The sequence below is a fragment of the Centropristis striata genome, chromosome 12, assembly GCF_030273125.1.
Source record: "Centropristis striata isolate RG_2023a ecotype Rhode Island chromosome 12, C.striata_1.0, whole genome shotgun sequence".
Lineage (NCBI taxonomy): Eukaryota > Metazoa > Chordata > Actinopteri > Perciformes > Serranidae > Centropristis > Centropristis striata.
In genome coordinates this window covers 30,566,837-30,675,253 of record NC_081528.1, presented here as the reverse complement: position 1 = coordinate 30,675,253, position 108,417 = coordinate 30,566,837, and the positions used below count along the sequence as shown (strand labels likewise).

The following is a 108,417-nucleotide window of genomic DNA, read 5'->3' as shown; positions in this document are numbered from 1 at the left end:
AAAGCGAAACTGACTTATTTCAAAAACCCTTACCAAAAAAAAAAATTACAAAATGCTACATTTAAAAAGTTCATATCAAGCCTTTTATTTGGTATACAGATATTCATAGATTTATACAGTATATATAGATATATGTATATATGTAACACATGTGCCACTGCAAAGTCACAGACAAACTTATTTTTACTAAGAAAAGAAAGGAAAAGAAAAATATATAATGTGCTTAATTTCAAAGTAGTGCGGTGAAGAACTTGTAATGAAATATGATCAAAACCGGAATGATGAGGTAACTGCCAGGCAGGAAAACAATCACTTATAATCGTGGAGTAATAATAACAATAATAATAATAATAATAATAATAATAATAATAATAATCTACTGAAACAAATGGATCAAATAGGCAACCGAGAAATATAGTGGCAGCATGGACCCTTAGTGTCAAACTAGAGAAAAAGATTTAGGTCTATAACATACATACACACAGAGTATGCATACAGACAGACAGTGCATAAACGTACAAACAGGAAATAAAGTCAGTCACTCATGAGAGCAAAAACTCTCCCATGTCGTTACTCTTGTCTGATACACGACAGACACTCAGGCATGCTCCAGGACATCTAAAAATCTTGCACGCGCGCACACACACACATACTGAAAACACACACAGTCTTGTACCACAGCCCGGCATTACAGGGCTGACCAAACAACACTTGCACAGTTGTGGTGCATGCACGTGTACACACACACACACACACACACCACACTGCACCATAGTAGAATAGTGGTCAGGCAGGGTGAAATTCACCAAAAGATGTGAGCGCCTGCATTCATGTGAACAAACAATAATATAACTGTTGAATCTGATGAGAATCAGATCAAATGTAGAAGGATAACGATTGAAAGGATGATAAACAAGCAGAAAGTGCTGCACAAAAACACAAGGCAGTGGTGTGTGTGTGTGTGTGTGTGTGTGTGTGTGTGTGTGTGTGTGTGTGTGTGTGTATGTGTGTGCGTGTGTGTGTGTGTGTAGCACGTACACGTGTATCAATACATCAGGAGCAGGTAGTGCTGAACGTGTTTGACAGACAACTAGGAGCATCTGGCTCCCCCAAGTGGTCACTCTGAGTCTCTCTGGACCTCTGAGGCGTCGGCCCTACAGATGGGGCATGTCCTGTTGGCCTGAGGACAGAGAGAGGAAACAAACATGATGTAGTTATGTTTCTAAAGGCAGTTCAGATCTTCAGTCCTGTTATTGACGACACAAAATGCCCATTTCCAAAGCTTCATCCCGGTAACCGAGTTCACACTGAGGCTTCGGGCGATGCTGTCATGCTTCTAAATCATAAGACTGCGTTATGATTAGAAGAGCCTTTTTTTTTTTAAAGCTTTTTCAGTGGGAAATCAAAAGTTGAAGTATGTGTACAGCCTCTTCAGATGTTTCTGTCCTGGGGTTTGAAGTGGTTTACAGACTTCACAACTCTTTTTTAGCTGACTTTTGGAACATGTAGACACAAGCCTGATGTTTGTTTGTGTTATCTAAGAGATCTCTTGAGATTCACACTGCACTTCTATAACTAAGAGTTGTCTTTGTCACATAAATACTTGGTCTGAGAGTGTATTTGTACCTTTAAAATAAACATAAGATTTTTGCTTGCTAGGTTGCGGATTGAGTCTCTAAACGCAGCATCACCAGGGCACTTGTGCTAGTAATCAGCAGACTATTATGAAACACTTCTGCTCAGATTAGTATCAATTACCAAACAATGTGTGATTATCCTTATATGAACTCAGAAGTTGTACTTGTGTATTAATGGGCACATTGTGAGTGAGTGGGCTGTACTGGGTGGGTACTTACCCTCAGCCACTTGTCAACACACTTCCCGTGGAACTCATGGCTGCATGGCAGAACTCGCAGCAGCTGGCGGGACTCAAAATCACTCATACACACCACACACCTGCAACACAATGGGTATTAGCGTAAAATTAGTATGTAAAGTCTGGCAACACAAGAACCCTGTTGTTCAACACACTTTAACATGTCACACTGGGCATCAAGGCAGACTAAAAGCCACTCAGAATAAAATCCTGATCCATTTTATAATCAGGTTGCATCCTGCACATAAGCTCTACAAGACATAATTAAGATTGCCTTGTCATAGGAAGAAATGAACCAACACACATTAATCTCTCTCACAGAACTTCATGGGGAAGCAGATGAAAATTAAATGGAGGCACAAGTGGTGCAGCAACGTGCTGTAGTAATATTTTGCAGTGTGAAAATCAAGTCTGGATGAGCAAATAGTTGTGGAGGCATTGTCCACACAGGTCGTCTGTTCTTTAGTAAGAACTAGAGGTGAAATCTTAACACTCAGTTTTGACTCCTGTCCAAATAAATGTAATATGCTAGATAATGTCTAGGGCTGAACGCTTACCATTACTTGGAAAATCAGCCGATTTGGCTCCTCTTTCTTATTGGCTACTGTGGTCCCGCTTGTAAAGGACTAATTCAGATTTTAACCCCCAAATATCAAATATGTTTGAAATTAAGGGGGCCAACCTGATGAGTCTCCAGACAGTTCAGGAGATTTAAGACTGTAAATCTCTTATATCACCAGATAATCTGGGCTGGACATCAGAACTGACCAATGTTCCAGACCAGATTCTTACGATTGTCGGATTGATCAGGCTAAATCATAAACTTCCTGTAGTCTGATCCAGCTTTACGTTTATCGATTATTGGGGTTAGACCCTTGCATTTGGGGGGAAAAGGCATCAAAGACCCTCAACTCTGCAATTACTTAAACAGTCTTCTTGTGATCTTAGGGAATATACAGTATTTCCTCTTGCTACTATTCATGCACCATCTGCAAGAAAACCTGAAGCTGCTTATGATATTTTTTGTTTATATTTACAAAGAATTAGAACATTTTTCTCACAAATCTCAAATATGCTAAATAAATGCAGAAGTAATATTAACATTAACTTCTGTCAGAACACAAGAATTATTCACACTATCAACACTATGCCCGTTTGCAAAAAGTGCAGCACTTACAGTGTTTGTTCAGACTGATGGTTATTTGGATTGAACCGATAGGAAGGAAGCTGTTCGATGTCTCCCTTGGTCAGTCCTCGGAGTTTGGCCTCTCCCAGACGCTCAGCGAGGTTCAGGAGGGCCTGTGAGGGGAAAGAAAGAAAAAAATCAGCAACATAAAAATCTCTGTCTGTATCCAGCAAAAATCTAGACAAAATATTAAGATAATTCAGATAAAGATGAACCTCATAGTTTTCCACTTCTCCATCGTCTACATCCAGCTCCAGACTGATCGCAGGACCTGTGGGCTGGACTGGCAGCATTGAACTGCAGAGGGAAAGATTTAAGTTCAATATATAAAAAAAGGAGTACATTTAGCAACTAAATTAAATTGTTTATTCTCATTTAAACTTGGCTTACAGTTCTGTTGGAGGCTAAAGACACCTTTATCCAACGATTCTGCCCCTTTCTAGTCATAACTTTTTTGCATCAATAGTTTATTGAATCACTCAGTGCTTTTACATGCACAGATTAATCGAGCCATGCTTAAAAATGGATAGATGGTCTAATAGGACTTCTTTCCTTGTCCAAGTTTACATGCAACTGAGAAAACCGGATAACTGAGGGGAACGTGTCCTGGGAACGTCATTTCAGTGGGTTAATATGGCCCCCTTTCCGGTTGACCTTGTGCACCAGTTCGACACTTTGTGCCATCGCTACTGACCGGCGACCTGCTAATGCGCGACCGGCTTTCTTGGATGTTTTTGTTCCGGGGTCATAGGCCAGCACACGGGGTGGAGCAAATCCTTATCCTTATGTGGGTGTCCTTGCATTTACATGCACTTCAGTTGTCCAGTTATAGTTGGATTAACACAATAATTCGTGTCATGTAAACGTACTGGCTAATTGATCTTTGTTTTTCCAGATTCAATTAAATTAAATTAGTATGAACTCTGATAATGGAGAAGTCTTCCAATGTTATTGTCCTTGTAAACTTTTATTATAAACAAATATTATTTGAGTTGTCTATACTTTTTTCCTCAGTTTAGCAATAAATAATCAGTTGTATTTGGCATCGTTTGCCTTCTCCGGGTATAACTAATCAAAACAGCAGGCATCTCCCAGGTTAAATTTATCCTTATAATTATTAACTTTCATAAGGACCTGTGAATATATTTCTGTAAAATATGCAGAAATTTCACCAAACATAATCATCAACACCCTGCATTTGATTGCATATTTAATAAGATAGATATCAGGTCATCTGCTGTATATGCAGCTAATGCAAATTCCAAATATAGGCTTTCTTTTGTCCTTTAAATGTCTAATTTTAGGAAATGAATCTCGTGATCTACTTACAGGAAGTAAGGCAGGAGGCTGGGGTGGTAAGGCGAAGGTGGCAGTGGCTGTTGCGAGCGGTACCTCCGCCCCGGGAGACGCCGAGGGATAAAGTTTGGATAGGACTGTGGGGAAAAGGGAAACACACTTATGACAAATCATTCACATGAATTTGGTGATAAAAAAAAATACACAAAAGAAATAAAACTTGTATTGAATCATTGTAATTGCTCACCACTCCGAAGAACTCCTGTGGCAGGGGGTCATGGGACAGGAAGTGGAGCTGTGTGGAGTGTGGTGTGAGGGCAGGGTGGGTGGTGGGGGGGTAGTGGAGCCCAGCACCCAAAGACAGGTGTTCTCCAAGCAGCTCCACGTCATTCTCTATCCTCTGTAACGGCTACGTGGGTGGAGAAGAAATATGTGGACAATCAGAGGGTGAAGCAGAAGGACAGATAAACACTGCAACAATCTGAGATAATATCATGGGATCACAGCAACAGGAGAAATTGATCAAACACTAGAAAACAGAGAAAACTGACATCCATGACGTGGAGGAACAACACGACAAACCCAGTGAATAATTACTTGGCCATATTCTCAGAAACTTCTAATAAGTCATTTAAAGCAATTTTAAAAAAATCTTCTCTTCTGGCATTGCTTTTGTTCAATACTTAGGCAACTGCCTTAATTAGCACTCAATATCAATCAATATCAAAGCCACACAAACTTTAAAAAAAAGTTTGAAATAAAGCGCTTTGGCGAAGAGCCTTCATCAACAATGCTTAATCTCAGTGAGCATCCAACTCTTTAATCAGGATCTGCTTTAGTCTTTGTAAACTTTGGCACACTCTGTTGTAATAGACAAAAAACACAGACATTTTTCTTTAACTGCAATACCACCTATTATATTGTGTACATTTGGGGAGTTACACACTTTTCTCTAACTTTGATGTTTGCTGTGCAAACATACATCTGAAAAACACCCTATTTAAGTACTTGTCCTGATTTACTACTGAACAGTACAGTTTCCAAGTGATTGCAAACACTAAAGGAGACAAGCCCAAATTACTTCAACTCAAATGTATAAAATATGCATCATCCATTTTGCTTTAGCACTTTACAACACCTTTGCTGCTGCATTTTTTATGAAGCAGGCGAAACATTTGAACTTCCCCTCAAAAATGCTGACTGACACGAGTTCCTCAAGTGAAAACTTGTTTTTCAGAGATGTACAGAAAGTTGGATATCCTCAAACAAACAGAACAATTACATCTTGTCAGTTCACACCTAAAATATTTTACAGTACTGACAAAAGCTACATCTAATACTAAATCAAAGATTAAAAACAAGCACAAACTAAGACTTTCTACTCACTGAACGGGCCTGCTGCGTCGGATAGGGTCCAAACTGTCCAGGCTGGGGCAGGTGAGGGGGGTGGTGAGAAAGGTGTGCTGGGGGATGAGGAAGGTGAGGAGGTGGAAGCAGGAAGGCCTGGTCACTGGACAGCAGCGAGGGGAATGGGTAGGGCATAGGTAAGTGCTGCACAGAGCAAGTCTGAAGGACCTGAGAGAGAAAAAAGAAAGCAGCAACATTTAATGACACATGTTGCAGCATTTTGAAAAAAATAAAGAAAAAGATGTGCAACTGTACACCATGTGTAAACAAACACACTTACAGGAGGAGGGACACTGCAGACCGGATAGTGCTGTCCACTGAAGACTACTGAGCATGCTGGGATCTGCTGAGGGGCGGAGCGAGGCGGAAGGCCCGGGGGCGCTCCCGGAGGAGACACAGGATACGATACTGGAGCTGAACCCTAAATATGGAGATTAACAGACTGTGATTTAAAGCTGAGCAGCTGGAGGTATAAGACTTAGTCCACATCATCAAGGTAGCAAATAAAGCAAAAACCTCTTTCATCACCACAGATTTAAGGGTCGAGCAGGGTCACTCAAAACAGTCATAAAAACATTGCACGATTAATAAACCTCTTTGGTATTGTGAATGTAATATTTATAAGGGGATCTAAATGTCCATTGTAGGAATAATGTTTGAATTTTATTCTAGGATGGCTTTTGAATGTAGCCTTTTTGTAGCCAAGTTGTAGATATGAATTCTGATGTGAACTTGGTTAAATTATTCTTTAAATGGTATTTTATTGACCAAAGTCAGGCCACTCTTTGCCTCCAAATCATTAAATGTAAACAGTTCCCATCAGATCTAATCAGTAGTGTTTGTGTACTGTATGTGTTTCACTGCATTTCTAATTTCAAGTACACACTGTAACACCATGAATTAACAGTAACCATTAGCCTGGCTAACGCCAAACTATATCACAAATGATGATAGTCTGGACACCAGCAATTCATTTTTCTGTAGAGGAGGCGTGGTTTACGATCCTCCAGAGCTGTTTATTGGGCGCTACAAATGTCTATCATAAGCGTCTGTATGTAGAGCAACAGAAATTGATGTTTACATAGCCGGACTAGCCCATCTCTACTTTGAGACTAAAATGCTCAATTCTGCTTCTGCAACGTTTTCCTGCAGCATGTTCTGATTCTGGCTGCTCACAGTCTACCGGCAGTGTTGGGGTGTGGGTGTGTGTGTGTGTGTGTGTGTGTGTGTGTGTGTCTGTGAGAGAGTGTTGCTTGCTGCTTTGCTTCTCCAGTTCTCACTTTCTGCAAGATTATTTATTTTTACGCCTTATTTCCCCCTCATGTCATTCAGCCACACACATCCACTGATTTTATGGTCAATAGACGAGCTGCTGCGGGTCTCTGGGCGGCTCCGCTGTGCCCCGGCTCATAGCGAGATCACCGGCGTTACAGCTGCGAGCGGTAGCGGGGCTAGTTGGTAGATTAGGCTTTGGCCGAATCCTGTCGGAAGCAAGGCTAAAACATCCTTTTACGTGGTGAAACCGGAGTGTAAAGTCAAACGTTGTTCTTCTTTTAAAATCAACTTTCACTCTAAACTATTTGAAACGGTGTCTACAGCTACATCAAACGAAAGCTTCGCGTCTGCTGCAGCCATGTTGGATCCGTAAGAAAACTACAAAACTACAAGCTTCCATCTGTCATGTAGTACTCGTGTACTAAAATGATGTTTTAAAATAAAAATATTTCATGCTTTATTTGTCTTGCTGAACAGATCGTTCATACATCCAAACTCCTTAACAAGGGTAAAGTTTCCATTTGCCAATAAACTTTCTGCAGTCAATTGAAAAACTTATGTCACTGAATCACCCCATCGTTGGAAAAAAAAGAAAAAAAGTCTGAGACATGTTAATAGACAGGCCGACTTTGACCAACTGAATCTTTCCGCGACATGGTGACGATTCGTTTTCTTTAATAAATTACAGTAAATGCAGTTAAAGCTTTCAAGATCAAACAGACCACAGTAATAAATTAAAATAAAATCACATTAGTCATACTCTCTGTAGTCGACATTTTTTAACTGTACCCACGAGCAGCTGGTATTCATTTTCACATTGCATTGCACAAGTGTTTGTGTGTGTTGTTCTTGTGCAGCATTAGAAGCATTAAGAATCCCTGTCAGTCATAAACAATAAGTCGTAATTTTACTGCAGTGTTGGGATGTAACTATGTTCATTTACTCAAGTACTGACCCTGTTCTTTACTTGAGTATTTCCTTTTTATGTAACCTTATACTTCTACTCCACTACATTTAGCCGAAAGCTTTAGTTACTTTTCAGGTCGAGATTTAACATAAAAAACGTGATCAATTAAAAGTCATCGTCAAATTAAAACCTCATAACAGTTCGCTGCTGATACTTTTGTACTTTTACTTAAGTAGGTTGTGAATGCGGGACTTTTACTTGTCATGGAGTTATTCCACAGTGTGGTGTTAGTACTTTTACTGAATTAAGGGATCTGAATCCTTCACTCACTGGTCCACTGGAATATTTTTAGCCAAATCTCAGCTGTATGTATGCTGTTTCTTCCTAATTCACCCCCCAAACAAAGCCACATCGTTGCATGAAGTCACCTGCTCATGGAGATCCAGCACCACACTGCTCTGCTGTGATGGGTGGGGGTGTGGGTGCTGTGGATGAGCCGCAGGGTGCAGCAGTCTGGGAGACAGGTTGGGTGACTGGTGGAGGGGCCTCGGGGAGGGATTTGGGGGATGGTGACCCTGGCGCTCTTCCAGCCCGGGCCCCAGCCCTCGAGGAGGTTGCTGGCTGTAGGGTGGGTAGCCCTGAGGCGGAGCCGGGTGGCGGTAGTTCTCGTCCTGGTGGCCTGGCGACGGGCCGTGGTGGGAGTGCAGGTGGTGGTGGTGGTGGTGATGGTGGTGAGCGTTTGGGTGGTGGTGATGGTGGTGGTGGTGGTTGTTGTTGCTGTTGTAGTGGTGGTGATTGTTGTGGGCATGGTGGTGGTGGCGGGTCAGACGGTCTCTCCGGCCACGCTGGCGTCTCATTGGAGGGCTGAGGTGGAAGAAAGAAAGGGAAAACTCAAGGAGCCCTGCTCTCATATACATTATTATGAACACATTAGCTTTAGCATTAGCTTAGAGAGTATGTCACCAATTTAGTATTGCACTCAGATAAAATCTGAACAAACTGGACCACCCTCTCCACCTCCTCCTGCAGGGACAGCAGAGCACATTCTCTCACAGACTCATTCAGCTCCACTGTCGCACAAACAGGTACAAGAAGTCGTTCCTGCTCACTGCAGTAGTCACCTCTGGTCAGAACTGTTTAAAACTGCTCCTCATTATGGGCAGTCCACCACACAACATATAATAATGTGGGTCAATACATTTGCACTACTACATAAGTTTGCACTGATTTTCTATTTCTATTATCCTTATTATGTATATACTGTATTGTATTTGTATTCAATTGTATTTTGTGCTAATTCCTTTTATCCATTTTTTACATTCCAGTGTTTTATGCTGCTGTAACACAAACCTTCCCCCTTGTGGATTAATAATGTACGAACGACAATTTTTTTATTTTTCATACTTAGGTGGTATATAAATTATATTAAGATACTTATATAATAGATGTATTATATTAAGAATTACATTGAAATTGTGGTTCCATCATAAATTCAGTTTTATTGTACATCATCTCATTTTTACTTTTAAGCTTTCATTTTTTATCTTCGTCAAATAGAATAACCAACTTCAACATATATGTTTGGGATGCTGAAATTATTTTTGACATCTTATAGACTTAAACAATTTCCAGATCAATGATGAGGATAATTTTGGCATTTGTGTCACACACTCATGCGCACACTTACCTGCGTCTGTTGCGAACAGGCGTATGGCATCTCTCTGGCATGTAGTGGGGGTGTGGTCTGCGACTGGGAGGCAGCTCCCAGGGGCGAATGGGAGAGGAAGGAGTAGACGGAGGGGCAGAGTTCAGATCCAACATGGTCTGCTGAGAAAGACGCTGCCTTTTCGGGCTTGGGCTGTCTTCCATCTGCACACAGAGGTAAGGGGGGGCGGGGTTGGCCAGGGGGAAAGAAAAGAAAACAATGACATACATATCCTATTCAAACCAGGAGCAAAGCAGGCAGTGCTCATGTTTCACACTTACCTTGTCCCGATCTTCGCTACACACATTATCTGGATGAAAATGCAGCACTCCTCCTGCAGGCCACAGAGGAAAAAAAAAACAGAATCAGATAAGAACGGGCTGAGAAAAAAATCAACATCACAAGACACATGGACATACGCTCGCTAAGCCAACAGAAATACAACACCAACAACAGACGAGCAGCTGGTTGCCTTTGATTTGATTTTCCCTTCAATGTATCATTCGTAAGCGTGGCTGGTTTGCTTAAACAGTTCAACAGACTTAGTACTACAAAATCCAACAGTGTAAACAAAAAGTGAATCCAACATCTTGCGCCACAAACAGAGTTGTAGTTCTCAGTCCTCAGCAAGGGTGTGTCTCTCAAACAGGCCTTTGAATTCCATACTTTGAACAAGCAGACAAAGGAGGAAGCCAACTCTGGAAGATGTCACACTGGACTCATGTTCTCACAGACAAATCATTCCCAATGATCAACCATGAAAAGTCAGTGCAGACTCACAGGAACAGACATCCCCTTATCAAACGTGCGCAACAGACAAGAGTGTCATGTTGGTTTGGTACATGTAACACTGTTTGAATGCGGATAATGACTTCTGTCTCCAGCCATCAGCTCATCGTTATTTCTTCAAGTTACAAGAGTGTACCATCAAAAGGTAGAATGATCAAATCGACTGAAAGAAACTGTCTTTCGAAGGCAAACCTACATTACATGTATTTCAGTGTAAGAAATTCTCCTATTCTAGTGCAAAACTACATTGCATTTATTTACCTATTACTTATCGTTTTAGAACCTGTGTTGTCTGCTCTTTGCACAAGTTGTATTTGTGGTGTTTTCCTGCATCTTTTAATTGCACTTATCGGAAGTAGCACCCCTCATTTCATTGTATTTCATACGTAAACAATAAATGCGTTCCATCTATCCAAAATTAATCTGTATTGATTTTAGTAATTGATCAAGCAAAAATGTCAGCCATAGATGCACTTGTCCATATTTTGACATGAAGCAATTTTTAATTAGCCATGTACACCTAACTTCTAACCTTCGTAGGAGTATATCCTTTTTTGGAATAAGGGCAAAAACTGGATTATTTTGTGCATGTACACACAGTCAAAATTAAGTTGAAACCGCATTCCAACTGGAGTGACAATGTAGAGTAGTTCCTATGGAAACTAACCATTATCAGAAAGCCTGATTTCAAGTCTGTGTGTTGGCATGCATCTGTGTGTCCCTGAGCAAGGCAGTGAACCATTACTGAATCATTATAAAGCTGAAAAAAGCACAGTACGTCCTTCCTCAGTAAGTTTCTTTCCCCCCGTTTTATCTCCTTGTGTTGAGCAAGCGATAAAACCTCTCTACAAAGATCAACAGACCATCACAAAAAAGATTTCCTAATGATATGGATGAGATTATTATGTGCAAAAAAATGAAATACTAAAAAAAAAAAGGAAGAAAAAGCCCATGACTGAATAAAGCAGTAATACCAAACATAATCTCAGAAGAACACAATGCTCTGCTAGCTGTTTATCTGACAGACCACATGTGCAATCTGGATGCAGCATGTGTGCACAGACATTTCAGCAGCTTAAGGATGTCCTTGAACTCAGCTGACAAGAGTTTCCTCTGAGCAGTCCCCCAAAACCCTTTAATCACCAAAAAGAAGGGGCAAAAAACTCTCCTCTTATCTCTTTCGATTCCTCCCTCATACAAACAGCCCCTTCACTCTCCCTAGAGACAATAAATATGAAAGCAACCCCCAACCCGTTTCTTGTCTTTGCGACGCCACTCTAGAGCTATGTGAAGTCTGTCGATAGTGACAGCTCAAAGACGCCCTGCTCGTGGCTGCTGAGAACAGAGGGACCGCCAGTTGACGGACTAGCGACAGTAGGGCCAACACGCTGGCTTACATCTTTATTTATCTTCCATGCCTTTTTCTTCGGACTTCATAGGGTCCTGGGCCTCAGCCACCCATGTGCTTTGAGGAGAACTAGGTCTCGTAATGCTGATTCACCCCGGGGGCCATAGGAGAGGGGATGGTGAGGCAGGCTGGACGGGTTCTGTTGGCAAGTAGACACGACCTTGTTTTCCTCCAAGCATGGCTGCTGGGCAAGACTGACACCATTTGTTTTACGACAGACAATCAAGAAAGGCAGGCAGGCGGGCCGGGTAGTGAACTTCAGAGTATCGGCTGTCATCAAGTAGCAATTTGCTCTTGTTCTCTGACAGACTTGAACTATTATATAGAAGAGACAAGCCAGAACTAGAGAAACAATCTATTTTAGCTCCAAATTCTCAGGTGATAACAGAATAAATGAAGATCTGTAAAAAGAGGTTGCTATTCAGTTGTGACAGGAGATGCACAGGATATATCTCAGCGGATAATAGGGAATTTATATTGTTATTAATCCTTCCAATTTGCAGCTTTTTGAAAGTTTCAGAGGAAGACAAAATTATAGAATCATTGCAGAACATGTATTGCAAGTTTCAGAGTGGTAAAAAAAAATTAACAAAAAACAAATTTTCTAAGTAAGAATGCCATCTTATTTTGTGTTTAGTATTTAATACATTGCCATGTATGACTTGAGAGATTATTAGTATTTCATTAGAATTATTCAGCAAAATGCTCTATAAAGCCAAAGTACAAACTCAAATCCAAACAAAATGGGACACTGTGCAAAACATAAACAAGAACAGAATGCATCAAATTCTTACAAAATGGTGTATATTTAAAAAAAAAAAACCCTGAAGAATCAGTTTGAACACAATATTTTTTTGTACATTTTTCAATTGAATACATGTCAAATGCATTTCACATTCCGTTAAATTTACATTTTAGATAGTGTCACAGCTTTTTTTTGTGATGTGTTGATGTCCTTTACTATAAAAATAAATGAACATCAGAATTGTCAGAACTGTTTTCTTGCTTTTGTTGCACCAACAATAGTCATGTCAGTTGGATTTGGTTAGGTCAGAGTTTTGGAATATTAAATCATCCATCTTTGCTTGATACATCTTAGCCATTCTTACCTATGTGCATAAACTATGGGTTATGAGCTTCTTTTTAAAACTGAAAAATGTGAGATTATCGATTAGGCTGTCTTATCTGTATCTGCCATTAAAAGCAGGTAATTATCAGTATGGGCTGTAAAAAAAAAAAAAAAAAAAAAAAAACATATTGCACATCCCTAGTTGTGATGCTGGCATATTGTGGAATGCTGCACTAACTAATACAACTACACTGGTTGATAAAATGCTTGACACTGGGGGAGAGAGAAAAACCAGAGGTAAGAGTGAGAGACAAAATTTTTAACACCCCCAAATCCAACCCTGACACATTCTGCATAAAATGATGCCAAGAGGCGTAATACAGTGACATGTACGAAAACAAACAACCACAGACGAACAGGAAATCTGTATTATGCACTTAAACATACACACTCTTATTTTGCCTACACACAAAGCACAATAAATATACACACACAAAAGCACCCACAGACCATCTCAGAAGAGGCATGTGCAGCTGTTAAGAAAGAGGAGGATGATCACACAGCTGGGAGATACACTCTTTAACTCATTCACACAAACCCCTCTGTAGTCTCAATTTGGAAAGCATGTGTTTGTGTGTGTGTGTCCTCTCTGTGTGGGTTATTTTGGGTGTTTGGCAACAGTGCTGCTATTACGACAGAGACCCATCAAAAGCCTGCTTTCATTCATTCACAGCACTTTTTTGCCTTTGAGGGAATCCAATCCGGTATTACAGAAGGTTTTTCCAGTCACTTTTCCACTGGTCAGCAATGGAAACTTGCCCAACACTGAACAGACTGGTGTCGATGTTGAGTACAATAAAAGGGGACTGGAGTGCAGTCTCACTTAAAGTTTCTTCCCTGGAAGTTTGTTTCTTCTTCATGGCTTAAAGGTTTTGGGGTAGTTTTTTATTGTCTTCTTAGCGAGTTTGAGAAAGTAAGGAATCATCACTGTTGTGGGCATGAAAAGCTTTCTGAATAAATGTTTTATTGATACTGGGAATTGCAAATAAACATTACTTCTCAAGCAAATAAACAATGTGCCAACGCAACTCTACTTTTCCTTTCTTGGTCTCTTTGTGTTTGACCAATGCTTTAAAACTACAACATCTTATTAATCTTTTCAGGAAAATACAAATTTTGTGCAGGCCTAAATGAAAGTTGAATAGCATTATGGCTTATTGAAAAAGCTGATGGTGAGCTACAAGGCAGACTGTACTATGCCAGCCGGTATAAAAGCAGTGAGCAATCTTTAAGATAAAAATGACTATCAAGAAGACATAAGGCTTGTTTCAAGGTTTCAAACTGCTCTTTTAATACATACACACTGCAGGCCATGTGAAGACTGAATAAGAGTATGTAGGATGTACAATCTAAACGACTGGGCAAACGCATCTGTCTCTGATCTGATAAGTGAAAACATTCTGTTCTTTAGCCATCAATATTACAGTTTAAATCCACAAGATATCCACTGGCTGACCAGGTTTGTCTTTATATCTCAACATATAACAGTAATTTCCATATAAGCTTATACATTCAGTACTTTAAATGATTACCTCTAATGTTTCTTTCCTTGTGTCTTGACTACATCCACAGCAGTAACATAATATGACCTGCAGGCCTTCAGCACCACCGGGTTCTGGACTGTCCAAAGGAAAATTCTACAGTGCTAAATTCCTACTGAGGGCCAGTGTAATTTGCAGCATGAGCCGGCAATGACATAAATTACATTACATTTATCAAGCTGACACTTTCATCCAAAGCGATTTACAATAAGTGCATTCAACCCTGTGAATACAACCAAAAAAATGTAAGAATTAGAGCTGCAACGATTAGTCAAGTTATCAATTAATCAAATCTGAAAAGATATTTGCCAACTATTTACATAATCGATTAAAGGTAAATTAATCCTTGTGCAAAAAAAGTTTTATCCCTTCAAATATATGTTAATGTATTGTTTCACTTTTTATATCCTATTTAACAGAATATATTTGGGTTTTTTAGTGACAAAGCAAAAACGTATCATATATAGACTTTAAGGATAACATGGACATTTTTCACTATTTCAGCACAGTGTATAACCCAAACAATTAATCGACAATGGAAATAATATTTAGTTGCAGCCCTAGCAAGAACATCAACTTCATAAAACATTCTGAACTACTTTAAAGGCCACATACAAGACAAAGTTCAGGGACATGGTTCGCCCTATTCACCTGAGTAACTGCTGTTCAAACCTCCACTACTACACCCGGCATAACAAATAGCTAGCCTTTCAAGAAACAGCTGGCAGTGAAGGCACCAAGCCTTTTAGTTAAATGTCTCAAAGCCTGTTAAGCTGCTAGTGGTCTGCCTGCATCCCTCAGGGGGTGTATCCTGTGCGAGTGTGTGTAATGATGCATCTAGCCGGGCTGCAGGCCCTGTATACTGAAGCCTGCTTACCGGCCCCGGGGTGTCTGTGGGCTCCGTGCGAAGAGTGGCGCTGCGCCCCTGCGGACAGGTAGCTCCCCTGGGTGTGCTGCTGCTGGCTCTCCGGGTAGCTGCGGCCACCGTGGTGCGGCGCCCAGCCGGGGTTGCTCTGCTGCGGGTAGCTCACCCCTCCTCCTCCGCTGGCATTCATCATGCTCCCGTTTCCAACCGGGTTCCCACTGCCATTGCTCCCAACGTTGCCGTTCAGGCCGAAATGATAGAAGCCGGACCGAGACCGTGACCGAGTCCTCGGGGGGTCCATGGCTGAGGAGGGCGGTGGTGGTGGATGGACGTGATGATGGTAGGCTGGAGAGATGGACGTCCAGAAATGGGCAGGAGCCTCCCTCTTCAGACCGCTTCTACGCCTCTCTATCCACCCAGTTACCTCTGATGACGACCGGCTACTGCGAGTGTTTTCTGAGGCATTTAAAGCTGTTGTTACGGTATAATGAGATGAGATACCTGAAAGCTGCGGGTTCAGGGAAGCACAGCGCTCATATGTCGCACAAGCACCATTTGCACCGTCCCCCGAGCTATCTGTGCGGGTCAGCTTAACGCCAACTGCTTATTTATTTTACCGCTAATGAACGTACAGAAGTATCTAAAAAATATTGTACTTGCATTAGCATGCGGTGTAACAAAACATTAATCAAAATACAATTATCTCTAAGTTAGTTATCTGTGTTTTTTGTCGTTATCAGAACAACAGCTTAGCAAGTCTCGGGTTCTCTATTGTCTTGTTCACAGTCAAACACTGACAGGCTTTCCACGGTGAAATAAAGTATTTTTAAGGCATTAGTCGCACGCAATTCCGTCCTAAATTAGTGAGCCCATTACCGACACATATATTAACATGCGACTTAAGTGAATATCGCTCGCTCCCTGCCACATAAAAGCTTGTCAAGTTAAATACTTAAATCCCCATCACAGGCAAGATGGCTAGCTGTCGAGCGTTAGCAAACTAAAGGAAACCAGCTGCCCTGGTAGCTGGCTGTGAAACAAAGTTATTAGCATAGATTCGTGGATAATTTCCAACTAAATTGCAGCGGGTAGCCAGCTGTGAGTAGTAAAGTTACACCCCTTTGCGTTGGCTAACTATACCTGCTCGTTCATTAGCATAATTTCGATTTTTCTAGCTAGCCCGAGGCTAACAGGAAGCAGGGTCTAGAGGGGAAAACAAGTCCAACTGTGCCGACATTACAAGCTAGCTAACGTCGAACTGACCGATGTTAGGCTGGCTGTTAAACAACGCAAATAGCGGATTACCTCGGCCGTCACGAAAAAACAGATAGCTACCTTATCCGTCAAGTAACGAGGACAATATTTGTCCAATTTAAATCCCCTCTCGCATTCGCTATCGAGTGTTTTCTCTGGTCAGCGGGGAGTGTTGTGGAGATCAATCAATGGGAGTTTCACATCTCTGCCAAGTCACTCCCAATCGACCACAGAGAAACACGGAGCTTGTCAAACGCCTCACTCGCGATGTAATTGTCAGTAAATAACACGAATCCATAAGCGAAGACACGTAAGAATCGTGAAACACCTGTCAAAGTAAGATTTGTTTAAATAGCAGCGGGCAATGTCGATTGAAGAGTAGCAGCTTGTTATCGTAGTTGACTACTTTGGTCTGGCAAACCCCGGGCAGCTGCTCAGTTCATTAATAATTCAGCAGCTTCATACCAGAAATACTATAAGACGACGCTTTAAAAGCAACTGGCTTCATACAGCTTTTCAGGTAGACGGGCTCCACATATGTTGTTGCTTAAAGCATTCTCTGATAAACTATGTCAACCGTAACCGCATTTGTCATATGCTTTCCCGTGTCACACGTTACACAATAGCCCTCTTTCTTTCAACACAAATTATGCATGAGGTTATCTGGAAATTCATGTTTATTGTCGTTGCTTTTACAGTATAAATGACTCCGTAGAAAGGCATATCATAATTCAGTGCCTTTTACCTGATCAAGTATTTTAATCATGGAAAATGCTATGGTACTGTAAAATTAGCATTGTACTTAAAGGGAAAACAAACCATCTCCTAATATATAATATATACAAACAGGCAGTTTGGTTGCACACCTTTGGCCCAGTCAGTATTATAGATTACATACATTTAAATCTGCTACTGTGGTGATCACCTTCAACTGTATATGCTATTCTACAGTTTTTTATTGGCAATAAATAAATTAATCAATCAATAAAAAGACAAGTACAAAAAACATTTTTTGTTACGCCTTGAAAATGTTTTTGTTTTTTTTAACAATTACTTCATCTTCGTCGGTGGCGAACTCTTTGTTTGGGAGAAAAAAGGTTTTCACTCCCGATGTCTGCGTCACCATGAGGATGTAAATCCCCACGTTTTATTCCTCCTCTTTTCTTCCACCTCTCCGACTCTCTGCTCTTCCGGCTTCTACCACCTGCCTCATCACTCTTCTTCTTCTTCTTCTTCTTTTGTGGCGAGGGTGTAAACTGCTTGTGAGCATAGAGTGCGGATCTGCAGGGGTTTGCAGGGCAAACTTCATCATCAATGTTTTTCTGGGATCTCCCCAGTAGTCCTCCTTCTCTTCGGGCTTGAGCCGCTCTCCTGAGCTTCTTCACCTCCCGTCTCTCTCTGCGCCTCTCTGGCCATGTCTTCCTCCTGCCAGCCCGGCTGCACGTCTCCTGCTTTGTACTGCTCCTCCCCTGGACCGGCTCGTTCTCCTCACTGCTCTCGCCTGTTGCTTCAGGCAAGTGCTGCTGGTTTGAGAAAGGCAGGGATCCAGCACTCAAAAGCTCTGAAACACAGCAGATTAAAAAAAAAAATCTTGATAATAGGTGTGAGCCTGTATAATTGAACATTAAGTGAAAGGGGTCCATTGTTTATATGTTAAAGATAATGTGAAAAGGCTTGATCACCAACACAAACCAACAGTGAATGATCAGTTCTCTGAATCTCTACAGAGCTACTTTCAGCTGGCTGTGATGGTTTCTTTTACAACCAGTAACTTTACAGTTTTGATTCACTCTCACTGCTCTCGTTAAAACTCTTTTGGCTGCAGCAGGCAGCTGTTTTTAGTGGGAAAAAAACAAGTAAAGTTACCTACCCAGCACCAAATGGCAGACAGAAAAAGCTAACGACCAGCTGGTGAACATATTGGTAGCTAAACAGCCAGATAAAACACAGCAGAAAGGAGACTAAATATTGAATTTACACTCAGTGGCCAGTTTTTTAGGTACACCTGGCTAAAAACGAGTGCACTACAGTTATGCAAAGAATTCCACCTTCATGAAGTTTAGAATAAAGTTGAAATAGTTTGAAAGTTGTTGATTCAACTGTATGGTAATTTTGAAGGACGCAACTTTGTGCTTCTGCTGAATTGTGTGTTTTCTATTATTTTGTCCATCTTATGGATGATATCAATTGACACACAGTGAAATGTTCCAAAAAGCACACTATTTTATGCAAATTCCTGCAAAATTGTATGTAAAATAATGCTGTATATAGTGTAATATATGTTTTTATCACCTTTGGCTTTTTTCTGCTTCTTGGGGAAATGTTGAAGAATGTCCTCCATGGTGTCATATTGGCAAACATAAGGCAGTGAGGGAAAAGTCCCACTGATCATCCTCCTCCTAGTGCACTCCTGATACCGACAGGGTGGAAGAGATAAAATAGGAAGTGAGTGAGCAAAAAGAGCAGGTACAGTTAAGTCAAATCCAAAAGAAGACACAGAAGAATATGTTGCAAAGACGTATACAGAAGGGAGAAGAGGAAGTTAGAGAGGGACATGAGAAAGACAAGGATAACATATTAAGGCAAGCATAGATCAAGTCAAAAAAGAAAGGAGAAATGGCAAAAGTAAGAGAAGGATTCCTCACAAAACCATAATGTCCCCTCTTGGAGCAGTTGTAGCAATGAGAAGGGCATTTCTTATGTTTGAAGGTGTGGACTGTCCATGGCCGGACTGGAAGCTCTAACCGGATCTGGAAAAAAAGGTACAACCCAAAAAAGGTTAAAAGTGGAAGAAAGGACAATTGAATTTAAAGTTTTATGGTTTGATAGATACTTAAATAATTCACACTTCACCAGCCTATTACAAAACATGATTAGGATGGTCCTCTGCCATCTCCTTCCTGTTGTGGACCTTTTCTATTCTCTAATTTTATCAGCGGTGTAAATACAGTCAGACAGAAAGACCTTTTAATGTTTAGAAGAGCTATGCATCTGGCTTAGTAAAGGTGAGATAAGAAAAAATGCAGTAAAGTCAAAACATCAACTCACTGTTAAGTGGTATTGTCTCCATGTATCAGGGCAGGCCTGAGGAAAACCAAGGAAACAAAGAAGAAAGTTAATCGTTTGAGCAAGAATACGAAAAAAAGAAGAAGCATTGTGCAGATGAGAATCTGCCGAGGTCAAATAACGCTTCCTAAAAGAAGCCAGCACACGCCTGAGGCTTCCAAATACATCTACACACAGATGACAAATCCTTTCAAAGTTTCTGTCAACACAGAAACAAAATCCCCAACACAAACACTCACTGGGGCCAAACAGGCAAACTCACATCAGAGAGGTGCCCCGACATCCCACAGCGATGGCAGTGTTGTTTCCACACCGGGGGCCTTTGGCAGAGCTTCAGGCCGTGTGAAGGCAGTCCACAGCTGGGGCAGGGGCGGCCCGGACAGTCCCTCTGGATGTGGCCCTGGATCCCACAAAGGATACAGGTGGGACTCTTCTGCTGACACAAGATAAGATTATTTACCAGGATGTCAGGATGGCTGTTATGAACTTTTCTGTCCGTATCAAACTCCTGTAATTGCTTTTTCTTCTACAAGACTGTAGAAAAAGTTAGCTGCATTATACTCACTTATTGACTGTGTGCATGTATATCATGTGTGTAAAAAGAAAAAGGGCAGAGGAGTGTGTTCCTTTACCTTGTAGTAGTAGCAGCTCTTGGCAAGGTGTCCAGTCCTGTTGCAGATGTTACAGGTCAGAGAACGACCACCCATAAAATAGCGGCTGGGCAGAGACTGATCAGCACCGTACTTCATAATGTGAGGACAAAGACATGACAGACATTATGTAAAAAGGCAGTCTTGTAAGTTCATAATACTGCAGACATGCAACAATATTAGACATGTTAAACAGCCAGGCAAAATTATGAAAAACACTTTAATTTTCTTCTGCTACTGCTATTTTCTAAATCTAGACTGATAATTTCATAACTTAGTTTATCCTTACTGTAATAAAAAGTTATCTTAATAATAGTCTCAGTACTAGCCTGGGTACAGTGAAGAGTTTCAATTTAAAAGTCCTTGGCATGCAGTTTTTAGATCCATGTGTAGGAGCTTGAACCTACAGCATGCATACATACATGCATTTAAACAGTATCTGGTTTGAATTATATTCATGTCTTGGTTTTCTGATAGAGACAGATACAGTATACATAGAAAATTGCACAATTATCCAATGCAATGCATTTCAGCTAATTTCAGATGCCCTTCCCTAGGAGGGCCTTTAAAATACACACATGAGACGAGGACATAATAACAGTAGATGCATACAAGAGCTCTTACTGATAGATATCACAAGTTACCTTGTCTTTATCCGATACAGCCCAGTCATCCTTCACTGACTTCACAGTTTGATCTGATGGAGAGAATGGCCAATAAGAACATTACAATTTGTAGGCATAAACGTATTCAAGGTTAAAGTTATAATCCTGTGTTTCTCAGGCAGGACACCTTTTGAGAAAAAACACACAATTCCCCCCAAAAAAGCTTAAACAAATCAAGGACTGATCAGGACTTTTTTCCAAGCCTAGTAAATTTAGTCTTTCCAAGGTCTAATAAAAGCTTTAGCTCTCAGGACTCCGTTAACTGAAGAAACACGCAGAAAAACACTTCACCCTCCCATAATAAATATCACTGAGGTGAGGTGTTAAAGAAGACTGAAGAACCTGTATGCTCCAATGGAGCTGCTGGCCTGCAAGCCATGATTGAGTGTATTTTTATCTGAACTAATCCTTATACTTTTTGTCAAGACCCTGTGTTGGAACATTGACACTATGGATGAACAATTAATTATAATTTTAGCATAATCACAATTAGGACTTGTCCAATATCCAAATGGCAGGGGGCACAATATTAGTCAAAGGCAAAATATTAATCACTTCTGAACTATTGTGGTGCTGCAAGATGATGGCGTACGAATCATATTCTACAGACCTAAGAAAAAAATCTTTGGTTGGAACGGACCCTCGCAAAAAAACTCAACCATCATCATTTAAATACATTTTTCAATTAATATGTGTAAAATAATGTTTTACTTCAACAAAAGTATTTCAGAAAACTAAAGTGCATTTCAAAACTGTCCTCTCACTATTTCAACTAAACTCACAAATCAAATCAAATGACTAAAATCCTATATTGAAAAAGTTGGAGTCCGTGATTTTGGAGAAACACAAACATTTAGTCCCATCAGTGCTCCTTTAGACTGTAGCATGTGCCAGATTTACCATCCGTCTTGCCCCCCACAGCCTTTCTCTTTAAACATCAGGCCTTTCCCGTTCTGTGCAGAAGCACAAATGAAATAGTGTTGTGTGGCTCAGTCCGTACCACTTTGTTTCCTATTTACAAAGCCATGGCTGCACAAGTAAGAACACCAGACTTTATTTACATAATGGACATCTAGCATTGATTTGAGGGCAAAATAAAGCTAGAGCTGGTCCAATCATGTATTAACAAGCAAATCGGTTTGTGCAGCACATAGTTTATTTACATGGCATGTTATTTACATCACATTTACATGTAAATGATTTTCAAATGTAGCTAAACCTATGGGTCAGCAGTGCTATTCTCCTACAACACACAGAGGTGAAGCCACACAAGCCTGCCATGAAGTGGTGAAGGAAATGCAGCTGGTCACTAACATATCACTTGTACATCACTTTTTGTTTTGCATTTTGTGTTGTTTTGTGATGTCAATCATGTTTTATGTGAAATGTAATTAAGTATTGTCTGTGTGTTCTTTTTGTTTCATGTTATGTATTCATTTAATGTATGTCATGTCTGTTAACATTCTGTGTATTTCTACATTGTATTTGTCACACTAAAATATGATAGACCCCAGGAAGAATAGCTGCTGATTTGCAAAACCTAATGGGGATCTAAATAAAAACAAACAAACAAACAAACTCATAGTTTGACTTGTTTATCCTTTTCTCAACAGATATTTTAGAATGCCAATTTAATTACTTTAAAAACTATTTTAATGCACTAGTAGAAGGACTATTCAAACAGGATGAGGTGAACACAAGGTTAACCCAGGTGAGATAAAGTAAAGTCTAACCTTCATCTCCAGAGTCATCCTCAGAGCTGTTCCAGTAACTCAGGTTGAGCTGGATGCTTGAGTCTCCCACCTGCTCCTCTCCTTCCACAAGCATCCACTCCTCGATGGGATCAGTGTCCTCCTCCTCCTCCTCCTCCTCCTCCTCCTGTTGGTCCAAACTGGACGTAGCCCGCCTGGAGGTGATGTTGAACAGGAGGAGCTGAGGAGAGCTCTCCCTGCTGAGCCGAGCAGCTTGTTTAAATCTGCTGTCGCATTTCTGGTGACTGAACTTGATCTCTTCTTCTCCCTCTGAACTACCAGAGTCCTCAATAAAGAAGAGATCGTCTTTGCTGCCTTCCTCTCCATCATCATCTTCGTTTTCTTTAGTATAGTCCATAGTACAAAGCTAAACCGCGCCACCCAACGACGGCTCACAGCACTGCTATCAAACAGTGGTGGCTAATGGCTCACCTACCACAACTTTTTCTTAATAACGAGTTAGCACCGCACAGCAATAACACATGCCGGTGTTTATTATTTTTTTCTTAAACGTGTAATTATAAAGTGAATACGTAAACAGATGAAATATATTGACACGTGGGTTAACATCAGGCTAACCGGTGCTATGCTAATATTAGCTCTGTGTTGGCCGAGGCAGCCAATGTAGCTAAATTAGCGACCGAAGTTAAATAAAAGTCTATAATGGCATTTTGCGGGCGCTTACCATTTTAGTCCGCTCTATGTCGGTTGATATTTAACGCTTCTAATATTTTCCCTCCATACAACTGAATGGTTTGTTACTTCCACTCTTGTTTACACGTTTGAGCAACTTTACCGGCGTTTCCGGGAGTTAAAATGTTGGACAACCAAAACTGCTCCCAGCGTTTAAAAACACGTTTGATCATAAGTTCACTTTCGAAAGCTGTGGAATAAATTTGCTAATGTAGCCTACATCTTATTTTTCATACTAAGGCATCTATCATTTATATTTTTCATATCATTAATTCAATATACGGACATTTATTTAAATGTGAGAGACTGTAGTGTTTAAGGACAAGTAGAATTATATTTACAATTTTCTAGTTTTGCAGTCTTGCAGTTGAATGTTAGAAAGTTAGTTAGTTAAATGATTTATTAAGGTAAGGATTAAATGCATTCTGTCACATGCATGTTTTATTCGCCACCTCTTTTTTTACGAACAGTTGAATATAGCCCAAAGAAGAGTTAAATGGCTTTAGTAGTCTTCTTTCTCTAGTCTTTTGAAACAACATTGCATACTGGGCTTCCATAAGAGAGGAAATTCAACGTTTTGCAATTTTTAATATGTATATTGATAACTGTTTAGAGCATCTTGTTGGAAAATGTGCATAATTGAGAAGTTAACTGAAGAAACACGTCATTTAACTGGACTTGTGGGGTGCATACGACTTCTGTATTTCTAAAAAAAATCGGCTCTGATCACAAGAATTGAGTCTTTTGCACCTTTGCTACAAAAACCAAAGAGATAGATAGGTAATGGATCGCGTGCACTCGTGCATGTGTGCCCAATCAAAGGCTGGTGCAGCTGTCCACTGCTCAGGTGCTGGAGGCGCACTGCTGTCACTCCCCACCGAAAAACCAACACATGCGGGACAAAATCTCAACAAAGCTCTTCTGATTCTAATATTATTATTATTATTATTATTTTTAGTTTCAGTTTAACTGAGTGTAAAAAAAGTGTTTATATGCCTACGAAGGGAGGTCTAGAAGTTAAATAGGACTACAGACTTTTTTAGTCAGTCTGTGATGGACGCACGCTTTGGACAGGTGCCGCTCACCGTTACGCACAGTAAGTAACGATGTTTCTTATTCAAGTTATGAGAGGCCACCTGTTCGAGTTAGTTATACCCTCCCCTTCTTTTAACACTGAACCATGTTGCGTAAACTACGTTTAAATGTACCAATGCTGTTTGATTGTTGTTTCTTTGATCCGCTCCGGTGCTCAGCGCACGGCGGCGTGAACCAGCTCGGCGGTGTCTTCATTAACGGGCGTCCCTTACCTCACCTGGTGAGACAGCGCATCGTGGAGCTCGCGCAGCAGGGCGTGCGTCCCTGTGAGATCTCCCGCCGCCTGCGCGTCAGTCACGGCTGTGTCAGCAAGATACTGGCCAGGTAAATGGAGCATTTATTCAACCTACTGAGAATTTTGTATTATTAGAAAGAATGATCTGTTAACAGTATGGTTGTCTGTAGTAATACATTTAAATTTTTACATTTAGTAAATACATTTTCAAAATAAAGTTACAAGCTACAATGTTCACACCGCCTAAATCATTTGAAAATGTGTATAACTATTTAAAAACTGCCCACTTTCATGTCTACATGCATTTATTTTCATCTACAATAATATTTGACTATCCATGTGTATATTAACTCTATTTTTTAAAAATATATTGCCTATGTGGGGTCATCCCAGGACGCATTAATCAGAAATTAATTTATTTTTGATAGAAATTAATATGAATACCATGTGGTTTCCCTGTTGTTTTTTAATATAGTGTTGCTCTGTGCTTTACTTTATTCCAATTTATAAAACAGTAAAAGGTTCACCCTCCTGACAGATTTCAATGTTGTGAATTCAGGTACAATGAGACAGGAAGCATCAGACCAGGAGTGATCGGAGGCTCTAAGCCCAAAGTGGCCACTCCCAGAGTTGTGCAGATGATCCTACACTTAAAACACACCAACCCCACCATGTTTGCCTGGGAGATCAGAGACCGGCTGCTGCTGGAGCGAGTGTGTGACCACGCCAGTGTGCCCAGCATCAGCTCCATCAACAGGTATAGATGACCTCCTCTGTGTGTGTAATTGTCGACAACACAGATTATTAAAATAAGTATTGAGTGAGTTCCCTCTTTCTTTACAGGATCATCAGAAACAAAATCCACTCTGAATCTTGTGAAGTTGGTGAGGTTTTCTGTCCCTTTGACTGTCTCTTGACCTATCTGTGTGTCTCCAATGTATCCTGAAGTTGACCTCTGACCCTGCAGTGTCAACAGCATCACCTGCTGCCATTGGCACAGCCTATTCCTCAGAGTCAGCCTATTCCATCAGTGGAATTCTGGGTATCAGGAAATGCAGCAGCAAACACAAGGGAGGTAAAGTGTTTTTGTTATGAATATATTTGTTCCCTGTGCCAAGGAAGTTATATTTTTGGCTCAGTTTGTCAGTGTTTAAGCTCCTGAAAAGCGGGAAGAAATAAGCATGAGAGTGATATGATATTGTTTCCTCATTGATACTTTTACTGGAATGATTTCATACAATATAAACAAATAACATTTCTACAGGAGATTAGGAAGTAGTACAGTAGTAGAGAGTAAATGGTCTTTTAAACTGAAAATGTGCCTCAAAATATTTCCTCACAACATATTCCACTAGAATTCCTCTTGGAATCAATTAGATGAAATATCTTAGCTTTATAAGTCATAGCATTACCCAGAATTACCCCCCTAAAAAGTATATTACACAGCAATATAAGCAACAGTATAGTTGGTCATCAAATCAAATCAAATAGCCTTTATTGTCATTATATAGGTAACTACAACAAAATTGAAAGTGCCACTGCATAAGGTGCATAGTAAGACAATCGTAAAACAAAACTACATGAGTAAAAACATTTTAAAATACCGAGCTAAACAAGGACAAAAACAAGAACAAGGACATGTGATGTAATAAATAAGTATAAAAATAAATAAATGGCTACTGAAAATGCTATAATTTATAAATGAGGTAGATTGTATGTTTTGCACATATCAATTGTATTGCACATGTCCGTTTTATTGCACTTTTTAATTAATTTATCCTGTGTGGGTGTTGAGAGTTCTGAGTGTTGAGAGTTCTGAAAGCGCATAGAAAGAAGCTGTTTTTCATCCTGCTAGTTCTGCATTTAAAGCTTCTGTACCTCCTCCCAGAGGGCAGCAGGCTGAGCAGGTGGTGACCTGGGTGGAGGTGGTCACTCGCGATCTTCCTCGATCTGGAAAGACATCGGGAGTTGGCAATGTCGTCCAGGGAGGGCAAGGGGCAACCGATGTTTTTTCGGCGGACATTATCACCCTCTGCAGCTTCTTTTTATCAGCTGCTGAGCAGCCTGCAAACCACACAGAGATGGAGAACATTAACACACTCTCAATGGTGGAGCAGTAGAAGGTTACCAGCAGCTTCTCCTCCAGTCTGTTCCTTCTCAGTACCCTCAAGAAGTGGAGTCGCTGCTGGGCCTTCTTCACCACTGCTGATGTGTGACCTGGTAAGGTCCTCTGAGATGTGGGTCCCCAGGAATTTGAAGGTGGGGACCCTCTCCACTCAATCTCCATCGATGAAGAGAGGAGCCGTGTCAGTTTTATGCCTCCTGAATCTATGACCACCTCCTTGGTTTTTTTGGTGTTGAGGCTCAAGTTGTTTTTCGCACAACACTCTGCTAAATGTTGCACCTCGTCCCTGTAGGCCGACTCATCACCTCCACTTATGAGCCCCACTATAGCGGTGTCGTCCACAAATTTGATTATGGTGTTAGTGGGGTGGGTGGCGGTGTAGTCATGGGTGTAGATGGCATACAGGAGAGGGCTCAGCACACAGCCTTGTGGAGAGACGGTGCTGAGCGTGAGGGTGGAGGAGTTGTGGGCATCAACCTTAACAGTCTGTGGACGGTTTGAAAGGAAGTCCCTGATCCAGGCACAGGCGGGAGGTGGAAAGTCCAGGGCAGCCAGCTTGTCCACCAGGATGTTGGGAATGATGGTGTTGAAAGCTGAGCTGTAATCAACGAACAGCATCCTCACCGAGGTCCCCGGGTGCTCCAGGTGGCTCAGAGCACAGTGGAGGACTGTTGAGATGATGTCGTCTGTGCTTCTGTTGGTTCTGTATGCAAACTGGTGTGGGTCAAAGGCAGGAGGGAGGCAGTCCTTAATGTGTTGTGACACCAGTCTCTCAAAACATTTCACAACTACTTATGTTAATGCAATTGGTCTGTAGTTATTAAGGTTTTTGACGGTTGCATTTTTGGGTACAGGGATAATGGAGGCTGACTCGAGACAGGCTGGGACGGTGGCGTGTGACAGAGAGAGGTTGAAGATCTTAGTGAAGACAGACGAGAGTTGGTTAGCACAGGCTTTGAGTACTTCACCAGAAACTCCATCGGGACCAGCAGCTTTCCTCATCTTCACTGATCTGAACACTCTACTCACTTGATGTTCCTGGACAGTAAGTGTGTGTGGGCTGTCAGTCTGTGGGGGCAGTGTGGCTGGTGCGGGGCTTCGTAGCCTCAAAGCGGGCAAAGAAATGGTTTAACTCCTCTGCCAGCGACCCGATGGAATCGGGTGGCACAAACAGCATCCAAATCATTTCGGAATCCGTAATGGATCCAACCGTCAATCTGCTGTAGAGCCTCCAGTGCTGTTTCCAGTTGATTTGGATAGAGTCTGCTGATAACATGCCATGGGAAGTCCCGATGATCGTGTATTTCATCAGCAATCATGTCCAACAATCTTAGCCCAGAACGTGCCGCCTGACTCAGGAGCATGCGGAGACAAATAGCTGCCACTGGAACTTGAGCCAACCAAGACTGAAGGATCATGTGTGCATTGGCATTGCTGACACGCTCGAGATCCCTGGTTACGGTCATGTCTCACGGCTGACAGAACCCCAGCTAGGGCTAATCCATCCTCATACAGCCTAGCCTGAGTCATTACAACGTGAGAGAATGGTTTCAGGTTGACCCTATAGCATGCAGGGTAGGACTTCCCTTGCTGCCACCAGTCGAACCAAAGACACCAGGGTTATCAGCAGGACACCATTCAGCAACAGCTTCCCCAACTGCTTCTACGACCGGTGCAGCTCCTACCTGTGCTCCTCGCTGAAGGCCCCCTCGAGGTCGTAAACCATGAGCACGTGTCAGCCACCGCAGCATTTCTACCAAATTCTCTCCTTGTCCACCTCTCAAGAGCCCTGCCATTTCTCTCACAACAAGGCACTTTTAATACGATTACAATGGTTTCTCTGCTTTTTCTTTCTTTTCTTTTCTTTCTTTCTTTATGTCCCTGATGATCTCTGACTGGCCTTAGGTGACGCATTAAACCACCAGCTTCAACTTCTCCTCAACAGCAACACTGCAGCCTGCCTGAGTTGTAATGGGGTGATTTAGCTGGAAGTCTAAGCAGCAATCCCAGCGGTGCCTCCAAAAAATGTATGCCCCTAAAAACAGGGAGAAATATTACAAAAGTGATATGATGTGGTTTTCATCATTGATATTTTTTACTGGAATGATTTGATATGTGCACAACAACATAAAAAGGAAAGTTTGGGTTTCCTCCATAGATTGGAATGAGGAAAATACCGTGGAATTCCAAAGTATGTGGACAGAGACAAAGCAGTCAACCTCAGATCACCATATCGAGGCTTGATCACCGACAACCTCTGACAGCTCAAATTAACCCATAAAGAATTAATTACACAGCTTAAAATATCTGAATATATGAATGATTATCTTACTCTTCACACATATTTACCTTAACAAACAATTAATTTACTTGTGCTTCTTAAACTTTTAAGAAAATATTTGTTTTTAACTTGTCACATCAGCAGGAAAAACTACTGCCCTGATTTCCATGAGACTCAGTGGAAGGGTGTAGCATGAGCCAAGGAATAACCCTTTAAATTTTGCTGATCCGCATCACAGAGCGGATACACAAATTCATTTTTACTTTTGTTTACATTAGACACTGGGAGATTTGTGCTGCATTCATGTGGTGTCCGAATAATCTGAAAAATGAGTTCCCAACTGGGAAAATTCACATGAATGCCTCCTAGAAATCAAACAAATTTGTTTGAAATCTTTGAGTATGTTATAATTTATACTGTCACTTTCTTGTGTGAACACACTACTGATTCACATTAGAAAACAAAATGAGAATATTGTTATTTTGTATGGAATTAGGACCCAACTACAATTTTCTTAGAGGCAACATCTAGGGAATGATAATATTATACATATAATTTGTTCCTTCATTCAAAGTCTATTTATTTAATTTTTTAACATTTAATCATTCAGAAAAACCTCCAGTGCTCCAGAAGGCATCCAGTGCTTAACATTGAACAGACATAACAATGAACATAATAAAACATATTAAAAGCATTCAATATATAGAATGTAAGTTAAAAAAAAAAAAAAAGATGGTAAAATGTGCAGCAGAGCAACTTAATAAGTACTTAGCACTTTTTTTGTAATTGTGTGTGCTGGGTCTGTTGCGTGTGTCTCAAACAAGTTTTTCAAATTACTAAGAAAAAAGACTATTCTTAAGCTATACTATATGTAATTTGCTACACAAGGTTTAACATGTTGTCTAGATGGATGTTATTTGCAGAGCAGACACAGAGATTACAGTGGCAGCACAGCACACAGCAGACTGATGAGTAAAGCCGGTGGTCCTGTGTTAATATTACCCTGGCTGAAACAACCTCCGCAGCAGGAGATCCACCTCAGCGCCCCAGGCTTCTGTCCTCTCAGCCAGCAGGCGCTCTGCTGCTCCCTGCCTCCCCCTCACCTCAGCCTCTCATTACAGGCCTGCTTACACCTCCACTCCTCCATCACTGCAGCCATTAGAACAGGAGATTGCATAGACAAATATGCACACTTACAGCTGTGAACACACACATGTATGTATTTGTCATGCTACTAGTTAAAATAAGTGACGATTGCAATAGAGTGATCAAGACATAAAATAAAAGGGAGCCTGGACAGAAGCTGTTTTGTTTTCCAGGAGGGGAGGTCTCCTGCAGCGTCTACCACGACCAGCCATGCTCCTGTAATGATGCCTGGGGATGGTCCGACCCCTGCCTGACCTCTATCTCCAGCGTGACCTTTTACCCCAGGCTGCCAGCTAATCATAATCCAGACCTCTTAGGTCAGTCTGCATCAAAATACAATCACTTTTATCTTATATGAGTTCAGCTTTAATGGGTTTCTCTCATCTGTCCCCTTGTTTAGGGCCTCTGTGTCATTACATCTGAAAAAGACCTCTGAAGAAAGAATATTAATGCCAAAAACATGGAATTCAGATCTGGATCATCTAAAATCAACTGATATCAAGAAAGAAACACAAATCACAATTAAGAACAAATAAAAACTGAAATGTCACACCTCACCTGTTGTGTTTTCTTTACATAATTTGGAGTCAAAGCTGTTGTTTCAGAGGGTTCATCAGTCCAACATATTATCCCCCATCCCTGTCACCCCTGTGGCCATTTTCTCCTCAGTCAGTGGTTTAGGGGGAGCATCATTAGGGGCCCTGTGATGGAGAACAGCGGCTGTTTTCTCTCCTTAGTGTGTGTCTCCCTGGCCTCCCCTCCAGCATGAGGGATTAAAGGAGGAAATGGGAGATGCCAGAGGGACCGCTGGGTCAAAGAACGACACAGAGAAAGAAATCGGTGGCCAACAGTGAGCATCAATCTATAGGAAGCATGTAGAGAACAGATGCATGTGGTAAATGTTTTTCTCTGTGTATCTGTACATGGAACTAGTCGTATGGGACAGCTTTGTTTTACGTTTGCAGTCCTCCATTTGATTTGGAGAAGCTAACATTCAAGATTGCAAAAAGGTGGAGAGTGTTTTATAATGCATGTGTTGAGACTTCAGGAGCCTAATGGAGAATGACGTGTGGGATGAAAGATCAACAATATTAATCCTGTAAAAATGGTAGCTGTTTATAGGTGTATTTGCTTTAGGAATTATTCTTTTGTTTTCTAGAATGAAAATATAAGTTTGTTTATGAGTCTAATAGGGGGTTTTAGGGACCATAATAATAATGTGTATGTAAACTGCCTAATAATTGCAATTGTATAATCTTTTATGCCGCGGTAATGTCATTATTGGAAGAAATATAGAAAAAATAAGTTTGCTTTATTCACTAACATAGAAACAAGTAGTCAAATCAAATAAAAAACACTTTCATGTGATGAGCTTTTGACATGTCCAATCAGTTTTACCTCTGCAGCCCAAAGTCACACATTATTCAGAAGGCCCTAAACTGAACACAGCTATTTTTAATATTATTAGTTCCACCTCTGCTTTTCCTGCTGAACATCAACAAATCTAGTCAAAGCGCGCATCAGTAGGAGGCAGTAATTGTCAGTGCTTCGCTTGAGTAGGTTTGGCACAGAGCTGACACATTCAAGCTGGAACTTGTTGAAGAAGCAGTATGTAGGATTTTATGACCCATGGGACATTGAACTCAAGGTATAAGTGTACTGTCATGTTGAAAATGCTCCGTCATGCATCGTCTTGCAATGTATTACTAGACAAATTTCCTTTGGGACAATCAAGTATATCTTATCTTATCTAAATAGTTAAACGTGTATTATATACAGTGCTGAAAAATATACAGAACAAAGTTTATTAAAGAATAGTTGTAACAGGAATTTGTTTTCTGTAGAAAAACATGTCAGTGCCGATGAGAGAAGACCAGCTCCCTACGAAGATATAAAGGACTCATTTTATCTGACAAATAAATATGACAAATCTTAACCGGGTGATTATACACTAATAAAAACACTAGAACCTAAATGTTATATTCAATTTGTGCCAATAGATCCCCATAAATCCTGCACACTGTTTTTAAAGACAAGATACATTGATTCACTGTCACAAATTAATCAATCAGACTTTATTTATATAGCACTTTTCACACAAAAGAAATGTAAGACAAAGTGCTTTACATAAAAAAGGAGAAAGTAATAATAATAATAATAATACAAAAACATAGAAACAAGCAAACACCCTCCGCCCACCCCTGACCCTCCTTCCCACCCATCCCATTAAAAACAAAACACAAACTGAGGAAGGCTGGAAATTAGTTAGATAAAATAAATAAAAAATGAAGTAAGGTAAGATGAAATAAAATTAAATTAAAAAAAACCCAAAGTAAATAATAACAAAAAAATAGATAAAAAAGATAAAAACAATAAATGAATAATTAATATATAGATAAATAGACTAATAAATAGTAGCAAATAAATAAATAAAAGAGGAGATGTTGTAACACTAAGATGCATGAGCAGAAAATCTTTAAAAATGGTTCAAGTAAAAGCCAAATTAAAAAGATAAGTCTTACGTTTTCTCTTAAAATTATGAAGCAGTTTGCTCTTAAAAATATGAAGCAACAAACAACAAAAGTGCTCCGGATGCCCTCCCTCCAGCAGTCTCACAGTAATGAGCTGTTTTTAGGCATTACTTTTGTGCAGCCAATTCTCCAGTGGACATTATGAGACATGCTGGGGTTGCTAGGAGAACAGTGACACAAGTGCAAAGCAGGCAACCCAAAAGGAGTTATTTTGGTCTCGTCAACAAAACCAAGAGGGACCCGAACAGAAACCTCAGGTTGTGTTACATGAGGCAGGCCTGCAGACGTCCCACTGAAATCACTCTGTATAGGATGAAAGCTGATTTTTAATTACCCACTGTTTTCTTTTCATTTTATTTTAACTGAAAACAGGAAATGTTGAATTGGAAACCACATGAACCTTGCCGTTTAGCATGACATTGAATAAAATAACATTGAAGGCCACAGTACTCAGTGTGAGAAATCACACAGAGACAGACCGGCTTCAGGATAATTTTAATTACAGAGCAATTGTTTCTTGTGCTGACTTGTTCCTTCACATGGGGTTTCTCTGCAGAAGAGATTCTGTATGTAAAAATAACATGTAAAAACTTGCCAAAAATTGACAGCTTATCAGGTTGATATGTAAGTTTATAGTGCATTATATTATATATTATATAGTGCTGCAGTAACCCCCCGCCATTTGATTGACAGATTAAAAGAAGATACACAACTATTTTTTAATTAATTAATTAATTTTTCAGCCCAAAATAAATGTAATATTTCCTGGTTCAGCTATGAAGATTTTATGCTTTCCTTTCTCTTACATTATAGTTCATTTAATTTGATATTTTTGGGTTGTGAAATGACATTTGATGAAGTCACAACAGATTTTTCTTACAGAAAAATACAGAACAGAAAATAGTCTATTGTTAGTGCAGCCCAGTTGACATCAGTTAAACAATTTAAAACACAGATTAAATAAAGTTCAAACACCATTGTGTCTCCTTACTGTTTTTCCATTGTGATATTTAAAAAAAAAAATATGGCAAATGTGTTTATTCATTTGTAGATTTTAAGTGTTTTAGTCCTGTTTGAAGGTGAATGAATGCTGTGTACATTGGTGGAAAAATCTAATAAAATCTAAAAAAATTAAATAAAAAAGGCTAAATGAGTTTGGACCAGCTGGGAGGCTCCGCTCTGCCTCTGCACGTCTCCAGTTAGTTTCACTTTCACACCCTGTCGGCACACACTGCTGGACGGTCCTCAGCAGGGACACAGTGCAGCTGCTGTCTCAACCACCCGAGGGGCTCTGATGATGGTGAGAATGATGTTTGTCCACAGTGTCCCTCACTCAGCAGCCGTGATGAGTTTAAAGCCTGCTGCTGTCTGGCTCGCATCATTTCCATCTGCAGGACGCATGAGCAGGCAGCAGAGGGCGACTTACTTAGGTAAAACTGTTGCTACTGTTACTTCTATGATTGTAGCTACTGTAACCTAGTTTTGTTATGGTAGCTCTTAGTCAAGCTTTGTTAGATATTATTCATTACACAAGTGTTTTATTGTGAAGGATAGACCGGAAGTAGTGTGTGGTTGGTCCGGTAGAGTATTGACGGTTGTTGTGAGAGCAAGCTGTGAAGAGGAATAAAAATGAGGCTTCTCCTGTTGAAGACAGCTATTCGTGTCCGTTTATTATTTTATTATCCCTCTATTAAAGGCGCCCTTATACTCGGTTACACTACTGTTGCTGGTGTTGCATAGTGTTGCAACTAATAGACTATAAATCACAATTTGCGTTATTTTCATTACATGCCTTTTTCACTATTATTGATTATAAAAAACAATCAAAAACAGACACAAGTTAGTGTGTAAAACTTAATCCGTGAACCTTTTTAGGTTGTTGCTGTTGTTTTCGATATTTTTTTTGCCATGAAAAAGATCCTGCACGCCAGCTATTTATTTTATTCAGTGGTGGAAGAAGAAGTAATCAGATCCCTTACTCAAGTAAAAGTACTAATAACAGACTGCAGAATTACTCAACTGCAAGTAAAAGTCCTGCATTCAAACCTTACTTCAGTAAAAGTACAAAAGTATCAGTGTCAAAATGTGCTAAATATCAAAAGTAAAAGTCTTGTTATGCAGAATGGCCCCACTCAGACTGTTTTATATATTACAGATATATAATTTTATTATTATCATTGATACATTTATGTAAGCAGCATTTTACTGTTGCCCAGAAAGGGTTAGTTTTAACTACTTAATATACTGTTTTGTGGTTTAGTATATAAAAATACATAATAATTATAAATTGATCACATGTTTTTCATGTTAAATCTCGACCTGAAAAGTAACTAAAAGTGTCAGCTAAATGAAGTGGAGAAAAAATGACAATATTTGTCTCTAAATCTTAGTGGGGTAGAAGTATAAAGTTACATAAATGGAAATACTCAATTTATCAGTAGCCGATTTGTTGTGTGTGGGTAATAATTATGGAGTAAAAGGTCAAATATAAATTAACATCTCTTTCTCTCTCTTAAGTGGGCTCACTTGGCAAAGAAGGCCATAATGTAAGTACACAATAATCCAAACACACTGCAGAACATTCACAACTTCCTGAAACAAGACAAAATGTTTCTCTTTCTCTATTTTTTAGGCTGCTCATGTCTTTCTTCCGTTTACATTTCTGTGGTTGCTGGGAGGTCTCCTGTTATGGACTCTTTGGTTGCTCCTGCAACTCCTCCAGATGTCCCCCTGTTCTTTTTTACTCATTTTTTTTCAGCCGTCCCATTCACTTTTTTTTCCCCATTCACATTTTGGGCACTTGCGTCGTGAAAAATTCGTATTCCGTAGAGAAAAGTAATAGCACACTGATCCAGATCAAACCGCATGTTTTGATATATAATTTGTATGGTCCCTACAGCTATTGCTGTATGGGACCAGTGCTCGGTGCGATTGCCCCGTGGCCCTAATAATAACAGTCCTTGAGAAATAATAACAGGGCTTAGGAAGAGTATATTTTTTTCATGTTTGTTCTAGATAAGACACAACACAAGTCAGTCTGTCTACTCATAGAACATGCTGAATGGAAATAATTAATCTGGCTGACACATTAAGACTGAATTTTAACTTTTAACGTGTGTGTGTGTGTGTGTGTGTGTGTGTGTGTGTGTGTGCGTGCACATAAACACATGCTGGCATGCTCCATTGCGTCTGAGGCTGTGGTGTAAAGCTGTCTTTTGTAGTTACGCCTCGGTTCAAAGTACAAGAGTTGATTTTTATTCTGTATTTTTTATTCTAACTACTTCCTTCTTCATAAATCACTGCAACATTTCCTCATTCTCAGGGTCAAAACAACATGAAGACTGCAGGAAGAGAGGGAGAAGAGCTTATCAGTGCAGGTTTATAGACCAATAATCTTCTCTGATATACTAAATACTCTTTGTGAATTCATCACTGCTCTGAGAGCTGCACGAGGAAACAACAAGGAACAAACTTTCTCAGGACCGAGCTGAACTGCTGAGTCGAAGCTAGTGTGAAGTGAGCCAAAGCTGAACCAAAACCAGGCCAGAAGAAGCACACAGATTTAGTTGGACAATGTCTGTGCCAGCCAGAGTCGTCCACCAGAGGAGAGCGACTATCACAGATCTGCCTCTCTACTATTCTGGACGCCTGCGGAAGAAACTCGCCAAAGAGAAGGTGAGGATAAAGAGGGAACAGGAGGTCATGCAAACTGTGTACATAAGAAAATGAAAGAAAGCTAAATGGGTACTAAATAGTGATTCATTTCAGTATGTCATTTTATGACACCATTAAATTCTGTTTGTGATCGTTGCTTTAAGAACACACATCTAAATTAACAGCCTTTTGAATTTTTAGGATTTCAAGAAGTTCTACGCAGAGCTCCGCGGAGCCACACTGTTTCTGTACAAAGATGACATGCAGGACACAGTAAGAAAACTCAAGTTTTACAAGTAACAGCAGCATTGTGGTTTACAAAACAATAAATATATTAATAATAAATGAATAATAATTAACCAATAAAATAATTTCCTTGGTTCACTAATACAAATTATCAATGTTTGTTTGTTTTGCTTCATGGTATGTGTAAAAGAGAAAGACAAGAAAAAAATTACAAATGGTTATAAAGCTAGTAATATGTTAGTTTATCAACATATGTCAATGTATTACAAGTAACTACTATTAGTATTTATTCTAGATTTTTAACATTACAGAATTTTGAAAACATCTCTGAAATGGTAAAATAATTTTAAAAAAAGGTGTAGTGATAGTAGTGGTATTTTCATAAATGAAATATATAATTGAATAAAATTATATATATGATACAAACAACAGTGAATGTTCATATGTGTTTTTATTTAAATAAATTTGAATGATCTTAACATCACTACCTTTATCACTAAAGGACAATTCAATGTATTTTAATCATGTATTAAATTATTTGAACACAATGGTGTTACATTTAGTGTTTCATATTAACAGCAATGAATAATGAGAATTTTTGTTTTTATTCATGACAAAATTTCAGTTTTAATTACACTTGCTTACCTTCACTACCTGAGCCATAAACGGACAAATGAAACCTTTGGTAGAGCATGTTTTTAGAAAACTATTTGATCCTTTTTTGTTGTTGTTCGATCAAGTTACATAATTCTGTTTTGCAAGACCACTGAAACCACAATTTGTAACCATATGTAAAAAATGTATAGGTAACGCTTTATATTAAGGTCCTTGTAATAACCATTAATTAACAAGTAATAAGGCATTGTTCTCGCTTTAGATCCCTTTAGCTGCAAAAAGCATAGTTAACTGTTAACAAGTGCATAGTTAACTTATAATAGATGAGCAATAAAGTATTTTTTAATATCAGTAAGCAAACAAAAGATTAATAAAGGCATGGCAAAGACATAATGGGTGGGTTTTGGGTGTTTGTAATGCTATTATGAAGAATTATAAGATACTCATGAGGCTTTTATTAATGTTCTTATTCTACATCTCTTATAGCCTGCTATTAGCTGTATTATAATGCCATTATTAACACTTATATAGGCTTATAAACGCATGGTAATGTTAATAAGCATCTTGTAAGGACTTACAAGGGCCTTATTACTTGTTAATTAATGGTTATTACAAAGACCTTAATATAAAGCGTTACCAATATATATATATACAGTTGAAAAATTCCACATATCTAGAGTGACTTTTTTGTTAATGACTTCCTGTCAGGTGGCAAGCTAAAGAAAAAATATATATAAAAAGGCATACTGTTATAAAACACAATAATATCTAGTGGGGTTTATAGCATAACATGCCTGAATCAAATGGTAGAGTTGGCTCAATAAGATTAAGGTAAATTCAACACATTTTTCAATAAGATGCAGTGACTCAAAATGTGCTCGAACAAACAGTCAGCAGAACTTGTTGTTTGACCCAGAGAATAGATCAGCCTTATCATCAATTCAATCCTAATTAGCATCAAGATATGTTTTATTGACCGAGCATGAGTCTGATAACAAGTAATAATAGTTGTTTGGTGACAGTACACAGAGAAGCTGGACCTGGAGCAGCTGATATCGATGGAGTTAGACTCTCCATATCAGAGGAAGACTCCAACTATCTTCACTCTCTCCCTGTCCACAGAGCAGGTGCAGCTACAGGTGGGAGTTTTCTCACTTCTTCAAGATGCATCCACCATCAGCCCCATCCAATAAAAAAATGAACAAAGTAACAATGTCGTGCATTACCATAAAAATATCTGCTGTTGCATGTCTGTACAGATGGAGAACTCTGACACCGGAGAGGAATGGAGGGGTTACATCCTGACTGTGGTCAAAGTAACGTTGGTTTGATTTCTAAAATGTAGCAAATTAAAATTGAGGTCACAGATTTTACCTGTAAAATATATGATGCTCATAATGAGTGCAACAGTGTTGACGAGCTCTGTTTCCCTGCAGAAAGAGATTCCCAGTAAGCTGCAGCTGCTGCCGGGCCAGATGTTGCTGCTGCAGGAGGCTCTGGACGAGGAGAAGAGAAGAAATCCCCTCACGTCACGTCCACCGCTCCCACCCCGACCAGCCTTCCTCCGTCCATCCTCAGACTCCCCCTCACCCTCTGCTCCACCTGACACCCCTGACCCCAACAGCCCTGACACTCCTGCGTGAGTTAGAGACTCTTTGCCTGGAAACAAATACAATAACAGTCTGTAGATGTTTAATATATAAATAATAAAACTTATTTGTTATCTGAGAGGGTTTTCCCAACTCCTATCTGTTATCCTTGCCTGTAATCTATGCACGTGATCTTCTCCCTTGCCCTCTAAGACAATATAAGTGCACTTTTATTACCTTTACTGGCAATGAGGAAGGGTTTAATTTTCCTCCTTGGTTCCTGCAGGTGTTTCTTCAGCGTGACTCGGCAGCAGGCCGAACAAATGTTGGAGGATTATCCCGAGTATGGAAGCATCATCCTCCGCCCATCAACCCAAGGCAACAACTACGCCATAACCCTCAGACAACTGACACCAAGGTCCGTTTGAAATGTACCACTGACCACAGGAAATTAAGGGCATTTGTGTGTTTTTTAATTCTCTGAAAGTCAGAGTTAAATATCTACGATTCATTCAAGACATGAATATGAATCTTTGAATTTATAGTTGTTTTCTTATCAGTGTTGTATAAATTACATTATGTTCCTGTGAGTCATCAGACTTTACTGGACATGTGACAGGAATCATTAAGTTTTGGCTAGGTGTGTTACATTAACAAGAGCAGGACACAGACAGGAGGGACGGAGAGAAGTCTAAACAGTTTATAAATGACTTGTGGCTACAGACAGGTGGGCTTTGTACATAATGACAGGGGTATATGAAGTCCATTACAGTGCTGTATTATGTCTTATTAGTTGTTGCAGCAATTTTTGGGTTTATACTATTTGTTACACACATTTGGTGCTACATTTAACCATTTTTCGACCGCTCAAGAAGGGATAAAAATGGTCAAAAATCCCTCCAAAATATCACATTACGACAACCAGACCTTGAGTAACACCACTGAAAAATCCATAAAGTGATTTGGTATCAAAACCTGCAAGAGGTTAAGAACTTCTCTTCTGGAAATTGCTTAGAAACCCCCTTACTGTCAATTATACCTTGATTATTTCCCTTTTTCTGTAAGTCGCTTTGGATAAAAGTGTCTGCTAAATGACAAAATGTAAATGTGACTAAATGTAAATATAAAGCCACACATCCTCTGGATGCGCTAGGTCTCTAGTTTGTGGTTGTAAAGTTTCATGCTGCTGTGATTATCCTAGAGGTCACAGCAGGTCATTTATACAGCGCTCTCACTGTAATGAAATGAGCTCTCCAGTCATACCCAGTTTCCCAATATTCAAATAGGTGAAAATAACTCCTTGTACTTCATGAAACAGCCCTGGTTACACAGAGGACCTATTTTCATTCAGATATCTTGAGGTCAGAGGTTAAAGAATAAGTTTGATAATTGCATGCCAGGTTTTCCCTCACCTAAATTTAGCCTAACTTTAGGGAGTTATTTTCCCCTATCCCTTGGCCGTCTAGTTCCATATTATATTAATATCTTCCCAATAGCTTTAAAAGTGAACCCACTGCAACCTCCTAAAGACAGTCGGTCTTGCAGGTTCCAGGTGGTTAATAAAGTGCTGCATTAGCAGAGGGATCATTGCATTTCAGTGTAATGTTATTATAAGTGACTGTAACATCTAATAAACAAATAATCCCTCTCTTGTGTTTCAGTGGGCCTGTCATGAAGAACTACAGAGTGACCTCCAAAAAATCAGGGTTCATCATTGAACTGGACACAGCAGTAAGTCCCTCAGCTCTGGTAGGTTATCTTCTGCCTTCTCTTTGCTTGTCTTCATGTGTCCTCTTCTCTGTAGGTGACCGTCTCCTCGTTGAATGATGTCATTAAATACTTCCTTGAAAAGACAGAGTACCGCCTGTGTCCCTACATACCGTCTCAGCCCTACGACATTCGCATCGGTGAGAAGAACACTGCTGTCACAAACAGTCTCACAAGTGCACAGCTCCTAACAATGCTCATGTGTGTTCAACAGATGTGTCACCTGCTCCAGAGTGCATCAGCGTGACCTCACCTGAACCTAAAGCCGTACCAAGGGCTCAAGTGGCTCATAAAGCCATACCCAGAGCTCAAGTGGCTCCTATGCTGCGTTCACAGACCAAAACAGAGCCTGTGCCACCTCCAACAAACCAAGAGGAGGATGACTATTTGGTTCCTGATGATCACAACCAAAAGCCAGGTGAGGAAATCTGTTTGGCAATTAATACAATCAAAGCTATCAAGGTACATTTTGAGCAATTAAAAGTAACATTTGTCTGTTTTTGTCTAAACTAGATGGGTTTGGTGGAGAGCTTCGGGAGGTTTTAAAGCTACGGAGGGCAAACTTGTACGTAACAACTGACGACATGAAAGACACTGAATATGAGAATGAAACCAGTGAAAAGTCTCACTCAGGCACTGCACAGTGGACCTCAAACGGTGCAACAATGTGAGGAATGGACTGCTGCTGCTGAGTCACGACCTCACAAGCTCTGCTCTTTAATGTTTAACTTTTACCTTCAGCTGCAAGATTACATGCACCTTAAAGTTGTGTGGCAGTTAAATGAACCTCTTCAGGATCCAACTATATTCCAAATGCACAATTACTGTAAAATATTGTAATGTATTGTATAATTGCATTATTATATATATGCATAATTGTTAACACTTATATGTATCTACATACAAAAAGGAAAACTCACCTCTAATGCAATATTCACAGGAAAGAATTTACTCAAAGACAGTGGTGGAATGAAACTAAGTACATTATTACTCAAGTACTGTACTCAAGTTTCTATATATGTAACTTTTTATTTCTACTCCACTACATTTCAGAGGCAAATATTGTACTTTTTACTGCACTACATTTAGCCGACAGCTTTAGTTACTTTTTAAAAATGATTGTGCATGTTGTTGCATTATTAAGTAGTTAAAATCAGCCCTACCTTGACAACAATACAATGCTGCTTAAATGAATGCATCAAAGATTACAATATATTTGTTATATATAAAACCATCTGAGTGGGGCCTTTCTGTGTAACGAGTACTTTTACTTTTGATACTTGAAGTACATTTTGATGCTGATACTTTTGCACTTTACCGAAGCAAGTTTTAAATGCTTTTACTTATAGTGGAGTAATTCTGTAGTGTGGTATTAGTACTTTTACTAAACTAAGGGATCTGAATACTTCTTCTGATGCAATATTCACAGGAAATAATTCAATAAATAATTATTTTGTTCACTATTTGGGTTAATTGTACAGTCTATAAGTTGTTTTGTACTGTTATTGTTAAACACTGAATACATTATATATTGCCACTAAAGTAGAATTAACTCAAATAAATACAATATGTAAAATGTTGCCAAATAAAAAGACTTCATGATTCTTGCCACAGAGCAGTTAGTTTGAGACCCCCTCCATTTGAATATACTGGATTTTTACATCGCAACAAGAAAACATGAACACAGAAGAAAATCCAGGTAGATTTTCTTGATAAAAGATTTACAGATCACTGCTCGTTTCATCATTTAGTAAAGCAGATAATTTTTTGTCTAGATAACAAGCGATAACAGCGCTTTGATACAAACTTTATAAGCAATATTTGAACAGAAAAGTGTGATTTCAAAGATGGTGAAGAAATATTTTCATGTTTATTACCATCATTGATCTACATGCAATATTTTTGGCTCACAGTTTGGACATTTATCATGCTTTGTTTTTGATTCATGACTGTGGTTTAATGATGTAAAAAATGGGCATTATGTCAAAATTGCATAAGAGAACTAGGACTGCAAGCAGTACTGAACGGGCCCTCGCAGTACACGCGTGTTGGGGTATGCTGCCGTCGGGGTGTGTGCGTTACAGGGGCCAGTCTATACCACCCCTATGAATTTCATTGCCTTAAGTGTTATAGTGTGGCCACAGTACCAAATCTGAAATTAGACTGCCACCACAGTGCCACTTAGGGGCCGATCAATAAAACCTTAAAGGGTTATCCTCAGGAGGGCATTGACAATAATTGTACCAAGTTTTGTATAATAATGCACAAACTATCCCTTTAATCCTCATACAGTGTCTGAAGGAGGACTCTTAACTGATATGTATAAGTTAGAAGAGGCAGGTAGCAATGGTGGAAAGTAACTATGTACATTTACTCAAGTACTGGACTTAAAGTAAAATTTTGAGGTACTTTTATGTACATTTTATGTAACTTTATACTTCTACTCCACTACATTTTGAGACATAAACTGTACTTTTTTTTCTTCTACATTTAGCTGACAGCTTTAGTTACTTTTCAGGTCAAGATTTAAAATGAAAAAACATGACACATTTAAAATGATTACCCATTTTTATAAATTAAACCACTTAAAAGTTTATTAGGTAGTTAAAATGAGCGGAGTGGAGTCATTTCACAGTGTGGTATAGTACTTTTACTGAAGTAAAGGATCTGAATACTTCTTCCACCACTGTCTTTTTTACTTCTTTCCTTTTTTTTTTTTCTTTATTTTATTTTTTTATTTTATTTGATTTAATTGTATTTTTTAAATTATTTTTGTATTTTATTTATTTTTTCTGCGCTTCTGCGCATGCGCATCTTTTTCCCCCCCGCTTCTACGCATGCGCGGCTTTTTTTCGCTTCTGCGCATGTGCGGTCTTTTGCGCTCCTGCGCATGCGCAGTCTTTTTCGCGCATGCGCAGAAGCGGGGAAGGACACGCATGTGCAGAAGCACAGAAAAGCCACGCATGCGCAGTAGCGGAAATAGCCACGCATGCGCAGAAGCGAAAAAGCCGCGCATGCGCAGAAGTGCAGCAAAACCGCGCATGCGCAGAAGCGGGGAAGGCCACGCATGTGCAGAAGCACAGAAAAGCCGCGCATGCGCAGTAGCGGAAATAGCCACGCATGCGCAGAAGCGACAAAGACCGCGCATGCGCAGAAGCACAGCGGGGCCACGCATGCGCAGAAACGCAGAAAAATAAAAAAAATTAAAATTAATTTTTTTTAAAATGTATCATGTTTTTCATTTTAAATCTTGACCTGAAAAGTAACCAAAGCTGTCAGCTAAATGTAGAGGAATAAAAAGTACAATATATGTCTCAAAATGTTGTGGAGTAGAAGTATAAAGTTACATAAAATGTACATAAAAGTACCTCAAAATTGTACTTTAAGTCCAGTACTTGAGTAAATGTACAGTTACTTTCCACCATTGCTACCTGCCTCTTCTAACTTATACATATCAGTTAAAAGTCCTCCTTCAGACACTGTATGAGGATTAAAGGGATAGTTTGTGCAACTCAGTGAACGGTGGATATAAGGTTTTTGAATGTGCGATAAAGTATGTGGGAGTTATTAGCCAAAACGCACTTTCCTTTACTATAGCGCCACCTAGTGGTGGAAATTCAGGATGACAATAGATTATAAAAATTTTCGCCAGGTGTGACTTATATTTAAAGTTTCATGAGTTTTGGGGTATGTTCAAGCAGTGAAAAATGCAATCATTTGGGAAGAAGATATACAATATGGACCTCGCAGGTTGTTGCCTGCACGGGCCCTAATAACCGTACAGATCCAATTGAAAGAATGATCAAACTGTAAGATACAAAACTACACATATGTGAAGAGAATATTTTTGTCCTGTGTTCAAGAGCACTGAATAAAAACACAACACCATGATCCAGGATGATCATTATTCTTTATTTTTCACACACAGGAGTAAGCCAACATAAATGTTTTAAATGTTATAATCATATTTTTTTTATAAGTTATTCCATTAAGATTGTGTTTTCTTATTTTTCATCATTATCATGGAACATGTTATAGGTTTAAAGTTCAAGGATCATTCATCACTCAATAAAGACAGCAAGACTGTGAAAAATATTCAATAAAAAAAAAAGAAGAACAAAGACTCCCTTTTGTCTCCTCCATCACTGTAGTGTGTTTTAGAGTACCGTCTAATTAATCCCTCACACCTCTTATATTCTGGTCCTTTACACTCTGTTGTAGCAGCCTCCGTGTGAGAAAGACAAATAAAATCTGTAATCTGTAATAACTTAACATTTCAAGGATTTAAAAAATAAAAACAGAATAAATTAAGAAGATTGTTCCCCAATGAAGACGCGCTTCCACTGTAGTTGTTGTTGTGACATTACTTCTCGGTGAGTGACAGCTGCAGGATCCTCTCCAGCTCATCCTCTTCCTCTTTCTGCTTCCTGTGACAGAAAGAAGATATAAAGCTCATCACTCAGAACAGTGACTTTAAAATTATTATTATTATTACTCTTTCCCCCAGAATAACTGAGGGGCGAATTCACAAAAGGTTTTTGTGGCCGCTAAACATGTGGAAATAAGGCAAAAACAAACCAAGTAATTCTAAAAGCACCCCTTAACTGGTGCTCTGGTTCTATTTGCACGTACTGAAATTAGGCAATGTGCATAAATTTGGTGTAAAATCCTCCCCATTCTATGCAAATAAACCTAATTGCAAAAAAATGTCCAATTCTCTCAAACTTTCGGGATTCAGTGACAGGAGGCTCCTCTCAGCTCCCCTAAGTGTAATTTTTGAAAATAAATTTTGAACATACAGAAATGAATAAGGTTAATAAACAAGTACATTTGCGCTCACTATGTGAAAGTGGACTGAGCTCTTCACTCCTCACAACCAACACGTTAACCTGTAGCGTATTTATACTTGGATAATTGCAACCATGTGTAAAAAGGAGGCAAATTGTGCTCAGCTTCCAAAACTTTATGGCCATGTTTGCACTGTGATATAATAAAGACTACATCTTTTGTGAATCGAACCTTATGACCGGGCAGATAGCAGTTGCAAGTGATGTGCAATTAATGGTGCAATCAGCGGCCACAATCCACTCTTCGCGAATCTTAGGACTAATTTCAAACAAAAAACTGCAGATGATGTTTATTCTAATTTTCTAACGATTCTTTTATAGCTGTTAGATCGTATGATAGACTAGGAAATGATCCTCTTAGCTCCACTTCCTCACTACATTTAAAGTATTAGAGGTTTTTGTTTGCAGATTAATCCATGTCTACTTGTAAATACTTTTACAGGCATTTTTAGCACCAAACATAATGAGAACAAAAACCAAAGCAGCCCAAAGGTGATATAACTGAAATCAACCTTCATTTATAAAGCACATTTAAAATATCGCAGTTGCAGGAAATAAGGTAAAAACTAAAATACATAAACACAATGCAAAAAAATAGAATGAAATTAAAATATAATAAAATAAATAAAAATTGTTGTATTTATTTATTTTTTTGACAGATGTCCACTTAAACTTCATTAAAAGCCAGGGAGAAAAGGCGTGTTTTTAGGGAGGACTTAAAAACCTAAAAAGATCCTGCAGATCAGATGTGCCAGGGCAGGTTATTCCAGAGCCTCGGCGCTGCTGTCACAAAGGCACGGTCACCTTTAGTTTTGAGTCTAGTTTTAGGGGTGGCCAGTAGCAGCTGATTGGAGGATCTCAGTGTTCTGGCAGGAGCGTTGATTTGAAGGAGCTCGGTCAAATACTGGACATAACTGAAATTATGTCCGTTTTTAGCATTTAGCTGGAAGGAAGTTTCCACTGGTGTTGTATATGAGTAACATGGCCTCATATCTGTTTCAAGCAAAACAAAGCTGAAGCAAGAAAGACGAGAATGGCTGACGGTCCAAATACACAGCCCTTTGGGGACTACAGCAAATCGAATTTAGCCAGCACAAACCTGAGCAGCGAGGTCTGATCCTTGATCGCTGACACTGGACACCAGCTTACTGGCTGAATTCAGGTTGCTACAGTGACTATCTCTGGAGCTTCTGCCTTCTTAGCAAAGTGGTCTAAGTGGCAGGAAGAGAGGCAGAGGGGCTGGAGGGGGCACTGGCTTGCATATTCTTGTCCCATTTGTAGTCTAATTAACACAGAGAGGGGGTCGAGAGCAGGGCAACGAGGGGCTGAGGGAATCAATGTGACGCCTGAAACTCAGTGTCAATATTAGAGCGACCCCCTCAAATAAATCAATGTATGGGAAACACTGTAACTAGTATGTTGAACAGTTTGAGTTTACTTACAAAAAGTAAAATTGATTCTTTTTACGCAGTTTATGTATAATGCTAATTAATTAAGTCTCAGTCTCTAGAAGTGTATGATTCAATGTTTTCTCATGGTCTAGTGTTGTAAAAGCAAACAAAAATCACAATACTTAAAAGTCACAATACATATCAAATCGCCACCAAAGTATCGTGATAGTATGTATTTAAAGCATAGTGTCCCAGCCGTATTGGTTTCCAGTAATTGGTTAGGGAAAATCAAATCTTCACGGCAATGTCACACTGATGACTGAAACGGAGTGCAACGAGTTGACAGTTGTGTCTGACATCGGACAACTGCAAAACATCACCAATTCAAGAGCTCATCACACAACAAACCTTGTCTGAACCATGTTTGTTATTATTGTACCGTCTCTTTACGAACCACATGATAACCCACAACAGTCACAGTGTGTCACCCTGCTGGGCCAAAAAGTTTTGAATGGAAGAGAAGCACTCCCTATGAGGACACTCTGTTGAATATATAAAGAGGAATAGCGGGAGAATTTATAATAATCATAACAATATATATTAGCCCTGTGATGGACTGTCAAAGACTGTCCGGGATCCATCGCTCACAACCATCTCTTTGTATTCCTCCTGCCTCACCTGTCCAGCTCCTCCTGCTCCCGGCACGACATCTCCATGGCGATACGCAGCTGCTCGTCGAAGCTTGACGCCACACCGAAGTGCCCAGATAACTGCGGGTCGGTCACTGTGCTGTAGGAGAGCGGGGAGTTGGCGGTGGGGGTGGGGTCCGACGGGGACACAGAAGGCGGCTGGCTGGGGTCGGCTGTGTCTTCTCTCTCTCTGCTGGCCAGCGAGATGGACAGAGACTCCTGGATCGCCCTGAGAAGAAATTAAGACACGAAGTGTTATTAAACACAGAAAGATATCTTAATAGGGGAGTTTCACTGCTGGGTTTCATTACAAGATGACTGGGAGCTGCTGTTCCCCAGAGAGAGAGGAAGGAAAAAGCTAATCACTGAACTCTATTAAGAGACGTTTAATTAAATTACTTCACAAGTCAGAGGTTTCCTTGAGTAAGAAGGAATTATGAATAGACATCAGACATGCAACCTCATGATGGCTCCAGTGACAAATGTCTCTATTTAGAACGAACTCTGAAAGACCTTTCTTTTTCTCTAGGTCAGCTTCAAGAAACAATCTGGCTGGTGTGTTGAGCTGATATGTAAGCTGCCTGGACGACAGCCTCAAGCTCTGCTACATTTAAGAATTGATTTTTATCCACATTTTTGTTTAAAAAAAAAAAAAAAAAAAAAAAGGGTTCATTAAGTCCAAAATCTAGTAAAAAAGAATTAATATCTATCAAAAGATATCATGGGTATCAGGAATTTGAAAGAGAACGAAATGGTTTCTGTGCTTGAAATTTATGGATGCTATATTGCTAAATGCCTAAAGAAATAACTGATATAGTCTGTTAAGAGTTCACTTAGAGTCGCCTCTCCAGTCTGAGCAGTATGAAAACTGTCAGTAAAGGAAATAAGAGAGTTAAAGTCAGAAGCTCAGCTCACCTCTCCAGCTGAGAGTCTTCCTCATACAGTGGAGACTGGAGCACCGGGCGGCTATTGGTCAGAGCCTCCCAGATGGTCACCTAAAGTTAATTAACAACAATTAAAAACTGGCTTGAGATGGAAAAAGGGAAGAATTCATACGTATATGATATGTAACTCATAGACGTAAGGCAAAACACACACATTATATGCATTATTGTGTTAATATGGACTGACATTTTTGCTGAAATGGTTCTAAAATGCTTGTGTGAACGGAGATTGTTTAAAATGAAACCACATGGGCGTGGCTGTAGCTTAACACTGAGTTCTCTGACTGACCTGGTCACTCTCTGTGCCAGCGTCCAGCAGGCTCTGCTGGATGGCAAACTGCAGCAGGTTATCGTCCTCGTCCCTCATTGGCTCGCTGCGGCCTGGACCAAGGGTGGTGTAGTCTGCGGGAGGCTCAAACACTGAGGGGTCCACCTCGCAGTGGAAGGGTGGGGGTGCCTGACCTGGATGCAGATGGGTTACAACATTAGTGCATGTGCAAGTAAAAGGTATTTCATTTCAGAAGATTACTCTGAAGCCTGTGCTCTGATATGGAAACAACAATGAAATGACAAACCATATAATAACAATATTCTGAATTATGATTGATATTTTGCAAGATTACTCCTGTTCTACTGTAAAAATGTGAGTTAAAGAACAAGCTCATATTTGAATTCTATCTTGCTGAAATATATCAGATAATACTTAAACACACATCGGAGTAAGCTCGATCAATACTGAACGATCCTATAAATAAATTAGATCTGTACTGAACACTGTGTTGCAAAATACATGCAATAAATGAAGAAAATGATGGTATGTGGCAGAAAATGCTGTATTGCTGTTACTGAGTATAATTCTCTGGTATTGTATGATTTATAATTGCTCTCTGATGTATAATACTATATTTCCCCAAAATTAGAGCAACTTTAGGTGACCAAATTAAATTAACCATAACCTTGAATAAAAATACAGATTTCTCTGATTTCAAATGTTGTTGGAAACATTTTTAAATACATTACTCAACAAAGCATAAAACATTATTCACTGAGTTCATATCCAGAGAGTATTTACCAGCTTCTTCGGAGCTCTCTGGTGTGTGAACCGTCACAGAGCTGACCGGCTCGTCGCAGCCGCACAGGTTACTGAACGTCACCCGGGCATTCAGCACGTGAAACAGGGGAATCTCTGCAGGACAGACAGTGGATGTTTAGAAGATTTTAATGGCTGATATTATTACTGTAGCGCCAGTGAAATGAGACACACAGTAAGACTCATGATCACTGAGTCATTGGATAGCACACACAAAAAGCAGCCACATAATGCTTTTAGTTCTTTTTTTTTTAAACACAACATGATAACAAGCTGCAGGTGTATTACAGAAAGAGAATCAAATAGTAGGCTTGAACCCATGTTTTTATAAACTCAAGAGACCTGTCAACCCTACCTATCTTGACAGGGAAGCCTGGCGGCAGGCGCAGGGTGATGAAGTCACGTAGCTTGGCAAAGTGGGCGTTGGAGATGGCCATGAGGTCGATGATGGGCGTCACCTGCTCGGCCAGGGATAGAGGGTGACTCTCACTTAGCCACAGTGTCGCTTTAAACCTGGAGGGGACGCAGAGACAGACGGACAGTTTTGAGCAAAGAAAGCTTTAAGTACTAATGCATTTGATGATGAAGATTGATTGTTTCCACGGCTGCATGGTTCACCTCTGGACTTTGCTGGTGAGCTCGACGGGACGTCCGATGTCTCGGCCGTTCAGGTTGAACTCCGGGTTGAAGTACTCCTCAGATGTGATGGCTGTGGGGTTGTGAGGACTAGCGCACTGGGACACATTACTCTGCAGAGAGAGGGTAATAAGGGACAATTTTCATCAAAGAGAGCTGCAGGTGGTGCGTGTGTGTAGATGTGATGTACAGGCACTGTGGAGACTCTTACCCCATTGTGAGCTGTATGTTGTTCAGCAATCCCCAGGAAGGACTGCAGAGGAGTCTTTGAGCCTGAGTGGGAATAATGCAGGGAGATCATCATCAATCTGCTCTGCAAATTCACTTTTGTTTTTTGCTGTGCAAGGAAGGCAAGGCATACACCTGGAGCAAAAATAACATTATAATGCATGGACAGGAAGAAATAGAACTACGCAGTGATTGATTGTGTGGCCCAGTCTGATTTCTCTAAACTTATTTTCTGGCCCAAAAATGCTAATTTTGACACAATACTGCTTCCTCGTCATCCCCAAGTGCACAACAATGATTTAGTGTGTGGGGGTGGGGGTGTGTGTGTGTGTGTGTGTGTTTGTTTGTGTAGGCACCTTTGCTCCTCGACTTATCCTGGTCTGAAAGATGCTCTGTCCTTGACCGAGTCACCAGCTCTACATTGGTGGCACTGTAAACCTGGACATGACATTAAACAAATCACAAGAGTGTGAGCACTGAGCGTCTCTCCTGGCCTAAACTGTTTTGTCTGTAACTTTTCATGCAAGTTTCTTGTCTGCATCGCTCTTGTAAAGATTGCTTTCAACCTAAAAAAGGGTAATGGTGAATCAAAGAAAAGTTTCTGTTCCGTTTCTGTTGGAAAAACCTGATCTACTCTTTTTGCATTTACATTTTTCCTTGCGTGAACATTAAATACAAATTATTACAGACGTAGAGAAGTATTGTTACATGGCTTAAGGAACTGCTTGTATGTATACATTTTTTTAAAGAAAATCAAGATTTATTTCTATTAATTTAAATGTATCATTTTAGTTGTTTTAGAGTATTTTGGTATATTAATATTGGTATGTATTGTTTCTTTCTTGAAAATCGAATAAAGAAAGTGTTATTTTTAGAAAAGTCTTGGTATGAATAAATACAATTTCTTGCTACTTGCTTGTGTAACCTCCTGTTGATCTTTCAGAAAATGCAGATTAATTAGTAGTGACAATATTGTACTAAACTAACTTGCAAATATTCTGAAATAAGTTTTTCAGCCTCAATTCAGATTAGGTTGGATCAGCGGCCCCTTACCTTGGCTTCGTACCCACTGACCACCTCACTCTTCTCAGAGCGCCAGCCCCAGATTCCAGACTTGTTCCTAAACAAACAAAGAAATTGAGTAGGTGCTCATGGCTTAGAGGTTATCAGTATTTGTGTAGCTGAGGGGATGGGATAGATGTACGTGGACACATATTGAGTGATGACATGGCAGATATCTGCACAGCTCAAACAAATCAAACGTGATCTAGATTAAATGATTGAAATTGCACTTATTACCGTTCGAAGGCAATGTTGCGTGTGTTGAGGTGTGTGGAGACGATGGGTGATGTAAGTCTCTGGGCTGTGTTCTCCTGTGACGGCTGCATGGCTGCCAGGAGGGAAGGCGCATCTCGGGGAGACAACACAAGTGGCTCTGTGTACACCACCTGCTTCTCATGGTCCACCTCCATCACCACGGCACCTTCATCTGAGAGGAGGACACGAAAGACACATTTAAGCCCCAAGCAGAGTCGTCCTGCGTCCCCCAGGGTGGGTCCAAGTCGAGTTTTCGTGACAAAATTATCCATCCATTAATCTCAGCTGTTCAGTTTGCATGTATGCAATGCTGTTCAGTTAGCACACACACCCCCGCCCTTGAAGATATAGCTGCGTCGTCCTTTCAGCCAGGTCATGTGTTCGAAGCCCAGAAGGGTAGTGTCCACACGGAGGCACGAGCCACTCTTCCACACCCGGTAGACATCGCTGGGACACACCTTCGACACCAAGGGCACTGAGAGGAAGATTGAAGAAGTTTAGAAACAGCGTTCAGAAACAAGAGACAAACAGTACTACGAGAAGTAGAACAGTCAAAAGAAAAAATGCATTAATTTCTGGTAATTTTATAAATATAGCTTGTTACATACTAATGATTATTTTTATTTTTTTTCAAATTGTAGATTAATTCCTGATCATATACTTAATAAAAAAAAAAAGATCAAACAACAAATTACCAGAATTTAGAGAATATGTTACTGTTTAAATTTCTGTTTTCTGATTAATATTAGATACACAAAGTAGTTAATTTAACTAGTAATTAAAAATAGGAAGAGGAAGAAAACAATATTATTTAATAATGCAGTGTAGTACTGGAATTATTTTATATGTGAAATTCAAATGATTTCATGTCAACTATGTCTATGTTGCTTTATCTTTTTTAAAATGACAGGGAAATTACCTTGAAATTATTTTAAATTACTGTACAAACGTTCTTGTGAATAATGAGTGATAATAAGAAGTCATATAATATCATAATAAAAAAACGGCAAAGTAATCCAAACACAAGCAACCACATAACAGTATGAGTAGTCCTGTTAATCACATCACAGGTAATGCTTTAAGACGTATACCAGTATTTTGTTGTCGAATGTAGTTTTAAATTAATCTGCCCTCTCTTATGTTAAGGCCAATTTCAAACTGGCTGAATGACTGACAGCTGTTGCCAGAGGAGCTGTCCAGCAATGGTGGTGCTGAAACTAACCTCTGTGCAAACACACCAATGAAGCACACTCACCCCAACTGGTGAACTCCCACTTCATCTCCACATAGAAATCCCGTGCCTGGAAGAGACCAATGAAACTTTTTTTGTACTAAGACAAACAAAAGCTCCATGCCATCTTACACCTGAGCATCCTGATTCAGCTTGTGAGCATGTTGGAAACACGTCAATGACCATAATGAAAAGATCTGACACAGCTGCCTAAAGTAAAGAAACCCTTACTAGAAGTATTTCACAAAGCTTTGAGGCTTGGTGGTCGTGCTGCTCTGTGCAACAGGTTCAGTTTAAAGTAGCAGACTATAAAGCACTGTTACCTGTCTTAGTTTGCTGAGCAGCTCTGGGATGCCCGCCAGTCTCTCAGTGGCACGTTTATAGTCTCTGTACTGAAGTACCAGCTGAACAAGCTCAGGGTCCCCGGTGCTCACCGCCTCCTGCAAGACTGAAACATAACATCCACATTAAATGCCAGTAAACGCTTCTTTATTCCATCAGCAGGCAATCAGGACATGAAGCTGGCAACCACAGCAGAGCACTCACTGGTCCAGCCCTGTGCGTTGTTGTGTGTGGGGTCTGCAGAGTGCCTGAGCAGCACCCTGGTGGACTCCAGGTGGCCCAGACACACAGACAGCTCCATCGGGGTGCGCCCTCTCGGATCCAGGCGCTCCACATCCTGCTGCGGAACCAAACACACAAGCAGCATCAGCGCAATGCAGTGCGACTTAACAAACGCATCTGTAAAACAGATTCACTGTCAGCTGCAAAATAAACCTTTTATTCACCTCTTTCTTCTGCAGCTCTCGATCAAGCTCCAGGTATTGATTGTTCCACACCAGAAAATGCAGAGGAAACGCTTCTTGAGCCATGGTTGTCGTTCGCTTGGAAATTAAACAGTAGTAAAGCTATGTTTGCAATATGACTTGTGCAGCCAACAGATTGCAGTGACACCAGAGTAGACTGTAGTGAACTGGTTAGCTGGCTAGCTAAGACACCTTAGTTAACGGCAGAAAATGGGAAAACGCTCAAAGTGTTTCACTGAAAAAAACGGTCACTAAGAAAATAGTCAGTGGCTAACGTTAGGCAGCAAATAAAGAAGTATAATGTGCGTGCCTATTTGAATTAGTGGGCTGAGTTAGCTCGGCTAACTCAGCCCACTAATTTGATGTAGTTAACGTTAACTAACAGCTAGCTCAGCTAACGTTAGCTAACTGGCTAATAACAACATTGTTTCCTGCTCCTTTTGGCACCTGTTCTCCATTATTCCCAACCAAGACAACTAATTTAGCCGGACGAAAATGCTCCTCCCGAGTCCGCACATTTTCTTTCACGATGTGTTATGTTCCGAGGAGAAAAACATAAAATCACCGGCTGATGAAGTGAGCTCGCTACCCCGCTGTTACTGGAACCATCCCCGTTTGTATCGCAGGGTTGTTGCGGTGTGTCAAATAAAGCGAGATACGGCCTTTATTCCACTTTCACATCCAGGTCACTGGAGCTGAGGGCGTCCGATGGAATGGAGGTGACAGCTACAGCCGATAGCACTCAGCCCTGGCCGGCTGACGGTCATTATCAAAGACCACATCTGTCAGTGCTGCTCCTGTGCGAAACGCAGGTTTGCTACGTCGGAGTCTATTTACAGCGGCAGCAGCGTTATTTATTTTATTTACGCGTCACTTTATTTCCAGGTTATGGAGAGGCTGGGTGGAGCCGGAGAGGAGCTGATATCTGATCTGATCCTACAGTGCGAATAAACCACTGCACTAAAAAGAAAATCGAGCAATCAATGAACATTCACCTCGTCCACTTTCAGTGACAACACGACCCCTTTGTTTGTCATTTTTTATTTTTGTTGAAAAATAACACAAATAACATAAAGTGAAAAAGACTTCTGAAAATAATTACAATGCTACAGGACTCCCGTTTTGATAATCGAAAAGAGGAAAAAACATTTACACAAAAGTATATATTTATATACTTATATTAAATTTGAAGGGATATGGCCAGGAGAGCAGTCTAGAAGGAGACCTTTTTTTTTTTTTTATACAGAGCCACTACACTTTTTAAGGGAACAAAGAAATGAGCAACCCCAGCCCCCGAGACAAAATCATACATCTCTACATTGAATTGGACAAGGTCATGAGATTCAGTGAAAAGTAGATACTCACATTTTTTTTCCATCCATGAAAAGAAAGAAGTGTATCAAAGAGGGGTGGGGAGCAGTTTCATTTAGAATATCAACATTTCTGTTCTAAATGTTCTCTGTACAAAAACAAAGCAAGAGAAGTTTGGAAATAATAGCACCTGAAGTCTAACGGTCGTTTGAAAATGCACCATTTATCTGACACCAAACCCTTGGCTTACCCCAAACACTTAATGCAACCTGCCCTTCACCGGGGTGAGGTGTTTCTGCCATGTCGATTGCCTTCTCACACTGTCTTTTTACCCTTTTATACAACCACATCCACTCAATGTCCATGTATACCACTGTTGCACCCAAATGCCTTATTAAGCTGAATATACAACTGGTAAACGCAGGCCATTACAGTCACTCACTTTACAAGTCATGATGGAAAAGCCCTGTCACCTCAAGTCGTAAAAAAAATAAAAAATCTCAACGTATAGCTGTTGTGCATAAAGCAGGCGTCATCAAACTTCTAAACATTTCCTCTCTTGGATCTGACAAAAAAATAACCTATCTATTTAGAGCACCCAGATGTAGCCGATATCAAAATGATCTTTAACGATAAATCACATGATAAATAAGACTTTACGGAGATCAGCCAAACATAGCGATGCAGTCATACCCCAAAGATGACGCTCAAAAGTCTTCTCAAGGCAGGAGCTTGAGATGGGAAGAGTTGAGCTTTTTGTTGGATGTGCAGCCTAACACAGATAACTAATTTAGCATGCTCTCCCACTCCTGCTTTACTCACACCACAAAATAACAACTGACGAAAAGAAAGCTGAGTCTCCTTTTGGGGTACACGGAAAAGAAATGTATATAATTTTGAAATGAAACTTTGTTCCAGCTGCAACAACCCTTTCACCAACACCAGTAAGCACTGCTAGTTTAGACCCCACCACTCCTTTAACGTTATACAGGTGCATGTGAATTTTCCTGCCTGTTCGTGTCCTTTGTGTCACACAGATTCACATCAGGATCCACTCTGTTGCCTCTGCACCTCAAATCCCCTCTGCAGTCAGAGGAGGCAGGCGCTTAGGATATCCTCTGGATCAGTTTTTCATCCGATAGGCAGTAGAGCGTGTTAACCGACAGCTCGGAAATAAAGGCCTCACAGGCCTTGCGGGAGACACCTTTACAGCCTCGTAGGTCAAGCAGTGAGATGCAAGAGAGGCGGCGGAGATACTTGAGACACGTGTCTGTCAGTTTACTGCAACCTGGGAAAGAAATAAGTGCACAGACTCATCAATACTGGTGAAATAAAACCAATGGGTTGTTTGTCATTATGCCAGTAAAACAAAAGATGGAGGGCAGGTTGTGATAAATTCATATACTGCATGGATTGGAAACAAAGGAAAACGACTACATAATAGGGTTGCATCAACCTGCACGCAGCAGAAAATCATCAGAAAATTGAAACTCAAAAAATGAATTTGTGTCTTCCATAATAGCTAACTCCATCAATCTCTCACCTCCCAGGTTGATGTCTGTGAGTGTGTTTCGGGTGGACGAGCCCACTGCAGTCAGCAGGTTGATGGAGTGGTCGGTGAGACTGTTGCAGTGGGAGAGATCCAGTTTTGTTAAATGGGGCATGTGGCGAATCACCAAGCGCAGAGTGGAGTCGCTGATGTCCAGGCCTGCTAGTCGCAAACACTGCATGGTCCGCAACTGACTACGATTGTCACAACCTGGGACCGAGGAATTATTCAGGATGAAGATAAAGCAGAGTTTAGCAAAACAGAAGTAAAAACAAGAGAAGAAAACATAACATGCAGGAGTTCCTGAGGCTACTCTTTCCTCACCTGGAGGGGTGACTAGATCCCTGATCTGAGAGTCTTTGACCCCGTCTGCGTACCGCAGGTCCAGAGAACGGAGAAGAGGGCAGGCAGAGGAGCAGAGAGCTGAAATAGATGACCAGGAACAACCTGCCACCATCAGATCCTTCAGCCCTGCAAAATCAACGGAAGATTTATGATGACATTATAAAATAATTATATGAATATGAATGTTTATTATTATAATATTTATTTAATTAGATGTTTTTTGTTTCATAGTGTCATATTTATTTACATACAGTATACGGGATTGACCAGATCACAATTCAATAAAAGTTGTGTAAAAAAAAAAAGAGTGTGTTCGTACCAGGCAGGCGGCCAACAAGCCAGTTGAGCTGTTTTTTAGAGATGTTGGTCCATGAAAGATCAAGCGTGACCGGCTGTCTCTTTATGATCCCTGTTAGGGCCTGAGGAGTAACAGTGCGTTTGATACTCAGGTCTATCCGTGCCCAAAGCCGCTTGTCTAAACACCTACGAACAAACAAACACTGATGAAGAACACATCCATCCATAGTTATCTATTTATAAAGCAATATGACCTACTGACAATTACACACTACTTTACATGGATAAACATCATCTCACTATTGAATTCGCAATAGGAGACATAAAAAAAATGAGGGATGGAGTTTGATAGAATTTTATGAAACTCAAATAACACTAGGACATCGCAGTGAGCTGGATTGATATTGAAATAGCACATTGTGTACTGTCTTGCAAAATGGCAGCAGTATATCAAAAACTGCTCCATATTACAGTTACTGAGTATCTTTATGTGGCATTAAGTATTTCAATTTACTCTCAGACATATCATATTGTGTTTCCTCAGTAGTTGAAGCAGCTGGATAAGACAGGTTATATGCCAGGTGACCAAATGAAACAAGGCATAGCCTTGGATAGAATTATGGATTTTTATGGGTATAAACATTTGAGATAATGTCCAACAGTACAGCTCGATAAGATCTATATAACAACCTGAACCTGAAACTGAAATGATCATGTGTCCTAAACATTTCTATTGTTCTTTGAGGAGATAAAGGTTTTGAGAGCATTACCAACACATATTTCAGAAAACAGCTATTAAAACTCATTCCTAATTTAAAAAAAAAAAATCTGCTAAGAGGTCTTACCATTTGTACCAGTTCTTGCAGACAGCCATGCAGACGCAGAGATCTGCTCGACTCAAGTAACGGAAGACAGATACCCACACCTCCCTCTCACAGCCGGGCCCGCTGCTACCATTCTCCCTGTCCGCCTCGCTGCCTCCTTCTTGCAGTGCAGAGAGAGGTACGCGAAGATGGGGAAGCTCAGAGGTTGAAGAAGAGGAGGCGCCATTGCTTATTTTAGTCGGCCTGCTGAGCCTTGACTTTTTAGAGTCCTCCATCCTCTCTGGGTGAGAGGTGTGAGTGTCTGTGTGTCCACTGCGAGTGTGTGGAGCTGTGTGCCTAATGGAGTGCTGATCGGGACCAGGGCCGCGATTTCTAATGGGGGGTCTGACGAGGGCTCTGGTCTGGCTGTGTATTGCTGAAGTGGCAGTTTGAGGGGCGATAGCTTCTAATTTCGGGACAATGGTCGACGGGTCCCGCTTGGCTCTGGTTGGCTTTTGGAGTGTCACTGTAAGATATGAGCCATCTTTGCCCCTTGTTTCACTGTCCTGCTCCGTCTCCTCCTCCTCATTCTCCTCTGCACCATTTTGGTTGGCCGCCTCACTCGCGTCCTCTTCTCTCTCTTTGGCTGCCTGTCCTCCTCGTCTCGACTGCGGCTGGTTCTCTTTATCCAATCCCCTCCCACTGTTCTGCGCCCTCTCCTCTTCCTCATCGCTGCTGCTGCTGTTGGTGCTGCTGCTGCTGCTGTCCTCACTCTCCTCCAAATCTTCATGGCTTCTACCACCTCTGATTCCTCTTCCTGCTCCTCCTCCCCGCAGCCTCACCCCTCTCCCCCTCCCTCTGCGTGGCTCTCCCTTGGGCTCAAGTACCAGACCAATGGAAGACTGCTGTTGCTGAAAAGACCCAGTTCCTCCTGGAGAACTGTGATAAGAGGAGCCACTTGCCCAGTTGGAGCCACGGCCTCTGCCCTGAGATAGTCTGCTGGTTGTGGAGCGCAGTCGGGACAGCACCCTGGAGCTCAGCAGCCTGGGAGAACGATCAAGTGATGCTTGTTTCTGTCAGGAAGGAACCCGCAAAAAGATGGCAAATGAGAAAAAGACTCTGTTCTGAGTATTGTGTATTTTTGACAATATCTCTAAATAAAGCACCTGAAAAGTATTTTCAGTAATCATAAAAAAAGTTTCACAAGTGACTGCCACATCTCAGCTACAAAGTTGTTCAATAACATTGTAAGAACAAATTGGTTTGGCTGAAACTACTTCCTGGAATAATAATACATTTGCATTGTAGCATTCAAATGCAAAATGCAAGTTAAAAGAAAAAAATTGCAGTTCTTACCGTTAAGAGTTTGCTGCGCTCTAGTTTTATCTGTAATAAACAGAGCAGGGGTTGGGGAATGAGATAAATGACAAATGGAAAAAAACCTACAAGTTTCCATCTATTATTTAAAGTCAATAGTTACCCTCTTCTTAAGTCTGAGCTCCAGTGCGTTTGCTCTTTTGCGGTTTTGTTGATGTTGCAGTAGCAGTTTCTGAGAAGGTGGTGGTGCTGTGGGTCGGGATGGGGATCTGCGCTGTCTCCCTTTTCTCATCCCTCCACCTACACCAATTCCTTCCCGGTAGGCGAGTTTGGACGGTGGCAAAGACGTTGAGCCCTCCGACTCTCCACTTTCCTCATCGCTGGAAGACTGATTGGGAAGAATGGGAAGAGATGGTTGGTGGGGTTAAAGAGGAAAGGATGTAATTTTTTTAATTTGAGTGTGAACATCAACTATATAGCAACTGCTGACACAGAAAACACAAAAAGAGAGAAAGGGAGGACAATGAGAGTGAGAGGTTATGTGTTTGGTACCTCCGATGCTGAGTCTTTGCCTTGGTAACATTTGGGACATTCCCAGCAGCTGGGCAAATCCTTATTGATCTTCCCCTCACCGGGTTCCTGAAACAACAAACACTAAACATTAAAACAACAACTACCAAATCTGACCTACTCATGCAGCTTTGTAGGCAGCAAAACAAACATGCACTAATGTGTAATGTATTCAGTTTTATAGCCTTCACTCTGACGAAGCAGATCACCTTAATGCATTGACGATGGACAATCTGCGAGCAGACAGAGCACTCCATGAGTGAATGAGTGCTTGGATTTGATTCCTCTGATTCCCCTTCTCCACATATGGCACATCTCGCTGTGTTTGGTAAGGCAGGCTGGAAAGAAGGAAGAAAATGTTATTTACACTAGGGTTACATATTATGGAAATTTGTGATCTGATGCTGACACAGAATATAAATTACAAGTATGGAAAACTAACATGTCCTATATCACCAGAAGCCACTGGATGGTATAGCCAATTAGTATGCCATAGTTTTGAACCTCTGTGTTCACCCAAGAAGAGGGCAAAGCAAAGCTCATATGCAGTTGAGTTATTGAGATAGAATTAGGGGATGTTGGACGCAGAGGATCTACTCGCTTCTCCTATCTGATGAATCTGCCATTTAAATAGAATTGCCCTGAATGCACTTGCAACATGCACTTTAGACTATGCACTATAGATTTAAATAATAGATTGAAAAAGGTCCACTGGAGTTGTAAAAGCATACAAAATAACATTACGTTTGACATTAGTAATTTAACTCTATTCTGAATTCCAGGTGATGATGTGTACAGATGGGCAGCATGATTTGGTTCCACACATACAAAGATATTAAACAAAACACTACTCACTGCTAGACACTGTCTCATGATACAGCCCTTCTTCATGCGACCAGGCCCACCAAACTTCCTCATGTCGTGGCAGTAGTGGCAGCTTCCGCACTCTTTCCTGCAGCAAGCTGCACAGCGTTTGCATCTCACCCGTCTGCGCCTCAGAGCAGAGATGGAAGAGCGTTTGGTCGGCCTCCGACCCAGAGGCTTGTGGAGGGTGGGGCCCAAGCGAGGACGGTAAATGACGGGGGGAGGAGGAGTGGGGGGCTGGTACCATGACGGCTGTATAGGGGACACCAAGAAGCAATCAGTGTCTTTTAAAATCAAAAGAACAGTAAGAAAAGAACATTAAAACGAAATACTACTCATTCTAAGTAAACCATATCTATTCCCAAAGATATATCATCTTCTCGGTAAATTGAAGTATTGTTTTGTTCACCAAGCTGGCTGGAAGTGCATAAAAATGTTTTCCCCGCTCACCCTTTCAGGCCATTTGACAATGGGCTCTCCAGTGTAGGACAACTCGGGGTTATCATTGGCATGCAGCTTCAGAAGAGTCTGGTCGAGTGAAGAAGAGAAAAGGGAGAGTAAAAAAAAACGAAATATATCTGGACAACTACCATGGAACAGCACCATAACAGCAGTAGTAGCTAGTGCGAGTTCATTTTGAGATTAAACACACAAGGAACATAGACATGGACACCCACCCTCATGTCTTCGAGCAGAGCTGTGGGGTTCATGATGCCTCCAGGGACACACTTTTTCTGATCCGGCAGTTCCTCCAGCTTCCCAACAAGGTTCCACAGTCCCTCCAGCTCAAATGGAGTCAGCTTGTGCTTAGGAGTGGTAACTAGAGCTGCCTCCTCTTCTTCTTTGACATCTTCTTCCTTGATCTGGTTCTCCTTAATTTCAGTGTCACTGTCAACTCCATTGGAGGTGCCATTCTTGGTGTGGTCATTGGTTTCAAGGTCAGCTGGGGTTAGTCCTGAGAACAGAGCAGACATGACAGTTAAAGTTCAAGTCAAAAAAAGTTTGTTTAAAAAAAAAAAAAAGAGGAGAAAAAAGGGTCCATTGTGCTTACCACTGCCTAAGGAGTATTTTTGGAATTCAGGAGTGAGGTGGGAGACGTTTGTCTGACAGTAGAGGTATCTCTCCAGGACGTACCAGCACATCTCATAGTAGAACGGGTAGCGGAACTTTGCTGGCACCTAGAGGAGAGGGACAGAAGCAGAGTCAGAAAAATATAGCTCAATAATCTCTGCTTTTTTTTTTTCAAATGCCACTGAATGGAAATATGTATTCTATGTTGCTTTGACTTAAGTGTTTTATACGAAAACAAGCATTTCCTGCATATTCAAACTACTCTGCAGCAGCTCTGAAACATCTGTCACAACCTTGTCGTGGTTTGCACTTCTGCTTAGGAGGAGTTGAGGGAAATGAGGTTTCCGGATACACCTACCTGCGTCCCCAAACTCAGCTGATCATCTATAGCTGAGCAGCAAAGGTGTTTAAAAAAAAAAAATAGTTGAAGCCAAGTATGACCAACTTCACCAAAAATAAGGAAAATCCTGTGTTATCTCAAATAGGGCTGTTATGTTTGCTGAAGAGCTCAGATTTTGCCTGACTGCATGAGTCTACCATAATTCATTAAACCAAAGAAGTGGGAGGCAGGCAAGCATGTTAATGTGATTACTTAAACTTCATTATACAACTACTTAGGTTTAATTGTGCGGCCTTGACGTATAAGTGCATCAATCTGATACTCCTCATCAGTATCACCAGCGATACAGACCGTGTTTGGTAGATTAGGTATCAACCATGACACGACACCACATCAAATACAGATTCTTGAGAGTTTCATTCTAAAATTCAGTGTTTTCACCAACAAGTAAATTATTCAGTCAGTTACTTCATAGTTCCCACGCATATTCATGGACAGAATTTTAAGATTTTTTTCACAACTTGTCAAGGACCCATAATAACATTTCCATAACCATTAAAAACATATTTTAAAATGGTAGCCTATTTATATTTCACTTTAATCCAAACATGAATTAACAGATACAGCAACATTATCCCATCAAAATAGTTAGTGATGTTCATATATAAGTCACTGACTTATAAGTAAGTGGGCAAACAGACCTGATTGTACTATGAGTGTATTCTTGATGATTATAAACTAATTTCTGGATGCAAGCCTGAAAAACAATGCAGCAGCATTAGGTATGTAGCCTAGATACTACCAAATATCCATTTGCTCTCTAATGAAAATACAATTTATATCTGTCATGAGAGAGCCATGAAACATTATTCAGAAAATTTAGAATTTTCCAATTTTGATGGCAGTGGAAACTGTGTAAAAATGTCTATATTTTGAGAGATCACTGGTATTGGCATTAGATTGTTACTCAGTATCTGCAGACAACGAGTTAGTGTGGGAATTGGTTTCTGAGAGAAATAAAAAATAAAAATCAGTGCATCCCTAGCTTTCCTAGCTGCTGTTATGAAATAATTTCTGTCTTTCTATCATGAGTAATACAGAATAAGACTCTGAATCATGCCTTGCATAATCACAAAATCTGAAGCAATCACCAGTGTGTCAAGAGGACAGTTATATATCAACAGCAGTAAAAGGTCCACAGTGAATGTGCACTGCTGCTCACCCGTGTGCGATCCTCAATGCTGTAGATGTTGAGCTGCATGGGGATGTTAAAGCTGTGAAGGAAATTCCCCCCAAACACCAAAGTGTCCTCTGGCGTGTACACGGCATGGATCCACCCTGCAACATACAAGACACACAGGAAGCTTAAAATATGAAGTAGTCAGGTGTGTGAGGTTTTTTTAAATACATTTTTTATGCGTTGGTACTCTATTACAGCTACATACCTGATGGGATTATGAAGGTGTTGCCTTGCTTGAGCTCTATCCTCTGACAGTCATGACACTTGTCCCCCAAGAAGATGTCTCCCTGTTTACCCGATAAAACCCAGTTCTCATACAACTCCAGGTTCTGTGGTGTGGGTGGAATCAGCCAGAACACCTGCATAGGTGGCAGATAAAAGGTCCTGTTGATTGTCTGAGGTCAACAAATACAAAAAGGCGTATCCACGCCCCTAATGTGTGAGTCCACAGTCACATTTACTCTTGCTGTAACAGCATCAGTGAAAGAAATCTCATTACAACTAGAATGTTTCCACCGGGTCAGTACAGGCAGCTGAACCTTCAAATCTATGGGACTCTGACTGACCTTTCCTCCTCGTAGGATGTGGTACCAGACTGAAGTGCCTCCAAAGTCAATGTGGAAATCTGTGAAGCAGCCCTGCACGCTCATGAGACAGTACCTGAAAGACACGGAGCAAAGAGGGAAAACAAAATATGGATTTGAGATTTTTTTTAAAAACAGGATAAGAAGTTGAAAGGGCAAATTAATTAAGAGCATCATTGACTTAGGAGATGAGATCAGTTTTGTGTCTTAACTATGACACAGCAACATTTCTGAGGCCTCTGGTTTACTCACTTTTGTACTTTGGGATAGTGCATGTCTATGATGGCATTAGTGGAGTCTCTCTGTCTCTCTTTGAGATGACGAGGCCACATGTTGTCCACCCAGTCAATGAGGTCCACCTGGACAATTAGGAGAGGATAATGGTATAAAAGCATATTGATAACTGACATCACTTTCAACACGCAGAAGAAATTTTACTAATCCAGGAACAAGACAAAGCTCTATATCCATCAAAAGAAACAACAAATGTTTAAGCTACCTTGCTCATCTTCCTCAACTGCCTAAAGTGTGATTTTTGTGTGTGTTTTATTCAGCTTTTTTGTGAGTTATGGGTTTACACAAGTAAGAGTTCTAAAATTACCCGGTCACTGTGTGTCAAGTGTCAGATTGTGTTCATTCTCACCGAAGCCGGCCGTTTGACCAGATTCGCCAGCCTTGTGTGGCTGAACTCGAGGCTGATGACGTTGTAGAGTTTTTCCCTTTCTGATGGCGGCGTCTCATAATAGCGTCGCCACTGAGCCATCGACATCTCGATTCCCTTCTGGGTGTTCACATCCATCACATCTACGATGCGTCGACTACCTGCAAGAGAATTGAAAGGGACATCAACAACTGACACCCCTAAACTGAAACAAGGTAAATATGTACAAGTCTAGCATGATGTCCAAAAAATAAAGCCATTTACTCTTAAACCGCACAACCAAAGGAACTTACCAACAAACAACTTTACATCACTCACACTGAAATCAGAGTCTGGCATTCTGTAAGAAAGAGACAGTTCCTTGTAATTTTTTTGCATTTTTTTTCTATCTCTAGTCACAGACAGGTCAGTTAGGTTTATTGGCATTTGCTTTAAAACTAAGCAAGAATATATCTCCATATAAAAAATAGTGTATGTGTTTAGAAAAAAAGAGTAAAAAATGCAACTGACTGTATCCCAAGGCCATCAGATGTCTCAAAGATAATGGGGTCCCTGAGCCCTTCCCTCTGGATGTACTCAAATGTGAAATCTAGAAAGGAAGCACACACAGTGACACAGTCAGACAATTATCAAAAAAAACTATACAAAAACAATAACCCAAAGTCATTACAACTAAGCTTAAATTTTCCAATATGAACTGGCATCCCAGCATGTATAACTTACAGTAAGCCTTAATAACCATTGATATGTTTACATATAGTACCAAAAATATCTTTGATTAGTCGACAGCTCTCACCTTTACCCTCCATGTGTTTGATCAATTCAGAGTTAAATCTAACGCTCTGCAACTTCTTGTCCAGGTCGAAAGTCCTTTTCCCTTCGATTTCATCATCTGATATTCCATCGTCCTGGTAGCGGCGCCGCGTCCCTGTACGCTGAGGACAAAAGACAGTTTAAGTAAGCCTCTACATCAGACGAAAAATATGATTTGTAGTGGGCAACAGAAAGAAGACAAGATAAAAGGGCTGCAATAACTAGCAGTGAGAAATCTGGCATGTCTTACTGCACTAAAGATAGTTTAGTGCCTTCCAAGACAAAGCTGAGTTATAGCAACCTATCAGACAGACAGCAAGATACTGAAGATCAAATATAGTTCATAGCATATCAACTCAACCTTACAAGATCCAATACCCCTACTCCAAATACTTTTACTCTGAGCTAAATTTTGCACTTTTTAGTGCGTATTCTAAGCCTCATAATTTGATTAGGCTGAAATTTGTTCTGAATATCCAAGAAACCCAAAGGATAATTTGCAGCATGCATTCATGTTGCTGAAAATGTAACATCAAAGTAGTAAAAAGAAATATTGTTTTGCCCAGACAAACAAATCTTTCATTTTAAAATGTAATATCTCCAATAGTTTTCACTAAATTTGCAACCAGACTTCTGTGTAATATTAATAAAGTGCAGTCCTGCATTTAAAAAAAGGGCCACAGATCTTGCTAAATATAAATTTGGAGCTAAAATCCACACTTTTGACTGTATAAGGATTATTTTCATTTCCTTGAAACGCTTTTTATGGTAACGTGTTAACAATCATTGCACACATATAAAAATGTTAAGATGTGTTTATGTTATTTTAAAAAAAATCATGACATGAACTGGTTAACATTATTTTTCTGGGTGAGTTGGCATGGAATGACCAATTTGTAAAAAGTAACATGAAAAAAAGACTTATGGGATATGCTTGGAAAGAAAACCTTGACAACAACAACTAGTATGATCAATTATCTTACACTACAACATTACTTAATGTATTCTTAAAATGTTCTTAAGGCTAATGCTTAGATATGAGGTGACACGCAAGGGAGCTGTCCCCAATATCTCAGTGGGGAAAAGATTAACTAAAATTTGTGATAAAACTTATTCTTTCACCAATCACAATAAATCAATCCGAGCATATCACTCACTCACTCAGTCAGATACCAATTCAGTTCATGTGGAAACCAAACAATGCAACATTACAATAGCAGGGGTTAATCTTCCACACACTGCTCCCCCCCTGCCATTCACCCTATGCAGCACTGCTTGGCTAGACAGATGGATAAAGCACAACTCCCCCGCTCTCAGATCTCCCCACCCCCATACCACAAATGTGGTATTATTTATAGTCTGATACTCCCCACTTTCATAACTGAGCACTGCACAGTACCTATTAACTTGCAGCTGAAACCAATTTAACACCATGAAAGCAACCCATACTGCAGTTTTCATGTAAACTCATAAAAATGACAAGGGGGGGTCAAGGAATTCCAATTAAGCAACATATATTAGGTGCTTTTACTATGCGTTGGTGTGTTCAACAAAAATACCTACACATGATTTCCCAAACTAAAAATCAACAATGGCAGAATAGCCTTCTTAGACATATATTTCTAAATATATATTTTGATCTCCCCTACCACAAGTATGAATATGATTTATTTGAGTGAACACTGGGGAGTTTGAAAGCATTGAGTTAAATTACTTTACAATCTGGGGATGCAATTATAAGGAGGTGAAGCAAGGTCACAGCACATATGCTGTCAGGTTAGACAGTGAACTTGACCCACTCTTGAACCCAGTCTTTAGACGGGTTTATTGCCGTAATTAGGGTGGTTCACAAACATACAGGACCACTGCCATGACACAGAGTGTATAAAAAGAAAGTGGGCCATTCAAACCAAATGCAATGACTTCCATGCATTAGACTGCTTTGACTGTATTAATAAGACTAACATTATAGACACAGCTTGAACTAAACACACCAAACACCAAGCTTAGTAAACATAAAACAAGCTAACAGTGGGGTGAAGTTACTCACCAGGCGTTTGCTGTACCGTGTAGGGTCCTCCATAATCTCTGGAAGAGAAACGAAGTATAAATAACACAGAGTAAATAGTCACTTGTTGTTGAAACGTTTTTAGTGTGTTTCTCTACATTCTTTGGGACAGAAACAGACACCTCTCACTCTGAGCAGAGCCTAGCTGGATAGAGCTGCTAGCGTTAGCCAAACAGTGTTGCTTTAGCCAGCAAGCTAAAGGTTAGCAACACAAACATTAACACAGAACTGGCGTCAGTGTATCAAGACAAGTGCCGACAGAAGCAGCTACATTTTAACAAGTATATCCTGAACCAATGGGTCCATTTACTGACGTTATTTAGCTGCCGTTGTCGGCTAACACATCCTAGCTCGGTTGACAATCCCTTTCTTAAGTCGTCGGCTAGCGAGCTAGCTGACATTAGCCTCTATAATGTTCTTTATCGTTACCTCTGCGCTTTAACTCCTTTTAGCCGTGACGGTGAAAGTAATGTTTCCCAGCTAGAGCGTCTGAGGCCTCTCACTAAAGTTTCTCCCCATGTTATGTGACAACAGCTGTGTATATTGTTATGTTTATTATTGTGCGATAAAGTTAGAACGATTCGACGCTTCGAGCCGCCATTTTCAGCTGGTCAGAAAACACACACACACATACACACAAACCAAAAAAAAGAAAAGCTCCTGACCCGCCCCCTATAATTCACCTATTAGCATAGACACGTTCCCATTGGACAGCACATGTGCTATTTAAACTGCATTAGAATATGTTAATAAACAGGAGCGCTCAGTTTGACTGCCCGCTGGGACGGTTTAGTTGGAGGATGGGTTTCTTTTCAGTTTTAACTCCAGCAGTAGAAGAAATATTCCCTCATTCTCACTATGCATTTACTTCACTACAAGGTCCTCCATTCAGTGCAGAAGTATTTCGTCACCCTGTTAAAATAATCGCCTAACTTATTTTTTCAAGTTTTGCACGAAACAAGAAAAACTTCCCCAAAAGTGTAACATATTTATTATATATATTTATTGATCATTTCACTCAAAAAGATCCAACAGAGGATGGCAATTGGCATAGTAATAACACTGTGTGTAAATGATGTAACTTCAGAGAAATAAATGACTTAGGCAATTTTTTGAACATGCCTTTGTGACTTAAGAAATAAATGGTAACACTTTATTTTGAAGGTGTCTACATAAGAGTCACACAAGCCTGTCAGAAACATGACATGACAAGTATCATGAGCATTAATGTTACTTCAAAGTGTCATTAATGTTCATGACACATCCCATGTCATGTTTATGACACGCTCATGTCGATGGTAATCGTCAATACCAGTATATTCCATATAATATATGATACATAATAATTATCTTCTCAATTTATATGCATGCTAATATATATACACATATACATATATATACATATAAATATATACACACACATATATATATATACATATATATTTATATATATACATATATATATACATATATATACATACATACATATATATATATACACATACACATATATATATATACATACATACATATATATACATATATATATACACACATATATATATATATACATACACATATATATATACATACATATATATATATATATATATATACATACATACATATACATATATATATACATACATATATATATATATATATATACATATACATATACATATATATATATATATATACATATACATATATACATACATACATATATATATATATATACATATACATATATACATACATACATACATATATATATATATACATAAACATATATATATATACATATACATATATATATATATATATATGGAATGCAGCTTTGGTTTTGCATGTGCATTTAATTTATGCAAACATGTCTCAGTTGTTGGCTTTTTGGCTTGATTTATTTACCTGTATATTTATTTTTTTCTCCTTACCTGAATCCAGCCTATATTATCTGTTTTTGAGTTGCTGTGATGCTAAATGTATCTCCTGGGAACCAATATACTAAATCGAATCTTCTTTTATATCTGCTTCACAATCCTCCATGCGCGAAGCCAAAAAACGAGCGCACCCTGGTGCAGACCCCGCCCCCATGGGGTGTCGATGTACCGAGCCTGCCTCTGGTTAGGAAGAACAGCGAGATGGGGGATGAAATGAGGTCAGGGAAGCCGTTCATACACGGATGTTATGTCGTGCAGCATCGCCATACACTTCTGCAGCTTTATCACGGATCATAAAAGATGCTCTGGTTGTTGAATACGTTGTGTGAAACCAGCGTCCACACATAGATACCGAGTCATGCACAGACGCAAGAAGCGAAGCACACAGCAGCACTTGGTACAACGCACAGAAATCTTTTATTACATAACAGGCTTAACTGGGTTGATACACAGCCAGTGAGCAGTGGCAGCCGCTGTTACAGAAAAGACCATCAGTACAAGCATTTCAGCAGCACAGACGCATCACACACAACAAAATCACACACAGTTTATTCAAATTATGACAACAAATAAGTCAGATAATACTACTTAGTTGGATATTTTTGACCAGAGCATAATTATGTGCATAAGAATGAATGGACTTTTGGAGCCAAAAAGAAAATAAACACACACACATGCATTTTTACTAAATTTAAATAAATCCTTTGAAATAATTTCCTTATAATAAATAGATATAATTGTCCCTTCTATTCACCACCAGGAGGGGGCAGGCTGTAGTCGACCCACAGGATGGTCCAAAATGATTATAAATCACATGTTGAGCCATCTGGTTATGAACAGGCAGACTGAGCAAAATCTACACATTTATAACACATTTCAAACACTTCATACAGTGAAAACATACTTTAAATTCAGATGATTAATAAAAGGGGAAGTGCACAGGACTGGCATGGTTCAATTTTTTGAAATTTTAAAACAGATCCGAATAATGTTTAGGGTAAAAAAATAGGGGAGCACCTCAGGAAACTTTCTTTTTCTTGACAATCTCTTCCCTAGAAACACTACATGAAGACAAAAAGGACATTGTTTTAGCATTCAGTGGAAAAAGAAGTGATTTGATGAGTGTTAAAAAGGCTGATGCAGGTTTTTTTTACCTGTGTAAAACCTTTCATGAGAAGAAGCTGTAGAGATAGGAGAACCCAACGATTCCAATGATGGCACAGCACAATGTAATCATCATCTTTTTCTGCAGATTTAATTTAAAAAAATGTAGTTAGACAGCAGCAGTCCCTGGCTTTAGTTTAACAATAAAACAATAATGGACATGCTGGTTTGAGGAAGTGATAGAGCAAAAGGAGAACAAGGGGTCACAGAGATTAGTGTGTGCTTGTGTGTAAAGAGAGAGGAAAGGTTGAAAACTTACCTTCTGTTTGACACCTGTTGTGCACATTACTTTAAAAACTGAACATGGGTTAACATGCTGAATCAACAATCTGCTTTACCATCCCATAAAAGACACATTCACACCATGCAATCATCAGAAAGTGTAAAAATTCAGTTACACATTTACCTGCTGACACTCACAGTGACAGGCACAGGATCACAAGGAAACACTAGTCAGCAAAGTCATTAAAAAACATATTTTTTTTATTTTCAATAAAATCTGTGGCACCTTAATTTAAAACAGTGGACAACAGCTTCAGTTCCCCCCTCTTTCTCCTTCTCTTATGTGTGAAGAAAAAGGCTCGAATAGAAGTATAAGGATTGAACAGTAAGGGCGATGGTGGCCCTTATAATACACATTTAATTTGACTAATTATGTCTTTGGCATTACAAAACTCTGCTTTTTTCAATAAATTCCCAGTTTGACACATTCTGTCATATACGACGGTGACCAACCAGAATTAAACTCAGTGGCCAGTTTATTAGGTACACTTAGGTATAACTAATAATACAACAGCCCTGCAATAAATTCTACCTTTGTTTGGTTTGTTTTATTAATACATTATCATATATTTATACAGCTCAACATATCAGACTTCAGGCAGGTATATAACCAAGTTATTTGCTGATTTTCATCACGGCATTTAAAAAAGAAAAGAAAACATGAAGGATGTTATGTTTAGTTTTCGTTTCAGATATATTGATTAAATTTTTCCCCATGGTTGTAATTAGTGGTGCTGTTGAACTGTAAACTGTTACACTGAGAAGTCCTTCAGTTATTTAGTTCTCCCTCTTTGTAAGCCCTAAAAGAGAAAAGCACCAAGAACTACTGCCGACAAAAGGCTCATAAAGTTTTAGCCAACATATCTCTAAACTTGTTGGACGACAGGATTTACTGCAGGGCCGCAGTATTAAAATTAGGTCTGGCTATCATTTGAAAAAAACACAATAAAAGTTCCCTTGTAGTGACAGAGCTACCAATTGAGTATACCATGATACCTTTATTTCTATTTAATTTGATACCCATCGTGTATGGAAGCATTCAGTTGTGTAAAATGCCCCCAACACATTCACATCTCTGTATGCTAAACTTCCAACTCCGTAATACAACATACTCGGCTTCTCAGCAAGCCAGACTGATTGGGCTGCTGCAGTAGTGGGCCCATCACATATTGCTTGCGGTGACCAAAACTATACAAAAAATCATTTTTTTCCATCTCTGGGTACAAAAAGGATCAAATTCAGCTATTGTTTGACTGGAAAATTTTTACTTTGTATCAAGTTATTACAGTAAATAAGTAGTATCCTGTACGGGCACACAGCTATAATCAGAATGCATTCAATTCAGATGGTTATACCTAATAAACTGGCAGTTGTACACCTACAGTAAAAAATCAAGCACACCTAAAATATTTTAGGAAATGCCGACCAGTCACGAAGGCATTACGGTGTGTGTTAAAAGCCCATTTTCACTTTTATCCTGTATGTGTGACTTAATTATCAACTTCATCAAAAAGCACAACAAATATATATTACTGTTTCTTACTTATTAGACTATTCTGGCACTGAAATGTAAATAACTAGTGTTAATAGCAGTCTCTCTTTATATATTTGGCTTTAAAACATTAATCATGTCTGTACAGTAGAAGGTGATGATGGTATTGAACCTTGTAGCAGGTTAGCAAAGACAAAATAGTCAGGCTTTTCTCCCAGATGTTGCAGTGTTTTGCTAAGCCTTAAAAGGATAGTTAAGATTTTTTAACTGGGGTTGTATGAGGTACGTATCATTAGTGTGTTACCTACAGTTGATGTCATGGGAGTTGATGGTCTTGTGCTGCCTTGATAATTTAGTTTTTATGTGCGTTATTGTGTGACCTAATTAACTGGTCGAGGCAATGCTAGACCAGCAACTCCTACGTCCTGCCTGCGACTCCAAACTGGGCACATGCTAACCGCCATTTACTGTAGGTAACACACTGACTATGGAGAAAAACCTCATACAACCCCACTTCTATCCATGCAAAGTAACGGATTCATATTTATCCACGTATCCTGCTGTTGTTGCTCCTCTTAGCTCCACCTGTCCACGAAATATATTTCTATGCACCATCCTTCATATCTTAAATCAGAACCAATGGGCTCTACAAACTGAAGAATCATAAGTGAGATCACCGATCCTCTTCATGTTAAAGACCTGAGCCACATCAGGGCTCAATATCGACAACACACAAAATGAATTACTATTATTTACATGATCATCTGAGCTTAATTACAGAAATAAAGACATATTTTGAAATGTGAAAGTGCTGGAAGTCCTCAAAATGTACAAAATCCCATTACAGTGAACATACAGTAGCTAGCTTTTCAATCACAGAATGTGTCAAGGCTCAAGAAGGCAAGAAATAATGATAAGGGAGGTGACTAGAAGGCTTCATAAAGGTAATTTCAGGTGACAAACACTTCCAGGTTAAACTTTGGCATCAAATGTTGGACAGTGAAATGTTGAGAGACACTGGAATGACGTTGTGATCAGTTATTCTTAAAATTCCCTTTTCTTCTCTGCTGAGATGCCGTAGGTAATGTACCTCACATCAGCTTCAGTCTCATTTCCTCATTTTCAGTAGAGCATCCTCAGACTGTCCACGCCACCTGAGACACAGACCAGTCCCATTGATCTCCTGTTTCCAGAGGTCAGATGTAACACTTGTCCTTAATGCTATTATATCCATATGGAGTTATCAAGTATCAGTTTTTTTCTTTGGCGGGCCAGCTGATGGACAGGGTGGAGTGGATGACGAATGAACTGATGACGGCAGCGAAGCAGCAGCCCCGTCACAATGTATTGGTGAGGATGATGATGAGGAGGATGACAACAACCACAGCACAGACTACACCAATTATGATCATCTTCTACAGAGAGCCAGACAGAGAGAGAGAGAGAGAGAGAGAAAGAAAAGAGAGAATCGTGTTAATGACGGGGGGATATGAGCCTTTAAAGGAGCCCTCAGACCAAACTACCAGCTGAAACTGTAACTTCTGGTTCTGTTTTGTTTGTTCAGCAGTAACCAGAGGCAAGTGCTGCAGAATAGGAGAAAAAAAAACACACGCCCAAGAACTTCAAATACACACAAACACACCTCAACTAAGCCCTGAGGATGGAAAGAAAACACACACACACACACACACACACACACACACACTCACACACAGAGAGCCTGAGGAGAAGTGCAGGCAAACCCTTTTCCAAATCATGCTTCATACCCACGCCCATTATGGCACACAGAGCGTATTTGCTCCACTGTTACTCACCCTTAGCTCTCCTCCTATTCAAATAGCTCATCACTTTGTCTTCAATCCCACTGACAAACCAATTATGAGAGCTAGTAAGGCCAGCAAGATCAGCACAACCACCACTATTATCACCATTTTCTGTTGGGAACAATCACGTATATAAAGTGTTATTAGGACCATTCTCAGCAGAAAACAACAATAAGTATATCGCTTAATTTATGCAGCAATTATGGAATATAATCCTCCTACAAACTAAAAAGTTTGTAGGAGGGAATATGTAAGGTATAAAGCAACAATGGCCATATCAAATATCATGAATTCTCCTTGCAGCTAGGCAACCAGAAAAACTCTAGATAGAAAGTCTGGTAAACAAGTTTTGTCTTGGCGCGGCAGTGTTGACTTTATGTTAACATGTCTATATGAAAAAGTTATTTTCACAGAGGCTTCAACAGCCTGAAGCTAAATAGCAATGTTTTCAAAAACAAGCAAAACCAAAGAATGCTGCAGCAGCCATGAAAACTGAAAACAAAAACAAAGTAAAGGTTGAAGCTGAAGAGAAAGAACAGAGAGAGAAAGAAGAGCGTGGAAGCTGTCAGTGTGTGTGTAAGCAGGGAGAGAGGCTGGTCTTGGTTTTGGGAAAGTCACTGGTTTTCAAAGCACAGGGGTCCCAAGGCCACAGTGTGGTGGAGGCTCAGGAACAGGTGGAGAGGATTCAGGTCATCATAAGAGATCCCAGGTAAGGATCAGGGAGAAAATCAGGGACTTGATGGTGGAAATGGTCTTAATTTCTTCAGGTTGGTTTCCCAAAAGCAGCTTTATGTTAAAAAGGATTCCAGTTGTTTCTGTCTTTCATAATATAACTGAGCTTTTAGATCAATAACAGCACAGTGTTAAAGAACATGACAAAATGTGATCCAGTACAGATTTTTAGATACAGATCCCCAAGTTTGAAGGATTATCATATGCTATGCTGCACAGAAAAACATTAATTATGTTCACGTTGGCTCAAGATCACTGGAATTATATGGATTGAATTAATTCATAGATCATAGTCTAACACAAGGCCAGATATGTAAACTTGAATCTTTGATCTTTGTGCCTGTTAAAGCAAACAAAAAACATTTTGATTGTATTTAAATCTCAAGGACATCGCTGTTCTATAATAATATTGTTTCTGTTGCTTTTGGGAAACCGGACCGCTCCTCTTGACTGTGATCACTCACACGGCGAGCCTCTTGCTGAAACTTTGCGGCTTTCTTAGTGTCTGCTACGGCCCGTTCCACAAAGCCCACTGACTGGTCCATGTTGCTCTCAATCCTGTCGATCATTCCACCCTAACACCGGGCCACGAGCGTCAGAGGTGACGAGAAGCAACAAAAGAAGGTGAAGAAAAACAACAAGAGAGAGAAACAAAAAGCGAAGCACACGGAATACAACAGTTGTGTGTGATTGGCGAGGGACTGTAGTCTGTGCGTGCACTGTGTGGTTTAAAATGTGTCAAACTCTGTAAATGTGTCGAGAAAGCGGGCACACACGCACAAAAAAAAAAAAAAAAACAGGAACACATCATAACCAAAAAGGTACATTACCTTGCGTGCTTTGGACTGATGCCTTACAGCTTTTTTGGTTTGTTCCTTAGCCTGTGTTATATGGTCCACTGACTTGCCTATATTCTGCTCTATGTTGTCAGCTATGTCACCCTGTAAAACACACAACAATCAATCAGATACAGAGCAACACTTCACAAGCAGAAAACACTATAATACATTGGTTTAAAAACATAAAGCAGCTTAATACGTGTGGTTTCAGCAAGTACACTGACCAAAACGTTTAGTTTCTGGTGATTTTCAGTGATGAAAGAAGTATTCAGATCCCTTACTGAAGTAAAAGTACCACACTGTAAAATTACTCCACTAAAAGTAATGCATTCAAAACTTATTTCAGTAAAAGTACCACACTGTAAAATGACCCTACTAAAAGTGAAAATCCTGCATTCAAAACTTATTTCAGTAAAAGTACCAACGTATCAGCATCCAAATCTACTTAAAGTATCAAAAGTACAAGAACTCATTATGCAGAATGAACCTACTCAGATTGTTTTATATATTCCACATTAACTATTGGATTATATATAGATTTTATTAAATAGATATAATTTTTTCATGTTAAATCTCGACCTGAAAAGTAGCTGGCAGCTAAATTTAGTGGAGTAAAAAGTACAATATTTGGTTCTAAAATGTAGCAAAGTAGAAGTATAAAGTTACATATATTGAGTAAAGTTACTTTAAACTTGTACTTAAGTACAATACTTGAGTATTTGTACTTAGTTGCATTCCACCACTGGTGATTAAATCGTCAAAACCTCAACTGTTACTAACATTACAGCTTCAATAATGACTATATGAGGAATATTATTTAAAATATCAAGGAGGAACATTCATATGTATGTTAATGCTGAATTTCTTTTGGAAGAAACATCTTCAAACTAAAAGCTGTAAATAAAAAATGGTTAAGAAAATGAAGAGTTTTGTGGGGGGAAAAAAAAAAAATCACACAAGACAAACAGCAGAAAATACGACCCTTACCTCAAACAAGCCTTTCCCTCAGAAAGCATGGTTTAAGCAGTGAGAAATATGTGGTTAGACTAATGGTTGCATTTACATACAGTGACTGACTGATCAACAATATGTGTTTGTATTCTTCCTAACGTGGAGCGTGATCATTTTATTCGTACATCTTACTAAATGCATTTGTGTTGGTTCCGTCAATGTTGGGTGATGAGATGGAGGTGGCGGTGGCAGAGGAGAGTAAAGAGAGGTGTGAGAAAGGTATGGAGCTGGAAAAGAGGAAGCAGATGCAGGTTGATAGTCAGACCACAGCGGAGACAGGAAGAGAGGAGAAACAGGACTGAACACAAGGCCACGAGAAAAGGTTCAAAATGAGTAAACAAATGAATGAAAGAGAAGATAAAACTCCGGAAGTAATTGAGGGGTTGGTGAATTAAAGGGCAGGTGGATGAGGAGGAGCGTACCTGGCTCTCCACCAACATGGCAATGTCTACAAACATATCGTGCAGCTCCTTGATGCTGCTTTCCAGACGGACAATGTCTTTGTGTCTGGATTCAATCTCACTCAGGGCTTGTTTTGAGATCCCAGCGTCCACAATCTGTGGAGAGGAGAGGTTTAATGAAAAAAAGTGTAATATTTTATTTGGTTTGTATTTCTTCTGATCAGTGTGGCTGATAGAGATTGGCCATGATCTGGTTTAGTTTGCATCATCTCACACATATTTAGGGTACACTGCCTGATTTTATTCTATTATTGCTTCAGGAACAGTGTTCTTTGAAAATTCCAGACTTTTGACTGATTGATGCTTTGAACCACAACTTTAAAATAAGTTGAGCATTATTATCATTATTGTCACTTTAATGTAGTCGAAAAAATCTCACTTCTCGAGTTGCAGAAAAACATAAAGACGTACTCTCTTTTTGAATAAGTGGGATTTTTTAAGAAATAACCTGCTCTGCACCTGGATATCTGAAATAGATCCTCTTTTTGTTTCTGAGCCTATCCATGTGCGTGTCTCTTTGCTCTTTATGGGACAGATTGTGTGTAACTTTATTGCAATTTAATTCAAATTGTTACAATATTTTTTACCCTAAAGCCCTTAACTGCTGATATGAATTTTCTTTTTAATTGAAACGTGTTGCAGTGTTCTTGAACGCATCAGCATTTTTCCCCATCTTCTCTCATGAATCTGCCTCTGAGCCCAAGCATGTGTCATCAAACTCAAAAGTAACACTTGTGTGTAACTTACTGAAACTTTGTTGCTAAACTGCCTCTACCAGCTTTAACCCATTAATGCCTAAAGCGCCTGGAAAAAAATGCCTGAAAAACCTATGGGCGATTTTCAAATGACCCCCTAAACCCTGAAGTTTTTCTGGAAATTCAACACCTACTAAATAGATTTTTCAGCCTCTGTAGCAGGTAAAAATGAAATTCAAAAAGTATTTGAGAGCTTAAACCCGTGGCTTTCATACGAAGTTGAGTTTATTTGTCCAAACCTTCAATAAAGTTTTTTAAAAAATCAACAAACTCAGCAAATGTTACATTTGACTGAATAAAAAATCCTATGCATAATACTAATACATGCCCATTAGCAAGATGCAAACATGATATGACCATTGGAAGAAATAGACATAGTTCTCATTAGCCTACTGTAATAAAAAAATAAATAAATTATCATAATAATAATAATAATAATAATAAATAATAATATTACATTTTATATATTGCACTTTTGAGGGTACTCAACGACGCATAAAGTCATACATTGCATACATTGCGACACTCCCACATGTATTCTGATCATGATTCTGATGCATTTCATTGGCCAAGAGACCGAAAATAGGTGGAAAAAAATAAAAATACTACAAAACGACGTATCCGCTGTCCCGGCCTTAATGGTAGAGTGACGCAACAGCGCTCCCGGCTTTAATGGTAGAAATGCGGTAATGCTTTCCCGGCGTCAATGGGTTAAGAAGGAAAAAGAGATCAAACTGACTTTTAGTCCAATAGGTCAACTCACACGCAGAGCTAATCTTTAATCAGTTGGTACAAGCAGTTTTGCTGAGCAACTGGCAACTTGGGTTTTTCTCTATTCAACCACATCCTGACCAGCGTCAAAGGCACTGTTAAAAATAGCAGATATGCATGTGCATGCACACACACTTACCCCTGCAGTAAACACAGCAGAATTGCCACTCTCCAACATCTCCTCCAGCTCCTCATCTGTTGTTGCTTTCCCAGCTGGAGAGGGGAGAAGAGAAATAAAGTTAATAACAAAGACAAACGTGGGCCCGTCACATGATTTTATGGCCGTCACTCACTGATCTCTAGTTGTCTCTGAATACGTCCTTTACTCCTCTCCCTGAAGTCCACCTGGGCTTCATTATACTTTGTCATTACCTCCACAAACTTCCTGGACAGCACTGCATGCTGGGAGACAACAGGGAAAAAATTAATTAGCACAGAAGTATCGTCTTATCTAAAACATATTTTTTAATGTCAAAGAGAAACAAACATTTGGCAATTTTTTAAATGACAGTTAAATGACAATGAAAATAATAGAAATAATAATATTTTAAAAATGAGTAAAATATGTTTTTTTTTAAAAAGAAAGAAAAAATATATTTTAAGAGATCTCTGTTCGATTTTCAGATTTTTTTGAAATATTACAAACATTTGTTGTTTCTTCTGTTTCCTTTTTATCCACCCAGAAATATATCTTATTTTAGGATTTAATCAGTCCTTTGGCAGTGCTGAATCTGGTTATGTCCATGAGCGGTTAAATTTTAATCTAAGAAAAAAACAAAACAGAAGAAACCTGGACGTCATTTACCTGTGATTTACGTATCCTGATGTCAGCTGACACCCTCTCCTGCTCTTCTGACTCCAGATTCCTCTCGATGGCTGGGAAGAAATCCAAACAATTCATTAAACATCCCCATTATTTTAAAGACTGACTAACTGTTTGTGTGTAGGAAACAGACTCACTCTTGAGTTTGTTTCTTGCATTGTTGGCCATCTTCTTTATTTCATTGGTAATTGCCTCCAAGTCATCCTGTGTTTCTAGAAAGAAAAGATGTGCCAATAAGCAGCTAAAAGCGTTAGCGATGGGTAGAGAGAAACACACTTATTGCAAGTACTAAAGCCCTCAAATCAATTTAACATTCAAACGATGCTAAACAATCTCTGGATTTCCGATCTCCTACCTGAACATTAGGAAAACATCGTAAGGAGCAGGGACAGGAGGTAACAGTGATATCTTACTCTGATCTGATGTGGGAGCAGACAGGATGACAGAGTAAAGCTTTTTGACTTCAGCCACGTTCTCATCAATTTTATCGATACTGTTCCTGATGTCCTCAATCTGAAAAGAAGCACACAAACACTCCATAAACATCACATGTAAACATATGACAAAGGTAGTGCAGCCCCCAACACACACACACACACACACACACACTGACTGTCACACTGACCTGACAGAAGAATTCATCCATGAAGGCTGCGTTGTCCACAGCGATCTCCACATCCTCGTCATCCTGATCACACGTCTAAGAGAACAGAAGTAAAGGCTGTATTAGAGGAGCGCGACAAGTTCCCAGCTGGCCAGAGAGAACGTGTGAAGGGTATTACATAGTTTATTAAAGCTCAAAGTATTAAGTAAGTCATCAACATACTGGACACAAACATAACAAAAACACAATTTGAGTGGAAAGGGGCTTTAACCCTTTATCAGGCAAAGAACTATATTTGGTAGTTAGAGTCAGGTAATATTTCGAGAAAAAAGTTGCAAATTTACTAGAATAAAGTGGCAAACCTACAAGAAAAAAGTCGCAGATTTAAGACATTTAAAGTGGCAAATCTGCGCGAAAAAAGTTGCAGATTTACGAGAAAAAAAGTGGGAAAAAAGCAACTTTTTTCTCCCAGATTCACCACTTTAAATCTCTTAAATCTGCGCATTTTTTTCTCACAGATTTGCCACTTTAATCTCATAAACTTTTTTCTCAAAATATTATTTTCGTATGTTTTTTTTTACACATTCTGGCAGTATGTAATATCCTCCAATATTCTGTAGGGCTGAAATTTGGAATTTGCAAGTATTTCAATGAGTGCTCTATTAAGGGTTAAAGTGGTGAATCTGGGAGGAAAAAGTTGCTTTTTCTTTCCTTTTTCTCGTAAATCTGCGACTTTTTTCCACGCAGATTTGCCACTTTAAATCTCTTAAATCTGCGACTTTTTTTCTTGTAGATTTGCCACTTTAATCTAGTAAATTTGCAACTTTTTTCTCGAAATATTACCTGAAGTTACCAAATATAGTTATTTGCCTGATAAAAGGTTAAAGGTTCATTCATATGTTCATTTTGTTCAGCAACTAAAAAGCTGAAACTGAAAACTTAAAATCAGATTTCTTAAATCCTTGCAATGTCTTTTTTATATCACACTGTGTTTCTTTTATATCTTGTTTCATGCCCTTCAGGTGTGATATAAAGCACATAAATCACATGGCTGTTTAACAGGTGCTCTACAAACAAACTTGCCTCGGCAGAGAAACAAATAACAATCCAACAGCTATACTGGAATTTCTACTTCCCCTGCTTAAATTAAATAGACCCTACGTAGTTGACAACTACACAGACATCCTATTAATCAAACAACCCTGAGGGCAAAATGTGACTCCACACCATCTCTGTTTGAAACTCATTCACAACGCGGCCTGCGTGCATCAGCATGTGATCTTGATTGTGTCGTTTGATATTTGGTCAACGCCCTTTAGGGCTGCTAGCTGTGGCTTCATATCTACAGTGCAAGGCTGGAGAGTGATATCAATCTTAACAAGCAAAAAAATCATATTTTCTTAAATGTACTATATCTGGCTCTGTCTCAACGCTGAGCAAGAACTCACAGTCCAAAATAAACAAAATGAGGATTTGCCTGTGTCCAGACCTTTGAATATTCAACTCCACGAGCTTACTAATTCACCTGGTACCATGACATAAAAGAGCAGTTTCTTGATCTAATCAGTGCCACAGACAGGACAGTTGTCAAGCATATTTAGATAGAATGCAACTCTTGTTTTGATCCCCCTAAAGTGACATTAGATTCAGGCTGATACCTTGATTTCTAGTGATTATCTAGGGAAATTTAAATCTCACTCCCCCTACGGTGAGAATTAAAGTTGAGGCGATGTCCAACTTGAAGTCCGAAGTTAAAGTCCTAAAACAAGTGAGATAAAACTAAGAATCTGAACCTTCAATGATAGCATTCAATAATTGACTGTTTATGAAACTCAAATGTATTCATTTCAGGGAGCACTCACTCAAGTATTGAGATTTGATATTCAGCCCCAAGTCTTAAAAACATGACTCCATTTGTATTTTGCTCACAATTATGAACACTGTTCTGATCATCTTACAATAAAGTTTGAGGGTTTATTTACAGAAAAAGCTGCTGAACAGCAATTTAGACTGTACACAAAACACTCACTAATGAAACTGCTTCCTGTGTGGCTTCTCTGTGTGACACATCAGCCAGAGATATTGGTCTGACCCTAATCAGCCTACACCCAATAACTTCTATCACTGGGTTTCACTCTACTGAAGTCATAAATATGTCACAAGGTACGGTCAGTAAACACAGGGCTGTGCCGCAAGGTTGGACGCAAAGAGCTAAGCACTGCTGTTGAATATTTACCCGGTGAAGGGCCGGGCTCCAGGAACTCAACCTGTTTTTTTTACTGACTTAAAGAAACCACAGGTGAGGAACAGTGTAAACAGACATCACAGGGCCATGCTGTGACGATGTTAGGTGGAGGAAATATGAGCGAAACAAAGAGCGGAAAGGGTCAGTAAACTACTGTTCCCTCCCTTTTAATAACTTCTGCATTCTACAGAAAAATGTGTTTCCAATGAACACCTACAGAGTGCTGCTGCTTATGTTTCTGTTTGGTAACGGCTGGCAGAGAGTCTGAAGTCTGGACACTTGACTTTCCTGGAGAAAGTCAGCCTGGATCAAAGTCAAATCCTGGAAAATGTTAGCCAACACACCTGTCGACTTCTCTGCTCCCTTATATCAGCTGACTCGACCTCAGTCTCTACACTGGTAAACAGGACAGATATCAATGGTACACTTCATTTACACTGCACTAGAATAACTACAGTTAGGCTTTAAAATTAGAATTAATTTACATTTTTTTCCCCCCATTTAAATATATGACTGTTAAGTCACTCCTTAGACGACTGAACCTGCTGTGGCCCACTGATAAAAAATACATTAGAATTTATAGTGTTCGGCCTACAAACTGGGCGTCCTTGGTGACATTCAGAGGTACATGTTACAAGTAGTAGTTGGATGTATATATTGATATTAGCCAGCGGTGGAATGTAAGTACATTAACTCAAGTACTGTACTTAAGTACAATTTTGAGATACTTGTACTTTACTTCAGTATTTACTTTTACTTCAGTACATTTTGGAGGCAAAATATTGTACTTTTTAGTTGACTACATTTAGCTGCTTTGGTTACTTTTCAGAGATTTAACATAAAAGTATGCTGATACTTTTGTACTTTTACTGAAGTAAGTTTTGAATGCAGGACTTTTACTTGTAGTGGAGTGATTCCACAGTATAGTGTTAGTAGTTTTACTTGAGTAAGGGATCTGAATTCTTCTTCCGCCACTGTCTGTGGTGGATGTATGTATGTAAAATGCCAATATACAAGTTCATATCTGTATAAGATAATGCAGAAAAAGTTGCTTGGCTAATTTAGAAATTGTGTCATCACATAGTTTGTCCAAAGTGGGCTCCAACTTAAACTCCAGCAGCAAGTAACACAGAATGAGGGATAAAAATGTGACAAGAGCTTAAGGCCACTGTAGCAAAATACAGCTGCCAACTACTTTGCCCATTCTGCCTATATGTTCTAACACATGTCTATATATTAACCCGTAAGGCTTGTAAGTTTTAAGCCTTAACATAGGCATTTGCCCCCCTAAAAACAATACTGGTTGGGCTGTAATGCAACAGAGTCCCCCTTAATGTCCCTTTTGTGTGAAACAGTGCACTATTACAGGCAATTTATAAACAAAATGATCGATTAGGAATATAATATAGCAGATTAATCATTTATGAAAATAATTGCCACCTGCAGCTCTACTGGGAACTTCCATTTGATGCAACAACACATTGTTGTTTCATTTCAAATGCTGAGTTTTATGCTGTGTTTAAACTTCTACCCCTCATCTAAAATTTGAATTGCAAATGTGGCCATTTGGTTCAGGCTGCTGTAGCTAACAACAGTTGTGAAGACAGAGTTCCATGGACGGACTCACACACTGTGACACTCTGTATGTTTTTAGACCTCTGTGAGTTATTCATCGAACACACAGCTGCAGCACTCTGGCCTGAACATTATGCTCACTCACACAGCATTTCTGCAGCAGCGAGATAAGAGCAAGCACTCACTTCCTTCCAGTGTCTCTCATTCAGCAAAAAAAGGGGAAAGGGCCTGATGTGTGCAAGAAACACTTTAACTTACCAAACAGACAAAGGGCACGCACACAGGGACTTGCTTCAGTTTTACAGTAACAGTCAGATGAAGAAAACTTTTACAACATCCCTCATTAAACTCAGTTGCTCATCATATGACTCAACCTGAAGATACCGACAAAACATGACATTTGCTTTATCACTTTGGATCCTCAGAATGAATTAACATTGTATTATTTCTGATCATGTTGGCAATATTGTTTAATGCTAGAGGAAATAAATGGTTTACAAACTAGACTTAATGCCACTTTGACGCACTGTGTCAAAATGTTGACTGACAGGGTCGACCATGTAGCAGCAAATTAGATTTTCTCCCTTTTTTTTTTTTACAGAACTCGACAAAAATGCTATAATCTCATACTTAGCTACAAGAGGATTGTATAATCATCAAACAAAAAAATAAGAGAGACCGAGCAACCGATTTACATCAGCGCATGAGCGATTGATACAATAGCTGGGAAGCTGGCTTGCTCCTTTTATTCAAATCACTGAATTGTACTTGTACTGCAAACAAAGCACCATATGTCACGTTGCATAACTCGCCTCAATAAGGCAATGACTAGACAGAGGTTTTGTTTGGGCTGTGTTGTGCTGATCCATTTGGAAAGTCAGATCAAATGTTCAGTAGAGAGTCCAGGCTGATCAGACCAACCAATGGATTGACAAATAAAAGGGCAGTCGGAGCTGAACCCCTCCACCAGGGAAAGTAATAATAATTTGTGTATTCAAATGAGTTCCTCCTTGACCAATGTTAACTCCTTCACACAACTTTCATGAAAATTGGGCCAGTATTTTTTCTGTAATCCTGCTGACAGTCAAACAAACCGAACTCACAACATAACCTTCTTGACGGAGGTAATAAAGCACTTAAAGATACATGCACCAGCAAGTAGAGCATATACTCGAAGCATAATAACTAAATGAAAAAGTCTAAAGTGTCCTGTATGATACACATTTTCACACATTTCAGCAAGTTTGACTCATAAACTGTGGTTTGACTCCAGTCATGGCCACATTCAAGGTCCAACTCTCCCTCGCTCTATCTTTCCCGTGACTCCGTCATCTTAAAGCAGCTGGGAGATAATTACTGGTCAGACTTTGTCCCTGAGACTGTAAATGACAAAACGGTAGTGGAAAATTCAAATCGCTCGGTAGTTGGGAAAGAAGACAAAGACTGAGCTGAGCTGAAAGGCAGTCATCTAGTAAAAATGGACGGAGTCTCTGTTTGTCCTTTTTCTAGACATCCGTTCATCTCATCAACTTAACACTTAGTGTGTTTATTGCTGAGGACCTAAAGAAAGTGCAGTGTCAAGAGCGAGGACGTGAGATCTACTGGACATATTCAATAGTTTAATAGTAGTGTATTCAGATGTGACCCCTATCAACTGTTACACCGCCAAATGGCATGCTGGGTACTGCAGCTCTCTGTCGCTCGCTACAGCACATTCAAGAACACATAGAGAAAGAGAGACATTGTAGCAAGCTCAAACATTTCAAGCATCAGCAATGTAACTTTCTGAATTAACACATTTCTTTCTGGAAATAGCCTGGTCACAAAAATCTAGCTAGCAAATAACACATATATCTTGGCACTGCTAGAGCATTATGTTACACCAGGTGTGTCACTCAGGGCTCAAGGAAGCACACGGATACAAAAAAGATAAATGCGAACACTTGTGGAGCTGTATCCTATGGTCAATTAATTGATCAATAGAGAAATAAACTGCATCTATATTGGTAATCAAGCCAATCAGTATCAGCAAGTCATTTCTGAGGATTTCAGTCGAATATCATAATTTCCGTAAACTGAGTATTTCTGGAGAGTTGCTTTACTAAATTGTGATGGATATTTTCCAAAGTTTTGGGACATTTTGTAGACCAAAAAAACCCTCTATATACTACAATAACAACTACATAATTGTTAGTTGATGCACCCAATGCATCAGATTTTCCCACGGGATGATTTAGAATAATGAGCCACAAACTACAGCAGCAGCAGCAGCAGGACGGGGACCTGGGGTCAGATTTATAGCAGCATGGTGACAAAAGCCAAAACACTCCATCAGGACCTGTTTTAATGCCACACTAAAATCTGACAAGGGATTTAAAAAACTCCACGTGCCACGGAGGAAGCCATGTTTGTTCAGTTATAGCTTCCCCCCATTCATTGAACTGATACCTGAGCCAGGTGGGGAAGCAGTGTAACAGCAGGAGCCCACCAGGCCTGCAGGAAACACAGTGCACACGCAACTGGAGACGATGTGGCTTCAACTGAAAGCACATTTGGAAATATCATGAATGATATGGTATTTCTTAAATGGTCTAAGAAAGAAACTGATAAAAGCTTTTTACAGCATGTAGTTTAAACTATCATATGTGACCATACCTCCAGGTAAAACTACAATTCAGCATTTTCTGGTAGTAAAGATTGGAAAAAGGTAGTGGGATGGAGGAAAAGAGAACAAAGTTCATACAGAATATACTGTCAGTTCCCATCAAGTGACTGACTCACTTCATTTGCTATCTGCACTTCCTTTCCCTGAAAAGAAGCCAGCTGTGTGAGATTACAGACGCCTGGGGGGGGATACCGCGACGTTAAACACAGCAAATATTTGGCCAGCAGTTTCAGGTAGCTATGGCAACACATCCCGACTTGGGTTACAGTTGGATCAAAGCCTCATGAGCAGCAAGTGTATCCAAGTTTAAAAACAATGGATGTTTTCTGCTGTGTAAGACTTGTGACTTGACTGGGATGGATAAATTCAAAAGTTATCTAAAGGGTTTTGGATCAATCAATCCCACCTGATCCTGTATCATTTTACAATTCACTACTTTGACCATAAAACACATATTTTTGATAGTTGAACATGTTTCTAGGTGTAATGCAAGCAGGGCTGCAAGTGTTTTTAATACCGATATGTCTATTGCACTCAAAGTCTATTTTTTTATATTCCTTTTTTTCTTGATATTGACATTGACATTGATATAAAACAAGACAAAAGCAGCAAATATTTCACATTTCAGATGCTGGTGCCAGAAGACTTTGACGGTTTTGAATGAAAAAATTACTTTTAAACCATCATTTGTCTTTGTCAATTAATTTTCCTCAGATCAACTACTAATAAAAATAAACCAATTTATTAATCTTTAATGGACACTGTTAACCAGTGTTGATGAAAACAGAGTCATTCATCTGTTGTCAGACTACCCACTGATAAGGCAAGTATTAATATGTATGTGTATAAGCCATGCAGAGGTCATTTTATAGGAATTAAGAGCACCAATTTAAATATGCAACTTTGGAAATGGCATCTGATGATACAGTTCAACTAATAGCAATACACTATTATAATTATTATACTACATTGCAGTCAATCTCTGTCACATATTGCTGCAAATAAAGAAACGAAACATGATGTCTGTGTGATTGAATGACTTTTACCTAACATCCCCATTTTAAATCACCTTCTAACCTGCCGTGTGTTACTTCATCCATCATATTAGTTATGTCATCACATGCACACTATTGATTTAAATGATTACCATGTTATGGGTCAACTAGGTTTCTAAAATGGAAACAGTAAAATATTTTTTAATCTTAAACTCGAATTTCTTCCTTAAAAAAACGTTTTTAACAAGGGGCCAAAAGTGTACAGAGAGAAAGACACTGTAAGGAAACTTAACATTTCCTGAACACTACTTACCGCTCTAAGTTGCTCCAATCGGTCCTTCATGTTTACACGGTTAATTTAACACCTTTAAACAAAAGGGGTGACCACAATATTGCGTTAAATGGCTTAAAAACAAGTCCAAATCTCTGAATTCCTCAACCAGCTGGCAAGCGAGCTGTCCGACAGAAACCCACGGCCAGTAAGAAAAACAATTAAAGTCCCCAAAAGTCCTGATAGAGGTGTCTGAGAAAAAACGACTTTTTCTGAAAAGAGGAGTCTTTCCGTCGTTTTTCCATACAATATGGCTGCTGGGTTTAAAACCGATGTTTTTTCTTTGCTAAATCTCCTCGCCCAGGGGATTAAAACAACAGTTGTGTAGAGCCGTATAATCTGTCTCTCCGTTGGCCACCAGTAATCATTCTAAAACGCACTTTTCTGGCTCACGCATGCGCAGACAAGTCCATGTCCTCTGAGATGAAGCCACGCCCGGAGCCACCTGCACCACTGATGCATTCAGGTGTTGTAGGAACGATAAAGGTCTTTAACTACTTCACTGCTTAAAACAAGTTTAACATCAATGAAAAGGGCATTTAATTTGGCAATTTCTACTGCCCCGTATTTTTAAAATTGGACCGTCAAAAATTATCTTGGGCTGTGCACCGTCTTCTCTTAATGTCATGTTTTTTGTTAAAAACTGTTGCAAATGTTGTCCAAGCCACGGGGGTGTTAAAAAAATAAAAAAAACACACACATTGAAATCCTTTCACAAAATTCAGATTAAATAAATTTAGTTAAAATAAGTAAGTCCTCTTATCTTCTTTGTTTTTCGCAGCTAATTAAAGTTAAAAAACAAAAAACAAAACAAAAAAAACAATCTAACCACAAGGTTTTGTTTTTCATATTACACTTTTTTCTTTCAGGCCCAGACATAAAACTGGAAGGTTCCAGATGTGGCTTTCAAACCCCTGTGGATCTTCTTTTTTCTGATTCTTTCCTTAGTACCTGTTAAAGTTTCTGGATGTGTATACCCAACACTGTTTATCCTGGGTGTGGCTCAGGTCTTGAGACTGACAATTCATTCTTAACTTTGAACAAAATAATCTGAAGGCATGGTCCACTTTTTATCCCTTTTTATGACTAAATTCAAGTAATCGTCCGCAGAAAGAAGATCAGGGGGGGTAGACAGGGTTTGAAGACCGTCCATTTATATTTATTGTCATGTGAAATTTACCCAGAAAAATAAACTGGGTTATTTTGGATATATTCAGCCCACCATAAAACCCATAGAATGAAAAATCAAACCAAATACACTTGCACAAAACCTGTTGTCTTCTCTTGTTGCCCTGGTCTAATTGGTTAAAAAGAAAGCACGCCTTAATCTGAGGAATACTCGAGAATGAATGACGTCATCATACGCTGATCCGTGTAGTAGTCGGCGGGTAGAGGGCCAACGTCACACCGAACGAGCAGAGTAAAACTATTACGTAATACTATAGAGATGGTCCACTGCGCTATGAATGAAAGAACGCGAGTGACACCTGGTGGTCATCAGTGTGTTTAGCTGATTACAGTAACAGTGCTTTCTATGATTGGAAATACCTTTGTACTAATTTTCATGTTACTGAAGCTCCATCATTTTGCCTTATTACACCGCACCTTTCCCTTCCTAGTCAACTCCAATGTTTATTTTAATCGGGAGGATTCATTTCTATAGATATTCACATCCCAAACAAAATGGAGTTGACAAATTTATTTTAGGGTTTGGCAAAAAATATTTACATATACACACAATATATAAATTTGACCACCATCTGGGATTTTCCCCTCCATATTGTTTATGAATGCCTCACAGATAAAATACCGAATTGTACTAGGGTCCATTGTAAGCAATACTCCAAATGGACTACTCTATGGGAATGGGTCTTTTTCACACAAGACATTTGACATGTGAGGTCACAATAGAAAAAAATTACATATTTGATTTATAAATCCCATTTTACTGCTTCAGTTTAAGGGTTCTGCTTGCTAGATTTCCATCACAGCTTACCAAGACACTTGAATTAAAAGTGCCAATAGCTTCATTTATGACACAATTCCCTACTATGACAGTAGTTTCATAGAAAAGGCACAAGAAAATCTCTTTCAAAGTGTCCCTGTGGCCACTGCAGTCCTGGGGGAAGAGGAAGAAGAAAAAAAAAATATAGACAAGTTATATTGAGAATGTTTTTATTCAAAGTTTACTCCCCTTAGTGCTTCCAGTACACCGTACAACAGCATTATGTGAGCTGGGTAAGTGCAGTGGAGGGTGCTCGATGATGAAGAGTAGCACGTTGCCATGCCAACGACAACACTAGGGTGGGTGTGTCTGATACAGTGAAATTAGAACCACAACTTGTCCACCAACTTTTTTTTTCTTAGTTTTAAAACAAACAAAAAAATTCAAAAATAAAAAATCTGAAAAGGGATTTTACAGTAAGGGGGCAACAACTTCCTGTCCACATTTGGGGGTGAGAGAGAGATTTCAGTCAACAGGTTAGAGGTCATCTTCTTCATCTGGGAGTGCTGTTTGTGATGCAACCTGTACCGAACAAGACAAAAGACCGTCAGATCCTTAAAGTAAATAGTTTTTTGTATACTTCGCTCAGTGGAAGAGGCTTCTAGATGCAAGTATTCTATAGTGTCACCTTAACAGACATTAAACCTTTATGGTGATACTCACTTGAAGCTCTTCCTCGTATTTTGCAGCAAGGCTTGGGTCCATTTGGACCTCTGGGGGAGCGAGGGCAGGCATTGCCACAAACTCCAGGTTGGGATCGCCGATCAACTTCCTTGCTAGCCACAGGAAAGGTTTCTCAAAGTTGTAGTTACTCTTGGCAGAAATGTCGTAGTACTGGGGACAGAGGAGTTTATTGAAGTTAGAAATTATAGTTCAGATCAAAGACTCAAAGCAATGTGTCCTGCCATTACACACAATTAGTGTGTGCATGTGTTGGACACCTGTTGATCATTTTTGGAGCATTTCTTACCTGCAGGTTCTTCTTGCGGTGAAACACAATGCTCTTGGCTTTGACTTTTCTGTCTTTGATGTCCACCTTGTTGCCACAAAGGACGATGGGAATGTTCTCACAGACGCGGACCAGGTCACGATGCCAGTTGGGCACGTTCTTATAGGTGACTCGAGAGGTGACATCAAACATGATGATGGCACACTGAGCTGTGGAGGTAACACAGAAGTTTTAACACATTATTCAATAAAGATGGTTTAAGGTGTTCATTTAAATATGTAGTGATTGTGCAGATTGTTCAAAGGTTTGGACACAAAAACACCATGTTGAGGATTAAGAAGTGCACCTTGAATGTAGTAGCCATCTCTCAGGCCTCCAAACTTCTCTTGACCAGCTGTGTCCCACACATTGTACCTGATCTGCCCTCTGTTGGTGTGAAAGGAAAGTGGGTGCACCTCTACTCCCAGGGTAGCTATAATTACAAGCAAAGACATCATGTTTGAGTGCAAGATAGAAAAAAATAATTAAAGATAGAAGTGTGGACTTGTACAACTGCTAATTAAGAAATAAATAAAATGGCAATCCACATTTAAATTGCACACCTCCCTTCTTCAAATCACCTCTCTGAATTAGATTTGGTTTTAAAAAAGGGGGCTACATGAAAAATTATTAGAGTAATAAAGTGCAACAAAAATATCTAAGATCATATTAAGACAAACTTTAAAGTTGCAAAACCCAGTAGTAGAGTATATAATATAAATTTGCCATTTTCTTTGTTATTGTAACCAAGAAACATTCTCAGTAGGACATTTGACTATTGAAAAGCCAACTTGTCAAGAATACTCTTGTGAAAGACTATGCAGTGACACAATTTCCAAGTAATTTAAAGCTCAGCACTGCAATTTCTTGTTACTTAAGGGCCGATATGTACACAACTATACATTTATCCAAAATGCAGGGAGCTCACATTATAACCCAGGGCCCAATAGTGGGCTCATCTGGCTAAGTGACATTTAACAGTTAACAATGACAAACATCAGACTCCAGATAACTTAGTTAAACAGCTGTGTCATTCACTTCGTAACACTGAGGTACTCACCAACATATTTCTTCTCGAACTCTCCTGTAATGTGCCTCTTCACAAAAGTAGTTTTTCCGGTGCCTCCATCTCCTACTAGGACTAACTGCGGACGCAGAGAGAGACAGCACTTAGTTTAGACTGGTTGGTACTGGTTTACACACTGAACGTTAGCACAGCCAACGTTTGCCTAAGAACCACAAAAACATGTCTCTGCACTTACAGGGCAGATGAAACAGAACACTGGTCATATTATAAAGACACCCCTTACCTTAAATATCGCCACCGGTACACACTGCCCATGTCCAGTTGAGTCCGCCATAGTTGCGATTTATCTAAGTTAAACAAAACAAGGCGGGATGGTTAGCACGTTCTCCGAGCTAACGTTATCCTCTTGTGTGCTAGCGTTAGACTTAGCAAGAGAGCAATCAGTACGTTATGCTAGCGAGTTTAGCAAATACCTGATTTGACGCCAATAAGGGGAAATGTCTAACTAATGGGGCCACAGTCCCGATTTGATAAAATCGGTTAATTTGACGCAGTCTACTTTACAGCCGTTACCTAGCGACGCCACATTCTAGCGTTTTCTACCCAAACGAACGTTCCGACGCATCATTGCCGTTATGTGTAACGTTACGTTTGAATATGTGCAAATTAAACTGTATGTCATACCGATACGTGTTACGCAGTGCACTGCATTTCAGTGCAGAACCGGATAAGCTTGCTTCGGAACCCGTATTTCAACGCAGCCGGATGCTAGTTAGCTAACAAGCTACTACCGTCTGAGTGCGCCATACGAGGAGAGACCGCACTTTTTCTTGTTCGACTGGAACAATCGACCCGCTAACACCACCCAACGTGTTCCATGTTGCGGCTGATGGCCAATTTAAACCGCTACTTTACATGCCCCAGTGACTCTACGCACACAAAATTGGTTTAGTCAACAATGGTAAATACACTAGAGATATATAAGCGGGTCTCTAGAACAAAGCACTAAAATGAGGGAGAGCTGAGCTTGCTAACCTGTTAGCTAAGCACGGCATGGAAGCCATTCTTTTCACCGAGCTAACGGCTACACGCTAGCATCAGAAAATTAATGGCCTAATTTAGTTGCTCAAGCCTCACATTGTTACACCCACCAACGCCACGTGAGCACGTATCATACCTTCAAGTTTCCCCTTGTTTTAACTGACTTTCACGACAAACACAAACTTGAAATAGAGCGTGGCCCGCAATGAGAGAGGAATATTGAGACTCACCGGTGTCACTGCCGAGAGAGAAAAGAGGTAAATGGCTGCGTTCGCGGGAGATTCAGCGTGGACTATGAGTCAGTTTCCGCCCATATCATGTGATCACGGCAGCGGTAAAAACGCATTTCACTCAGATGGTATTCACAGACCATGATTCAGCATGTCTATTCGTCTTTAAAAGACACGTATGTCGAGTTGTGGAAAAGAAATTCCGCTCTTTTACGTAATTAAATGTAGCAATGCTGCAGGGCCCTACATTCAAGATCGCACCCGAGTAAAAGCTTCAGATCAAAACACGTATAAAGTACCAAAAGTGAAACCACTCATTATGCATTATGGTACATTTTTCTTTCATTAATTGCATTTATATGCTCATCACTTAAGTATTACAGCTAGAAAATGCTGGGCGGATTTTAAGTACTTTGAATATTGCTGAGTACCTTAACCTGTATAATTGTTGGTTTATTTATATTTGTATAAAAATGTGAATCTGAAAAGTACCCTTACTAAAGCTGTCACAAATGTAGTGCAGTAAAAAGTACAATATATATTCTCTAAGTAGTGTAGAAATAATACAGTAGCATAAAACAGAAATACAAGTACATAAAAATTGTAAAGTTATGTTTAATACTGAAAAAGTGCACATAGTACTTGAGTAAATGTACTTAATTACATTCCTCCACTGCTAGTAGCTAGAACATTTGTAGACATATAGACCAAGTACACCCAGCATTAATAAAGTTGTTTTATTCATGACAAATTCTAAGCAAATATAATTATGAATAATAAGTTATTTTTATGTTAACTTTTTCATTATAGGATTGCAACTACTGATTGTTTTTCTGATTATTTGCTCCATAAATCAATCGTTTGGTCTTGATATCAGGAAATGATTACAAAAATGCCCATCCCAGAGACCAATATCAAAACAGAAATACCAGCAAAGTGGATTTAATTGCATGTTTTATTCACCAACAGTCTATTAATTGTGATATAAAACAACATTACAGTTAGATACATGATTTAACTAAATCAATTAACTATTTAATTGATCAATTAACTGTTTTAGCACCAGCTGTAATGCAACAGGTGGAATAACAGTTAATGTTTTAAAAACATGATTTATTTCAGTATCTGGATATTACATCCGGAAAAAAGGGTTTTTAAAGTGCAGGAGAAAGGAGCCCATTACAGACAGTGCATAGGTTACAAGGGTTTAAGACTATAGAGCTAACATCATAAAGTCCTACATCATCCATCTTTACATCACCAGACATATAATTTGTGCGTGATTATATTGTTTTCTCAGTGCTGACGAAAGAATCTATGGCTGCAAGGCTTCATTGCTCTTTTGTAACTCTTTGGAATATTTTAAAAACTATTTAATCTCTTTAAAGCATAGCAGGACGATAAGATATATCGGGTTTTTTTGTGGGCAGTGTACAGATCTATCTGTACAGGTAGTCTGCTTGTATGTTGGCTGCTATCTCAGACTCCCATCGGTCACCATTGTTGAGCAGCTTCTCTTTGTTGTACAGCAGCTCCTCGTGGGTCTCTGTGGCGTACTCAAAGTTTGGACCCTGAGAGAGGGATTGATAAAAATTACACATTAAAGGTCTGTAGGTCATGTTTTACATTTAGGTGTTAATGGTGGGTTGACTGCATATTGGCTTGCATATTAGCATAAGTACGAACTTGGTATACTGGCATTTGACATGCTATATACTGGTTGATACTGAAAAAAATAATACATTTTACCCTGCCAGCAGCTACTGTGCTTTAGCTCCATTTAATTTCTTATTCAGTGTACAGGACAAGCTCCTTACCTCAACAATGGCATCAACTGGACAGGCTTCCTGGCAGAAGCCACAGTAGATACACTTGGTCATATCAATATCATATCGTGTAGTTCTTCTGCTGCCATCAGCTCGAGTCTCAGCTTCAATGGTAATGGCCTGGGTTTCACATAGGAAGGAAAAGGAAAAGGAGACACATTCAAAGTCAGATGGAACGGACACATATTTTGGCATTGACTTAATCACAGCCCAAGAAGCAGGTAGTGTGAGACTGATAAAGTATATCCGGTGGGGATAAACCATAGACTGAGTTAAGATAGATGGCTGGACCTCTCCCCATAAGTGGAGCTAAAAAATCTTGATCTCAATGCCTTAGATCTTCAGAGATTAAGATTATTTTCTCCTAAATGTGTTGCCTCCATTCACCACACATTTTTATGTTTACCGCTGGCCAAGGCCACTGCTCAGGACACTTTATAGTAAACAAGATCATCCTACAGTGAGCTCAGAATTTGCATCAACAAACAAGGGAAAGCCAAAAATGAAGAGAGAAAACCCCAAAGAGCTGCTGACAATGAATAATATGCGCTAAAATACACAACAGAAATACTGCACTATATAGCAGAAATGGAGTATGTGTTTGTGTTTACCTGAGCAGGGCAGATGGCCTCACACAGCTTACAGGCGATGCATCGCTCCTCTCCATTCGGGTAGCGGCGGAGGGCATGTTCTCCACGGAAGCGGGGTGACAGAGGGCCCTTCTCAAAAGGGTAGTTGATGGTGGCAGGTTCACGGAACAGGTAACTCATGGTCATCCCCAAACCTGCAAGGTGTTCAAAGGGAGTTACAGCTGGGGGCTGCAGATCTCAGTAAACGTCCCTCATACTGGAAGAAACAGTACATTTGTTATGGACTTGTAAATAATGCTAATAGTGCATTTTATGGGGACATTTATTTCATTTTTAAACTGTGGAGTGATCTTATTGATGACTATAATGTGTTGCTACCTAGTCACTTGGACTTCTGCACCTCATGCTTGACATTTTGTAGTGGTTTGTAATTTGATGTAATAAAGCTAAATAAACTAAACTAGAAAGACTATGTTCAGTCTCAAATGCCAGTGAGCATGAATTGCAACAGAAGACTGATATTTGTGGAATTAATTAGCACTACTGTGCTCGTTGTAATGAAGGAACATGTCACCCAATGATTAAAAACATTATGTGTTTTAAATGTGTATTAAAAACATTTGTGTTTTTTACATGTTTTTAATAGTTTCTGGAGATATATAGGCTATAATTATATAATAATATATATATTTTTTTTAAAGATTATTTTTTTGGCTTTTTTTTTTTTTGGCTTTTATTGATAGTGATAGATAGAAAGGGGGTGATAGAGGGGAAGACATGCGGCAAAGGGAGCTCAGGCCGGATTCGAACACGACTCCGCCGCAGCAAGGACTCAGCCTACATGGTAAGCGCTCTAAGTGAGCCACTGGAACGCCCCAATAATAATAATTATTATTATTATTATTTTATTAATTATTATATAATTATATGAGGCTTTGACTACACAGACAATACTGCTTTAGATAGATTAATTGTTGGTTCACAACACCAAAAATATATAATAAGGCTAGGCATTTAAACTCAGTGCACGACATAGACTATCTTCACAATACCTCTAAAGAGTTCGGTCCAAAGGAGGGTTGTGGCAGCCCGGTCAGTGATGGACCTCAGGTCTGTTTGAGGCTCCTGAGCATTTACATACTCTGCAAAGCGAATACAGGGAGTGAGTAGTGCATGATTAGATAATTTCAAACTAAAGTCAGGTGTGGTCACTCCACTGGGAATACCATATCTGAATAGCTCTTGTTTTGTAGCAGTACTTACTGTAGCCCTCTCTCTGCACACTGAGACTGAATGGCCGGATGACACCAGGGCAATACCCAAATGTGCCTGGAGATACATACAAATGTGATTAGTTGACTACTCATTTTGTGCATATAGATATAATTGTTATATAGTTATTATTATTCTACCTGGCTTTGAGTAGAAGTGGAGAACACGCAGATTCAGTGCAGTGGACATCTGAGCAGAGAAGGTGTAAATCACATTTAAATAGTTTGAACTAATAGGAGGGACTAAAATGTACACAGTAGATACAGGAAACCTCCATTGATGCAACCCAGACAAAACCTCCTCACTGAAAACGAGGGAGGAGGGAGGGAGACTGCCAGCTGAGCACTTGCATCCTATAATCTTGCGCCCCAAATCCCGGCTGTTACGTCAACGGCGTACCACATTCACGGCATGCCGGCAAAATGGGAAGAAAGGGAACTACTCCAGTTAATACAATTTGGGGGCTTTCATGGACTATTCCGAAAGCGTTAACCATGTGACTAGACCAACTGCCACGCCATATAAACACAGAAGTAACATAAATTATTATTTTTTCAAATATTGGTAGGCGTTTGTTCACACGTAAAATCAAATATACAAAAACTGCAGCATAAATCTTTTAAATGGCCTGGGGGTTATTTTATCAAGTCGTACCTCGCAATGGTCTGTACGATACGACTTGAATGCATCATTACAAATTATATGACCGCTAGCAGAGTTTGGTAACGATGACTAGCTTAACGCCACAAACATGACCACGCAACGTCACTAAATGTTTATTCATTTTATTTTTTATTTTTAACTTTAATTTGATTAGATTATACATAGCCGTAATACCAAATTGTTATCCCTGGATAAGTGCATACCGTTACTGCAACAACGTCGCTTAACAACTTTACTATCACATTTCTAGTAAATTTAGTGGGATACGAATCACAGTTAAATTAACCCAAAAACGGTCTCTATTGTCAAAGCCTGAAATGATCGACAAAACTATACAGTTTGCAATTCCATTCACCCACTAGACTTACCTTTGTCACACGTTTTAGATGAGCAACAACCAACAGGCAGACGAAGGTCCCTGAACTGCGCAATTGTATTTATGTTGCATTCAATTGCTCCTCGTTAATCCCCCACTCTCAGTTAGAAAGTCGCAAAACAAATGCACTCTTGGTGATATTTTCTACTCAGAAACTACAGGTGAAAACGTTATTTTTTGCAGTGCACTGGTCAATTTTGAGATTTTATGTCTTTTTACATTTCAGTTTTATTTTAACCCACTTTGTCTATTTGTGTCTGTAGATGTCCCCAAAAGTTAGCTGCAATTTCTGATTTATGGAGTGATTAAAAGACACAAAATTATCTCTGTAAAAACCTCTGACTCTAATACGCCTGAAAAACAAAACAATAATTTTGAATCTGGCTATATCCAATGTAAGATAAGAGAAGAAATAAGATAATGGTTCATTTACATATTCAGACATAAAAAAATCAGAAAACTTATAACACAAAAAGCAATCCTTTTATTATAAGTACTCAACTGGAGAAGTGACATGGCGATATTTATTAGTAAAGAAACTTTAACCTATTCACTCTGTATTTAAATAGGAAGTATAATTTCAATATTTCCTACAGCAACCAGAAGCAGCATAGTTGTTGCTGATTAAGAGGAAGCACTTAATCATCTGAGTATATGACTTTTGGTAAACTTTGATGTCATGTTTGATTAATCATATTTGTGCAACTGAGAGAGAGAGAGAGAGAGAGAGAGAGAGAAAGAGAGAGAGAGAGAGAGAGAGAGAGAGAGAGAGATTGAGAGGAAGTTTGTCTTCCTCATCACTAGAGGATGTCACACTTCACCTCTTCAACAACCGAGCGATCAAACATGACGGAAATGTAAAAGGTACTGACATTTAAATGGATATTTTAAGATATTTAACAGGTTAACACGTGTTGTGGTTATGTTTATAGTTGGATGAATGAAATTTGATTTAAACTACTTTCCACTAAAGCTAAAAGAAGAACTGAGCGAGCAGATCTCAAGCGTGTGGTCTGAATTTGAGGGCTAGTAAAGCAGAACATTGTTGTTTCACATCAAGACGTGTACTTTACACACTGCTGCTAACAAAAACAACCTAAACACACTACAGGAAGGGCAGTGTTTTTAGATAGTTTTAAGGGATTTAACATCTTTGATATATCTACATGTAGAGGGCATTGTAAAGGCACTTTAGCCTCACATGCTGAATAATGAGAGCCACCTCTTCTTTGTCAGTGCGATGTTGAATTCCACGAGTCAAGCCCAGAAGAACCTCAGTGAAGAGGACGGCTCTGGGTCTGATGCAGGGTCAGAGGTCGGTCTGGAGCCTGAGACAGACCGGTTTGGCTTCATTCTGACTAATGGATCCACTGCTGGGTGAGCAGGTCCACATTTGTGCCGATGTACTGTTACTGGACTGTCAAAGAGCCTGTCACTGTTGTCAAAGCAAGTATACTGCTTCTCTGGTTAAAAAAAACTTTTTAAAAAAGACAAACACATTTGTTTTCTGCTGAAAAGCAATCTCGCTAATATATTGCAGGTAATTGAGTTTGTAACAGGCTGAGGGACCGGTATTTTAATAAAAATGCTTTTATAAGACAGAACAGCATCTGCATCCAATCCACAGAGCCAACTGGGTGAATAACACACGGCTCCGATTAGTAAAATGCACTCAAAAGACAGTAAATAGGTAGTAATAAGAGAGCTGCAGCTGCCAAACCATATATTTGAGAACACATGTACAGCATGGACCAAACAAGAGGAAACTGTTTCTGCCGAAGAGTGAAAGAAAGCCTTGTTTACACAGAAATTAAAGTTTGAACTTCACAGTGAGCTTAAAGGTATAATGTGTAACTTTTCCACACTGAAATGTCTAAAGACAACTAGACCTGTGTTATATAATTTGTTCAGTTGTGTACTTCGGTTATCCCAAAAGTTTTCAAAAAAACTCAGAGAAATCTGTATTTTAATCACGGAAAACAGTTTCATTTGGTTGCCTGCCTGTGGTGTTATATCACCTTTGTGCATGAGTCAGCCTTGTGGCTGTCTGCAAGAAATTATCATTAATTTACTTTTTATTCACTTATAAGCCACATTTTAGATAGGCAGATATTGATTTAGATATTGATAGTTTATAACTATGTATTTTAACCAGATAAAGAATTTTAGCCATCAGTCTCCAGGATATTAAGTTATCAGAGCAACAAGCTGAGCAAATATTTACAACAGAAAAAACCTGAAGCTCTTTAATTGAGTGCTTTTACTGGTTTTAATCACCTGGTCCGTTTGTTTTGAAGAGGAGGAGATGTCTGCAGGTATTTCCTAACTGGATGAGCTCACAGCAGTGACATCAATGATGATTATGAAAACAACTTACATGATTCCACACTCCTTCAAAACATAACTAAAATCTCTCTTTTTGTCTCTATATTTTGTTCTTGGCAGAAGGACAGATACATTTATGGTAAACATCCAAAAAAAAGAGACCAAAACGATTTAAAAGACAACATGGGGGAGCTGCAATAATGTATTTTTTATAAATATGAAGACAGGTGTAAAATACAAGCCACAAAGTGTGCAAACTAGAATTAAGTCTGAAACATGCTTAGCTTACGTTTCAGGTATTTTGGAATACTTTCAGATACCTGAAAACTCTTTCAGAATCAACTGACCACACATTTTCACAACATTTATGAAACTAAAAAATCTAGGGGATGGACCAGCTGAAGCAGTGTAAATTCAGGTTAACACCGACTGAACTAACTGCTACTTTACATCTTCACGCTTTCCCCATTGATAACATCCTGACCTGTTGCCATGGAGACATCACACTGCTGCCGTGTGGTTTTCCTGTTTCCTGTCTAGTTGCCGTCTTTCTGTAATGACAACACACAGAAGTGCAGCTCTGCACACTGACACAGAGGTCTCCAGTTTAATGAGAGACTTAAAGTCTGTGCAGCCAAATAACCAGATGCATAAAAGGCTCCTTTATCTTTGCATTGAATATATCATGTTTAAAATGCTTATCTGGGGGCGTCCTGGTGGCTCACACTGATAGAGTGCTTACCATGAAGGCCGTGTGCTTGCTGCAGCGGACTGGGGTTCGAATCCGGCCTGAGGTCCCTTTGCTGCATGTCTTCCCCTCTGTCTCCCCCTTTCTATCTGTCTTTATCTAATAAAGCAGTAAAATGCCAAAAAAAAAATCTTTAAAATACTTATCTGGGGTTTTGTGTGGTGTTTTTGTGTCAGGAGTGTGGGCCCGCCCCCTGAGCTGGTCAGGCAGAGGGAGACCAAGTGGATAAATATCATCAGCCAATGGGATCGGATGTTGTTGAAGAAGACCAGTAAGGTGTGTCCCATCTTAGACACCTAAAGTCATTAAAGGGATAGTTCTCGTTTTTTGAAGTGGGGTTTTATGAGGTACTTGAACTCAATAATAAATTCATTTTGGCTGAATTCAATTTAGCTGCTTCAGTTTCAGGGTGCCGTTATTGTACATGCTGACTCAGTCCCACTGTCATGACTTACTGGGATGTTTAACAGCTGCATTTCCTGCTATGAGTCAAAATATGCAAAGGGCCTGTTAACATTGTACATGTAGTCCTTTGTGTCTGACTGCACTGAGATGATCCTATGTCTGTTACCATCCATCGTCCAGGTCAAAGTGCAGTGTCAGAAAGGCATCCCAGCCTCACTCAGAGCGAAGTGCTGGCCTCTACTGTGTGGAGCTTCTGACAAGATGAAAATAAACGAAAACCTCTACCAGGCAAGAAAACTAAACACTCTCACTGCAGTAAATGCTTTTAAACAGCAGCTACAAACATGGATGGTAGGATTCAACAATATGCTGCTACAGTATCTGAATCACAGTGTACATGATACAGTGTACTACTATAAGTTGCTCAACAGAAAGTTTACTGACCAAAGTTTGACCATTTAATCAGCAAATATGACATTTTTTTCTGGTTCCGGTCTCTCAAATGTGGTGTTATCCTGTTATTATTCTAACTTTTTACGACACCGTGGTATCTTTCAGCATATTAAAAAGTAAACATAACCTAAAAGATACAGAATTGTTTAGGTATATGCAACTGAAAAACTGGATTACTCGCAATTTTGATTTGTGAAAGAAAACCATTCCTGAATTATGCAATATCTTAAGCAAAAGTGTCAAAAAGAGGAGACTGATTGGTTCTATGTACAATTTGCTGATAAACGCGAAAAACAGTGATACATTATTAGAGAATATATATAATAGGTGGACTGAAGACTTAGGCGTTGATGTTAAAGAAAAATGGAAAGAATGCTTGTCACTAACATACAAATTATCCACTAATGAAAATCTGCGCCTAATACAGTTTAAAGGTACTAGAGATAAACTGGTACGGGTGGGTCTGTATAACCAATTATTAGTATTGAGGGAAGCATTGAACATAATAAGACAGATGAAATTCTGAAGTAACTTTGATATTGATGAAATACTGAAATTGCTATTTTTTGTTGTTTTGATGTACTTTCTGGTACCTAACTATGACGACCTACAGAAATTAATAAAATTTAATTTAAAAAATATATATTCTACATTTTTATATCACTTAATATCACAGTGTTAGCTACTTGACAACTTGTTTCACTTGCTGTTCTTAGTTTTATATAACTGAAAGCAGAAATCTTTGGGTTTCAGTCTGTGGGATCTGTGGGAACTTCTGATAGATAGTCACTTATTGTGACTTTTTATACTAAATTTTCTATCAACTTTCTACAGACTAATCAATGAATCAATTATTAAAGTCGTAAGTTGCAGCACTGAGCATAAATAAGAACATATATAACTATTTCACTGCTTGCTACAGCTTACAGTAGATGCTAGGGGAGTGGTATCTATTTTCCTATGGCTAAAATATTTTATAAATAATATCCAGTTAAACCAAACCTCTTTCCTAACCTTAACCTGTTTGAACATGCAATAGCCACTATTGGTTTCCTCACCCTATAATGTTCAATAGTTATTTATTATCCTTTCATTTTCATTTCCCCCTCTTTTAACAGGTTGACTTATTCTTGTTATTTTAAATTAAGGGCTGAAAATATGCTTAGGAACTGCTCTCTTTTCAAAAAGACTTACTATTATCTAGACTAAGACCTGTGTCAGTGCATAATCATAACTCTCAGAGTCATTATTAAAATGTCCTAACCTATTCTTAACCCTAGCCCATGCCATATTAAACAAATACAGAGCTGGGGAGCATCTTTTTCAGGTTCCCATTGTGTGCTGTATAAATCTGAGGTGGACAGGAATGACCCCGATAAGAGAGGTCCATTTTCTCTCTCTCTCTCTGTGTTAGTCTCTGGACTCTCAGCCCGCTTTGCAGAGCTGGGTGGATGTGATCGAGAGGGACCTGGACCGACAGTTCCCTTTCCACGAAATGTTCCTTTCAAAGGATGGACACGGGTAAGAAACATTTCTGTTGACAAGTTGATATCGAGAGAAAAGTCGTATCTTGTCCTCAGCGCGCCTCAGCTGCTATCACTCCATCTTTATAACCTTGCCTTATTCGCTTTCTGTTACAAAATAAAACGATTCAATCTGAAAACAGTTAGCCAGTTATGTTGACTAGCCCACATTTTAACTTTGTAAATCTCCTTCTCTATTGAAATCTATTCAACGATAATGATGTGATGTAAAGCTGTGGCTTGTGTGACTGTTTCCTGTGGTGTGTTTGTGTGTAGGCAGCGTGGTTTGTTCCGCGTGCTAAAAGCCTACACTCAGTTCCAACCAGAAGAAGGTTACTGCCAGGCACAGGGGCCTGTGGCTGCAGTGCTGCTGATGAACATGCCTGCTGAGGTAGCAATCAATACCACCATATACCCTTATGAAAGAGCTATTGTGGCTGACAATGTTGATCATTTTATGTGCCATCTCACGTCATGTCACCTTGTCAGGAGGCCTTCTGGTGTCTGGTGCAGATCAGTGAGGAGTACCTGCCTGGATACTATAGCCCTCTGCTGGTGAGGACCTACACAGTAATAAACACATAATGTCACTGACACTGCACTTATTTATACATAACACAGATCATTTAAATGTAGGCCAGCAGATTTACTTCAAAGTTGATTTTTGTTCATTTGTGCCATGAATTAGCCCACATTTAGTATTTGTTCTTTGAAGGAAAAGCCCTTTTTCCTATGATTAGTACAAAATGAATGTGCATAGTCTTTCAAGAAAACTTCTAATTATTATAAAAATTACAATGCCATAAAACAAACTATTACTCTATTACGATCTCTGTTTGAACTGTCTGAGCATGTGTACCTCTGCAGGAGGGAGTCCTGTTTGATGCGGCCATGCTGACCTGGGTGTTAAAGAGGACGTGTCCAGCTGCACACAAGCACCTGCAGCACCACGGAGTGGAGCCCCTCATGTTTGCCACTGACTGGCTGATGTGTCTTTTCACACGTCACCTGCCCTTTAACACACTGCTCCGAGTCTGGGACCTCTTCTTCTGCTATGGTACGTCTTTCATATGAACTGCTGTGGGTCATAAAAAACAATTTGTCTTTTGAGGAAAAAAATGTAATGCCTTGGATAAAATAATCCGCATATCATCTTATGTTGTATACTATATTTCACCCGATTAGTAAGAAGTACTTCAATATTGCAATATTAGTTACATTTCACATTAGCTAATACTGTCATTTAGCAAAACATGAGGAACTTGACTGTCGGTCATTTACAGATGGATCTTTAGCATAATTATTTTTTCAGAAGTCTCTTACAGCATATGATAAGCAGACCTGAATAGCAGGCCTTATGCATTTCTCTTCTATTTAGGTGACATGAACAACAAACAAGCTTGTTGATCTTGATGAAGGCCTGAGGGCCAAAACGTCATCCAAATAAAGAGAAATGCTTAAGGAGCAAGAGTGTCTGATTCATGTGGCACACATCTTCCTGCCCACTGTTACCTCTTCTCTTTTCTCTGCAGGGGTGCGGGTGCTGCTACAGGTGGCGGTGGTCCTGGTGCGTCGGGTGCTGGGCCGGGCCGAGCAGAGGAAGCAGTGTCCGGGCCAGATGGAGACTCTGGAGAGTCTGAGGGGCGTCAGGGAGCAGGTTCAAGAGGAAGATGACACCTTTATAGCAGAGGTACGAATGAAACACAGGAGAGCAGCTGCTGTAGCTACTGTACAGCCCTGCAGGTCAATTCAATTAAGTTTTTCTCTGTAATGACATTTTATGAAACATTTCTGTCATGGCAGGAGGGCTCCTTTCCAGGATTAAAGTGAAAATGAATATGGTGTAAAACACATCATGGCATTTGCAGTAACTTGATTTCAAAGCTAAACAACTGTAGAGATATTTGGACCACATTCTCACCACTGCACCACTGTGCTCTAAATTCTAAAAAATTACAATGAAACAAAAGTGAGATGGGTGTTTTTATTCCTCTCTCAGGTGTGCTCGGTGCAGCTGTCAGCCAGAGATCTGGAGAAACAGACGGAAAAAGAGTTTGAGAAGTGGAGGAAAGACAAACCCTCATCCACCTTTGACCCCAGAGGTCGCTGCCATGGATACCGAACGGTGTGGGCGAGGGCTCGAAAGAACGAGGAAGAGCGGGACAGGAAAGAGAGGGAGAAAGGGAACCTGTCCGTCCCTCTTGCTCGCTCGGCCTCCACTCTCTCGCTGTCTCCCTCCCTCCTTCACAAGTGGCGGAAAGGGTCAAAGGCGAGCACACGCGAATGGGAAAGTAGCGGCAGAGTTGTGAGGCATCTCTCGATGGGAGCTAAAGAGGACTGGAGGAGCTGGACCGATTTAAATGTTAAGAAGGTGCAGGACGTGCAGGAGGAGGAGGACATAGTTTTCGAGGAACATAATAAACAGAGTGAGGCGAAACTTAAAGGACAAACTGAACAGAAAGAACTTTCAGAAGAACAGAAAAGGATGGAAATGCAAAACGTGACAACAGAGCACAAAGAAGAAATGATCATCGTAAAAGAACAGATTGAACAAGTAGAAACAAGTATAACTGAACAAGAGGAAAGCAAAGAAAATGTGGAGACAGAACAAACCGAGAGTGCAGTCAAAGATCAGACTGAGGAAAACATTATTCAGCCCAGTGAACACAAACAGGTAGAGGAGCAGGACTCTTGCTGCCTGTCACAAGTCCTGGCACAGCAGAGTCATGAAATCAAGAACCTGGAAATTGAGGTTAAAGAAACAATCATCGTAAAAGATGAGACCGAACAAGTGGAAACAAGAATTGCTGAACAACTGGAAAGCCAACTCACAGACACAGAACAGGGGGAAGAAACAAATGTGGAGACAGAACAAACCGAGAGTCCAGTCAAAGATCAGACTGAGGAAAACATTATTCAACCTGATGAACACAAACAGGTAGAGGAGCAGGACTCTTGCAGCCCGTCACAAGTCCCTGAACAGCAGAATCATGAAAGCAAGAACCTAGAAATTGACGTGAAAGAAACAGTAATCGTAAAAGATCAGACTGAACAAGTGGAAACAAGAATAACTGAACAGGTGGAAAGCCAACTCACAGGCACAGAACAGACAGAAGCAACAAATGTGGAGACAGAACAAACCGAGAGTTCAGTCAAAGATCAGACTGAGGAAAACATTATTCAGCCCAATGAACACAAACAGAAAGAGGAGCAGGACTCTTGCAGCCCGTCACAAGTCCTGGAAGAGCAGAATCATGACAGCAAGAACCTGGAAATTGAGGTGAAAGAAGCAGTAATCATAAAAGACCAGATTGAACAAGTTGAAACAAGAATAACTGAACAGGTGGAAAGCCAACTCAAAGACACAGAACAAACAGAAGAAACAAATGTGGAGACAGAACAAACAAAAACTCCAGACAAAGATCAGACTGAGGAAAACAATATTCAACCTGATGAACACAAACAGGGAGGGGAGCAGGACTTTTGCAGCCCGTCACAAGTCCAGGAAAAGCAGAATCATGACAGTAACAACCTGGAGATTGAGGTGAAAGACACAAATGAAGAGACAGAAAAACAAGTGACAGAAAGTGATACAGCTGTTGTGGAGGAAAATAAGACAGAGACACAGAAAGAAGCTAAGGAAGATGAAATCACAGGGGTGGGGATGCAAGAAAGTGTATACCCAAATGAGGAACAGATTATTCAGGCTGATAGAAAGCAACAAGAAAAAAGCACAGAAATTGAAAATGTGCAACAGGTTGACACAGCTGAGACAAGCCCAGGCTCAGAGACAGACAGTGAAGTTGAGGCTCCAACTTTTAAAGATCCCTCAGTAGAGACAGAGACACAAGAGCAACAACAAGAAGCAATCACAGAGACAGACAAGAGCTCAAATGATGATGCAGTTGAAGGAAAATGCCATTGCACTGAGTCATTAGCAGATACAGACATGAGAGAAGAGTCCCACACCCAAACAGAGACAGAAACTTATAAACTGGCACAGACTCAAGAAGAGGTAGAGGGAAATGCAGCCACACAGGAACTGGAGGCTGAAATAGTAAAAATAGATCCAGAGACAGAAGCAGAAACGTCAATTGTGTGTTCACCTGAATGTATCCAACCAAAAGAAGGGACAGACTTAGAGGCTGATGCAGAGACTGAAGCAGAAATAGTTGCACATGTCATAGTGACGGAGTCAAGTGAAGTAATTGAGACAGAGTGTGATGCCGTAGCAGCTGGACCTCTGCAGGAAAGAGAAGAAAGAAGTTTGATTGCACACTCAGAGGCACAAGAAGATCAAACACAAGCAGAGGAAATGACAACAGAAGCGGATACTACTGACTCAATAGCACCCCCTTCAACACAGACTGAATCAGTGACAATCACTGATGAGCCTGATGGGAAGACAGGTTTAGCAGAGGAACCTGCACCTGAACAGCCAACGAGCCAGGTCACTCTGGGTGCTGTGGAGGAGGAAAAAATCATAGAAAATGTTCAAGAAAACACAGCAGGAGAGGACAATGTCTTCATTTCTACTAAACAAACACACTGTCCAAAAACTGAATGCAGCCCACAAGTCCAAGAGAGAAATTCTCACCCTGTGACGGACCAGGCTGAGCTGGATAACATCGCCCCGACACAATCCTCCGGGCATCGCAGCAGCCGGTCTTCTGGG

General features: G+C 39.7%; 9 protein-coding genes across 13 annotated transcripts; 2 read left to right on the top strand and 7 right to left on the bottom strand.

Annotated features, from left to right (window-relative positions):
- Positions 1–345: 345 nt before the first annotated feature.
- Positions 346–17,098, bottom strand: LOC131981783 (E3 ubiquitin-protein ligase RNF38-like). Its single transcript, XM_059346254.1, has 12 exons — positions 15,397–17,098; positions 9,934–9,986; positions 9,635–9,816; positions 8,376–8,811; positions 6,046–6,186; positions 5,745–5,933; positions 4,606–4,767; positions 4,392–4,495; positions 3,278–3,359; positions 3,054–3,175; positions 1,857–1,956; positions 346–1,180 (listed from the first exon to the last, which is right to left on the bottom strand). Exons 1-12 carry the CDS (start codon positions 15,683–15,685, stop codon positions 1,118–1,120), a joined length of 1,923 nt encoding a protein of 640 aa, XP_059202237.1. The 5' UTR covers positions 15,686–17,098; the 3' UTR covers positions 346–1,117.
- A 184-nt stretch (positions 17,099–17,282) lies between these two features.
- LOC131981253 (zinc finger CCHC domain-containing protein 7-like) lies at positions 17,283–23,559 on the bottom strand. The gene is made up of 8 exons (XM_059345467.1): positions 22,753–23,559; positions 20,999–21,051; positions 20,337–20,447; positions 19,967–20,137; positions 19,687–19,722; positions 19,284–19,388; positions 18,931–19,048; positions 17,283–18,199 (listed from the first exon to the last, which is right to left on the bottom strand). The coding sequence occupies exons 1-8, from the start codon at positions 23,126–23,128 to the stop codon at positions 17,694–17,696; spliced, it is 1,476 nt and encodes a 491-aa protein (XP_059201450.1). The 5' UTR covers positions 23,129–23,559; the 3' UTR covers positions 17,283–17,693.
- Positions 23,560–25,238: 1,679 nt separating this feature from the next.
- Positions 25,239–25,895, top strand: LOC131981443 (paired box protein Pax-5-like). The gene is made up of 4 exons (XM_059345713.1): positions 25,239–25,243; positions 25,353–25,550; positions 25,637–25,677; positions 25,761–25,895. Exons 1-4 carry the CDS (start codon positions 25,239–25,241, stop codon positions 25,886–25,888), a joined length of 372 nt encoding a protein of 123 aa, XP_059201696.1. The 3' UTR covers positions 25,889–25,895.
- Positions 25,896–36,030: 10,135 nt separating this feature from the next.
- LOC131982086 (signal-transducing adaptor protein 1-like) lies at positions 36,031–42,556 on the top strand. Its single transcript, XM_059346655.1, has 10 exons — positions 36,031–36,551; positions 36,732–36,803; positions 38,414–38,530; positions 38,651–38,707; positions 38,828–39,030; positions 39,267–39,398; positions 40,642–40,711; positions 40,785–40,887; positions 40,962–41,165; positions 41,261–42,556. The coding sequence occupies exons 1-10, from the start codon at positions 36,450–36,452 to the stop codon at positions 41,416–41,418; spliced, it is 1,218 nt and encodes a 405-aa protein (XP_059202638.1). The 5' UTR covers positions 36,031–36,449; the 3' UTR covers positions 41,419–42,556.
- A 2,082-nt stretch (positions 42,557–44,638) lies between these two features.
- ankrd13d (ankyrin repeat domain 13 family, member D) lies at positions 44,639–54,831 on the bottom strand. The gene is made up of 16 exons (XM_059345888.1): positions 53,909–54,831; positions 53,667–53,802; positions 53,444–53,568; positions 53,145–53,190; positions 52,221–52,364; positions 51,872–52,061; positions 51,626–51,692; positions 50,929–51,010; positions 50,556–50,617; positions 50,327–50,457; positions 50,064–50,221; positions 49,691–49,804; positions 48,908–49,080; positions 48,590–48,669; positions 47,664–47,903; positions 44,639–45,174 (listed from the first exon to the last, which is right to left on the bottom strand). The coding sequence occupies exons 1-16, from the start codon at positions 53,990–53,992 to the stop codon at positions 45,111–45,113; spliced, it is 1,896 nt and encodes a 631-aa protein (XP_059201871.1). The 5' UTR covers positions 53,993–54,831; the 3' UTR covers positions 44,639–45,110.
- A 120-nt stretch (positions 54,832–54,951) lies between these two features.
- On the bottom strand, positions 54,952–68,400 carry kdm2ab (lysine (K)-specific demethylase 2Ab). Of its 2 annotated transcripts, none has more exons than XM_059345886.1 (23): positions 68,189–68,400; positions 67,742–67,779; positions 65,675–65,813; positions 65,389–65,467; positions 65,172–65,218; positions 64,861–65,039; positions 64,470–64,576; positions 64,200–64,293; positions 63,839–63,992; positions 63,616–63,731; positions 62,034–62,160; positions 61,660–61,937; positions 61,433–61,510; positions 60,974–61,234; positions 60,328–60,456; positions 60,101–60,187; positions 59,712–59,936; positions 59,588–59,617; positions 58,274–59,304; positions 57,451–57,614; positions 57,111–57,257; positions 56,781–56,996; positions 54,952–56,525 (listed from the first exon to the last, which is right to left on the bottom strand). In XM_059345886.1, exons 2-23 carry the CDS (start codon positions 67,772–67,774, stop codon positions 56,344–56,346), a joined length of 3,903 nt encoding a protein of 1,300 aa, XP_059201869.1. In that variant the 5' UTR covers positions 67,775–67,779; positions 68,189–68,400; the 3' UTR covers positions 54,952–56,343. The 2 variants fall into 2 exon arrangements, with proteins under 2 accessions (XP_059201869.1, XP_059201870.1); XM_059345887.1 differs by lacking the exon at positions 68,189–68,400 and adding an exon at positions 67,882–68,130.
- Positions 68,401–70,870: 2,470 nt separating this feature from the next.
- On the bottom strand, positions 70,871–88,640 carry stx3b (syntaxin 3b). Of its 2 annotated transcripts, XM_059346326.1 has the most exons (11): positions 88,253–88,637; positions 80,481–80,555; positions 80,269–80,368; positions 79,993–80,067; positions 79,838–79,908; positions 79,326–79,434; positions 79,172–79,245; positions 77,468–77,602; positions 76,026–76,136; positions 74,455–74,574; positions 72,601–74,055 (listed from the first exon to the last, which is right to left on the bottom strand). In XM_059346326.1, the coding sequence occupies exons 1-10, from the start codon at positions 88,280–88,282 to the stop codon at positions 74,485–74,487; spliced, it is 870 nt and encodes a 289-aa protein (XP_059202309.1). In that variant the 5' UTR covers positions 88,283–88,637; the 3' UTR covers positions 72,601–74,055; positions 74,455–74,484. The 2 variants fall into 2 exon arrangements, with proteins under 2 accessions (XP_059202310.1, XP_059202309.1); XM_059346327.1 differs by lacking the exons at positions 72,601–74,055; positions 74,455–74,574; positions 76,026–76,136 and adding exons at positions 70,871–70,948; positions 75,660–75,770 and having other exon boundaries at positions 88,253–88,640.
- Positions 88,641–90,428: 1,788 nt separating this feature from the next.
- On the bottom strand, positions 90,429–93,645 carry ran (RAN, member RAS oncogene family). Of its 3 annotated transcripts, none has more exons than XM_059346709.1 (7): positions 93,562–93,645; positions 92,574–92,637; positions 92,324–92,408; positions 91,571–91,696; positions 91,246–91,433; positions 90,939–91,109; positions 90,429–90,797 (listed from the first exon to the last, which is right to left on the bottom strand). In XM_059346709.1, exons 2-7 carry the CDS (start codon positions 92,622–92,624, stop codon positions 90,753–90,755), a joined length of 666 nt encoding a protein of 221 aa, XP_059202692.1. In that variant the 5' UTR covers positions 92,625–92,637; positions 93,562–93,645; the 3' UTR covers positions 90,429–90,752. The 3 variants fall into 3 exon arrangements, with proteins under 3 accessions (XP_059202692.1, XP_059202694.1, XP_059202693.1); XM_059346711.1 differs by lacking the exon at positions 93,562–93,645 and adding an exon at positions 93,468–93,485; XM_059346710.1 differs by lacking the exon at positions 93,562–93,645 and having other exon boundaries at positions 92,574–92,860.
- A 638-nt stretch (positions 93,646–94,283) lies between these two features.
- On the bottom strand, positions 94,284–98,325 carry ndufs8b (NADH:ubiquinone oxidoreductase core subunit S8b). Its single transcript, XM_059346712.1, has 7 exons — positions 98,281–98,325; positions 97,390–97,438; positions 97,241–97,306; positions 97,030–97,119; positions 95,999–96,171; positions 95,379–95,507; positions 94,284–95,132 (listed from the first exon to the last, which is right to left on the bottom strand). Exons 2-7 carry the CDS (start codon positions 97,436–97,438, stop codon positions 95,001–95,003), a joined length of 639 nt encoding a protein of 212 aa, XP_059202695.1. The 5' UTR covers positions 98,281–98,325; the 3' UTR covers positions 94,284–95,000.
- Between the last annotated feature and the right edge of the window lie 10,092 nt (positions 98,326–108,417).

Excerpts from the sequence above, each read along its gene's own strand:
- LOC131981443 (XM_059345713.1), top strand. Across the intron at positions 25,551-25,636 it reads AGCATCAGCTCCATCAACAG|GATCATCAGAAACAAAATCC; the intron begins GTATAGATGACC and ends CTTTCTTTACAG. Across the intron at positions 25,678-25,760 it reads CTCTGAATCTTGTGAAGTTG|TGTCAACAGCATCACCTGCT; the intron begins GTGAGGTTTTCT and ends CTGACCCTGCAG.
- LOC131981783 (XM_059346254.1), bottom strand. The coding sequence starts at position 15,685 with ATGGACCCCCCGAGGACTCGGTCACGGTCTCGGTCCGGCTTCTATCAT. Across the intron at positions 6,187-8,375 it reads TGCTGGATCTCCATGAGCAG|GGTTCAGCTCCAGTATCGTA; the intron begins GTGACTTCATGC and ends CTCCATATTTAG. Across the intron at positions 3,360-4,391 it reads AGCCTCCTGCCTTACTTCCT|TTCAATGCTGCCAGTCCAGC; the intron begins GTAAGTAGATCA and ends TTCCCTCTGCAG.
- LOC131981253 (XM_059345467.1), bottom strand. The coding sequence starts at position 23,128 with ATGGACTATACTAAAGAAAACGAAGATGATGATGGAGAGGAAGGCAGC. Across the intron at positions 20,448-20,998 it reads CTGTATCGGATAAAGACAAG|TACGGTGCTGATCAGTCTCT; the intron begins GTAACTTGTGAT and ends CACATTATGAAG. Across the intron at positions 19,389-19,686 it reads GGAGACAATACCACTTAACA|ATCCGGTTAGAGCTTCCAGT; the intron begins GTGAGTTGATGT and ends CTTTTTTTCCAG.
- kdm2ab (XM_059345886.1), bottom strand. The coding sequence starts at position 67,774 with ATGGAGGACCCTACACGGTACAGCAAACGCCTG. Across the intron at positions 61,938-62,033 it reads AAAATACTCCTTAGGCAGTG|GACTAACCCCAGCTGACCTT; the intron begins GTAAGCACAATG and ends CTCTGTTCTCAG. Across the intron at positions 56,997-57,110 it reads GGATCTAGTCACCCCTCCAG|GTTGTGACAATCGTAGTCAG; the intron begins GTGAGGAAAGAG and ends CCTCGGTCCCAG.
- ran (XM_059346709.1), bottom strand. The coding sequence starts at position 92,624 with ATGGCGGACTCAACTGGACATGGGCAGTGTGTACCGGTGGCGATATTT. Across the intron at positions 92,409-92,573 it reads TACCGGTGGCGATATTTAAG|TTAGTCCTAGTAGGAGATGG; the intron begins GTAAGGGGTGTC and ends CTGCGTCCGCAG. Across the intron at positions 90,798-90,938 it reads AATACGAGGAAGAGCTTCAA|GTTGCATCACAAACAGCACT; the intron begins GTGAGTATCACC and ends TGTTCGGTACAG.
- stx3b (XM_059346326.1), bottom strand. The coding sequence starts at position 88,282 with ATGAAGGACCGATTGGAGCAACTTAGAGCG. Across the intron at positions 80,369-80,480 it reads TGGATGAATTCTTCTGTCAG|ATTGAGGACATCAGGAACAG; the intron begins GTCAGTGTGACA and ends GCTTCTTTTCAG. Across the intron at positions 79,909-79,992 it reads TGCAAGAAACAAACTCAAGA|CCATCGAGAGGAATCTGGAG; the intron begins GTGAGTCTGTTT and ends ATTTCTTCCCAG.
- ndufs8b (XM_059346712.1), bottom strand. The coding sequence starts at position 97,438 with ATGTCCACTGCACTGAATCTGCGTGTTCTCCACTTCTACTCAAAGCCA. Across the intron at positions 97,120-97,240 it reads TGTGCAGAGAGAGGGCTACA|AGTATGTAAATGCTCAGGAG; the intron begins GTAAGTACTGCT and ends TTCGCTTTGCAG. Across the intron at positions 95,508-95,998 it reads AGGCCATCTGCCCTGCTCAG|GCCATTACCATTGAAGCTGA; the intron begins GTAAACACAAAC and ends TGTGAAACCCAG.
- LOC131982086 (XM_059346655.1), top strand. The coding sequence starts at position 36,450 with ATGTCTGTGCCAGCCAGAGTCGTCCACCAGAGGAGAGCGACTATCACA. Across the intron at positions 36,552-36,731 it reads AGAAACTCGCCAAAGAGAAG|GATTTCAAGAAGTTCTACGC; the intron begins GTGAGGATAAAG and ends TTGAATTTTTAG. Across the intron at positions 39,399-40,641 it reads CTCAGACAACTGACACCAAG|TGGGCCTGTCATGAAGAACT; the intron begins GTCCGTTTGAAA and ends CTTGTGTTTCAG.
- ankrd13d (XM_059345888.1), bottom strand. The coding sequence starts at position 53,992 with ATGGCTCAAGAAGCGTTTCCTCTGCATTTTCTGGTGTGGAACAATCAA. Across the intron at positions 51,011-51,625 it reads TCAGTGGGTACGAAGCCAAG|GTTTACAGTGCCACCAATGT; the intron begins GTAAGGGGCCGC and ends TGTCATGTCCAG. Across the intron at positions 50,618-50,928 it reads GGATAAGTCGAGGAGCAAAG|GCTCAAAGACTCCTCTGCAG; the intron begins GTGCCTACACAA and ends ATTCCCACTCAG.